This window comes from Neomonachus schauinslandi, chromosome 11 (assembly GCF_002201575.2).
Source record: "Neomonachus schauinslandi chromosome 11, ASM220157v2, whole genome shotgun sequence".
Taxonomy (NCBI): domain Eukaryota; kingdom Metazoa; phylum Chordata; class Mammalia; order Carnivora; family Phocidae; genus Neomonachus; species Neomonachus schauinslandi.
Window position 1 is genome coordinate 9,107,954 of NC_058413.1, and position 131,155 is coordinate 9,239,108.

Here is a 131,155-nt window from a genome sequence, read left to right on the forward strand (position 1 = left end):
TTGCGGGGGACCCTGCTCATTTGAAAATCTGACATCAGCTGGGCAGTCGCCCCCCTCCTCCCTCCTCCCTCCGCTCTGACATAGCATGTAGTGCCTGAATCTTCTTTTCTTTCCCGGGGACTCTCCATTCCCTATATCCAGGAAAATGTGATGAGCTACAGGTATCAGCTTCTAGATCACCAACCACTTCATGTTCTAGCCACAAGTGACTCGAGTGGAAGATCCGGGGGCAACAAGGTACGTCAGGAAGATGCCTACAGAACAAGGAGAAGCTGGGGGAAAAGAGGTGTGCAGATACCAGATCAAAGAATCGGACAAAGAAGAGGTAGGGGGCACTGTGGGGAAAGTCTTTGGATGTTTCTTGAAATAGATGAACTCCCAGGGTGGATTTTGGAGTGTGGGTACTGGTTTAAGAGATTACATCCTAGGCCTGCAGGGTTGTGCTTGGTGCTGTGTGGAATGCGAAGATGTACACAATATTAACCTTACCCTCTGAGAGATCTTATTTGGGGTGAATAGTCATATATAAAATAGAAGGTACCGTCTGCCAAGATCTAGTGTACATAACGCGCTGCGGGGATTCCGAGGGAGAGTCCAGTTAGGGCCAGAGGAGGTCGATCACATTCTAAATGCTGGGGACAAAACAGGGAGCTGAAATGCTATCACTCTTGTGATAGGGGCCAGCCAGCCGGCCAGCGATGCTCTCTGCCTTGGACGCCTACGAGTCCAAGGAGCTGTAGGAGATAGAAATCAACGCCAGCTGGATGCCCGCCCCTCTTCCCCTTTGCGGGGGTTTCAGTGGCCGGTGGTGAAGGTGTGGGTGGAGGGCCCGGATTGTGGCCTCGAGGGGCAGGCTGAGGGGGATGCTGCTGACTCATAGCGTGCCCTGGGGCCTATCTTGAGGCTTGGAGGGAGGCGCCGGTCCTCTTGGGTCTGGGAAGGGGACCGTAGGGAGGGACCGTACGCAGCGCGCGGAGGTGGGAAACCCGCCGCCCGGCAGGCCCCGCCCCTTGCGCCGGACCCCGCCCTGGAGTGAGGTCCCGCCCCCCAAGCCACAGAGGCGGCCGGCGGAAGGGGGCGGGGCTGCCACGGGAGGCGGAAGTCCCTTCTCGCCGTTGCCCCAGCAGCCCGCGAGCTGGTGAGTCTGCAGAACCGCGGTGGCTGGCGAGCAGGGTTCCCTGCTGGCGCGGTTAGGTGGGGGCTCCGGACGCCGCGCCCACCGCCAGCCGGAGCGGGTGCTGGCGGGGGGCGGCCGTTGGCAGCAGGACGCCCTGCCCGGCGTCCGGCGCGGCCCTGTTGTCGGGGAGCGAGCGCAGCTGTGGGAGAAGAGAAACTCGGGAGGCAGTTATGGCCGCGCTTAGGCCGCTGGCTTTGAGTGCGGCTGTACGACCCTAGGCCAGTCGAGCGTTCTCTCGGTGCAGCCACCTGGCGGTGTGGACGCGGTGTCATCATGTGTGTAAAAGCCTTTTAAGGTGCTCATCTTCTGTATTATTATATGTTGTTATGAATGAGTTTCAAGGTGGCCTGTCCCAGAATCAGGTGTCCAAAAGACAAGTTCAGCTGAGTTGTTGGGGCGGTGGGGCCGAAGAAAGCACAGTGAAGGAAAAGGGAACGGGTAACTGGTTGAGAAACGCAATCATCTGGAGAAAAGCCATATGAAACAAAGACTTGGCTGTGTTTGGCTATCTCTGGTTCCTCAAAGCCAGTCCAGTAAGCTTGTCCTTTTTGTCCCCACCTTCCCTGGGAAAAGAGCCATTCTTTCCCCCTCTCTGTCTTTTTCCAGGAACCACCAGCTGCTTCATCCCATGGCCAAGGGTGGCGTCCAGGTGGCAGAGCAGCTAGGAACTCAAGGCCTGAACCTGGGGCCAGACACTCTGTACTCCCTGCCATGGTCAATGACCCACCAGTACCTGCCTTACTGTGGGCCCAGGAGGTGGGCCACATCTTGGCAGGTCGTGCCCGGAAGCTGCTGCTCCAGTTTGGGGTGCTCTTCTGTACCATCCTCCTCCTGCTCTGGGTGTCTGTCTTCCTCTATGGCTCCTTCTACTATTCCTACATGCCCACAGTCAGCCACCTCAGCCCCGTGCATTTCTACTACAGGTGAGAAGGGTCTTCTACCAAAGTAGAGGAATTCTTTGAGAGAATTGCTGTCAGGGCCCTTAGAGCTTATTCAGTTCAACCCCCTCATTTACAGAGGAGAAAATTTGAGCCTTGTGTGTTTATATGACTTCTTACCTTTCACAGCCCAAGGCTGAGGAGGTTCTGGGTTGGTAGGGCTCTAAGGTCCTAGTTCTACCTCTGGTTACTGAAATTTGTTAAAAAGAAGAAGAAAATTCCCCTTTTAGACTGTCACTGTGAGGATCAGTTCTGTTTGGGTTGGGTCAGATCTCGCTCAGGGCCACTGTAGACCTCTTAACCAACCAGATCCCTTGGGTCATCTCAGAACTAACTTGGCCTTCATTAGAGAAGGTATTAGGAAAGCAGCAAGTTACCTTGTACGTGACTTTCTCCCACTCCCGATAAACCCACACAATAGAGATTATGGAAACACAAGGTGACAGGGTACGTAAAGTCCCAGAGTCCTGCTTCTCACCTGAGGCCTCAGTTCCTTCTGATTTTACAGACCTTGCCAGATTCTCTCCCTTTCTCTTAACAGTGGCAGTAGGACCAATCAAGAGATGCTGATAGGGGCATTGTTATCAATGGTCCAGAGTCATTTTTTTTTTTTTTCCTGTCTTCAGTCCCTGACCATGAACTGTACTTTCTTAAGTCATAGCTACTTAAACTTTTAGGAGGCATGATCTCATGAACACTTTGGCCCTTCTGCTGTAAAAACATGTATGCACGGGGGCACCTGTCTGGCTCAGTTGGTAGGGCACATGACTCTGATTCTTGATCTCAGGGTCGTGAATTCAAAACCCATGTTGGACGTAGAGCTTACTAAAAAGTGTGTGTGTGTGTATATGTATATATATATATATATATACGTACACACACATAAATGCACGCCCATGTGTAATCTTGCTTACAAGTTGAGATTTGTGAGCCTCTTAAAGACCATCTGTGGGGTCACCTGGGTGGCTCAGTTAAGTGTCTGCCCTCGGCTCAGGTCATGATCCTGGAGCCTCGGGATTGAGCCCCATGTCAGGCTCTTCGCTCAGCAGGACGCCTGCTTCTCCCTCTCCCTCTCTTGCTCACTCTCACATAAATAAAATATTTAAATTAAAAAAAAAAAAGACCATCTTTGGATTCCTTGGGAGGAATTTTCTCAAACTAGGCCCCAGAATCTGGGGATAGGACCCAGGAATCTGCTTTATTGTTGTTGTTTTTTGTTTGTTTTTGAGAGAGAGCATGCGTGCACGCCCGTAAGTAGGTGGGAGGGCAGAGGGAGAGAGAGAATCCCAAGCAGAGTCCGTGCCCACTGGGGAGCCCAACAAAGGACTTGATCCGAAGACCCTGAGATCATGACCTGAGCCGAAATCAAGAGTTGGAGCTTAACCGACTGAGCCACCCAGGTGCCCCCAGGAATCTGCATTTTTATCAAGCTCCCCGAGTGAGTCTTTAGAAACACTTTAATCTGAAACTATTCAACTAAGTGTTCATTGAATCCCGTGTAAGAATTTCTGCTCTAACGAGAGGAAATAATCTGAAGTAGCAAGAAGAGAATGAAAGAATTGTTCAGGTGTCTTGAATCTCCTGGCTGCATTTCTTTTCCATCTCTCTCTGACAGAGAGAAGGGTACCTGTTCTGGAAGAAGGGATGGGGGACAAGAGGGAGCCCTAGGGGGCCAAGGAGGTGTACGGACAGGTAAGGCAGACTCTATAACTTAGTGGAGTATCATCCCCATTCTCATCTAGGACTGACTGTGATTCCTCCACCTCCTTACTCTGCTCCTTCCCTGTTGCCAATGTTTCGCTGGCTAAGGGTGGACGTGATCGGGTGAGTATGGGAGCTGAAGAGACGTTTCATTAGCGCTTTGAAGACTTGAAATCGGAGGGATTGAAAAGACCTGGCGAGCAGGGATTGAGTAATAGAGACTCAGAGGAAGGCTCTCAAGGAAAGGGAGGTTAAAGAAAAAAGTCTGAACTGTGTCGCAGGCATCTGCCTGTCGCAGATGTTAGCAGTGCCCTTTTCAGATTGTTTCAGGCAGGAGATGTGTTTTAAACCTCAGTGAACCTAAATCTGCTATTTCACTGGACGAGGATGGAATCCACCCAAGAGTTTTGAAAGCCTGTATGTGAAATTATGAAACTCTTGACAAATCTGTGTCATCTGCCACTACAGAGGGTGTATGCCAGGGGAGGGGCCAGATGCCAATAGGACCTCAGCGAACCCGGAAGCCCTGGGAAATGCAGAATGGGAGTGCGTCTGTTTATAACAGGCAAGCTGGTGGAGGCTCTGAGAAGAGAGGAGGATCCCTGCATGCTTCAGAGGATCGTTGGAGCATCCACATCGTTTTTGCTCACCAGAGTTGTTTGAGTTGTTAGTCAGCATCGTAATTCATAGTCATCAGTGGGCACACGTACTAAGAATGTTTAAATCATATGAAAAAAAGAAAATGCTTTTTTAAGTGGTTCATGGGAGGACACTGCCTGACACAGGATAGACCTAAATGGTCACTGAAGGGAGGAGTGTAAGCTGTAGCATCTGGGGGCCTCTGGGATTGGTGTTTAGACTGGCCTTGTTTGGCAGTACGAATAGCCTGCTATGTGTGTCCTGTGACCACTTCCACTTGACCAGGAGGTAGCCATACACCATCAAGAAGACTTACCAGGTCTGAAGAATTGGGTCCCAAATGGATGTAGTGACGTGGAAGGTTGGATATTGTAAGACAGAGATTTATCCTTTTGTTTTATTTTTTTTTATTTGAGGTGTGGGGAGCAGACGAAGAGAGAATCTTAAGCAGGCTCCACGCCCAGCTCGGAGCCCGACAAGGGGCTTCCATCTCCCCACCCTGAGATCATGACCTGAGCCAAAATCAAGAGTCGGACGCTCAACCGACTGAGCCACCCAGGCGCCCCGAGATTTATCATTTTAATCCAGCTACTCAGAAAAGGAGTTTGGAGATTATTACAGAATCTTTTGTGGAGATACTGATTCGATGTGCTTTTGTGGCTAAAAATAGTAATAAATAGACTACGTTGAGAGGGAGCTAGAAACAAAGCTACAGTCCAGCTACATACGACAATATGTCTGCCCCTGAGATGGTGCCTACCCTTGTGTGGCTGCCTGTTGCAGAGATCCTAATGGTGATTCAGGGAGCCTAAAAATTGGGTGTGAAGCTGCTGGATGAGGAAGGAAGGGAAAGATGAAGGGTGAGGGGAGATCCAGTATCAGGGTCTCCGATCAGGGTAGTCCCTGATAATTGAAGCAGGTTGATCATTTTGCCCATTTACAGTGAACGTTTAGGAAGGAAGGAATAGAAGAAATAATATGTGTATTTTATGTGTAACACTGCTAGAAGATGGGATCCTGCTTTCCAGGAGCTCACAGGATTGATAGAGAAATCTATATGCTGCATTAAGTAGCAAAGTGTAAGACGCAGCTTCTGCATTTCAGAAGAATTTGTGAAGAATTTGAGGGATCACTGTGAGACTGTGGAGATGGTGAGGCTCAAAGTGGACTTTGTAAGGAGGGGTGGACATTGTGTGGGTATGGGGGAACAGAAGGAGAATCTGCCCATCAGATGTGAACAAAGGCATGGAGTCATTCACAAGATTCTGGTGGTCGATTCCGTGGATCCCGTTGGAGGAGATGATGTTTAGACAGAATTACTAGTTTAAAAACCCATATAAAACAGCTTTATTTAGAGAAAACTCACATACCATAACAGTTCGCCCACTAAAAATGTGTAGTTCAGTCATTTTTAGTGTATTCACAGAGTTGAGCAGCCAGCACCGCAGTTAATTTTTGAGCATTTTCATCACCCCCAAAAGAAACTCCTACCCGTTAGCTAGCAGTCACTCCACATTTTCCTCCAACCCACTCAGAGAACTACCTATTAAAATGTATCAGGGGCACCTGGGTGACTCAGTCAGTTAAGCATCTGGCTCTTGATTTCAGCCCAGGTCATGATCCTGAGAAGGGCCCTGAGAGATAGAGCCCCACATCAGGCTCCGTGCTGAGCATGGAACCTGCTTAAGATCATCTCTCCCTCTCCCTGTGGCCCTCCCCCGCCCTTAAAAAATGTTTCAACGAATTCAGTGAAGCAGCTGGCGTCATCTGGCCTCTTCCAGGGGCTAGAATCTCATGGAATCCATTTTTTCAACAGATAATTCATTCTGAAAATAAGGATCTGTACAAAAAAGACTTTAATAAGTGATTTTCCACCTTTTACCCTAGTGATAGTGCTCAGAGCACCCTCAGCCATATCTGGATTTGGGGGGTGGTTCACTGTGGGCTTTTTTTTTTTTTTTTAAACCCATTCCCTTTGTTTAAAAACAAAAGCTTTACTCTTGCCCCTGTGATTCTTGTGTATCACCCTGAGGAGGGTTGTGCTCAGATAAGAATAACTGAATAAAGGATTAGAAGAATAAAGGAATGGTCAGGAAAAACCAGGGTATATTTGGTGGCAAATCTTTAACCTTTGGAGGTTAATCCCAGTGAAGAAGCCTTCCCACTAGGAGTCTCAGGGTTCTATCAATAGAAACAAGGTAAGGGACCCAGAGTGACATAAAGCTGATCTGGAGCCACGGTGACCGGGAGGGGTGACTTTGGAGTTGGTGCACACCGCTACAACTTGGTTAATTAATAATGTAAGGGAAGGCAGGCTGGGCCCAGGGGTATGGCCTCATGGGGACAGAGGCCTGAGTCACAGATGGCCCAGTTGGCAACATGACGGTTCACTTTCGGGAAAAAAAAAAAAAAGCGACACAGCCTTCCTCAGAACAGAGCGGACTCTGATTCAGCCAAGTCACAGGATGCTGCTGATCTCAGAAGTGGGAGGGATCTGGCTACCACAAGAGGGCAGCACCTTCCTGGGATGAGAGACTGAGCGGCCTGCTGCGCTAGCCAGGGGATTGGGGGTGGCAGTGTTTGGAGGGATGGGGGGGGAGATCGATCAGAGACAGTACAATTTGAAATATATATATTTTTTGAAAAGAGACGGGGGCTACCTTGGGCAGGTGCTGATGTATGGACAGCCGTACCGTGTCACCTTAGAGCTTGAGCTTCCAGAGTCCCCTGTGAATCAAGATTTGGGCATGTTCTTAGTCACCGTTTCATGCTACACAAGAGGTGGCCGAATCATCTCTACTTCTTCGCGCTCCGTAAGTGTTCCTGGCCTGTCTGGGAGGGTGCCGAGGTGACAGATGTCAGAACGTCTGGGTAGGGCTTCAGGAGAAAACGTCCTAGCTCTGAGGTCACAGACTCATCAGGATAGGGAAGAGGAGTCAGTTTACCAAGCCAGACAGACACCCAATATATCTGATGAGCGTGTCCAGCTTTGGGGGAAAGTCTAAGAGTGGAGCCAAAATGGGGTTCTTTAGGGCCCCAAAGATCTGGAATCCTCAGAAACATACCAACTGGGGGGGAAAAAGAAAAGAAAAATACTAGCTGAGAGACAGCTTCTTTAACCCCTTGGTTACAAAGCATTACCAACGGGGCATGTTAGTAATAGTCCCGTAGCAAGACTAGTTTGGATCAGGTGAAGAAATGTACAGTGCTTATGAGCCCATAGTGGGTCTTCAATAAATACTAAGATTCCATTCTTATATGAATTATCAACAGAGCCACATGATGAAGCAAATCTCTGAATGTCTACATGGAGAAAATTTCAGGTGGTGCACTGAAACTTAGTCTATTCTGGATGGTAGAACTGCTTGGGGGAAAGATCAGAGACCGTGTGGGGCTTAACCTGTGCAGGTTCTTCGAAGAAAGGAATGGAGACATGGTCAGGCAGGACAGGCTTGTTACTCAAGCAGCTGGAATGGTTGGGCCAAGGGTAGGGGGAGCGTGGTAGGAGGTGAAAAGGAGGGAGCGGGGGACCGGAGGAAGAAGCCGGCTTCACAGGCGGCTCAGGAACCTCGGTTGAGGGGTGGGTAGGGCTGTGGAAATCGGAGGGGGGCGGGTACCTGTCCCCAGCCTCTCCCTCCTGGCCCTGGCAGGTGATGTTGCATTACCGCTCAGACCTGCTCCAGATGCTTGACACGCTGGTCTTCTCCAGCCTCCTGCTGTTTGGCTTTGCAGAGCAGAAGCAGCTCCTGGAGGTGGAGCTCTACTCGGAATACAGAGAGAACTCGGTAAGGGGTGAAGGAAGACTAGAGACCGCTCTCCCCATGAGCCCAGGGTTCTGCCTGAGGAGCCTCTGGGCTCGGTCAGCCACGGAGATGCTGGGAGTGGGCTTCACACTGGGCTGGTAAGCATCGATCGCGGCCTGACCTTCCCCTCCCCTCCGCAGTACGTGCCGACCACTGGAGCGGTAATCGAGATCCACAGCAAGCGCATCCAGATGTACGGGGCCTACCTCCGCATCCATGCCCACTTCACCGGCCTCAGGTGAGGCAGCGCCGGGCAACTCCCGCGGGAGCCGTCCTTCAGTGAAACTAGCTTGCGCTTTCCTAGAAATAATCTCTGCGAAGTGAGGAGGCTAGTGCTCCCCGGTAACCGCCACGCTCTTACCTGCCCCAGGTACTTGCTGTACAACTTCCCGATGACCTGTGCTTTCGTCGGCGTCGCCAGCAACTTCACCTTCCTCAGCGTCATCGTGCTCTTCAGCTACATGCAGTGGGTGTGGGGGGGCATCTGGCCCCGACACCGCTTCTCTTTGCAGGTCACAAAGGACCTCCTCCCCCTCCCCTTCGTGATCCTTTGACTGAGGAGCGGGCTGGGGCGTGGCCAGGGCCGGGCCCCAGGGGCCTAGATCACACTCTGGGCTCCCTCTTTCTCCCGCACAGGTCAACATCCGGAAAAGAGACAGTTCCCGGAAGGCAGTGCAGCGAAGGATCTCTGTCTGTCATCCAGGTAGACATGACGGGAAGGGGGGGGGGCGCCTGTGTTACCCAGTATGAAGCTTTAGGCCCTCACGGCGGGGCTGAGGGGCAGAGGGCAGGCTGGAGGAGGTGAGCTTGGCCCCGCTGCCCGGGTGCAGCCGCGGTAGCCCTGCCCCGTCCTCTACCCACTTTGGGGGCATAGGGCCCCAAGGCCAGGAAGAGTCAACCCAGCTGTCAGACATCACAGAGGACTGCGAGAGCCCTGAAGATCCCCCGGGGGCAGGTACGTGCCGCAGCCTGCCCACCCACCCTCCCCAGGAGTCCTCAGTTGTCCCCTTCGGCCTCTTCTCGTCTGACCTCTGCCTTCCCCCTGTGGCTGCAGAGGATCAGCTCCCTGAGGAGGAGAAAGCAGACCAGCGGCCCTTGAATGGAGAGGAGGAGCTGGAGCCAGAGGCCAGTGATGGTGAGGGGCGCTCGGCGTGCGGCTCTGGGTGGGGTGGGGGCGGCGTGTGCATAAGGGAGGCCGTTATATTGGTTGGGGGAGAAGAGACCCTGGTTACTTAATTTCCCATTTGGGATTTTGTTTCTCCCTCCTCTGGCCCAGGTTCGGGCTCCTGGGAAGACGCGGCTTTGCTGACCGAGGCCAACCTGCCTGCCCCTGCCCCTGCCCCTGCCCCGGAGACTCTGGGCAGCTCTGAACCCTCTGTGGGCAATCTCCGACAGCGCCCCACCTGCTCTAGTTCCTGAAGAGAACAGGGCAGAGTCCTGACATTCCAGTCCTTTCTCACCTGACCCCTTCCCCAATAAACTATTTTCATGCCAGTTGCTTGCCTGACTCCTTGAAATGGATTCAGGGCCATTTGAGAACCCTGTGCTCCCCGGGCAGCCTCCCCGCCCCCCTGCATTGGAGGAGGTTGCCTTGTCAGGGGCTGCCTGCCGACAGGGAAGGCCTCCAGACCTGGACTATCCTAGGTACAGCTGTCTCCATTCACAAGCCTAGAAAGTCCAAGGAGAGAAAACCTACCCGGCCTACTCCATCCACGTGACTCTGGGGAGGGGGATCGTGTAGGGCGGGTCTGGAGAGCCAGGCTGCATCATTCTGGCCCCTGCACCCCTCCCTTTCTCTGTCTATTGGGAGGCAGAAGACAGGAAATGACTGCCATGGATGTGGTATGATTTCTACCGAAACAGCATTTTGTAGCCCAGGCCCCATGCGGTCACAGTTGTTTTCTTCTCTGCTACCAGCCAGGTGGCCCTCTCTCCTCACCCCTCCACATAGCCTCAGCCCTCTGATCCTCTGCTCCTGGCTGCCGGCCACATTCCACTCCCGGCTCCCAACCCAGGCATCCTGGCCTCCAGATGAAACAGCTGCTGTGCCTCCTGCCCCCCATCCCTGGCCCCGTGACTCAGGCTCTCTGAAGGGACCAGCCCCGCTTCTTGGCATTCACCGGGAAAGGGGGGGGCAGGGGAGGGGGCCTAGGTGGTGACATCATAGTGGAAGGGTATAAAAGCTTCGAGCCAAAACAGAATTGAAATTGAAGACACTGACTTCGAGCCTGTGCTCCCGGGGTCGCCCCGGCCGCACCCCCACAGACCTCTGGTTGGAGATTTGCACCACTGCGAGACCTCCCCGCTGGTGAGGGGCTGCTGGGGGCCAGGGAAGGGGAGGGGTGGGAAAGGGGGCAGCCAGGGACTGGAGTTCCTTCGACAGGTGGGGAGGATTCCAGGGTCCTTAAGTTTCCCCCTTCTATTCCATCCCTTCTTTCTCTTTTCTGTGCGCTTTGGGGTTTTTGCGTGTGTCGCTGACTGATAATTGTTTTACTGAGATCTTTTCTTTGGGTGGCAGCTGGGAATTATTCCACCTTTCTTCCCCAGGCTGAGTAAATCATTTCCTCTTCTTTTCCCCTCCAGCACTTTGCTTATTCATTAACTGTTTCTGGGATTTCACCATTGTGGTCACACACCCATCTCTCGGGGCAGCCCACATTTGTCCCCCCCACCCCCGGCCCTCCGAAACCAAGTCCATAGGCTGTTCAGAAGTTGGTTGACAAATAAGTGTGTCCACCCCCTTTCCTCCTCTTTCCTCTTCTCTTCTTGGCCCCCAGCTCTGTGTCCCTGTCCCCAGAGGTTTTGTGGAGGGAGGGGGCCTCGAAGGCATGGGGTCTGGACAGCCTTTTCCTCTTCACCTCCTTCCCTTCCAGACCCCATGCTGGGCTCTCCCTGCCTTCTGTGGCTCCTGGCTGTCACCTCCTCCTTAGTGCCCAGAACGTGGCCCTTGGCCCCTCAAGACCTTACGGAAGAGGAGGAAGATGAGACCTCACGGCCGCCTCTGCCGGCTGTCCTCTGCGACTACGACAGTTGCCGCCACCTGCAGGTGCCATGCAAGGAGCTGCAGAGGGCTGGGCCGGGGGCCTGCCTGTGCCCCGGGCTCTCCAGCCCTGCCCAGCCTCCGGCCCCGCCGCGCCTGGGAGAGGTGCACGTGGTGGCCGAGGCCGGCAGCGCGCTGGTGCGCTGGTGTGCGCCCCCCTCCCCGGTCCACCAGTACTGGCTGCTGCTTTGGGAAGGCGGTGGGGCTACCCAGAAGGGCCCCCCGCTCAACGCCACGGTCCGCAGAGCAGAACTGAAGGGACTGAAGCCCGGGGGCACTTACGTCGTTTGCGTGGTGGCTGCCAACGGGGCTGGAGAAAGCAGCGTACCGGGGGCAGGTGGGGAGGGCCTCGAGGGGGTGGGTGGCCCTGCTTTCGGGCCCTGCGGCAGGCTGGCCGTGCCCCCCAGGCCCGTTACCCTGGTCCACACGGCCGTAGGGGTGGGCACGGTGCTGGCCCTGCTGACCTGCTCTGCTCTGGTCTGGCACTTCTGCCTGCGCGAGCGCTGGGGCTGCCCCCACCGGCCGGCCTCCCCACCAAGAGCAGGGCTCTGAAGCAGCCTGGGCGCCTCTCGGGCCCAGCTGAGCCCAGGCTTGCAGAGGAGAGCTCGGCCCGGACTCCCCTGGGCAGCCCGGGCGCCAGAGTAGAAGGCCAGGCGCCTGGGGCCCCAGCTGAGTCTCGGTGCTCAGCCCCTCGGGCTTGTTCGGGTCCCAAACTTTCCGTCCTGCTCCAGGCTGAAAGGAACGGAGAGGGGTTGGCAACCTTGTCCTTAAAGGACCAGAGAGTAAATAATGTAGGCTTTGCAGTTCCAGAGGATAAAATCAAAGATAATATGTAGGTGCTTCTATGGCCATGTAACCATGTAAAAACGCAGAAACCATTCTTAACTCATGGGCCTTTTCTTTTCAAATCAGGCCCCGGCCATACTAGGCCTGTTGGCTGTAGTTAGCTGATCCCAATCCCTGTCATAGACCCTCAAAAGGGCCCTGTCACATTGGTGGCTTCGGTGGGATTTTTGAGAACAAATTGCTTCGGGCTGGGAGCTTGGGGAAAGACCACTCCCTCTTTTACCTTTCATTTCGATATTGAAGATGGGCACACCTGAGTCGGAACCCACCTGTGTCTGACGTGGGTGAAGATAAATGACTGACATGGGGTGGAGAACCAGGGACTGCCTAAACTGCTGTCTGGGGCATTTCCCAAGTCCAAGGATGTCCCCCACTTTCCCTCAGTCTGTGTCTATCGTATATTCACTGTACCAACATTAAAGGAAATATAAAATGAAGCTATTTTCATTTTTTCTGACCCTTTTAATTTCCCTGTCCACACACCTATTTCTCAGAGTACTGTATACTTTTAAATTTATCTTTAACTGGATATGGGGCGCCCGAGTGGCTCAGCTGATTGTGTCAGACTCTTGGTTTTGGCCCAGGTCATGATCTCAGGGTCGTGAAATCGAACCCCGCCTCAGGCTCCGAGCTGGGTGTGGAGCCTTCTTGAGATTCTTTCTCCCTCCTCCCCCCCCCCCCCCCCCCCCGGCCCCGGCCAAGTAAATAAATAAAACCTTTAAAAAATAAAAAATAAATCAACTGGATGTAAAAAAGTCTGAGTTGCTACAGAGTATAATCCTCATTTTTGCTGGTCCTACAATTTTTTTTTTTTTAAGATTTTATTTATTTATTTGACAGACACAGCAAGAGAGGGAACACAAGCAGGGCGAGTGGGAGAGGGAGAAGCAGGCCTCCCGCTGAGCAGGGAGCCCGATGCGGGGCTCGATTCCAGAACCCTGGGATCATGACCTGCACCGAAGGCAGACGCTTAACAACTGAGCCACCCAGGCGCCCCTGGTCCTACAACTTTTAATTATAGAACTAACATTTATACAAATTTCAAATACTGCTGAAGAATACAAAAGAAAGTTCCTCTTTTTCTCAAGAGGTAATTATCCCTAGTAGAGCAGATTTTTATTCAATGTCGATATTTTCTTTGTTCACTCAATAGATGATGGACAACATTCCATGTTGGTAAATCATAGCCTCCTTGGTTATGTTAAAGGCTGCGCAACTTTCCATAGAAGGATGCTCCTTGACTGATAGAAGCCATCGCTCTTTACTGGAACATTTGTCTTCAGTGTTTGCTATGGGCATCTTTATGTATCCTCATATTTGTGTATTTCTGTAGGGTGCTTACCTGAAAGTAGATGAAAGATGCAGTATGGGACACCTGGGTGGTTCAGTCAGTTAAGCGTCCACCTTCGGCTCAGGTCATGATCTCAGGGTCCTGGGCTTGAGCCCCACCTCGGGTTTCCTGCTCAGAGGGAAACCTGCCTCTCCCTCTCCCTCTGCTCTTCTCCCCTGCTGTTTTCTCACTGTCTTTCTCAAAATGAATACATAGAAAGTCTTAAAAAAAAAAGACGTGGTACCATACAATTAATGATTTTTTTTAATCATTGGATCTCAGGATAAATGAGGTGTGTTAAAACTAACACACTAAGAACTAAGTGTGTTAGAACACTTAACCTCTCTAACACACCACACTGTAGTGAATGCTGTGTCCCTGTTTTATTTGCTTCCCGTATTTCCTCAACATTTATTCATTTACAAATGAGGGCCCAATCTCATTATTCAAGACATGCTTTGCATGCATTCTCATTTACTCTTCACAGTCTTTCCAAGAGATAGAATCACTTGGGAGGAAATGAGAAATCTGAAGCTCTAAATGGTTTGAAGCTAGAAGTAAGGAGTTGAGTTAGGATGCCCAACTCCAAAGTAGATGTTCTTCACTCCACTATGGAGAGGCAACATAGCATGGTGGTTTGGTGAATGCATACCGCATGGGTGTGGGTCCTAGCTTGGCTACTTACCAGCTTTGTGACCTTAGGTAGATTATCTCCTTTTTCTGTGTTTCCTATGACTAATAATAGTATAATCGTATAGATTGTTGTGATGATTGAATAGGCATTAATCACACAAGCCTCCAGTGGAGCTGGGAGGTGGAAGGGGGTGGTCAAAGCAGGATTCCCTTAGAAAGGAAACCTGGGGTCCAGTCTCAAAAATGACTGGGAGTTAACCAATCCCACAGAAGAGGCCGGACATCCCAGACAGAGGGACCGGTAGGTGCAAAGGCCTGGAAGAGCAAGAGGGCCTGTTTTGCAATATGCACAAGTTAGCAGCAAGTGGTGGGAGATGACGCTGCGCACCACCAACATTTACAAGGTACAGTCTTGCCAGGCACCGAAGGCAAGTGCTTACTGTTACTCTCACTTTTACAGAGAGGGCTCTAAACAAACAACAACAACAACAACAAATAAAACGGAGGAAGCCAGACTACTAGCACTTAAATTTCATCCTAAGTGACTGGGGCGTTATGGAGAATTTTTAAGCAGGGAGGTGATGACAGGATCAGATAATTGTGTTCTGCAAAAATCCCTTCGGCAGTGGGGCGGAGGATGGCTCAATTCCCCGGAGAGGATGAGCAGGTCAAAGACCACGCACATTTCTATGGCTCCCGATCAACACTGCCAGAGAACATTCCAATTGCTTGCGCTCAGGGACCCCATCGAGAGCTTGCTACATTCCGCCCACGGGCTTCAGGGCCGCACCACCCTTCTTCCCCACCGCCGCCGGGCGGCCCAGCTTGGGGGGCGCCTCCGGGTCCGCGACTCCGACGCGCCACCGCCCACCCCCGCGGGCGCCGGGCCCAGGCGGCGGGCCAGGCCTGTGTTTTCTGGCTCTCGGCGGCACCCGTCCACGCCCGCCTCCACGTGACCCAAACAGATCCGGGCACTTCCGCTTCCCCTGGGCTTTCTTCTCGTCAGTGTCGGCTGCGGGTCGGGCGCCGGGTGAGTGAGAGAGCGCCCAGCTGGGGCGTCGGGGGCGGGACCGCGCGCGGCTCGGGGGCACCCCGCGCTGACCCCCGCCCCTGCGCCCTCCTTCTCGCCCTCCCGCAGGTCCCCGCGGAAGCGGCGGTGGCGGCGCCATGGCGGAGCTGACGGCTCTGGAGAGTCTCATCGAGATGGGCTTCCCCAGGGGACGCGCGTAAGGCAGCCCCCCAAACCCTGGCCCACGGGGATCGCGGGCCTGTCTGGCCTTTCCCCCAGCCTGGCCTCAGGCTCCACGCCCCAGCCTGACCAGCACCATGGCTCGCGGGCGCTATTCACGGTGTTTCTGCCCCCAGGGAGAAGGCTCTGGCCCTCACAGGGAACCAGGGCATCGAGGCTGCAATGGACTGGTGAGCGCTCAGACCGGGTGGCAGGGGCCTGGGGGGCTGCTGGGAGGGGCAGCGTCAGTGTTAAGCTCCCTCCCGACTTTCCCTGCCAGGTTGATGGAGCACGAAGACGACCCTGATGTAGACGAGCCGCTCGCGACCCCCCTCGGACATGTCCTGGGAAGGGAACCCACCTCCTCGGAGCAAGGTGGCCCTGAAGGTCCTGACTGAGGGACAGTCTGATTATTCACGTGCGCTCGAGGAGGATGAACGGGCAATAATACTGATTGCTTGTTTGTAGGACCCGGCTCTGCGGCCGGAGAAGGCAAACCCACTTTGAGTGAAGAGGAGAGACAGGAACAGACTAAGAGGTATAGTAAGGAACAGTGTCACGTTTCTGAGGGTCACCTTCCACCTGTCCACAGTACACAAGTCTGACTAAAGAGCCTGGATCTTAACCCTTTCCCTCTGTCCTGCCTTGGCAGTTTCCTTTCTGTTTCTTTCATCTCTCTTTGGACACGTGTTCCCGCATTTCATTTTGTCTTTCATTTTATTTTATTTTTTTTATTTGACAGAGAGAGACACAGTGAGAGAGGGAACACAAGCAGGGGGAGTGGGAGAGGGAGAAGCAGGCTTCCCGCGGAGCAGGGAGCCCGATGCGGGGCTCGATCCCAGGACCCTGGGACCATGACCTGAGCCGAAGGCAGACGCTTAATGACTGAGCCACCCAGGCGCCCCTCCCGCATTTCATTTTGAATCCTGGTTATAAACTCACCTTCTCGATCTATGTCCATTTTTTTTTGAGCTCCTTCTTTTCTGCAACACAGGATGTTGGAGCTGGTGGCCCAGAAGCAGCGGGAGCGGGAAGAAAGAGAGGAGCGAGAGGCTTTGGAACGGGAACGGCAGCGCAGGAAACAAGGGCAGGAGTTGTCAGCTGCTAGACAGCGGCTTCAGGAAGATGAGATGCGCCGGGCTGCTGAGGAGCGGAGGAGGGAAAAGGCTGAAGAGTTAGCAGCCAGGTCTGGGTGATGGGGATGTTGGATAATCGAGGAGGCGGGAAGCTAGGTTTGCTTTGTCAACGTCTGACCTACTTTCTTCCTGTCTGCATTCCAGACAGAGAGTCCGAGAAAAGATTGAAAGAGACAAAGCAGAGAGAGCCAAGAAGGTAGGTGATTGGGAAGACACTGGAGTAAGGAAGTAGGTGGGCTAGTAAAAAAAAAAAAAAAAAAAATCCCTTTTCTAGCTTCAGGGGGAAAGGATTGGCATACGATGCTCCTCTCAAGAGTGGGTGAGGGCCTGATCAGTGTTTTCCTTTATCTTCCAGTATGGTGGGAGTGTGGGTTCTCGGCCTTCACCAACAGAGCCAGGTCCTGTTCCCTCCTCTCCCAGCCAGGAGCCTCCCACCAAGCGGGAGTATGACCAGTGTCGCATACAGGTACTGATTCTAATTCCTGTCTTGCTTCTGGGACCCCTTCGTTGGCCTGTAAGACACCTGGCTCAGAGCTTTATTCAGTTGGGTTCTCTTTGCGAAACCTCTTCCTTCTTTTGAAGGAAACTTTTTGAAACTTTTGAAACCCTATCTCCTCTACTCTTGGAAAGATATCAAATTTCTCTTGCCCTGGTCTTAATTTAAATCCATACCTCCCTTTTACCTCAGCAGTTACCTTTTTAGTTGTTCATGTTTTCATTTAGTTTATTACACAGCTATTTGCATGATGGGGTATTTAGGTATTTTTGTTACGATCTTATCCTTGTGTTTGTTAAAATGTGAGGAAGCTGGAGCCTCTCTTCACTGCTTAGTAAAGCAGAGAAGAAGTGGTTGTTCATCAGGGTGCTTCAGATAGTAATTACGCTGGTTCAGTCTCTCGAACAGGAAACAGAAGCCAACTTTGCAGCTCTTGTTTTCCTTACTTGGGCACCTCCTCAGGTTTGATGCTCCCAACACTGTATTTCTCGCTCGCCCTCCAGGTCAGGCTGCCAGATGGGACCTCACTGACGCAGACGTTCCGGGCTCGGGAACAGTTGGCAGCTGTGAGGCTGTATGTGGAGCTCCACCGTGGGGAAGAGCCTGGGGGAGACCAGGACCCTGTGCAGTTGCTCAGTGGCTTCCCCCGACGGGCCTTCTCAGAGGCTGACATGGAACGGCCTCTGCAGGAGCTGGGTATGACACCTGGGACCAGAAACAGGGCTTGCGGGGGTGAGGGGGATGCCTGAGAAAGGAAGGAATGCCAGGAGAAGAGACTTTGTGGAGATGGAATGAGGCCAGAAATTTGGGGGGGCAAAAGGCAAGGATCTTTGTGGTCAAAGCTGTTTTCTTCCATCTTAGGACTTGTGCCTTCTGCTGTCCTCATTGTGGCCAAGAAATGTCCCAGCTGAGAGGCCTTTATCCCACCATCCCTCTCTGACCTCTTCATCTTTGATAAAGCACTGACATCTCCTTCCTAATAAATAGACCCTCTGAGTTCTGTATGTGCCTGACTCCTTCCTGAATGGCTGGGAGGGACAAAACTGAGGCAGGGGAAGAAGCCAAAGGGAAGGCATTTAGGATAGGCCCTATTTTTCATTTTAAGTTTCTTTTTTTTTTTTTTAAGATTTTTTTTTCAGATGTTTTTCTCTTTTTTTAAAAGATTTTATTTTTGCGAGAGAGAGAGAGAGAATGAGCCTGGGGGAGCGGGGGGTGGGAGGCGGAGAGAGAAGTGGGCAGTCCGATGCGGGACTCGATCCTAGGACCCTGGATCACGACTTGAGCCGAAGGCAGACGCTTAACCGACTAAGCCACCCAGGCAGCCCTAAAAGGGTAATTTTTTTAATGTAGCCATTCACAAATGGCCAGGGGAGCATTGCAGTGACCTTTACAACTGCATTTCCTCTTCACTAAAAAGTATTGAGTACTTAATATGCACCACACAGTTTTAACTGCTGTATATGTATTAACTGAGGTAAGAAGGCAATTATCTGGGAATAAGTACAAGTATCCCATTTTAGAGATTGGGACACCAAAGCACATGGCTTGTTGAAACCAACACAGGTAACCAACAGTAGAACCTGGACACACCTGGGGAAGTCCCGACTCTAGGGCTCAGGCTCTCAACCTCCAAGCTCCTGCATCATAGCCCCTCACCGTTGCTGATCACCTCACCCTAATGTTCCCTCAAAGAGCTGCTAACCTTTTCCCTGTCATTCCCAGGCTAGGAAAAAGGCCACAAACCAAAGATCACACATAACAAATGTGTTTGGCTTAGGGCTTCACCATCCAGCAGCTGAAAACAGCACCAATGCTCCCATCTGGGTTTACACCTCAGTGTTCCCAAGCTGTATTTACTGTTCTGGCTTTATTTAATTAAATAAATATTTATTAAATAAGCAGGCTTTTTTTTTTCCCTTCAATTGAAATCTGGCTTGGAACCACAGGATGTAAAATAGACAACAGGGGGCACCTGGGTGGCTCAGTTGGTTAAGGGTCCCACTCTTGGTTTCTGCTCAGGTAATGATATCGGCCTTGTGAGACTGAGCCCCCCTCCTCCCACCATCTGCACTGAGCAGAGAGTCCGCTTATGACTCCCTCTCTTCCTCCCCACCAGGGTTTCTCAAAATTTTTTTTTTCTTAATTAAAGAGTTTATTTATTTATCAGAGAGAGACCACAAGCAGGGGGAGCAGCAAGCAGAGGGAGAAGCCGGCTCCTTGCCAAGCAAGGAGCCCAATGCGGAGCTCCATCCCAGGACCCCGGGATCATGACCTGAGCTGAAGGCAGGCACTTAACCCAGCCACCCAGGCGTCCCTCAAATAAATTAAAAAAAAAAAAAAGACAACAGGGAGTGAATTGGTTGACTCGGATGTGGGGTGTGACCCAAATGCCAGCTTTATTTCATTACTTCAGTGGCATCTACAAGAGATCCCATGACTGGATTCGGAGATTGTGAACTACTACCTTGAAATCCCTTGGAAGGGGAAACCATCCCCTACATTTATTGAAGGGCTGTTCTGTGCCAAGCAATACACTTTACATTTCCAAGTTAGTCTTTTTACAACAACCTTCAAGATAATTACACATTTTATGGAACAGGACTGAGGCTCAGAGAGGTTTTGTAATATGCAGGACTTTAATCAAGATCTGTCTGACTCAAAGCACGCTCCTTTCACTCCTAGCAAATTGGCCTCCAACGGTCCAGTATCCCCAGAAAGCATCATGGCACATGCTAAATGCTAGCAGCCCCTCTCCAACCTCACTCAAAGAACAGGAAACCCAAAGCGTCCTCCATGGGCATCTATTGCTACAAGATTTTCCAAGATAGTTTTGATTTCGAGAATGTCGCCTGGTTATCACCAAAAGTACACTCAAAACAGACCACATGCCCTGACTTGTGTTTTGAAAATGTGGTCGCTGCTGGGCAGTGCAGTGGGAGCCACAGTCTTCCACGTTCCCTGCACGGATCCCGAGAACACTCTAGACATAGGCGTCAGACCGCAGGGCTCACTGGCCGGAGGAACATGATTTATTGGCTCCTTCAGTTCTCACATCCGACGCCCCGGCCCGCGACGTAGAACGTGAAAGCGCAGTCAGTGCAGCGTCTGCGGGTGGAGGGGGGACGTGCTCACCCCGCAGCGGCTCCCAGGGCCGGACTCCCTACCCGGCCTACGACGGAGAAGCCGCGTCGGACTCCTGCGCGGGAGCAAGGTCCCAGCGCCCACGAGGGAGGTCCGGGCTCACGCTGACCTCCCGCCGCCGCCGACCTTCCAGTTCTTCCTCCAGGCCACGTTCTCCTGCGTGGCCGCTGCCTCCTGCAGAGTGGCCAGCACTAACTCTTTGGTCCTCGCCGCCTCGTCCCTGCGCCGCGGGTCCTGCTCGGGCATCTCCTGCGAGCAGGAAGGGAGGTTCGTAGCCCTGACCGCCGCCCCCCCCCCCAAGCCAGGGGCTCTCCGTCCGCCCACCCCACCTCGCACCCCCAGTTACTCCCACCTTCAGCATCGCCTGCTTCTGCTGCTCTCCCGGGGTCACGAGGACAAAGAGCGCGGAGCCCACGCCAGCCCCCGCGCCCAGGAGGGCACCCACGATCAGCGCTTTGCGCAAGGTCTCCATGGCCGACCGCGCGCCCAGTGGGGCGCCCTCCGGAGCCTCCCGCAGCTTGGGAAGCCGGCCACGACGTCTCGCTGCCCCCCGCGCAGGCTAGAGCGGCGCGTAGAGGAAACCATAGAGAAGGGGCCCGGCTAGAGAGGGCCTGATCGGCCAAGACCTCCGAATCTGGAGCGCCTGCGTCTTAAACGACCGGGTTTGGCTGGGAAGGTTGAGCGCGTCCCGAAGTGGCCGCGAGGGCCGAGCCCCGGCCCCACTGTCAGGAAATTCCAAGTGGGATTGCTAAGGGGAGCGTGCGTGTCAGCCTGGTTGCTGTGGGTTTTGCAGTTGCCCAGTTCCGAAATCTGCTAGGAGTGTGCTCTGTAGTTTCCTACAATGATTTGTGCTTTTTCAGTACAGCACATACTGCACATCCAGATGCTTACACACATCAATCTACTGACCCCCTCCAAATTCCCTCAATTTATGAACAAAAACTCAAAGCCAAGTGTACTGGGTGAGGAAAAAGGTATATATATATTTATATATATATATTTTTTTTTTTTTTACTTTTTAAAAGATTTTAAGTAACCGCCACACCCAATGTGGGGCTCGAACTGAGGACCCCGAGATCATGAGTCGCAGGCTCCACCGACGGAGCCAGCCAGGCACCCTATTTTACTTGTTAAATAAACGTGTTGAAAGTAAATTTGTTGGGGACGCCTGGGTGGTTCAGTCGGTTAAGCGTCTGCCTTTGGCTCAAGTCATGATCTCAGGCTTCTGGGTTGGAGCCCCACTTGGGTCTCCCTGCTCAACTGGGGTCGGCTTCTCCCTCTCCCTCTGCCCCTCCCCACTGCGCGTGCTCTCTCAAGTAAATAAAAAACCATTTTTTTCTAAAGATTTTATTTATTTATTTGACAGAGAGAGACACAGCGAGAGAGGGAACACAAGCAGGGGGAGTGGGAGAGGGAGAAGCAGGCTTCTCGCCGAGCAGGGAGCCCGACGCGGGACCCAATCCCAGGACCCTGGGATCATGTCCTGAGCTGAAGGCAGACGCCCAACAACTGAGCCACCCAGGTGCCAATAAATAAAATCTTTTTTTAAAAGGGCGCCTGGGTGGCTCAGTTGGTTAAGCGACTGCCTTCGGCTCAGGTCATGGTCCTGGAGTCCCAGGATCGAGTCCCAGGATCGAGTCCCAGGATCGAGTCCCGCATCGGGCTCCCTGCTGGGCAGGGAGTCTGCTTCTCCCTCTGGCCCTCCCCCCTCTCATGTGCTCTCTCTCATTCTCTCTCTCTCTCAAATAAATAAATAAAATCTTTAAAATAAAAATAAAAAAGATTAAAAAAAAATCTTTTAAAAAAAGAAAGTAGGGGCGCCTGGGTGGCTCAGTCGTTAAGCATCTGCCTTCGGCTCAGGTCATGATCACGGGGTCCTGGGATCGAGCCCCACATCGGGCTCCCTGCTCGGCGGGGAAGCCTGCTTCTCCCTCTCCCACTCGCCCTGCTTGTGTTCCCTCTCTCGCTGTGTCTCTGTCAAATAAATAAATAAAATCTTTAAAAAAAAAATTAAAAATTAAAAAAGAAAGTAAATTTGTTGTTTTTCTCATCATGGTATACCCTTGCACCCCCCACCCCCTGCCAATGAAAACTCTGAATTTGGAGTAACATACTGAATTCTAGTTTGAAGAAGAAAGCACCTTTTAGTTGGGTATCTCTGGGCAAGTCATTTAAGTTCTTTGTGCCCACCCAGGGAGATCTGGATCAGGAAATAGGGCTAATGACAGTATCTATCTCATAATTATAGAATAATTAAATGAGTTTATATATAAAGCATTTAAAACAGTTCCTGGCAAATAGTTAACACCATATGAATATTCGTTAAATAAGACACAAAGAAACATGTCAAATTAGGAGACCCAGTAAGCAAAGGAATCAGGAAATTTTAAGTTTGTTAGCAAAGCTCTTCACTCACAAGACTTTCATCCAGATGCCCTTGTTCAATCTTATCCCTCCTGCCTTTCCCAGTGTCACCCAGGGAGTGAGGAGACATAAAGCTCCTATTCCACCTCTTGGGATTTTCCCCTCCCCTGGAAGGCCCATAATCTCCTAGCTTGTCATTCTCTTCTCAGAAGTGATTAAGGGGCCAGGCTCCAAAGATTAAAGGAGCAGTCTGTGGAGGGTACTGAGCAGGGGTACTCCACTTTGAGTTCAACCACTCTGTAGTCTAAGAATTAGCACCCATGGCCCTTGTGCCAGGGAGCAGTGAGGATGGCCCTTGGCCTAGAGATAGCCCAGGCTCCTCCCAGCACCCGGAAAGTCCTCAGCTGACCAACCCTCTGTGGATGGACGGAGGAGAAATTGTCAGGGTTGAAGGCCACCAGGATGTTCAGGTTAGTACTTCTCCACCCTGTGTCCGGCTGCTGGCTCATCCTCCAACTTGGTCCAAGCACCCTGCTATCCCGATTCAGGTTGTCTCTCAAAAGACCCACCTGCCCTCCATTGTGGTGGAAGCCTCTGAGGTGAGTGAAGACAGCGGGGAGCTTGGTTGGCCGCATGAGGAACTGCTGCTGCTCACCGATGAGGAAGAGGAGGCCGAGGTGTTCTTCCAGGACCAAAGTGAAGAGCCAGGTGAGGGAGGCAGCTGCTTCAGCGGGGCTGTTGTGACCTGGGTGTTCTGGGCAGGACTGAGATAGGAACCTCAGCTGTGTCCCCCGTGCCAAGCAATACAAGCATACAGTAGGTGCTTAGTAAATGTAGTGGGGAAAAAAGTAGAGGTGGAGAGAAAAGTCAAGGTGTCTGGCAAAGTTGAACTTCAGAGGGAAGTTCAGAGGTCAGATGGGTCTGAGGGTGATGCCTTTTAATTATTCTTAATGTTTTAAAATATTCACATTGTTTGGGGAGCCTGGGTGGCTCAGTTGGTTAAGCGTCTGCCTTCAGCTCATGATCCCAGGATCCTGGGATCGAGTTCTGCATCGGGCTCCTTACTCAGTGGGGAGCCTGCTTCTCCCCTGCCTGCCGCTCCCCCTGCTTGTGCTTGCTCTCTCCCTCTGTGTGTGTGTGTGTGTGTGTGTGTGTCAAATAAATAAATAAATAAAATCTTTAAAAAAAAAATTCACATTGTTGTGGGGGAAAAAAGGTAATAAAATCATCCCAAATCAACTACCCAGAGATAAGTTACATTTTGGATGCCTTTTCTTCCAGACTTTTCCCCATGTCTGATACTGTTCTAGAAGCTTATTTATTAGCATTTACAGTGTGCTAAATGCTTTTATCTCATGATTTTCAGAACCCAGTGAGGGAGATCCTTTCATCCTCATGAGGAAACAGGCTGTGAAATTAGCCTTTTTTTTTTTTTTAAGATTTTATTTATTTGTCAGAGAGTGAGAGAAAGAGCACAAGCAGGGGGAGCGGAAGGCAGAGGGAAAAGCAAGCTCTTTGCTGAGCAAGGAGTCCGATGTGCGGCTTGATCCCAGGACCCTGGGATCATGACCTGAGCCCAAGGCCGACACTTATCGGACTGAGCCACCCAGGCGTCTCAAAGTAGCCTTTTTTTAAAAAAAGATTTTTTATTTTATTTAGTTGACAGAGAGAGAGCACAAGCAGGGGGGATGGCAGAGGGAGAGGGAGAAGCAGACTCCCAGAAGCATCAGGGAGCCCGATGTGGGGCTCAATCCCAGGATCCTGGGATCATGACCTGAGCCAGATGCTTAAGGGACTGAGCCACCCCGGCACCCCTGAAATTAGCCTCTTAATTATAATTGCTGTATTACTTTTTTCAATAAGAAAAAAATACACAAATTTGTTTCATCTTTTAAAAAGTCAGTAATAGATCAGGAATACTTTTCATTCTTAATGGGCTCTTCAACTCCTCTCTCCCCCAGGCTGGACTTGGAGCCCACTGGACCCCAGATCTCCCTTAAGATCCTTTAACCCAGAACTCAGCTGGGGGCAGGAACAGGGAGAACAAGAGGTCTCCTGGATTCCTGAGGATACAGAGTATCAGGAAGCCTCCAACCCCTGTCCTCTCTGGAACCCAGCAGCCAGCTCCCGTGTTTGTAGAAGCTGCTTTGTGGAATATTCACATCTCCTGCCTCCCAGGAGCTTTGAGGGTAAGTATTGTTCTGTCTCCCTTCACATTTCAGTGGTTTGTTATGAGGCCCTTCTATCGGTTCTTTCAGTCTTCTCCTTTTACAGGTGAGGACAAGAGGTGTAGGGGTGAGGCCACTGGCTCACACAAGTCAGTCAGTACTGGAATTTGGATTAAGAACCCCTCTATTAAAAAACTCCTCCAACAGGGGCACCTGGGTGGCTCAGTCGGTTAAGCACCCAACTCTTGGTTTTGGCTCAGGCCATGATCTCAGGGAGGAGCCCTGATTTGGGCTCCGCACTGGGCATGGAGATTGCTTGGATTCTCCCTCTGCCTCTGCCCCTCCCCCTGCTCGCTCACTCTAGAATAAATAAATCTAAGAACAAACAGACAAATCCCTAAACTCCTCAAACAAACAAACAAAAAACCCCACAGAACTCCTGTGTTTTTAGGAGTTCCAGTTCGTTGGGGCTGGGGAATGAGCCCCTGCACCTTCTCTACTCAGCACTCCGTCTTGTGCCTGGCATTGCTAAATGCTCCACGTTTCACCTATCATCATATGTAATCCCCTAACTCCGGGTATTATTCCTCCTTGCTGCCAGAGCATGAACTGGGGCACAGAAACATTCAATACTCTGTGCTCCCAGCTAATAAATGTGGAGGCCAGGCCTCAAATCCTTGCTTCCCAGTCATCTTACAAAGTTGAAAAGCTACCCAACAGGAAAATTCGGGTCAGGACTGAAGTCTTTAATGAGAGCCTTGAACCAAGTAAGCAAAGTAGGTGATGCCCCCGAAAGGGCCTAACTCCTGCACAGTCACAGTCCAGCCTGGGGACCCTTGCTCCAGGCAGGGCAGCCGCACATCAGGGTCCTCATCTGAGAACTGAATCAGGGTCCCCTGGGGGCTTAGGACCCTGAGGCACTCTGACAGAAGCTGGTAAGCCCTGGGCAGACCACCTCGGGAAATAGCATCCCAGGTACCCTTATCCAGCACTAGCTGGAAGGAGCCTGAGGAAGCCACTGGCTCCAGGTTCTGGGCATCAGCCTTTATGAAGTGGAGTCGGGAAGCAGGATGCCCAGGACAGAGGGGTGTTTGGCCTTGACCACCTTCCAGGAGACTCTTCATGTGGGCAACAGCCACAGGAGAGAAGTCCACCCCCAGCACATCCACGGGATGTGGGCACTTGGTGTAGAGGCCTGTACACAGGCTGGAGGTCCCACAGCCCACGTCCAACACCCTCGGTGGGCAGGCAGCCCGTGCCTCCTGCAGCAGCGGAAGTAGCAACCCCTGGGCTTCCTCATACCCAAAGAACCAGTCGAACGTGGGGACGCTGCCCCTACGGGCATCGGCATGGAGCTTATCCCAGAGGCGACGGTCGGCCAGGCAGCTACCAGCCAGGGAGCCTGTGGACACGAGTGGAGTACGTGTGTCACCCAGCGCCCAAGTTCCATCAAAATGCTGCAGAAACGGTGCTATGTACCCTGGGGTTTGAAGAATCACAATTTCAGGGACTAGATTCCCAGGTCACTAAGAACCCTCCCTCCCACTCTGTCCACCTTCCCTACCCGCCAAAGCGCGGCGCGCCCCAGCCGCCAGGGTCGCCACGTGGAGGGTTCGGCGCAGCGCGGCCATCTGGAAATCCCGGCAAGGTCGGCCAGAGAACCTTCTGCGAAATGTCGCCCGCACTCCCGCAGGAGCCTGAGGTCCAAGAGAAAAGCTGCAAATTCCGCTCTGTGGAATAATGCTTACAGCCTCCCTAACAACAACCTCGGAAAAAAGAACGCGGACACACACCTACTAGGGTAGGAACTGCCTTTATTGTTTGCAACGGGCAGTGAAAGAGGAGGGGACACGACAGCTCCGGCTCCAGGGACGGTTCCAAGGACCTGAAATCAAAGGAGAAGGCTAAATTAGCACACCAGAGAGGAGCCCGCAGAACCTTGGTTCCATCACGCTTCTCGGAGCCCGTGTCCCGGCGTTTGAGGATAGAACTGGCGGACTAGAAGCCGCGGGCACCGAAGACATGACGCCGAGGGGGCCGGAGCCCTTTCCCTCTGCCTCCGTACATTACGGGGACCGGGACCGCACACCCGACCGCCGCCAAGAAAAGGAGGGTGCGCAGGCCTCGCCCAGAACCCCCACCCTCGCACCCAGCTCCACAACCGAACCACGTACCTCCCCGAACGCCGTCCCGCGAAAGACACGTAACGTCGCCGAGCGCTTTTATATAGCCCTCAGGACCCGTCCCCGAGCTGCGATTGGCTCGCGAAGGCTGAGGGGCGGGGCCGGCACTGACGCTGCGCAGAGCCAAGACGCGGTGGTGGAGCCAACATGGGCGCTCCCGGCGGAAAGATCAACCGGCCGCGAACGGTGACTGTGTGGGCGCCCCGACTTTGTTTCCCCATGCGTCCTGGAGCCCTCTAATCTCGCCAGAGATGGGAATCTATGGGCTGGAGTCGCCGGGTGCGGGGTCCCGGGTCGCGGCTTCCGTCTGATTAGCATCTTCCTCCCCCTTAGGAGCTGAAGAAGAAGCTGTTCAAGCGACGGCGGGTGTTGAGCCGGGAGAGGCGACTGAAGCGCCGGGTGATCGGGGCTGTGATAGACGAAGGGCTGATCACGCGGCACCACCTGAAGAAGCGGGCGTGAGTGCCAGACCCTCTTCGCTTTGCTCCTCCCCACCGAGTCCCCTTTCTCCTTCCTGCCGAGCTCCACCGCAAGTATCCCCTCTGCTTTCCGTGCGCAATGACTTTTATATAAGCAGCGTTTGTGTCTACACTTCGCTATCCTGTCACAGGACCGGTAGCTCACAACCTCTCTGGGTCTTGGACCCCACTGAGAATGTAAGAACTCTCGACTCACCCACCTCCCCAAGTACCATTGTACGTCCACACAGATTTTTTTTTTTTTAAAGATTTTATTTATTTGACAGAGAGAGACACAGCGAGAGAGGGAACACAAGCAGGGGGAGTGGGAGAGGGAGAAGCAGGCTCCACGCAGAGCAGGGAGCCCGATGGGGGACTCGATCCCAGGACCCTGGGATCACGACCTGAGCCGAAGGCAGTCGCTTAACCAACTGAGCCACCCAGGCGCCCTGTCCACACAGATTTTTATAAATAAATTTAAAGCACACACAGGACGCCTGGGTGGCTCAGTTGGTTAAGCGACTGCCTTCGGCTCAGGTCATGATCCCAGGGTCCTGGAATCGAGTCCTGTATCCGGCTCCTGGGATCAAGTCCTGCTCCATGCGAGAGAGCATGGGGGGGGGGAGAGTCAGAGGGACTCCCCCAGAGACCTTTTCAATAGCCAGAATCAACCTACCTTGGTTCAGGTTAAACTGGATATCTTTGCTCCTACCGACCCTTCAGGTCCAGTGCACGTGCCAACATTACTCTCTCTGGGAAGAAGCGCAGAAAGCTCCTCCAGCAGATCCGGCTGGCCCAGAAAGAGAAAGCAGCCATGGAAGGTGAGGCCGGGGCGCAGAGGTGGGGTAAGGGGGCAGCCTGGATTCGTTGGGGTTCTTTAATGCTTCCTCTTTCTTTTTGGTCAGTGGAAGCCCCCACAAGGCCAGTCAGGACTAGTGAACCACGGCCCAAGCGGCAAAAGAAGACAAAAGCCTCCCAGGATGTAGACATGGAGGACCTTGAAGATGATAACTGAATCTCTCACCCCTTCCACCAGAAGATTCTCAGCTGGAGCCAGAAGGACTCTGGTTGTTTCAGAGGACTTTGGAGAAAGCATTGCCCCTTTTCATTCTCCTCAGACTCCTCTTTCTTGACGGCCTAGTGACCTGCCCCAGAGGGATGTGTTGAGAGGAAGAGGTGGAGAAAAAAGACTGGAGAATGGGGCTCCCTCGCAGTCAGCTCCACTTTTAATAAAGCCCTAGAGTTCTCACAGAGAGGCGTGTGATTTAATGTGGGACCGGGAATGGGCCACGGGAATTGGGCTATGGGTGTGGAAACAATTAAGATCCGGGAGCTCACTTGAGCTAAGGCAATGAGAAGCCAGGCTCTGTGATGATCCTATCTCCCTAGTGGGTGACACTCCCAACTCTCCATTTCTGACAAAAATTCAGCTTATTGCAGAGATGGTAGAGGAGATAAGGGTCCTGATATCAGCCCTGCCACTGCCTCTGTGTGACCAGAGGGGGCAAGGCACTTTATGTTATGTTTGTCTCCACTTCCTTTGCTGGATTTTATAAATATATAATTTATTTTTAAAGATTTATTTATTTTAGAGAGAGGTTTGCAGGGTGGGGGGGCAGAGGGAGAGGGGAAGCCAACTCCCTGCTGAGTTCAGAGCCCTACAGGAGCTCCATCTCACGACCCTGAGATCAACTCTAAGATCATGACCTGAGTGGAAACCAAGAGTTGGGTGCTTAACTGACTGAGCCACCCAGGCACCCCTACTGGATTATATTTTTAATTTTTTTTTTAAAGATTTTATTTATTTATTTGACAGAGAGAGACACAGTGAGCAGGAACACAAGCAGGGGGAGCGGGAGAGGGAGAAGCAGGCTTCCCACAGAGCAGGGAGCCCGATGCGGGGCTCGATCCCAGGACCCCGGGATCATGACCTGAGCCTAAGGCAGACGCTCAACGACTGAGCCACCCAGGTGCCCCTTTAATTTTATTTTAAGTAAGCTCTACGCAGGACTGGAACTCATGACCCTGAGATCAAGAGGTGCATGCTCTACAAACCGAGCCAGCCAGGCATCCCAGGATTATACTTTTAATAAACTGAAAACCAAGCATTATTTTTCCCATTTAACATTCAGAACTTCTGTTGGATGCGAGGGCTGGGATGTTTAAAGTTAAAAGCTGCCTGTGTGGAGGTGTGTTCAACAGAGGAAAAGCATATTCTGTCTGTCTTGTTTAATCAGTGCAGGCTTCCTGGAAGAGGGAGGGTTTGGGCCCGTGTTGCACCTCCCAGCCCAGCTTCATATTTTGAATTTCAAACCTTCAGTAAAGTTAAGAAATTAGTACAATGAACCTTTACATATGCACTGAAATGCACCAGTTTTTATCATTTTCCTACACTTGTTCTATCTCTATGCACTTGCAAATATGTATGTGTCTGTATTTTTGTCTTTGCTGACTCATCCGAAAGTCAATTGCAGATGAGATTTTACCCCTGAGAACATTCTTCTATATAGCCAAAATACTATTGTCACACCTAACACATTCAACATTGGCTAATACTGAGTTTTTCATATTCTAATTTCCTTAGTTCCAATAATATTCTTTTTTTTTTTAAAGACTTTATTTTTAAGTAATCTCAACACCCAACATGGGACTCAAATTCATAACCCCAACATCAAGAGTCAGACATTCCACCGACTTAGCCAGCCAGGTGCCCCAGAAAAGACATTTTTAATATTTTGGTATACCCATTCATAATTTTGTTCTACCCCTGTATCTAAGGCAGAAGGAACTGGCTGTGTTCAAAGAAGTTTCTGTATCCGGCATTACGCTGAGTCTTTTAAAGTGATCTTTGTAAAACATGTGTGAGATAGGAGACATCATACCCATTTTACAGATGAGGAAATGGGCTTCAAACAGTTGGGTCACTGTCTCGGGATTACATTGCTGATAAATAGCAGATATGAATCTAGATCTGTCCAACACCAAAACAAGGCACTTTTAGATTATGAAATCCTTAAGAGCAAAGACCACATAACAGTCTCATTGCTAGAGAACTTACCTGGTTCAAAAGTCCTTTTACAGATCAAAAGTTGAGGCTCTGAGATGGGAAGTGTTGGGTCCAAGTTTGAGGCAGTGTTAGGAGCAGAAAATGTCTCATATTACTGTTCTAGAACAGATTTTGCTAGTAAGTAGTATATACACTTTGTAAGTGATTGAACTTCTAAAATGTAAGAACAAAAAAAGAGCCATAATTAGTCATTTAGCTTTAAAATTTTTTTTTTTTAAAGATTTTATTTATTTATTTATTTGACAGAGAGAGACACAGCAAGAGAGGGAACACAAGCAGGAGGAGTGGGAGAGGGAGAAGCAGGCTTCCCGCGGAGCAGGGAGCCTGATGTGGGGCTCGATCCCAGGACCCCGGGATCATGACCTGAGCCGAAGGCAGACGCTTAACGACTGAGCCACCCAGGTGCCCCTTAGTCATTTAGCTTTTAAAACACAATCACTTCAAAAGTGTTATTGGAAAATCGACCTCCGTGCTTCAGAGCCAAAATATAGCAGGAAGACAAGAGTTGGGGATAAAGAGGAACAATAGCTTTATTTTTATTTATTTATTTATTTATTTATTTTAAAGATTTTATTCATTTATTTGACAGAGAGAGACACAGTGAGAGAGGGCACACAAGGGGGGAGTGGGAGAGGGAGAAGCAGGCTCTCCCCTGAGCGGGGAGCCCAACGTGGGGTTGGATCCCAGGACCCTGGGACCATGACCCGAGCAGAAGGCAGACGCTCAACCATCTGAGCCACCCAGGCGCCCCAAACAATAGCTTTATTGCTTTGCTGGGCAAAGGAGCCTGCAGCAAGCTATGGCCCTCAAAAACTGTAAGCCTACCGGGAGGAAGGGGCTCAGAGGAAGGTGCTGGGGGGTTTTATAGGTAAATACAGGATCTAGCTGGTTTCTACAGGAATTGTGTAGTGCTGCCAGCCTCCTTAGTCCTTTTCAGGGTGGTACCAGGTTCCTGAAACAAAAGGCTAAAAAAGGAGGTGAGGAGGTTTGCGGGAGAGGGAAAAGTTTACTTTAAAATCAAGCTTCGCGGAAGCATTAGTGCAGTCATTTTGACTTTTGTTCAATTCTATGTTTTTAAGTGGTTTCAAAAGTATCTTCAGGAACTGCCATCTGGTATTATTCTAACTCACACTTCCACTGAGAGCAGTAAGCCTTCTGGCCTCAGAACCAATTTTCCTTTTCATTCATTCAACCAACTACTAAGAACCTACTACAACGTGCTAGGCAAACACTGTTGTAGGGGATGAGGATATAGTCTTCAAGAAAATAGGGAAAGTTCCTGTTGTCAAAGAGCTTCTTTTCTGGAGTTTATTCAACAAATAAGGAGCGCCTGGGAGACTCAGATGGTCAAGCGTCTGCCTTCGGCTCAGGTCATGATCCCAGGGGCCTGGGATTGAGCCCCGCATCGGGCTCCCTGCTCGGTGCAGAGCCTGCTTCTCCCTCTCCCTCTGCCATTCCCTCCGCTTGTGCTCTCTGGCTCTATCCCTCTCTGTCAAATAAATAAATAAAATCTTTAAAATACCATCAACTTGGGGCGCCTGGGTGGCTCAGTCGTTAAGCGTCTGCCTTCGGCTCAGGTCATGATCCCAGGGTCCTGGGATCGAGCCCTGCATCGGGCTCCCTGCTCAGCGGGAAGCCTGCTTCTCCCTCTCCCACTCCCCCTGCTTGTGTTCCCTCTCTTGCTGTGTCTCTCTCTGTCAAATAAATAAATAAAAGATCTTAAAAAAAAAAAAAAGAAAAAGTGAGAGATTATATATTTAAAAAAAATAAAATACCATCAACTTAAAAAAACCCCACAAATATAATAAAAGTAGTGAATGCTTATATAGTGCTTACTTAACCATTGCAGGTTAATAATTACAGTGAATAATGTGGGGAACAAAGGCTAAAGAAATATAGAAAAAAATTAAACCTCCTTACAACTTATAGCCCATTGACAAGTACTTGAGACAGGCAGAGTGACCTTCCTCCAAGAACTCAACTGCTTCAATGTTAATACTTTGCTAGAAGCAAAAGGCAACCTTTGTTTGACATTAGCAACCTTTGTTTGACCGTAGCAGTCCTGGATCCTCTAAGTCTCCTTTAACATATGAAACTCCGTTTGGAAACGTCCTTCATCTCTTACCCTCCCCCCCCAAGATACATGTTAACAATCATCCTCCAAGCATATGAGACACTAATCTACATCTGAAGGGTCTCATGACTAAAGTTTACTAGACAGTAGTAAATGACCCCTCAAGGTCCTGGAAGCCTTAGAGACTTACGCTCTCTCCCTATCCCCCTCCCAACTTAAAAGTATATAATCAGTCACTCCTCCCAACCCCAGTGCAGCTCTTTCTGCCCACGGGTCCTGTCCCTGTGCTTTAATAAAACCTTTTTTTTTTTGCACAGTAGACGTCTCAAGAATTCTTTCTTGACCGTTCACTCCGGGACCCCAACATTTCACATCAGTGAACATATTCCCTGGTTTCAATTTTCACAACAAACCCTATGAGGGAGTTGTACTATTATCATCCTCATTGGGGAAGAGGAAATAGGCATAGAGAGGGTGTTGAGCAGAGTATACAGCCAGTAAGTGAGATAGCTGGAACTTGATCTAGACAGACTGGCTGTTGTGGGGGCTCTTCAAGAGGTGCATGTGAGCTCCTCATATAGTTAACCACACTCCCTCTCTGCAAGGGAGAGGAGAGGTCCTGAGTTGGCAGGCTGGGGAGAGAGCAAAGCCTAAACAATGAAGACTAACAGAAGGACCGAAGTGCCAGCTTATGACTGGGAGAACACCTACAGCCCAGCCAGCCCAATTTATTTTGGGCTTTTTCTCCTTCCCTTTATTTCCTTTTCCTCTCTTAGGAGTTTTCCCTCCCTCCCTCCTCATTCTCTCTCTCAGGCTCCCACCCACTGTGGAGCCCACGAGGGGCTTGAACTCACGCCCCTGAGATTGAAACCTGAACTGAGATCAGACTCCCAGCCTTAACCGACTGAGCCACCCAGGTGCCCCTGCCTCCTTTCTTTCCGTCTTCTTACCGCTTTATCCTTCCCTTCTCTCCTTTAACTGCTTTTTCCATTGTCACTGTTTGCTTACTTGTTTATTTATTTAATATCGTCACTATTTATTGATGAAAATGTCTCCTAGTGCTTCATTTTTTAAAACCTCCTGAGTTGAACACTGAATTTTTGGCTTTCGGAAAAATAATTAAATCCAACTGTGAATAGCCGCAGCTAGCTTTAGTTTGTGTCTTAAAAGCCTTTTGAGGGAAAACAAGGTTTTGTTGAGGCCGGTCGGATTCTCGTTGTCACCGTCGCAGTCCTGCTCTGGGATCCCGACGCGGTCCGGAACTAATGTATGAGGGTCGCGGACGTCGCCGGACGGGTTTTCCTGAGAAGCCTAGGCGCTGGTTCCTTTTGGGTTTCCCGTCAGCGCGCATGCGCTGCCTGCCCTTCGCCGCTCCCGCCTCGGGCTCCGGCTAGGGCTCCGGGATGTCCGCGTTGTGCGACCCTCCCGGGGCCCCGGGGCCTCCCGGTCCTGCCCCGGCCACCCACGGTCCCGCGCCGCTCAGGTAGTCAGAGCCCCTGGCATCTTCCCCCATCGCGCGGCCCTGCGCCGATCCCCAGCCTTCTCGGCAGAAACCCGGATCCTACCTCGAGAACTCGCGTCAGGGTTCTCAGAGATTCCTGCTCGGGTCTTCCCAGAACTCAGGGACTGCTTCACCAAAACTCTGGGCTCCAGTGCCCGCACTCCTAAGATCTCGGTCCTGCCTCCTCCTAACCGAAACGCCTAGTTACCCCAGATCCCGGCCTTGTTTTCCCAAGAGTTGGGGGTATCAGAACTCTTGGGAACCCAGCCGTCCTGCCCCTTTTAGACCCGAGAGAACCCAGGGTCCCCTGACTTTATGGAGACTCCCTGGGAACCCAGTCCCGAAAACCCATAAAATGCTTCCCTCTAGCCTTTGCCTTGCCCTCCAACTAGGCTACTCTCTCTCACCTTAGGGTGGTTTATTTGTTTATTTATTTATTTAAGGAATCAGAGAGGGCACAGCCGGAGCCCTATCAGCCCCTAGAGGATGCAGTCTTCTTTGGCAGAAAAGGCAGTAAGAGGAAGGGGACTTTGCCTCTTCCCCTGACACCGGCTTCTGAACGCCTAAGACTGAAGCAATCTGTTTTGGGAGGGGAAGGGTTGAAAGGCAGACATTACCTTGTCTGTATCCTAGGACACTGTGATTCCTAGGTACCAGGAGGATGCCCGGAGTTGGTTGTTGATGTGTTCAAGTGGTGGGTGGTTAGGATGCTTGCAGAATATGGGGAAGAAACAGGTACTAGGAGGCCTTAATGAAGGACAAGTTGAGTTTAGGATTTTCTTTAAGAGCATAATCCCCGGTGCTTGTGTTTTGGGGGGAGGGTAGTCAAGCTGGAAAGGTGTTTTTAAAAGCAGATGTTGTAGCCACACAAGATATATTTACTCAATTCAAAAAATACTCATGGAGTACCTCCTGTATGCCTGGCACTTCAATAGAAAGGGATTCAGTGTTGAAGAGAATAGAAATGTTTACTACCCTTTTGGAGCTTATAGTCTGATTACTTAACCTTGGTTTTCTTATCTGTAAAGTGGGATCATACCTTATTGGGCTGTTGTCTGGATTGAAATAATATACATAAAGTACTTAAAGAGTACCTGACATGAGTTACCTAACATTGATATTATTGTTATTATTGAAAGAAAAAATATTTATTGGTGATTAGTGTGAACTTGATATGGTGCTTAAGTGTTTCATGTGCATTATCTTATGAGGGAGGTACAGTTACCCCTGTTTTACATGGAAAGAAACCAAAGCTCACAAGGGGAATGTAATGTGCCTAACATCTCCCAACGCTCTAAGTCTGCTTCTCTTGCTTCCTTTTAGCGCTCAAGAGCTGTCCCAGGAAATCAAGGCTTTTCTGACTGGCGTGGACCCTATTCTGGGCCACCAACTCTCGGCCCGGGAACATGCTCGCTGTGGTCTTCTCCTGCTCCGCTCTTTGCCACCTGCTCGGGCTGCCGTGCTTGACCACTTGCGAGGTGTCTTTGATGAGAGTGTCCGGGCCCACCTGGCTGCCCTGGATGAAAGCCCTGTGGCTGGCCCCCCTCACCTCCGTCCACCCCCACCCTCCCATGTCCCCGCTGGGGGACCTGGTCTAGAAGATGTGGTGCAGGAAGTACAGCAGGTGCTGTCTGAGTTTATCCGGGCCAACCCGAAGGCCTGGGCACCTGTGATTAGCGCATGGTCCATTGACCTCATGGGGCAGCTGAGCAGCACATACTCAGGCCAGCACCAGCGTGTGCCCCATGCCACTGGCTCTCTCAACGAATTGCTGCAGCTGTGGATGGGCTGTCGGGCCACCCGCACATTAATGGACATCTATGTTCAGTGTCTCTCAGCTCTCATTGGTAGTTGCCCAGATGCCTGCGTGGACGCCTTGCTGGATACCTCTGTCCAGCATTCCCCACACTTCGACTGGGTTGTGGCCCACATTGGCTCCTCTTTTCCTGGCACTATCATCTCCCGAGTTCTCTCCTGTGGCCTTAAGGATTTCTGTGTTCACGGTGGGGCTGGAGGCGGAGCTGGTGGCAGTGGGGCAAGCTCTTCTCAAACCCCCTCTATAGACCCCTTCCCTGGATCTCCTGCTATCCCTGGGGAGAAACGGGTGCCCAAGATTGCCTCAGTTGTAGGCATCCTAGGGCACCTGGCCTCCCGCCACGGAGACAGCATCCGCCGGGAGCTTCTGCGAATGTTCCATGATAGCCTGGCAGGGGGTTCTGGGGGCCGGAGTGGGGACCCGTCCCTTCAGGCCACAGTCCCCTTCCTGCTGCAGCTGGCGGTCATGTCACCAGCTTTGCTGGGCACAGTCTCTGGAGAGTTGGTGGACTGCCTTAAGCCCCCAGCTGTGCTGAGTCAGCTGCAGCAACACCTGCAGGGATTCCCCCGAGAGGAGCTGGACAACATGCTGAATCTGGCTGTGCACCTGGTGAGCCAGGCCTCGGGGGCAGGTGCCTACCGCCTGTTGCAGTTCCTGGTGGACACAGCTATGCCTGCCTCAGTCATTACCACCCAAGGCCTGGCTGTGCCGGACACGGTGCGTGAGGCCTGTGACCGGCTGATCCAGCTGCTGCTGCTGCATCTGCAAAAACTGGTTCATCACCGGGGAGGGTCTCCCGGGGAAGGGGTGCTGGGCCCGCCCCCACCCCCCCGCCCTGTGCCCTTCCTAGATGCGCTAAGAAACCATGTTGGAGAGCTGTGTGGAGAGACCTTACGATTGGAACGGAAGCGCTTCCTTTGGCAACACCAGCTCCTGGGGCTGCTTTCTGTCTATACTCGGCCTAGCTGTGGACCTGAGGCCTTGGGCCATCTCCTGAGCCGGGCCCGAAGCCCTGAAGAGTTGAGTCTGGCCACCCAATTATATGCAGGGCTGGTGGTTAGCCTCTCTGGCCTCCTGCCTCTGGCTTTCCGAAGCTGCCTGGCTCGGGTGCATGCAGGGACTCTGCAGCCTCCCTTCACTGCCCGGTTCCTGCGCAACTTGGCACTGCTCGTGGGGTGGGAACAGCAGGGTGGTGAGGGCCCTGCAGCCCTAGGGGCCCAGTTTGGGGAGTCTGCATCAGCCCATTTGTCTGACCTGGCTCCTCTCCTGCTACATCCTGAGGAGGAAGTAGCTGAAGCTGCTGCCTCCCTCCTGGCCATTTGTCCCTTTCCTCAAGAAGCCCTGTCCCCCTCCCAACTCCTGGGACTGGTGAGAGCTGGAGTACATCGCTTCTTTGCGTCTCTGAGGCTGCATGGTCCCCCAGGGGTGGCTTCAGCCTCTCAGCTTCTTACCCGCCTCTCTCAGACCTCTCCAGCTGGCCTCAAGGCTGTCTTGCAGCTGCTAGTTGAGGGAGCCTTACATCGGGGCAACGCAGAACTGTTTGGAGGGGAAGTGGATAGGGACAATGAGACTCTTTCAGTTGTCTCAGCTCCTTTGGCTTCTGCCTCCCTGTTGGACACAAACAGGCGGCACACTGCAGCTGTGCCAGGGCCTGGAGGGATTTGGTCAGTTTTCCACGCTGGAGTCATCGGTCGTGGCCTCAAGCCACCCAAGTTTGTCCGGTCACGCAATCAGCAGGAAGTGGTCTATAACACCCAGAGCCTCCTCAGCCTCCTGGTGCACTGCTGCAGTGCCCCTGGGGGTCTGGAATGTGGGGGCTGCTGGGGGGCTCCCACCCTGAGCCCTGAGGCAGCCAAAGCGGTGGCAGTGACCTTGGTGGAGAGTGTGTGTCCTGATGCAGCTGGTGCTGAGCTAGCCTGGCCCCCTGAGGAGCACGCCCGGGCCACCGTGGAGCGGGATCTCCGCATTGGCCGGCGCTTCCGGGAACAGCCCTTGCTCTTTGAGCTGTTAAAGCTGGTGGCGGCTGCTCCCCCAGCCCTGTGCTACTGTTCCGTGCTCCTGCGGGGGCTACTAGCCGCCCTTCTGGGTCATTGGGAAGCCTCTCGCCACCCTGATACAGCTCACTCCCCCTGGCATCTGGAGGCATCCTGCACGCTGGTAGCTGTCATGGCAGAGGGAAGCCTCCTGCCACCAGCCCTGGGTAATATGCACGAGGTATTTAGCCAACTGGCACCTTTTGAAGTGCGTCTGCTGCTGCTCAGTGTCTGGGGCTTTCTCCGGGAGCATGGGCCATTGCCCCAGAAGTTCATCTTCCAGTCAGAGCGTGGCCGCTTCATCCGGGACTTCTCCAGGGAGGGCGGGGGTGAGGGTGGACCCCATCTCGCTGTGCTGCACAGCGTCCTCCACCGCAACATTGACCGCCTGGGCCTTTTCTCTGGCCGTTTCCAGGCACCTTCACCGTCCACTCTCCTTCGGCAGGGCACATAACCTTTTCCAAGCTTCGGAAGCCAAGGGAGGTTGAGCGGTGAGAGAGCTAGGGGGCTAAGGTGCTGCAGAAAGGTGGAGGATTCTCTTCTAAAACCTTGGCCTAAAGAGCGCTGTCACTTTTTTCCTCCCCCATCTTTTTTTTCTAAATAAAATTTGCCGAGTTGAGAAAAGCAGAGTCCAGTGCCTCTGTCTGACGCTGAGAGCTGGCAAAGTCGGACAGCACCTGGCTCTGGACAATCCCGCCCCCGCCCTCAGGCCACGCCCCTAGACCCGCCTGCCGCGGGCATTTATTGTGCGCGCTCTGCCAATGGGACAACCGCCCGGCGCCCTCCGGTCGAGCCAATCAGAAGGCCGGAAGGGGCGGGCGCTAAGATACGTGGCTCAACGCGCGCTGGGGGAGGAGAGCCTCGGGGTCAAGGAGCAAACCCGGCACAAGATGGCGGCGGTAGCGGCAGTGGCGGCGCGTAGGAGGCGGTGAGGAGCCCGGAACCCGGGGGCACGGCCGGGACGCCCCCAGGCCCCCCAAGCCCCGTATCTCTCCTTCTGTGTGTCCTCCTGAGACTCTGTTATCCCCCGGCCTCGTGAGCAGCCTTTGTCCCTCTGGAGGCGGCCTCAGGCTTTCCCGGTTTCCTCGCGGTACATCCGCGCGGCGTTGGGGGCCCTTGCTTCTGGGGCTCCCAGCTCCAGCCCGGCGGCTCAAGAGGGCCGCAACCGTTCGTTCTTATTGGCCTTGGCGGCTCGCGGCGGTTAACGCTGCCCCCTCCTTCCTGCAGTGTGCGGGCCATCCGGGCGGGGGACTAGACGCGGCCGGGCCTCCGGGAACGCAGTCCACTGTCCTGCGGGCCCTTCAGCCGGGAAGCCCCGCGGCCTGCTATCCCGCCTGCACTACCCTTCTTGCCCTACCCCCCGCCTCTCCCCAAGAGTCCCGGACCCTGCCCTGCCCTTGTCTTCACGTGGACACCAACCATGGCTTGTTCGGTGTTCACGGTCGCTGGGCACGGCTGGGGCAGGATCCCCTAAGTTCACGGTCTGCCTGGATGATGGTGCTCAAACACAACATGTAGTCGAATATTTTGGTCTGCGCTCTCGAGGTTCTGTTACCGAAAAGCAAAAAACAAAAAACGGCTCGAAACAATCACCAGTGCCACAAAACGTTTACCTGGACATAACGGATGTACTGGGGTGGGAGAGGCAGGTACTGTCACCAGCAGTGAAAAAAATATTGGACTGTAAACTCAACTCTCTGGAAGCCTGTGACCTGAAACAATAAACGGGTGCACCTTACCCTGTGGCTCATTCCTGACGTTGGCTTGTGACCACCTCTTGCTCTCGGGCGTTCAAGGCATCCCTGAGTTCCTAGGGCCTTCCAACAGGTCACATCTGAAAGATCTTTTAGAAATTCTATCCTCATTGGCATTTCTCCCAAGCCCATTGCATAGATTGTGCAAATACGACTCCAGAGGGTATTTAACTCACTGTACTTCTGATTACTGCTGCTTTGGGCAGGTGGACATGGAGTCAGTGGTGCAGGGTGCCTGTTGCAGTCACTCCTCAGGATCTGGGCCACAAGTCTTGCTGTTGAGTTTTCTGGTAGCATTTCTTGTGCTTGTTTTGCTACCAATTATTCCTGCTTGGCCTATCAAAAGACAGTGCCTGGTGTTTTCATCACTTTTCTGTGTGCCCTGGCTTGCTTTGCACATTCTTCTGGAACTGGAGGGCTTACTGTGTTCTGCCATCTCCCTTCTGGTGAATTTTCCTTACGTTTAGCTTTCAGGCAGATGCTGAGGCTAACGCTGGGTACAATGTATATAGTCTCTAGTTAGCAGTTTGCAAAGTTTTAAGACTTAGAAGAAGAGAAGCCTGTGTTTGTTTTCTCTCCTATTTGGGACACTTTAAGAGTGTGCTCCTGGACAACCCACATCAGTCGCTGGGAAAGCGTGTTTAAAATGCAGATTCTCCCAGGGTTCGGGAATCTACATTTACTAAACACTGCAGGTAATTCTTAACAGACAATGAAGTTTGAGAACCTCTGTTTAGGATTTACTGAGAATGGATGAATGTATCTTTCAAACTAACTTGTTTAGCCAATTAGTCCCTTGTCTGTCATTTGATAGCACTTTGGGGAAGTAACAGTTTGTGGTAACCTTGGGGTAATGGTCCTCAGTGAGGCAGGCCCTGCTGGTAGGTAGCGTGCTGTATTGTGTATCATGAAGTACGTGGGCCCCGGAGTCAGGCAGAGCTGAGTTCAATCCCAGTTTCACCCCTTATTAGCAGTTCAGTTTTGGATGGATTATTGAACCTTTTATGCTTCGATTTTCCCATCTGGGAAAAACCCCAACCCTACATTCACCAAGAAAACAACGAAAGAAATGAAAAAGAGGTAGTATGTATCAAGAAGTGGTTTTGAGTGATGGTTGCCCATTAGAGTTGTTTTGAGGAGATTTTAAAAACTCTGATGCCCAGGCCCCGCTTCGTGCCAGTTCGATCAGAATCTCTGGGGGTGAGATTGGCACTTTTAAAAACTTCAGGCTGAGTTGAAAACTAGGGATATAGGCAGTTAGCCTGGACCCTGGGGGTATGTTAGGATTCAGTACATGTGGCTGTTGTTACTCTTTTCAGGCTTAGGTCATGGTAGTGCCGACTTATTTTGAAGATCTAGGAGTGGAGGTCAGAGGAGTAGGATGCCTAGGGTGCTAGGGATGTTGGGAATCTGGGTATTGTGACAACAGGCTAGCTGAGGGTACATCTTTAACTTTTCCACCGTAGCTCTACCTAAAGCCTTCCCCGTGGAAAGGCATGGCTCACTTTGTTTCTCTGTTCCTCACATGGTGCCACCACTTCCCCTGGGACTGGCTGTTACTGCTCCTTTCCTCTGAGAAGCTGATGTAACCAGAGTCAATACCAGGGCCTCTGAAGGCCAAAGATCCTTTGTCCACTTCCCCTGCCTTTTGAAGGGAAGGTGTGAGTGAGCCAACTCCTCAGGCCTGACATTTCATCCCATGTCCACTGTGCCTTCTCTTCTATTTGACCAGACTCTATTTTTCTCCCCTTTTAGGGTTGTGGTGGGAAGGGGCCTTTCCCTGTGAAGGTGGGGCCTTTTCTGATCTCTGTGCTGATTGTTCCCTCTTTGTCTTTTTTTCCTCCTTAGGTCTGGGACAGGTTTGGTACTCGCTTGTTTAGGGGTCTGCCTGGGAGTTACCCTTGCTGTGGATAGAAGCAACTTTAAGACCTGTGAAGGGAGTTCCTTCTGCAAGTATGATATTTCTTGGAGAGTGGGATGGAAAATAGGGTACTGTGGGAGGTGCTGTGGCAGATGGGGGGTAGCCTGGGGACATTGCAGGTGGTAGAGGGACCTAGGAACATCGGGGAACCTTCCCTCCTTCCCATTTCACTTGGCAGGAGGCAACGAAGCATGCGGCCAGGCCTCTCTCCGTACCGAGCCTTGCTGGACTCTCTACATCTTGGTCCTGATGCCCTCACAGTTCATCTGATCAACGAGGTCACGAAGGTCAGGGGAGAAAAGGAGGAGTCTGGTGGGGGTGGCGAAATGGCTAAGGGGTAATTCGGCAAAGGTGAACCTGTAGCCAACATTCTATCCCAGCCATCTTGGGATTTTGTGAGGAATTCGGATCTCAGATCCCTTAGGTAAGGGGCTAGAAGGAGGAGACCCCTCAGGAGGGAGTGGGTTCAGAGGGCATTCCATGGTGTAGCCCTCTCCCTTCTCCAGATCCAAACCTCTGCCCCCACAGGTAGTGCTGCTGCTGGAGCTCCAGGGGCTTCAAAAGAATATGACCCGGATCAGGATTGATGAACTGGAGCCCCGGCGGCCCCGATATCGGGTGTCAGATGTATTGGTGGCCGATCCCCCCACATCTCGGTAAATTTTTCCTGAGAAACCTATCCATTTCCCTGCTCCTTTTGTCCTTCCCGATTAACCTTTATTTGGCTGATTTTTTTTCCCACTTTGGGGTAACAGCTGACTCTATCTCGTCACTCTGCTAACCTTGCTCCATTTCTCCCTCTGTTTCACGCATTTTCTCTTCTGCCCTTTTTCTTCTTTCATTCTGCAGATACTGCTTCCAGTTCTGTGCCAGGCCTGGGCTAGGGGCTGGCAATGCAAGAGTAGATAAACAAGGCCCCAGGTCTTGCCCTCCAGTGTTAGTGTCTCTGTGGTTGATTCCTCCCGTCCTTTCCCTTCCCCTTACTTTTCTCTTTTTCTTTGTTTTTCTTCAGATACTCATGATATGATTACTCAAATTCTTGAATCATGACACAGTGTCATTATGAGTATTCCATGCATGGCTCGCTCGCTCTCTCTCTTTAAGTTTGTTTATTTATTTATTTTTTTTAGTAATCTCTGCACCCGACGGGCTCAAACCCACAACCCCGAGGTCAAGAGTCACATGCTCTGCTGACTGAGCCAGCCCAGCACCCCATGCATGGCTCTCTATTAAGTACCTAATTAATTAATTTATTTTTTAAAAAAGATTTTATTTATTTATTTGACAGAGAGAGAGAATGAGCACAAGCAGGCAGAGTGGCAGGCAGATGGAGAGGGAGAAACAGGCTCCGCTGAGCAGGGAGCCGGATGTGGGGCTCGATCCCAAGACCCCGGGATCATGACCTGAGCCGAAGGCAGCCGCTTAACAGACTGAGCCACCCAGGTGCCCCTATTAAGTACTTAATTTAAAAAATGATATAATAAGGGGTGCCTGGGTGGCTCAGTCGTTAAGCGTCTGCCTTCGGCTCAGGTCATGATCCCAGGGTCCTGGGATCGAGCCCCGCATCGGGCTCCCTGCTCAGCGGGAAGCCTGCTTCTCCCTCTCCCACTCCCCCTGCTTGTGTTCCCTCTCTCGCTGTCTCTCTCTCTCTGTCAAATAAATAAATAAAAATCTTAAAGAAAATCTATAGAAAACGATAAGATAAACTCTCTTCCCTGTATATCCTTTACCCAGCCCAACCATTACTTCTCACTCTCTGTGGTCCTGACTGCCCCCAGAGGTGAGTGTTACTCTAAAGTTCATCATTCCCTTGTCTTGTTCTTACAGTTGTATCACGTGTGTGCACATAAGAACAGATATACACAAACGTATTCGTGTTTGTGTGCCTAAGCCATAAACTACGTAGGTGTGTTTGGTTTTGAGTGTTATAGGGTAAGTATCCTAGTGAATGTGGGCTTCTGGAACTTCCGTTTTTGACATAACTTTATATAACTCTGTTGCATGTAGCTTTAGAAATTCATTTTTACTGCCATATATATTCATACGGTGCCCCATGGTGTTAGCATTTTCTAAGTTGTGTTTATTATTAATTTTTTAATATAATTTTTAACTTTTATATTTCTTATATTTTATATAATCTTATATTTTTAATTTAACTTTAATTTTTTATATACTTTTTACAAAATATTTGTTTATTTGACAGAGAACAAGCAGGGGGAGTTGCAGGCAGAGGGAGAGGGAGAGGCAGGCTCCCCACTGAGCAGGGAGCCTGATGTGGGGCTTGATTGCAGGAACTTGGGATCATGACCCGAGCCAAAGGAGACGCTTAACCAACTGAGCCACCCAGGCGCCCCTCTAAGTTGTGTTGAAATAATTCTTCTCTATCTCAAGGTCAGAAAAATATTTTTTTTTCTAAAAATCTTACTTTAGGGACGCCTGGCTGGCTCAGTCAACAGAATATACAATTTTTTTTTTTTTTTAAGATTTTATTTATTCATTCGAGACACAGATAGAGCAGGAGCAGGGCGAGAGGCAGAGGGAGAGGGAGAAGCAGGCTCCCTGCTGAGCCAGGAGCCAGACGTGGGGCTCGATCCCAGGACCCTGGGATCATGATTTGAGCCAAAGGCAGACGCTTAACCATCTAAGCCACCCAGGCGCCCCAGAACATACGACTCTTGATCTTGGGTTTGTGGGTTTGAGCCCCATGTTGGGTGTAGAGATTACTTAAAAAAAAAAAAAAAAGAATTAAAAAATCTTATTTTAAAATGTTAAGTAATAACCTGTCTGGAGTTGATACTAGTATCTGGTATGAGGTAGGTATTTGGTACCATTTTTTTCCTGTTCAGGAAATCTGTTTTTCCGACTTCACTATTGAATAGTCCTCTTTTCCTCACCAACCGCCATGCTACCTCTGTTACATTTCTAAGTTCTAAGTATGCTTGGGTCCATTGCCAAGCTCTTCTTTGGTTCCTTTGGTGAATCTGTCCGCCCTGGCACTCCCCACACCACCTGTAGCTCTTAGCAGTCTCCCTCCACCCCCCCCAAAAGTGTCATCACTACTCTTCACCCTTTGTGCTTCTTTGTGTCCCTTTCGATCTCTTTCCCAGGCTTTCTGTCTCTGCCCGTGATGATAACAGCGTGGAGCTCACTGTGGCTGAGGGACCCTATAAAATCATCTTGACGGCGCGGCCATTTCGCCTGGACCTGCTAGAGGACCGCAGTCTTCTGCTCAGTGTCAATGCCCGAGGACTCTTGGATTTTGAGCACCAGAGGGCCCCCAGGGTCCCGTGAGTACAGGGGTTGGGACCGGAGAGAACCTAATGTGCCAGAGCCCAGGGATGTGGTGGATTTGGCCCCGGGTCCCTGGGAGGAGACAGGGTGGCAGGACCACCGTAGGGGCTGGGGCTGGGAAAAGCTGCTCTCGGGGAGAGTAGGAAGCAGACCCGGGTCGCGGTTTTCTCCGTTTCCTGTACAGATCAGGAGGCAAGTCACTTTTGTCTCTGAGCTGTACCCTGGGCACCTCCTCTGGAAGGCCTGCCTGGGTCTGCCTTTCCCTCTTCCCCTTCTCACACCATCACATTTCCCAGGTTTATTTTCTTCTTTTTTTTTTTTGGTTTCTTTTCCGCCCCACCCCCCATCTCTGGAAGTTTGTCGACTGAAACTCACTTTTATGTTTCTGTTTTTGTGTTGGTTTTGTGCCTCCTTTTCCCCTTCCCTACCCATCTCCTCCTGCCCCAGTTTCTCGGATAAAGTTAGTCTCACGCTCGGTAGCATTTGGGATAAGATCAAGAACCTTTTCTCTAGGTAAATCCATGGCCACTGGTACTGTATCTGTTCCTCTGCCCTTACCTGCCCTTCACTCTGGCCCCCAGGGGAAGGTGCCCCAGACCTTCCTATGCCCTGCCCTTCACTCACCCTTCTTTCCCCAGATACGTGGTATCTGGTCCCTGTTCCCCTGTGGGAGCTCCCTAGGAGAAGGAAGATGAAATGCTGGGAGTCCTTAAGGAATGTAGGGTGCTTCTTGCTTTGCCAAGGGGTGGAGAGATGCCGCCCGATGCTGGGGTTTCTGGCTCTTAGCGGGAGTGCACAGAGGCTCTAGGTGGAACTGCTTGCCAGCTGCCCTTGAAAGCTTTCTTTGGCAGAACCTCTTGTTTGAGTCCCTGCATATATCTCTAGAGGCTTGACCATGGTATGACCCACTTGCCTTTGTAAAACCCTGGTGTCAGGCCAAGAGGCTGAGGCCCAGTGAGAGTAGCTGGGGCCACATTCTCTCGGAGGCTGCAGAGCCAGCACTGACATTGCCAGTCCAGGCACTTGAACCATCCCGCCTGTCTCTTCTGGAATGCAGGCAGAGGCTAGTGATTTAGTCCTGTGTGTGGAAGGCACCTCCTGGTGGCATTTAATCATTTCCCTTTCTCATTTCTCTCCCCGTCCTTTGCATATTGATCTGCTCACTGGGGTCCCTCGCCAAGCTTTAACATTCAGTCCCTTCCTCCAATGCCTTCGTTCCTTTGGACCCTTGGCTCTCTATTCCCTTACCCCTCCTTCCACTAGCCCCTCGTCCCTGCCCCCTCTGGATTGGAGCAGACAGCTCTCCTACCTTCCAGGCAAGGATCAAAAGACCCAGCTGAGGGCGGTGGGGCCCAGCCCGAGGAAGCAACTGGGGATGGTGACAAGGCAAGTCGGTGGGCTGGGTGGTTGGGCACAGGGCTGGCTGGGAGGTTGGAGGGGAAAGGCCCACAGGAAACTTGAGCTCAGTCTCCCCACTGGGGACGGGATTTAGAAGAGGGTGGGGGAAGAGAGAGCTAGTGTGTGATTGGAGGTGGTCTGCTTTCCTCCTCACAGCCAGAGGAGACCCAGGGGAAAGCAGAGAAAGATGAGCCAGGAGCCTGGGAGGAGACGTTCAAAACTCACTCTGACAGCAAGCCATATGGTGAGGGACTGGGAGAGCCTTGGGCAGGGACGCAGGGACTCCTTGTCAAACAGAAGCTTTGAAGCCCATCTTTTGCTTTCCTTCCAGGCCCCACGTCTGTGGGTTTGGACTTCTCCCTGCCAGGCATGGAGCATGTGTATGGGATCCCTGAGCATGCAGACAACCTGAGGCTAAAGGTCACTGAGTGAGTCCCATGGTGACATCAAGAAATGGGGAAAGAGGGGTCGGACATTAGGGCTGTGGGGCGGTGTCCATGCAGTTTGGATACTCTGGACAAGCATGGATCACTTCCTGTGGCCAGATCACCTTTGGTGATCAGAAAATTCTCCTTTGAGGGGCGCCTGGGTAGCTCAGTCAGTTAAGCATCTGCCTTCAGGGGCACCTGGGTGGCTCAGTCGTTAAGCGTCTCCCTTCGGCTCAGGTCATGATCCCAGGGTCCTGGGCTCAAGCCTTGCATCAGGCTCCCTGCTCAGCGGGGAGTCTGCTTCTCCCTCTTCCTTTGCCCCTCCCCCCTGCTTGTGCACTCTCTGTCTCTCTCATAAATAAATAAAATTTAAAAAAAAAAATTCTCCTTTGAGAAGGAGCAGGGGGGCCAGTTTTTATCACTCACCTGTATCTGTGGGATGGAGGTTGTGGGTGCCACAGCCTAGGGCCAGTCTGTCTGTCTGCCTGCAGGGGTGGGGAGCCGTACCGCCTCTACAATTTGGATGTATTCCAGTACGAGCTGTACAACCCCATGGCCCTGTATGGGTCTGTGCCTGTGCTTCTGGCACACAGCCCTCATCGGGACCTGGGCATCTTCTGGCTCAATGCCGCAGAGACCTGGGTTGACATATCTTCCAACACTGCAGGGAAGGTGAGCACGCATGCGGAGAGGAGTAAGAGAGTGAGTCTTCAGGCCTGAGGCAAATGCGTGTGCTAGGGGCGTTTACTTTGAAGTGGCTGGCTGGAGGCTCTCGGGGATAACTGTTTGGGGACTGGGTGGGAGAAGGGGCCCTTAGCCTTGGGAGCAGCATTTGAGTTCCCTGGTCATTCCCAGAAAACACACACTCATGGAGAAAATATTGCTTCTTCTGCATCTGTTGTCAGTACATTTGTTAGTGATCATTTGTCATGTACTAGACACTCTTGGAGGTGCTGGGGATATATTGCTCATTGAGGTAGGAAAGGTTCTTATTCTCAGGGTGGAAGACAGATGTTAAACAGGTAAGAAGGCGGGGTGAGTTCCGCAGCGGTAAGTGTTGAGAAGGAAATGCAGTGATCACGTGGTGGGGACGGAGGCAGTGCTGTTTGAGATGGCGTGGTCCAGAAAAGCCTCACTGAGGAGGTGATACCTGATCTCAGCCCTGACTGACTCCTTAGGACCCAGCTGTGTGAGGACTCTGAAGAAAACATTGCTGCTTTGTCTCTAGGTCAGGGAAGAAGAGGGTGGGTGTCGGACCTGTGTCTCTGGTCCCCTCTGTAGACCCTGTTTGGGAAGATGCTAGACTACCTTCAAGGCTCTGGGGAGACCCCGCAGACAGATGTCCGCTGGATGTCGGAGAGTGGCATCATTGATGTCTTCCTGCTGCTTGGGCCCTCTGTCTCTGATGTATTCCGGCAGTATGCCAGTCTCACAGGTACGTGTGTCCCCTCTCTGCCAGCCAGCAGCCTCCTCCGCTGGCCCTGTCTTCCTGAGATGGGTGACTCCGTTTTCAAAAATTCTGTGCCTCAGCCTGCTTACTAGCCTAGTACCCTTCTCTCTCTGTCTCTCTGTCTCTGTCTCTCTCTCTCTCTCCCCCTCTCTCCAACAAGCCTCCCTCAATTTCTGGGTGTTCCCGATGGCCCCAGGTTGGGCCTGACCCCATTGTGACCCCCGTGCCTGCAGGGACCCAGGCATTGCCCCCGCTCTTCTCCCTCGGCTACCACCAGAGCCGCTGGAACTACCGGGATGAGGCTGATGTGCTGGAAGTCGATCAGGGCTTCGATGATCACAACCTGCCCTGCGATGTCATTTGGCTGGACATCGAGCATGCCGATGGCAAGCGGTACTTCACCTGGGACCCCAGCCGTTTCCCCCAACCCCTTACCATGCTGGAACACTTGGCCTCCAAGAGGCGGAAGGTAAGAGGGCTGTGGTCATGCTCAGTCTTCTCAGGCACAACAGCCCTGGAGAGCTCTGAGCACCCCTGTTCCTTGCCTGCAGCTGGTGACCATTGTGGACCCCCACATCAAGGTGGATTCCGGCTACCGTGTACACGAAGAGTTGCAGAGCCGGGGTCTGTATGTGAAAACCCGGGATGGCTCTGACTACGAGGGCTGGTGCTGGCCAGGTAGGTGGGCCCAGAATTGAGGGAGAGGCTATTGTGAGACCAGGGAGGTAGGATGGGAGCCATTTTGCCCCTTGGAGGTTGATAGCCAGCCTTAACTTGTCCTAGGCGCTGCTGGTTACCCTGACTTTACCAATCCCACAATGAGGGCCTGGTGGGCTAACATGTTCAGCTTTGACAACTATGAGGTACGGCAGCCCCTCCCCTGCCTGCATCTGTCTCTCCCACCCTGCCTCCCTAAGTCTGTCATTCTCTGCCAGCCAGCCCTGCTGTGGTTGGTTGCCTGTATTTTTTTTTTTTAAGATTTATTTATTTGAGAGAGAGTGTGTGCGGGGAGGGGGGTGCAGAGAGAGCAGGAGAGAAGCAGACTCCCCCCTGAGGGCAGAGCCTGACAATGGGCTTGATCCCACCACCCTGAGATCATGACTTGAGCCGGTAGTCTCGGTGCTTAACTGACTGAGCCCCGCAGGCGCCCCTGGCTGCCTGTATTTATTAGGAGCATTTATCATGCTCCTCAGAGGACCCTGAGAAATGCTTTTTGGATTCTTAGGAGTTCTCTGCTCTCACAGTTTGTCTTTTTCCTCCCCTCTGTCCCATTTTCTGCCTCGTGTGCCTAGGGCTCAGCTCCCAACCTCTATGTCTGGAATGACATGAACGAACCGTCTGTGTTCAATGGTCCAGAGGTTACCATGCTCAAGGATGCCCAACATTATGGGGGCTGGGAGCACCGAGACGTGCATAACATCTATGGCTTCTACGTGGTAAGAGGCTGAGTGAGGAGAGCCTGCGGGCTGGGTAACTTATACAGGACAGCAGGCTTTTGTTCCTCACTACCGCTTCTCTCCTGTGTCCACCCAGCACATGGCAACGGCAGACGGGTTGGTGCTGCGCTCTGGGGGCCTAGAGCGCCCTTTTGTCCTGAGCAGGGCTTTCTTTGCTGGCTCCCAGCGCTTTGGTAAGATTTGGAGAATAGAGCTGTGACAGAGGGTGTGAAGGCCAGATGGGAAGAGTGGTGCACCAGGGCCTGCTTCTCGGAGAAATGTGTCCACGCGGCTGTCCTCCGGGAGCAGCAGGCTGCATCTCCGTCCCTCCCCCCCGAACCTGCGCACTTTAAGGGGATCCAGGGATGGGGGAGGACCAGTCCCCTTTCAAGTGCTGTTGTGAATTCTGCCACCTTGGACAGGACCCCGGGGGCCCTAGAAAGATGTGGCAGGTCATAGGAGTTGGCTGTATGAAAAGCAGAGCCCCTCCACTGTTGGCAAGCTCCATCTCCCTCATCTTCCCTTAGGAGCTGTGTGGACAGGGGACAACACTGCTGAGTGGGACCATTTGAAGATCTCTATTCCTATGTGTCTCAGCTTGGGGCTGGTGGGACTTTCCTTCTGTGGAGGTGAGAGGGGGAGGAATTGAGGGTCTTGGTTTGGTGGGAGAGGAGCCGGGTAGAGGGCACAGGACCCAGGCACAAACAGAGAGCTGAGAGTCTAGGGTGGGACCTGGGGGGGCTCCTTAGGATTGAGCCCTCTTTTCACCCTCTTTTCCAACCTCTTTCCTCCCTCCCCTCTCCCAGCGGATGTGGGCGGCTTCTTCAAAAATCCAGAGCCAGAGCTGCTTGTGCGCTGGTACCAGATGGGAGCCTACCAGCCATTCTTCCGGGCACATGCACACTTGGACACTGGGCGGCGAGAGCCCTGGCTCTTACCAGCTCAGTACCATGACATCATCCGAGATGCCTTGGGCCAGCGATACTCCTTGCTGCCCTTCTGGTACACTCTCTTCTATCAGGCCCACCGTGAAGGCATTCCTGTCATGAGGTGAGGCATTCAGCTGGGTCTGCGTAGAGTGGGCTGAGGTGGCTGAGGGACAGTGGGGAACTGGGCTCCATCTCTGGGCCTCTTTTACCACTCACCAGGGCCTTAGAAAGGAGGGAAATGCTGGCTGCAAGGTCAAGAGTAAGAAGAGACTAAGTAGCAGTAGCAGTAAACATTGCTGCCAGGCATTGTTCATCACTGTCCCTAGAGCCTGAAACAAGGCAGACAAGTATCCTTCCATCCTTGGGAGTAAGACACACAGACATGTACACAAATATGCAAATAAGAAAATTGCCGGGGCGCGTGGGTGGCTCAGTCGTTAAGCGTCTGCCTTCGGCTCAGGTCATGATCCCAGGGTCCTGGGATCGAGCCCCACATCGGGCTCCCTGCTCAGCGGGAAGCCTGCTTCTCCCTCTCTCACTCCCCCTGCTTGTGTTCCCTCTCTCGCTGTCTCTCTCTGTGTCAAATAAATAAATAAAAGTCTTTAAAAAAAAATTAAAAAAAAGAAAATTGCCAACAGTGATAAGCTCTTTGAATAGGGTAATGTAATTTAGTTCTACAAATGGCCTTTTTAAGAAGAAGGACATGTGAGCGGCACCTGGGTGGCTCATTCGGTTAAGCGTCCGACTTTTGATCTCAGCTCAGGTCTTGATCTCAGGATCATGAGTTCAAGCCCCATATTGGGCTCCATGCTGGGTGTAGGGCCTACTTAAACAAAAAAAAGGGCATGTGAGATGAGGCCTGACTAAGGAGGAAGATGGACTTTTGTGATCCAGAGGAAGAAAGTTCCCAGCACAGGAGATTGCAAGTGCAGACATCCTAAAGTGGAAATGAGTTTGTTGTGTTCCAGGGATAGAAAGACCAGTGTGTCTCAGGGTAAGGACCCAGGGGAAGAGGTAGGAGATGCTGTAGGAGAGGAAAATTCGACCTGATGCAGGATAATGAAATGGCCACTGGAATGTTGCCGTGTGGAATAGTTTCAGGAGGAGGTTGGGGAGGAGGAGGCAAGGAGATGGATTAGAAAGTTCAGTGACTAGACCAAGGGTAGGTTGTGTAGCTGAGGCCTACCGTGCAGTTGGGCTGTCTCGCGCAAGCTCCTGGCTTGTACCATGTGCTGTTCTTATTTCCGGTTCCTGGGCTAGCATCTTTGATCTCTGCCAAGACAGCAGGTGTCTTCCCTTGTTTTCTTGCTTCCTTCCTAGGCCCCTGTGGGTACATTATCCTCAGGATGTGACTACCTTCAGTATAGACGATCAGTTCCTGCTCGGTGAGAAATGGAGGGGACAGTTGCTGGTGGTTTGGGATAGGGCTGAGAAGAAGTAAGCACCTGTGGGAGAGATGTCTGTGAATGCCCAGGGAGGGAGGAGTGAGTGAGGCCAGTGGCACAAGGCGGCAGGCGTTTTGGTGCTTCCTGCCTGGGAACTGGTCCCCTCAGTTCACAGCTGATTCTGGTGTGTTTTAGGGGATGCATTATTGGTTCACCCTGTATCAGACTCCGGGGCTCATGGTGTGCAGGTCTATCTGCCGGGCCAAGGGGAGGTGAGTTAAGGAAGGAAGGGTGTGGTGGGGAAAGGTGGTGAAGGCCAACGAGGGTAAATAGGATGGGGGCCATGTGCAGTGACCTACTGTGTGTTCTGCCACCCACAGGTGTGGTATGACATTCAGAGCTACCAGAAGCATTATGGTCCCCAGACCCTGTACCTGCCTGTAACCCTGAGCAGTGTGAGTATGCCTGGCCCAGCTGCCAGCTCCATCTGCCTGTCAGTTTCCAGAAGGGGAGAGTGTGTGCTTTGGGGTCCAGTACGTAAGTGGGCACAGAGGGGCAAGAGCAAAAGACACTGCCGGGCCCAAGATTGGACAGTGGGGCAACTTCATCCCCTGCTCTTGCCCTAGATCCCTGTGTTTCAGCGTGGAGGGACAATTATCCCTCGGTGGATGCGAGTGCGGCGCTCTTCTGACTGTATGAAGGATGACCCCATCACTCTTTTTGTTGCTCTCAGTCCCCAGGTGAGCGTGTGGGCAGGGAGCCCCCTCAGCCCTCTGCCTGCCTTCCTGGGATTCAGTCCCTGGGGGGAGTGCCCCCCACTCTCTCTTGGGCTCAGGCTCTCCCCTATCCCACTTCCCGCTTAGGGTACGGCCCAAGGAGAGCTCTTTCTAGATGATGGGCACACATTCAACTATCAGACTCGCCATGAGTTCCTGTTGCGTCGGTTCTCGTTCTCTGGCAACAGCCTTGTCTCCAGGTAAGGAAGTGCTCATTCGTCCTTGGTAGCCTCAGGGATGTTCACAGTGCACTGTGCTCTTTTCTTGCATATGACCTTGCTCTGGGTCTCCTCCTTCCTTCTACTCTGACATCTTTCTCCCTGACAGGCGTCTGTTTTTGTTCCCTCTAGCTCAGCAGACCCCAAAGGCCACTTTGAGACACCAATCTGGATTGAGCGGGTGGTGATAATAGGGGCCGGAAAGCCAGCAGCTGTGGTCCTCCAGACAAAAGGTGAGGGGTGAGACTGGCCCCCAGGCGGGGGAAAGAGGGGAAGTAGGGGCAGGGCTGGGACACCTTGCCTGTAGGAAAGCAGTTGCTATGCCGTAGCCTGTTGCTGTGACCATGGAACGCTTTCTTTTTCTCCACCAGGATCTCCTGAAAGCCGCCTGTCCTTCCAACATGACCCTGAGACCTCTGTGTTGATCCTGCGCAAGCCTGGCGTCAACGTGGCATCCGACTGGAGCATTCACCTGCGATAACACAAGGGATGTTGGGGGGTGGGAGGGGGTGCAGTGGTGACGAGAGTTCCTCTTCCTTCTGCCTTGGGGTTTGACCCTCCCCAGACTTCACCTTTCTTATCTGAAGACTCAAATTCTGCCAACATCTGGGCAGGATGAGAAGCTGTCCCTGCACTCTGAATTCCTCCTGTGACCTCCTGACCTCTGCCACCCGCTGACACCAAGTCTCCCATCGTCCCTCAACACTCTGTTGCTCTAACTGGAGCACATTCACCTGTGAAGACCTGGGGACCATGAGGCCCTTGCTTTCCCTTCTTTTTCCTTTCTTTTGGGGGCCCCGAATCTCCTCTAGACCTTCTTCATTCATACCTCTCGTGTGTTGATGCCATGTCTTGGAAGAAGAAGAGGGCAGTGAGCTTTAGGGCTCCTTTTCTCCTTCCCCTTCCCTCCCCACCAAACTGCTCTCCCTCCTTTTATTTCTTTCTCCCGATTCTTCTCTGTCAGCCCTCCCCTTTTTATGCCCCACTGATACACTGGGACCACCCCTTACCTGATAAGGGATGAATGGATCAAAGGAGTGAGGTTGCTGGAGAACATCCTCTTCCCTGTTGCCCCAACCTTTCCTCTCCCCGATTGCTTCTAGAGCTGCTGCAGTTCTGACAGGGGCAGTTCTATCTTCCCTGTCCTTTGGGGGAAAGAAGTTTCCACTCTTCCTTAAGAGGGGATGGGCATTAAACTTCTTTTGCCCCCTTTTTGTCCCCTCAGGGGGCATTCAAGTTGGAGAAATCAGTTGTGGTTTCATCAAATCATGGTCACCTGTATTTATTGCTGGGAGAAGGCTGAGGGTGGGGGGAGATGATCATGTGTGCCCAGGGTTAGCTTGAAGCCCTGGGTGGGGGGGGGGGGGAGGACTAACTGGGGACAAGGGGGAATATTTGTGGCCATTTTTTTTACTTCCTCTTGGCCCCCGGCTGCGACAGGTTTTGATAAAAGGAGAAACAATAAAGAGAGAAACCAATAAATAACTGTTGGTGTCCGGATTCTGATTCTGGCCTGAACCACAGACCCTTAGAAGCCTAAGGGCCTGACATTTTCATCTAACTTCAGCATGAGCCTCATCAGTTCAGCAAAATGAATGAGTGCAAGTCTTCCTCAACTTGCTAGATGCCAATATTTTCATCGAGGAGTCCAGCAAGGTCATCAGATTTTAGCAGGCCTAGTTAATAGTGGTGACCAGAGCTGATGGGGTCTCTCTTGAATAGAAACAGCTTTATAGTCATGTTCACATGCACAAGGCTGCTTCTCCTTAGCATCACTTTTTAAAACTCCCCATTGTTTTGGTGACAGGAAATAGATTTCTCCATTTTGGAGACTACCAGTTTTAGAGATGATTTTACCAGAAACAAGAGGGTTGTGTTTTTTTTAGGGAAAATGCTCAGGAAGGCTTGTGCCTGTGAGTAGTAAGGGGATGTCTTCGTGCAATTTTCAGCTCAAATATTGGCGATTTCCTGGGAGGTAGCTCACTGCCTTGGCCCCCCACTCCCCACCCTCCCCCCATACACCGCGACCCTTGTTCTCATCCGTTTGAGAAACGTGGGTCAGAGGAAAGGGTACAGATTTTGGAGACAGGTATCTAGAAGGGACATAGAAAACTACATAGTGGCAATTTCATAGTTTTTGTCAACCTTGGCTACTTGTCCGTGAAATGGGGACAATACCACCTGTCTCAGGATTAGAGTGAGAAATGCAATGCGTGAGAGCACAGGCCTGGCACGGGAGAAGTCCAAGATTTCATTCATTCGTGTAACAAGCGTTTGTAGAACTGTTACTGGGTGCTGTGGTTGAAAAATGAATGAATGAAAATGAGGAAATCTGCGCACAGGGACTGGAGTTCAAGGGGAAGTTCTCAAAGTCGCTCCCACCAGGCTTCTCACTGCCCGCCACGCGAGCTCGCCACGCCGGATGTGACGCCACCCGCTCCCGTGGTTCCCAGAACTGGGTGGAGGGACCGGAAATTAACCCGAGGGGCGGGGTGCAGACTGACCGGAAGTGGGGCCTGGCGGGCGCCGCGGTTCCCACCTCGCGCGAGCCGGTGGAGCGGAGCGTGAGGAAGGCGGGACACGGGGCGGGGCCGCTGCAGGGGCGGGGTCTGCAGGCGGGCGGGTGGGGGGCGGGGACCCCCTAGTCCCCCCCGGACCCCGCCTGCCCGGGCGGCGGCACGGCCATGAAGCTGAAGCTGAAGAACGTGTTTCTCGCCTACTTCCTGGTGTCGATCGCCGGCCTCCTCTACGCGCTGGTGCAGCTCGGTGAGCGGGGCGGGGCGGGGGTGCGGCGGGCCCGCCCGAGGGCGCCCGCCGCCGTGCATCCCGCCCTGGGGATGAACCCCCGCGCAGACACCATTCAGCCGGCTCGGCCCTCCCACAGCCCTCTGCGGGCGCCGGCGCTCTCCCCTCTCTAGGCTGCACCGCCGCTTCCCGCTGCACCTCGGACGAAATGCAGACTCTTTCCCAGAGTCCGCAAGGCCCCGCATGATCCTGTGGCCGTCAGCCTTTCCAACCCCATTCCCTTTCCCACTCGCTCGCTCTGCTCCGGCCGCACTGGCTGCATGACAGGTTCTCGAAAGCCCACGTTCATTGCTCTCTCAAGCTCTTAACCTGTTCCTTCTGGCTGCGGTGTTTTTCTCCCTGCTCTTCCTGGCCGCCGCTTTCTCATGCTTCAGGTCTCAGCTCAAATGTCACCGCCTCAGAGAGGCCTTCCCCGACCACCTTAGCTAGCGTTAACTCCTCTTTTTCTGGATTCTCTTTTATTCTCTTACGTGTTTCCTTCGTGGCCCTTATCACAATTCGTAATGATTTTACTAATTTGTTTCTTTGCTCAGTGTCTGCCTCTGCCACTAAACTGAAAGCTCCATGAAGGCAGGGACCGTATCTGCTTTGCTCCCTGCCGCATCCCCAGCACCTAAGGCTGTGCCTCCCACGAGGAGCATTCAATAAATATTTATCCAATAACGGAATCATTGAATTTTATGAGTCTTTGGTCACACAGCCAAGGGAACAGATGGAACGTTGCCTCTTACACAGAGAGACAGGGCTTAGGGCTTGATCCTCAGGTATTTAAAAGACAGCCCTGTTTCAGGAGATCTAGTTGTTCTTTATGGCTCCAGAAGGCAACATTAGGATCAGCAGGTAGAAGGGATGGAGGCAGATGATTAGCTCAATATCCGAGTGAAAGCTGTAACAGATGGAATTGATTGCAGTTGGAGGGGGCTGCTGATTGAGGCCATGAGCTCCCCCCCACGCCCAGTCAGGGGTGTGGAAGAGGCTGCCGGGGAAGTTGTCAGGAGATTCCTGCACTGGCTAGGAGTTGAACAAGAAGGTTATGCCCCTTTGGGATGCTCAACATGCTGTGGTTCTCTGCCCCCATCCCTGCTTCCTGGGACCAGGTCAGCCATGTGACTGCCTCCCTCCCCTGCGCGCAGCCGCAGAGCAGCTTCGGCAGAAGGATCTGAGGATTTCCCAGCTGCAAGCCGATCTCCGCCGTCCACCCCCTGCCCCTGCCCAGCCCCCTGAACCTGAGGCCCTGCCTACTATCTATGTTGTTACCCCCACCTACGCCAGGTATGGGCTCTGGTGTACCCCAGAGGCCTGCATGGGCCAGGAGGTTGGGGTTGATGATGAGTTTGGGGAGGCACTGGGCCAGGTGATGTGCCTCAAACTAGGGCACGCCAAATGACGAGATAAATGAACCACACCTCTCTCTCAAAGATTTGTGGGAAAAGGGTTTTTTTTTCCTAGTAAAATAGACGGGTATACTCTGAAATAGAATACACAGTTCCTAACACATTTTAAGATAGAACAATAAAGTTTCAAGGAAATGTTGAGCTTGCCCATGAGTTCACTCTCTCTCTCAGGGATCCTTTGGTGAGAAAGTTTGAGGATCCCTGACTAAATTGAAATAGGAAAGGGCTTGGCCTTACAGTCATACTAGGGTCTAGAAATAGTTACACCAGCTATGATTTACAGTGTATTTACTCTACCAGGCACTGTACTAAGTAAGGGCTTTCCTTTTTTTTTTTTTTTTTGTAGTTTTTTTTGGGTACAAACCAACTGGGGAACATGGTTTTGGATCTATAGCTAAAGAGCCTTCCAACACCTCCCTGGAATCAGGTGGCTGACCCATGTAGGCACAGGCAGCTCTAGACCCTGTCCCCTTCCACACACAGCACTACCCCTGGGGCAGACAGACCAAACTGCAGGAGAAAGAAGCCTAGAAGAGACTGGGCCACACCTTCCCAGTTTCTTGTCTAAACTCAGGCAAATCCTCCCCGGGAGAGGAATGAGGCAAAGGGCTCCTCTAAATCTCTCTACCTGGAAACCCAGGAAGAGGACCTGGCCCTCCTGGTATTTTAGAAAGTCATTATAATTTAATCTTTAAGACAACATTGTTGTAAAACACCGTTATTCTCATTTTCATAGCCAAGGAAACTGAGGTGTGGGGAGATCTGATCCATTTCCCCCAGTGTCTCACCTATTAAGTTACCAAGCTGGCATTCAAACCCAGATCTGTCTGATTCCAAAGCCCTTAACTTGTAGTCTCCCACAGCCAGAGCCCTGAGGTTGAGGGGGCTGCAGGAACAGGGCAGGTGAGCACAGTGTGAAGTTGACAGGCAAGAAGGGGAGTTTGGGTGTTGGTTGGGAAAGACCATGGGGGTTACTGGAAGGGACCCAGGAGAAGCTACGTGTAGGGGCGGGAGTGAGCAGATGGTGCCGACCCCTCGCCCTCCCGTGCATCTTTCCCCCTGCAGGCTGGTGCAGAAAGCGGAGCTGGTGCGGCTGTCCCAGACACTGAGCCTGGTGCCCCGGCTGCATTGGCTGCTGGTGGAGGATGCCGAGGGCCCCACCCCACTGGTCTCCCGGCTGCTGGCTGCCTCGGGCCTCCTCTTCACACACCTGGCCGTCCTCACCCCCAAGGCCCAGCGGCTCAGGGAGGGTGAGCCCGGCTGGGTTCGGCCCCGCGGTGTAGAGCAACGGAACAGGGCCCTGGACTGGCTGCGGAGCGGAGGGGGCGCTGTGGGGGGAGAGAAGGACCCCCCTCCAGCCGGCACGCGGGGAGTCGTGTACTTTGCAGATGATGACAACACCTACAGCCGGGAACTCTTTGAGGAGGTGAGCGGTGGGGGGGCGGGGGCATGGGGAAAGAGGCGGGTGGGGCCAGCCTCGCCGGTTGCCTTGGTTACGGGTGGGAGGAGGGGGAGCAGTGGGGCAGAGTGGCCGCAGCGGCCCTTCCTGCTGCTCCCTTGCCCCTGGGCCACACTCTGTTTCTTCTCTCCTGACCTCTCTTAGATGCGCTGGACCCGTGGTGTCTCAGTGTGGCCCGTGGGGCTGGTGGGCGGCCTGCGATTTGAGGGCCCTCGGGTACAGGATGGCCGGGTTGTGGGCTTCCACACAGCATGGGAGCCCAACAGGCCCTTCCCAGTGGATATGGCAGGATTTGCTGTTGCCCTGCCCTTGCTGTTGGCTAAGCCCAGTGCCCAGTTCGACGCCACTGCTCCCCGGGGCCACCTGGAGAGCAGTCTCCTGAGCCACCTCGTGGATCCCAAGGACCTGGAGCCACGGGCAGCTAACTGCACTCGGGTAAGGAGCTGGAGGTGGGCAGAAACCTGGCTCTGGGATATGGAATGGTGATGGGGGAAGCGGAGTAAGGCTTTGGGGAGAAGGATCAAAGGATGGGTGTTTGAACCAGGAGGGACCCTCCAGAGCTTGGACTCAACCTTGCTTACTCTCCTGTAGGGGAAGCTGGGAGCCAGGGAAGGAGAGAGGTCTCCTGGGCACCCACGTAGCACAGAGGGGGTAAGGGGTAAGGCCCCATTTTAGAGGCACTAAAGGCCCCTGCCTTTCACACTTTGCAGCCAACGCTGCGTGTGTAGAGGGGGTGAGAGAATCCGTTCCACACTGAGGGCCCCAGAGGCCTCATTACAGCTGGGTCCAGCTCTAACTGAAACGCTCCCGGGACAGGTTCTGGTGTGGCACACACGGACAGAGAAGCCCAAGATGAAGCAGGAAGAGCAGCTACAGCGGCAGGGCCGAGGCTCAGACCCAGCTGTTGAGGTGTGATGGCAGCCCCACCCTGACTACCACCGCGTCAGGCACAAACCTGGGGGCCTGGGCCCCTGGCCTGCCCAGGATGGAGTTTTCCAAATCCTGACCCCTCAGAGCCAAGGGTGGCCCTTCTGCCCCCTCAGCCCCAGGGTGTGGCCCAGCTGCTTCTCCCCTCCCCCAGCCTGCCATGTGGCACTGCCCACAGGCTGGGGACAAGCGGCCCTTGTGTTGAGCCAGGTCAGCCCCGTCTGGGGCAGAGCAGAAGGACAGACACTCAGGAGGGAGGGCTGCTGAGCAACTGGGTAACTTATTGGGGCTGGGCATGCACTGGGGGGCTGGAGGAGCTGGGCTGGACCCTCCCCACCTGAGCATGCTGACCCCCCTCCTACCTCCAGAATAAAAGATCTCAAGCTGGAGGGGCCTCTGGTTTCCTTCTTTGCGCATGTCTGGTTCTTGCATTTGATCCTTACCAGAGTCAACACCTAGGCGTCCTGGCTTCTCTATCAGACAGAAATCAGTTCTCCCAGGGCCCCCCACCCCCTGGAAGAGGAAGATCAGTGGCTTCAGTCCAAAAGCTTTATTGAGTCTGTGTGCCAGGACCAGTCTCCAGTCCTTCCCATGTCACCTTCCCATCACCCTGGGTGCTTTCTGTTCCCCGGTGGCTCTTGGCCACAGGGCTAGGCCCTGGACACCTAGTTTTCTCGCCGCCCCCATTCCAGCTCCGTGACTATCCTTAACCCCTCCTCTAATCCCAGGGATCCCCCCTCCCCGACCTGGAGCCTTGGTAAGGAGTTGTGAGGTTTTCAGTCTCGTCCATCTCTCCCCCCTCTCCCCCCCATTCCCCACCCGAACGTTCAGGCCACTAGGCCTCAGGTAGACCCTCCTTAGGAGGTGCCTCTTCTGGTGGGGCCTCCTCAGGTGCCGGCGTGTCAGCCACCCCTCCCTGTCGCCACGCTGTTTTCAGCATGTCCTTCAGCCCATTGGGAAACAGATAGCCCTGGGTCTCTCCCTCCCCGTCGATGACTCCTCCAAGCCCCTCCAGTGCCGTCTGCAGGTACCGCAGGCCCAGGAGCACCAGAATCTGTGGGGAAGGCAGGGAGAAAGAGGTCAGGGAGGGTCAACTGCTCCTGGGGCCAGGGCTGGAGGCAGTGAGGGGGGCCAGATGGAGGGAGCCCTCAGACACTTTGCTAACTCACCTGCAGCAGGAAGGTGACAGCCAGCATGCTGCCCAGCATGCTCGCCAAGTCCTGCAGTTGCCTCAGCAGCACCCCGTGGCATCCTTGGGCCCAGAGGTTTAGGTTGGGCTGACGGGGATCAAAGAGAGGGTGGACGTGGGGCTCCGAGAGCCGGCTCTGCAGGCAAGGTCTGGGCGAGTGGGGGTTGCAGCAGGAGAAAGGGACACCATCGATCAGATATAGGCCTTCCACGTTGCTCTGGATCCGGCTGCAAAGGGAGGGGCAGGGATGTTAGGATGTCTGGAAATAGAGGCCTCGGGAGAAGCTACGGGGCTCAGGAGTTGAGAAGGGAAAATCGAAAGACCTTTGCTGACTGGTTTACTGTGTGCGAGGCATGCGTAATTCATTTACCTTCAAAATAAGTCTGTAAGATAGGTCCTATTATATCCATTCTTCAGAGGAGGAAACGGGCCCAGAGCAGTTGGGTAACATGCCCTGGGTCACACACCTAATAAACGGCAGATCTGTAACCCGAGGCTCTCAATCACTACGCTCTATTTATTGCCTGTGGGGTGAGGTGGGTTTCAAGGGAGGAGGAGGCGAAGGAGGGGAAGGAGGCCAGGAGGAGTGGGGGGAGGGGAGAAACAAAACACTCACTCAACCACGTCCTGATCATTGGGATCCAAGTAACGGCTGCTGACCCACTGGATCCCAAACCAGTCCTTGTACCCGTGGCGCCCGCAGCAGTGGTGCCTCAGCTGGAGCTCATCCAACAGCCGTTTGGCATGACAGTGTCCGGGCACCTCTGTGTCTTTGTAGTGAGCCAAGGCAGTCCCCAGGCCCTCCTCCAGCCCGGTGTCCAGACTCCCAGGTAAAGCCAGGGCTAGCCCCAGGGCGAGGACCAGAAGACCCCCGCCCCCAGCAGTGCCAACCACCAGCAGTGGGCCCAGGACCTTTCGCCAGGGAGGGTAGTGGGCCGCATCCAGGCTGGCCCTGCTGGCTCCCGCACCCACCAGCCCTGTCCCCAGAGCCACCGCACCGGCTGCCAGGGCAACGTGGGGCAGGGCAGCAAATGGGCAGGAGGGAGCCAAGAAGGTGTGGAGGTGCCACAGCTGGGCCAGGAGGTGCCCGCTACAGAGGAGGGCGAGGGCACCGGCCAGCGCCAGCAGCCAGGAGAGGAGCCAGAGCCCCTGTGCCAGACGGATGCGGGGCTGGAGGGGCAGCACCAGGGGCAACACCGGGGCCATCTCCCATCTCCGCCCAAGGGAAAGCAGAGCTGTCAGGGACGAGGGCTGGCCGCGGCACGATGCTGAGTCAGCCCAGCCCGGCTTGAGCTGGGCTAATGCCACCCTGACCCCAATACCCTGAGAATCCGCGCCCCCCCGCAGCCTTAATAACCCGCTGCCCTGGCCCCTGCCAGCCCCAATTCGAGATGCCTTGGCCTTGCCCCTTAGGAAAAGCCCCGCCCCCGGGCAAGGGGCCCAGTTCGTGACCCCGCCCCTGCCCCCTCGCGGAAGTGGGGAGGGGCCGGTCGGCTCTGGCCCTAGGGGCTAGGGGCTGGGGGCTCGGAGACCAGAGAGGACCCCAGGGAGTCAGGGGGCGGGGATTCCGGCAGGGCCTGGAGGGCGGAGGCCCGGAGGGGGCCCGGGGGTCAGCGGGTTGGCCCTGCCCGTGTCCTGGGCGGCGAGGCCCGGACAGGGAGGGGTTACCAGGCGGCCCGGCCCCCCCCCTCGTCCCGCCCCCCCTCCCGCGCTTCCTGGCGGCTCCGCGTCCGGCGCCTGTTTGTGCCGCGGCGCTGGGGCCCGGGACGGCCCCGCCACCCCACCCCCGGGAGCCGAGAGCGGCCCCGGGAGAGTCCGAGGCCCCCGCGGGCCCCGGAGCCGGCCGCCCCCGCCCCACAGCGCCCCCTCCAGGCCCTTTCCCCGCGCCCGACAGCGCCCCCGGGGGGTGGCACGGCACCCGTGTGCGCGCGCCCCGGGGTGCTTCCCCTTCCCCTCTCCCTGGCCATGGCCCCGGCGGCTTAGAAGCCTCCTCCGCCGCCGCCGCTCGGAGCAAGCCGGGGGCCGGATGGACGGGGCCGGGGGGCCCGGTGAGTACGGGGCGGGGCGGGCGGCGTGCCCCTTCCCGGAGCGCCGGCCGGTCGGCCGCTGCCAGTGCCCGACGGCTATCTGGTGGCGACCCGCGTGCTCCTCGGCCTCAGGGGCTCTGAGCATCCTCCACTGTTCCTCAGGTCGCTCTCCCCAGTTATTTGGATCTCCTACTGTCATTTCGGACTTTCTCAACGTCATCCACTCCCCATGTTACTCTGGGCCCCTCGATGTTTCTCTGTCTCCTGTGTTATTCTGGGCCTCTTCCCCTGGTTTTTCGGGTCGTTTTACTTCTGACCCGTTACCCTGCGACCTTCACTATGACTCCGTCTCCACTGATACCCTCTCCGGTCATTCTCTATCTCTTCTCCCGGTCCTCTGAGCCCTCAGATGACTGTAGTCTCTTGTCCCCCTCTTCTTTTGCGCCCCCTCCTCAGTTTCTCTGCCTTCCCGGGAGACCTGAGCCTGCTCTGCGGTGGGCTGTCATCCTTCACCCGCACTGCGCCTCCCTCTGTGGTTCCCACGTTCCTGGGCGGTACTCCATATTTCCCCCCTGGTACTCCATGGTGCTCCCTGCCTTTGCGGAGGCTGAGACAGCAGCAGGAAGGGAGCTCTGCCAGGCTCCTCGCCTGCCCTGCCAGAAGGAGGCCCTTGATCCTCTACCACCCGTCTCCTCCCCTCTGGGCCAGCCTCCAAGACTGGGGCTGCTTGAAGGGGGTAGTCCTATTGGACAAATGCAAACTTGGGGGAAGACAGAATCCCCTCAACCCCTCTCTTCGGGGTTGGGCACGTTCTGAGTGCTTCTCGCCCCTTTCCCAGGTGAGGGCCCTGCTCCGGAGGCCCTGCAGTCCTTGAGCCGGCGGCTTCAGGTGCAGGAGAAGGAGATGGAGCTGGTAAAGGCAGCCCTGGCAGAGGCCCTCCGCCTGCTGCGGCTGCACGTGCCCCCCACCCCCCTGCAGGACCCTGGCACGCCTGCTCCGCCACGGGACAGGTATGCCTGTTGTCACACACCCTCTTCCTCTTCCTTCCAGGGACCTCTTAGGGGCATCAGGTTGATTCACTGTCTCCCCAGCAGCCCTGCAGTACCCCCAGGACTGCCACCCACATGCGGCCCCTCCTTGGTGAGCCGGGGCACCCAGACCGAGACAGAGGCAGAGACGGAGCCATCCCCTGGACCCCCTGGCCTGAGCAATGGGCCTCCAGCCCCCCAGGGGGGCAGCGAAGAGCCTGGTGGGACCCAGTCTGAAGGAGGGGGCAGCAGCAGCAGTGGTACTGGTTCCCCCGGCCCCCCGGGGGTCCTCAGGCTTGTGCAGCCCCCACAGCGTGCTGACACGTAAGTGTCCCGCGGCAGAGCCTGGCCGGGGCGGGGGTGGGGGGGGAGGACTGGGGAGCACGAGCAGAGGGAATGATCTTTACCTGCTCACTATGCTCCTACCAGGCCACGGAGAAATTCTTCCTCCTCCTCATCCCCTTCAGAGCGGCCTCGGCAGAAACTCTCCCGGAAGGCAGCTTCCTCGGCCAACCTGCTGTTGCGGTCAGGGAGCACAGAGAGGTGGGCGAGGCTCCCCCCGCGCCCCGCCCCCCGCCCCACCCCAGGCTCAGGCTCTTGACTTTCCACATCCCTCACCTCACTTCCCTGGGTGGGGTGGGGGGACCTCATTGCCCAACAGGAAGAAAGGAACAAGCACTCCTGGGGCGCCTGCTGTGTTCCCGGCTCTGTGCTAAACCCTCGACCTCCTCCACCTCATTCAGTTCCCACGACATCCTTGGGGGGTAGGTGGTCTCATGCGGTTCATTGTCCAGGTGAGGAAGCAGGCTCAGAGAGGGTAAGTCATTTGCCTGGGGTCACACAGCTAGAGCTAGGATTTGAACCCTACTCCTCCTGACTCCGGTTCTACCATATCACCACATTCCTTCCAAGATTCTAAGAGGTACCAAAAGGCCTCATGATTTTCATTTTCATGGATGACTGTTTTCAGAGTTTCAGCTCTACTCCTCAGCTCCCTGCTCCAGTCTACCAGGCTTTATTTCTAGAGAGCAAGGGGAGATTCTAGTGGCTGAGTATAGTTGTCTCAGAGTGCCTACAGGCCCCAGGACACCTGAGTGTTTATTCGAGTCCTGTCCTTGGTCTCCTTTATTTTCTGAAGAGATATTACTACCTTATAATCTAGGGACAGCTGTTTGTGGAATTCACCTGTTACTTTCCTCTGGCGAGATAAGGACTTTCTTGCTTACCTCCCAGATCCCTGAAAGGCAGGCCTGCTGTGCATTCTGGATTCACTTTGGTCCCATTTTACAGATGGAGAAATGAAAAGGCCAGCCAGAAGCCTGGTGGTCTAGAGGAAAGGACCCCTCCTTGCCATGCCGCCCTGCCTCTCACCAGGCTTTAGGGCTTTGTGCCGTGTGCTCTGCCCCTTTAGCCTAAACCTTCTCATCTCTGACATGGGGCTGAAAGTGCCCATCTACTTGGGGCCCTGAATGCTCTGAATGCAGACTAAAAGCCTGCAGAGGTGACTGGGGCTCTAGAGGAGCCTCCTTTCTTGTGTCCTGCCCTTTCCCACTTAGGTCTTGGGACCTGACCCCATCCCTCTGCTTTTCTCTCTTCCCAACAGCCGTGGGGGGAAAGACCCCCTTTCCAGCCCCGGGGGTCCTGGGTCTCGGAGGAGCAACTATAATTTGGGTATGTACAGAGGAGTCTGGAAGAACTGGGATGACGGACTTGGGGTTTGGGCTACAGCCCCAGGAGCTATTGTGGGGGACCTGTGAGGTGTGGTGGGTAGAGTTCTGCTCTGGCTTTCCTGAAAGGGAGGCTGCAGGGTGGTGGTTGACACCCCCCTTTTCTCTGTAGAAGGCATCTCAGTGAAGATGTTCCTTCGCGGCCGCCCCATTACCATGTACATCCCGTCTGGCATCCGCAGCCTTGAGGAGCTGCCCAGCGGCCCACCCCCGGAGACCCTCAGCCTTGACTGGGTGTATCCTGCCCCCTCCAGTCCCATGGGAGCCACGTTTCCCATCTTGGGAACCCCCCCCTTCTTTATGGTTTCCCCCTGGGTCTGCGGTATCAGGAAGCCCTCTGACCCCTCCCTCACCATCCTCTGCCGACGGTGCTGCCAGCCAGAAGCTCTTTCGTTGCCCCCTCTCTTCCTCATTCTGCCCTTGGTCTGACCCTTTCCTTGACCGTGATCCCCACTCCAGTTATGGGTACAGGGGTCGTGACTCCCGCTCTAATCTGTTTGTGCTGCGCTCTGGGGAGGTGGTCTACTTTATCGCCTGCGTGGTGGTGCTGTATCGGCCTGAGGGAGGCCCAGGGGGTCCTGGAGGTGGTGGCCAGAGACATTACCGGGGCCACACGGACTGCGTTCGATGGTGAGGGGCCTGGGGCCTGGGAGTGGGCAGCGCCTAGGCGTGGGGATGGTGGGCTTGGCAGGAACAGGGTCGGGGCGGGTGTGGAGGAGCAGGAGGGAAGCTGCTACTTGGCTGCTCTCCAAGCATGGAGAAAGTGTCCTGGGGGGTCATGAGAGACCGACCCCCTTCCCTAGAGCGTCTCCTCCCCCACTTAGCCTGGCCGTCCACCCCGATGGTGTTCGTGTAGCCTCAGGACAGACAGCGGGAGTGGATAAAGATGGAAAGGTAAGGCCAAAGTCAAACACCAGGCAGACAGGATGAAATTCCAGCCTGGCTTTCCTTCACGTCCCTGACCCCTTCTCTGACTCCACCAGCCCCTGCAGCCGGTGGTTCACGTCTGGGACTCAGAGACCCTGCTGAAGCTGCAGGAGATTGGACTGGGGGCCTTCGAGCGGGGTGTGGGAGCCCTGGCCTTTTCAGTGGCGGTGAGCTGGCCCTAAAGCCTCTAGAGCCCCCATCTTCCTTGCCCAGGAACCTCCTTCTTGCACCTCACCAGGACGCCTCCGAAGTTCTGGCCTTCCTGAACCCCACCCAGCCGGTTTTCCTGAGAAAGGGACAGGTGTCCACTTCTGCCCGCTCCACCCGTGATGGCAGCCCGTGCCTAATGACTGTGAGCCCACAGACCTCTAGGCCTCACTCAGCCCCTCCGATGTGTCCCCCGTTCTCAGGATCAGGGTGCTTTTCTTTGTGTGGTGGATGATTCCAATGAGCACATGCTGTCAGTGTGGGACTGCAGCCGAGGCACAAAGCTGGCTGAGATCAAGGTGAGGAGCGAGTCCGGGTGGCCTGGTGGGGCACTGAGCTTAGGGAGCTAAGAGCAGTGGAGTGCACGGCGAACTCCAGACTTTCCCGTACCTTGACTTCATTTCTGGCTGGGTCACGGGGAGCGAGCCTCTTAGCCTCCCTGAGGCTGTGAAAGGGAACTCTGGAAGTTCTGGCCTCCCGAGGGACCCATAGCGTGCTAGGCATTAGGGTGGGCCTGGCATCATGAGTAACTGGGAGGGGTGCTCTTAGGGGACCAGGGTCTGGGTCCGGAAGGAAGGCTTGTTCTGGGGTTTCGGGCCTTCAGCAGACCAGCTGTCAGGAGGCACACTGAAGAGTCACGTAAAGTGAGGGTGCTCAGGGCTTGGGGTGGCTGAATCTGGTTATCTTCCCTTCAGAGTACAAATGACTCAGTCTTGGCCATTGGCTTCAGCCCTCGTGACAGCAGTTGCATTGTCACCAGCGGGAAATCCCACGTTCACTTCTGGAACTGGAGCGGAGGAGCAGGGCTTCCTGGGAACGGGACCCTCACCCGGAAACAGGGTGTCTTTGGGGTGAGGCGTGGATGGGTGCGGGGTGGCGTGGGAGGACAGGACAGAGGTGGGAGGATTGGTCTGAGTACTGTAGATCCTACGACTCCCCACCCAGCGACGGTCCATGACTTTCAGTCTTTGCCCTTCCCTCTGACCCCTGCTCTCTGCTTGCCTCTCCCCCAGAAATACAAGAAACCCAAGTTTATCCCATGCTTTGTGTTCCTCCCGGATGGAGACATTCTCACTGGGGATTCAGAGGGGAACATTCTCACCTGGGGGCGGAGCCTCTCAGATTCCAGGACCCCAGGCAGGGGTGGGGCCAAAGGTACGTGGTTGGGGGTGGTGGCTCCTGGGAAGTCCAGTACCCCAGAGGGTCTGTGGGAACAAAGAAAAAGATTTTCCTTTTTTTTTTTTTTTTTTTTTTTTTTTACCATTAGAGTTGATAGTTGTCTGTGGGCCCCAAGGAAGCCCTCTTAGAGGAGGGCCGTCTAGAAGGGTAGGGACACCATGGCAAAGGGGCAGGGCTGGGGCTTTGGAGTCTGCCAGATCCTGGGGTCACATTCCAGTTTTGCCGCTGCTCGTTTGGCCTTTAGGAAGTTACCTCACGTCTTTGGGCCTCGGTTGTCCAGTCTGTAAACTGGGTAAAATGATAGCCGAGGATCAGAGACCGTATTCAGTAGGTACTCAATAGCTGGGAATTATTACTCTGTTGCGACGGTCAGGGCTGCTCGAGTTCCCCACTTCCCGGCACCCCTACGGCATGACCCACTCATGTCTTCCAACAGAGACCTACGGGATTGTAGCCCAGGCCCACGCTCATGAAGGTTCCATCTTTGCCCTCTGTCTCCGGCGGGATGGGACTGTGCTGAGTGGTGGTGGACGGGACCGCCGGCTGGTCCAGTGGGGGCCGGGATTGGTGGCCCTCCGGGAGGCTGAGGTGAGGGCTAGGCTGGGGTCGGGGGGGAGGGAGGAGGAAGAGGAATGGCCAGGGGGCCCCTGACTTCCCGCCACCATCCCGCAGATTCCTGAACACTTCGGGGCTGTGCGGGCCATTGCGGAGGGGCTGGGCTCCGAGCTGCTGGTGGGAACCACGAAGAATGCATTGCTGAGGGGAGATCTGGCTCAGGGCTTCTCCCCTGTAATCCAGGTTGGGGGGCCGAGGGCTCCTGGGGTGGGGGAGGAGGGCAGGAAGAGCTACTGAGGCGGGGCAAAGGTGACAGCCCACGCTCCGCTGCAGGGCCACACGGATGAGCTCTGGGGGCTCTGCACGCATCCCTTCCAGAACCGCTTCCTGACCTGTGGCCACGACCGGCAGCTCTGCCTGTGGGATGGGGAGGGCCATGCGCTGGCCTGGAGCATTGACCTCAAGGTAGAGCCCCGCATCCCTGGCTCCCCAATGCCACGCCCACCATGGCTTCTGTGGCCGCCACTCCTTCCCCAACATCCTTTTCCCTTCTCCCCAGAGGCCACCAGTTTGTACTGGTATGGCTATAAGGGCTACTAAAATCTCCATCCTTCTATGCAGATGCCTCCAGTGCCCCCTGAGCACTGCCCCCTTGCCCCCGAAGCCCCAGACCTCCCCTCGATCCAGCAACAAATGGTTACTCTCCAGCACAGCTTCCCAGCTCAGTTCTGGTTGTTAAATATTTTGAGTATCGCCTCATTTAGGCTCCAGTGACACCCTGCCTCCACCTCAGGTCTACTGTCCCTCTCCTCCCCGTCTCATCCTTGGGAGGAGAAGGCTTTGGTGTTACCAACATGACGAGGTGTCCATCCGGGAACCTTCACTAGAAAGGCATCTTCTTGAATTCACCTTCTCCCCCCTCCCAGGAGACTGGTCTCTGTGCTGACTTCCACCCCAGTGGGGCAGTCGTGGCCGTAGGACTGAACACAGGGAGGTGAGAGGAGCCAGGATTCCTGGGAGGGGAAAGCAGGAGGTATGGGAGGGGTTCCCCGGTTATGGGGTGTGCGTGTGGGGGCGGGGAGGAGTGTGGCTGCTGCCTGCTCAGAAGCCCCAACTGCACCTTCCCAGTGCTTTTCTCTGCAGCCCGGGCCTCCCCTGCTCTCCTGTGGCAACCGTCATCACTCAACCACTCTCCCCTCCGGGCCTGGAGTGGAGGACGTGGCAGCTTAGGATAGAGGAGCAGTGTGGATAGGAGGGGTTTGGGAGAGACTAACAAAGGGAAGTGACAGGCTTACGACTCCATAAGGTCCTCCTACTCGGCCCTTGTACTCCTTTCTTAGAGGCATCTCAGCCCCTCAGCCTTTATTTCTCCTTAGCCCCTTCCGGTTTCCTAGCATAAGAATGCAGTGTTGGGGGCACCTGGGCAGCTCAGTTGGTTAAGCGTCCAACTCTTGATTTCGGCTCAGGTCATGATCTCAGGGTAGTGAGATGGAGCCCTGCGTGTGCTCTGTGCTAGGCATGGAGCCTACTTAAGATTCTCCCTCTGCCTCTCCCCACTCTCCCTTTCTGTTTATTTATTTTTTTAATATTTTATTTATTTATTTCAGAGAGAGAGAGAGGGAGAGTGAAAGCATGAGGAGGGGGAGGGGCAGAGGGAGAAGCAGGCCTCCCGCTGAGCAGGGAGCCCGATGCCGGGCTTGATCCCAGGACTCTGGGATCAGGACCTGAGCCGAAGGCAGGGGCTCAACTGACTGAGCCACCCAGTTACCCCAACCCTCTCTTTTTTTAAAAAAAGATATGGGGCGCCTGGGTGGCTCAGTTGCTTCTCTCCCTCTGCCTGCCTCTTTGACTGCTTGTGCTCTCTATCTCTCTGTCAAATGAATAAATAAAATCTTAAAAAAAAAAAAAAAGATGCAGTGGCAACTTGTCTTCATCACAGCTGTTCTGTTGGTGTCTCTGAGAGTCCAACTTGCCAACCTCCACCTTGCCCAGGACAGGTAACCTCTCACCTGCTTTCCACCCCCTCCCTTCCAGGTGGCTGGTTTTGGACACAGAGACCCAGGAGATCGTGTCGGACATCACTGACGGCAATGAGCAGCTCTCAGTGGTCCGGTACAGTCCAGGTGGGAGTCACCCCCACCCCGGACCCAGACCTGTCCCTGGCCCTTCCTTCTCTGAGTGACTGTCTTTGTAGATGGGTTGTACCTGGCCATTGGTTCCCATGACAACATGATCTACATCTATAGCGTTTCCAGTGATGGTGCCAAGTCCAGCCGCTTTGGCCGCTGTGTGGTGAGGAAGCTGGGGTGGAGGGTGGGGCATTGCCATAGCAGGTAAACTCCTTGAAGGGGTCTAATGCACTAGGGGGATCTGGGGAGGGGAAATGGTAGCTACATTTTTAGTCTCTTGACCCTTGCTCCTAGGGTCACTCCAGCTTCATCACTCATCTTGACTGGTCCAAGGATGGGAGTTTCATCATGTCCAATTCTGGGGACTATGAGATTCTTTACTGTGAGTGAAAGTAGGGGAGAGCATGGGGAACGGGTAACCGGGTGGGTTTTATTTGGTTGAGGGGGGCTGCTGGTTGGGAGCGGTTGAAGGAGAGTATGTAGGGAACTCCAGGTGGAGGGGCTGTTACATAGGGAGGGGGAGATGGGGTTGGAATTGTACACATAGGAGAAATACTGTGATTTGGACACCCCCCCACACACACAGTTTTACACCGTGTCTTTCCGCATGAGGACTTGAGGGAGTTGAAAAATGTACTAGGAAGAGGTTGTTCTGGACAAGTGTCTCAGGGCAGGTGTGGAGGGATTGACTTATCTAGGGAGGAGGAACTGATGAGAAGCTGTTCGGAGAACTTCAGCAAGAATTCAGGAAGCACATGGGGCTGGGTTTTGTCCTGGGCTGAGGGCTGCCACGGTGACCAGATCACATGTCACTACCTCAAGCCTGTCTTTCCAGCCTGCCCTTCCCGGTGTCTTCCCGACTGAGGGCAGGGTTAGAGCTGAGCTGGGTGGGCTCTCTCTCCCCAGGGGACGTGGTTGGAGGCTGCAAGCTGCTGAGGAATCGCTATGACAGCCGCGACCGGGAGTGGGCCACCTATACCTGCGTGCTGGGCTTCCACGTCTATGGTGAGCAGGGCCTTGGAACCTTGCGGGAGGGGTGGGGTGGGGGGCAAGGTGGAGCCCGCCCTGGGCTCGGAATGCAGGGCATGTGTCGAGGGGTGGGCGTCAAGAAACCGGCAGATCCAGCCCGGGAGGCCCCTCAGGCCCTGGGCTGTCGGGACTGGGAAGGATTGCCTGGAACGCGGCCGGTGGGTGGCCGCGGCTGCCTGGGCGTCGGAAACGGTGCGGCCCTGGGCCGTGGGTGGCCACGGGGAGGAGGCCGCACTGAGGCCGGCCGCCATGCTAGGCGTGTGGCCAGACGGCTCGGATGGCACCGACATCAACTCCCTGTGCCGCTCCCACAACGAACGCGTGGTGGCCGTGGCCGACGACTTCTGCAAAGTGCACCTGTTCCAGTACCCGTGCGCGCGTGCCAAGGTGAGGCCTCCCGGGGCCTCTGGGGCCGGGCGGGCCCGGGGCTCCGCGGCCGCCGCAACTCGGTCTCCTTCCCGCCCAGGCGCCGAGCCTCGTGTACGGCGGCCACGGCAGCCACGTGACCAGCGTCCGGTTCACGCACGACGACTCGCACCTCATCTCGCTGGGCGGCAAGGACGCCAGCATCTTCCAGTGGCGAGTGCTGGGCGCTGGGAGCGCGGGGCCGGCGCCCGCCACGCCCTCTCGAACCCCCTCCCTGTCCCCCGCCTCCTCTCTCGACGTCTGACAGCTGCGGGAGGGGACCCACCGGCCCTGCGGCGCGGCTCCGCCCCACCCGAAGCCCCCAGGACCAGGGGCCGACCTTTCCTGGACTTCGAGACATTCCCGATCGCGCGTTTCCCTGGAGGGGGCGAATGGCACCCCCGCACACACTGTAGAGACCCGCTGGCTGAGCCGGGCAGCCCCAGCCTGGGCCCTGACTCCCGCCGCCTGCTGAGGGGCAATAAACCAAAAGCAAAGTCGCCTCCCAGTCCTTTTGTGGGGCGCGGCTGGGCGCCTCCGGGGCCCTGTGGGGGTGGCGATGAAGAAAAAGAGGAGTTTGGAAAGGGTAGGGGAGCGTAGGCCGCTCATGCAAATAACAGGCAAAGCCGCTCGCAAATAACCGGGCCGAGCGCAAAGGCGCGCGAGTCTTTCGGGGCCGCAGGAGGAGCTGCAGGGCTCCGGAGAGGAGAGGGTTAAGCCCAACTCTTCTCCCGCCCTCGGAGGAGGGGCCGAGCTGCAACGGAAATAACCGAGCGCCGGGCCGCGGTTGGCCGGAGGGAGCCGAATCTCTTCCGGAAGTAGCCGATCTCTGGGGTCTCGCTCTCCGACCTGAGTCGAGGGCCGGGCCTTGTTCTCCGGATCGGCCGAAGGTGTTCCGGAAGGAGGCGAACCCCGAGGCGGGCAGGGCAAGCCTTCCCGGCGGCCGGCAGAGCCCAACATCTGGTGGGGCTCGGCGAGCGGGGAGGGGGGAGCCGGAGCCTGGCTCCGGTCCGGCGGGAGCCGAGCTCGTTCCGGAAGAGGCCGAGCCGACCGGCGCTGGCCTCGGCGTCCCGGGCTTGAGGTGGTAGCGGCGGCGGCGACAGCGCGGGCCGGGATGAACCGCGACGGCTGAGGCGGCGGGGGTGCCGGCTGCGCGGCCCCGACCGAGACTTCCGCCAAGCGCCAGCCCCGCGCTTGGGGCTTCGCTTCGAGCCGAGCCCTGCCCCCGCGAGCCTCCCGGACCCCTTTGTGCGTCCAGAGGCGGCGGCGGGAACGGCCATGGCGGCCAACATGTACCGGGTGGGGGGTGAGTACCGGGCGCAGGGGCTGCGGGGTCTGGGGCGGGAGAGGTCGGGGTCCGGGGCCGGAGAGGCTCGGCACCGGGCAGTGCGGGGAGCCGCGCCTGGGGCGGCGTGGTCCCGAGCGCGGACCGGAACCGGAACCGGGAACATGGGGAGCGAGGGCGCGGGGAAGGCGCCGCGGCCCCGGGCGAGGCTGCGGGCAGCCCCGACGGCACTCTCAGGGTTGCCTCGGGGGCCCCTGGGTCGGGGAGCGGGGCCTGGGAAAGTGGTTCGGAGGGAACTGACAGGGCAGGCAGGGGGCGCGGGGGGCCGGGGCGACCGCTCTGCCACCTGAGCGGGAGCCGACGGGAGGTTTCCTCCCCCCGGGCGTTATTGTGCGCCTGGGTTCTACAAGGTGAGGGCCCTGCGCTGGAGTCAACAATTGCTCGCTCGGCCGAGACTGGGGTGCACCTCCACTGCTGAGTTGTGGGGACTGCAGGGGGACCCCCTGCTTCTCGTCTCTTCCTTAAGGCTCACTTTTGAGTGAAGGATTTGATAAAAGAACTAGGTGGTCAGGGGTGGTGGTGGGGGAAACCCCTTGTTTTCTCGTAGTCTCTCCACTTCCACATTTCAGCGTCTCTCTACCTGGACCCTTATCCTTTCGGTCCTTTCGGGCCTACTTTTCTCTCCTACCCTGGTGCTCAGTTTTTTCCATCTCCTCCTCTGATCTTACCGATGCCTCCCCACCCCCTCCTACAGATTATGTCTATTTTGAAAATTCTTCTAGCAATCCTTACCTGGTTAGACGGATTGAGGAGCTCAACAAGGTGAGTGGAGCAGAGTCCCACCCCTGTCCTGTCCTGCCTCCCCTCTCCCCCTCCTGGGGGGTCTTTTTTCTTCTGAGGTCACTAACTTCAGGTGGAAGCCAGAGGGGTGGGGGTGGGGAACCAACCCTATCCTAAGTGCCCATTCATATTCATTCATTCATTCACTGGATGTATTCAGGAAAGGCTTTTGAGAGTTGGGTGGGAACTTTCCTGGTCTATCTCTTGGGGGCTAAGGAAAGGGACAGTCTGGGGAAAAAAAAGTTTGGAAGTCTGTCCTTGAGTGTAAGTCTCTTTATCCATAATTTCTTGGGTTTTTCTACGTACACCCCTTAGAACCTTATTCACTGTTGTTAGTTTCTTCTTTATATGTTTCCACCTTTAAATGACCAATTTTTACTGCCATTTTTTATCCCCTTAGACTGCAAATGGAAACGTGGAGGCAAAGGTTGTGTGCCTTTTCCGGCGAAGGGACATTTCTAGTAGCCTCAACAGCCTGGCTGATAGCAATGCCAGTGAGTGTCTTCGCACCCCCACCTCACCCTCACCCCCCCCCCCGACTTCCCCTCCCCATGATCTGAGGCCAGGGCATGTCCCTGCACGTGTTTCCCCTGGTAGCATGCCCAAAGCAGGGGTGTGAGTTTGGGGGTGGGAAATGCCTGGTCTGCGGAGGGAGGCCTGTTTTTACATGTTGGGGTTGGAAGCAGGGTGGAGAGACCAAGATAAGGAAAGCCAGAAAATGGCCTGTGTGTGACTGTGTGTATCTGAATGATGGGTGTAAAAGACATGATAGTATTTAAATAGGGGATGAGGAAGGCGTTTAGAGAAGCAAGACCCTTGGGGGACAGTTTTGGGTACACTGAGACGATGGGTGGTGACTGTAAAGGTCAAGGTTGAAGAGGAAGAGCTTGTATTTAGAAGCCTGCGTAACAGGGAAGCGGCCTAATTTTGTGATCACAAGGTAGTGAGAATACATTGAAGGGAGAGAACAGGAAGTTAGAAAAGTTTTCTTGCCCTTTTTCCTCTTTCTCACCCATTCTGTCTTCTCACCACTCCATTTTACATCTTTCCCTTTTGCCTTATCTTTTCTTTTTATGCCTTCATCTTCCTTTAAAAAACATATTTCCTTCAGTTTTCCTTTGTTTCTTTTTCCTTTCCTGCTTTGGCTTTCTTTCCTCTTCCTCTTGTTTCTCCTTCTGAAATTATTTTCCTTCTTTCAGGCGGCTTTGGGCATGAAGGGGTTAAGGAGGAGCTAGGCCTACCAAGTTCTCTGGCCCTCTGGGGTTTCCAGCCCCATCTGGCAGGGGCTGACCTTGGCCTTGTCCAATCAGAAGGGGTGGGGGGGTGTGGTTCGCCCCCCCCCTTGCCTTAGCACAGGGTTTCCGGAGCACACAGGCGAGGGGTGGAGCCTGCTGCACCCCCACCTCCCCCCCCTTCTCCCTGAGGTTGGGAACAATGCACCAATGAGCCTGGGCCTGTGGCTGTCCTGCCCCCTCCCGCTTTGGCCCCCAGCCAAGTTAACCCTTTCCACCAAGGTTTCAGGGCAAAGTTGCAGTGCTTGGGGAAGAAGGTGTTGGCACTGGCTTGAGAGGTACTGTCCTTGGAAGCCCCATAAACAAACTATCATTAGCCAAGTGGACAGTGAAGGGTAGTTAGGGTTGCATTTTGTTTAAGAGCAAAGACACTCCTGAAATCTGAAAAGAAGAACGGTAAACACAACCTTGTGTGATGATTTTTCACCTTATTGGGTTTCTGGACCTCAGGCTGGTTTAGCAAGAGAGACGAGTGTAATATTCTTGCTGGGCCTAATGTGGGCAGATTTGTGCTTTGTGAGTGGCGTCTGAGCATTGGCACCTGGGTTTGGGATGTGTCTCTGTGGCATTCTTTGCACTCTCAGCAGCTATTCGCAAGGCATTAGCGATGGGGAGTTGGGAGCACTATAACGGGGAAGAGGGCTAAGCGGGAAAGCTGGTGGGCCAAGGGTATGAGAGGCAGATGCCCGGGGAACGTGAAAAAGCCAGCTGGAATAGGAAGTGTTTTCCCTGGGTTAGAGTTTCCAAGGTGGCTTCTTTCTGAATTAGTTTCTGACTTGGCTTCTTCCTCCTTCATCTCCCAGGGGAGTTTGAGGAGGAATCAAAGCAGCCAGGGGTGTCGGAGCAGCAGCGACATCAGCTGAAGCACCGGGAGCTTTTTCTTTCTCGGCAGTTTGAATCGTTACCAGCCACGCACATACGGTATAGGACAGTCCAGGCCACTGTGGCCTGCATGCACTTCTTTAGAAGCTGGAGAGGAGGGGGTGGTGTATTGGAGATACTGTGGCGAGGGAATGAGGAGCTCACCCAGGGTTTTCGGACCTCTCTTCTGTAGGGGGAAATGCAGTGTGACCCTCTTGAATGAGACTGACATCTTGAGCCAGTACTTGGAAAAGGAGGTGAGAAAGAGGTGCTGGGAGAAGGAGCAGGGTGGGTATGCCCCAAGAGGAGGCCAGAGGAAAGTAGAACTGTGATGAAGTATAGGTTGACAGACTGCCTGTCTTGGGAACTCTGGATCCTCCCCACTGCCCCCTGCCTCTGAGGACTGCTGCCTGCTTACTTTCTCTTCCCATCTCCAGGACTGCTTTTTTTACTCACTGGTGTTTGACCCTGTGCAGAAGACACTTCTGGCTGATCAGGGGGAGATCAGAGTTGGTTGCAAATACCAAGCTGAGATCCCAGATCGCCTGGCAGAGGGTAAGCAGCAGGATGGACTGTATGGCTACTGGGTCATTGAACATGGTAGGGTCTGTGAATGGTGTGCCGTGGAGTTGCATGCTGCATAGTCTTCATGGCTCTATGCTGCCACCCTGACGGTATGGGACCCTGGGAGCCTGAGAGGGGCAAATGAGCACAGTTGGGAAGAGAAGTCTGAGAGTTGAGATGGCTGATAGAATCCTGGCAGGAGACAAGGAGGAACGAGGTGCTGTTGTGTCAAGACACTTATCCTCCTTTCCCTGACCCTGATGTTGCCATCGTCCTGTTCCCCAGGAGAATCTGATAATCGGAACCAACAGAAGATGGAGATGAAGGTCTGGGACCCAGACAACCCTCTCACAGACCGGCAGATTGATCAGTTTCTCGTGGTGGCCCGGTGAGGGGTGGGTGGATGGGGAAGGTGGGCTGGGGGCGGTGTGGACATCTTGCATTGCATTCTCAGAGGTGGACTTGATTTTTTTTTTTGGCATGGGTGTTTTCCTTATTTGGCTTAGTTCCTCAGCCCACTCATGCCTTCTTCTTTCCCTGTTGACTTCCCAATCTCTCCCTCAGAGCTGTGGGCACCTTTGCAAGAGCCCTAGATTGCAGCAGCTCCATTCGGCAGCCAAGCCTGCACATGAGCGCAGCCGCCGCCTCCCGAGATATCACCCTGGTAAGCAGAGGCGGCTGGGCAGTCGGACAGGCTGGGCTCTGTGGGGACCTGCAGAGCCTGGAGACAGGAGAGGAGAAGGGTCTCTGAGAGTGTGGTGCGGAGGGGCTCGGGCCATCAGCGTTGTTTCCTTTTTTCTGTAGTTCCATGCAATGGATACGCTGCAGAGGAACGGCTATGACTTGGCTAAAGCCATGTCGACCCTGGTGCCCCAGGGGGGCCCGGTGCTATGTCGGGATGAGATGGAGGAGTGGTCTGCCTCAGAGGCCATGCTGTTTGAGGAGGCCCTGGAGAAGTATGGGAAGGATTTCAATGATATTCGCCAGGACTTTGTAAGTGGATGGGGCTGGGAGGAGAGGTGGAAGAGTTGACAGGTGAGGGAACCAGGACCTGGGGTCAGATGCCAGTTCTGCTTTCTTTCCTCTGCCTCCTTAGCTGCCTTGGAAGTCACTCGCCAGCATAGTCCAGTTTTATTACATGTGGAAAACCACAGACCGCTATATTCAGCAGGTACGGGCTGGGCTGGGAAGGCTGGACCAGGGGCCTCCTGCTCACCTCTGCCTTTGGGAGTTGATGACATCCTCCTGCAGAGATGCTCTGATCCTTCTCTTTCTTTCTTTTTTCCTCTCCTGCAGAAAAGATTGAAAGCTGCTGAAGCAGACAGCAAACTAAAACAAGTCTATATCCCTACCTAGTAAGTGCGGTAGGTGGGGGAGGCTGGCGCGTTTTCTTTTTCTTCCCCTCTCCCCCAACTCATGCTTTTCTCAGTGATTGGCAGTGGGCAGGAGTCAGGGTCAGAGAGTCAAATGATGATAGAGACGAGGTGGAAATGGGATTCTCTTCCTTGACCAGTTCCTGGTTTCTCCCCACACTGTTCCCATTAGTACTAAGCCAAATCCTAACCAGATCATCTCTGTGGGCTCGAAACCTGGCATGAATGGCGCTGGATTCCAGAAGGGCCTGACTTGTGAGAGCTGCCACAGTGAGTTCCAGGGAAGGATAGGGATGTTGGGGGTGGGTGAGGTCTTCTCTGGCCCAAGGACCTGAGGGGCTCAGGTGGCGTATTTTTCCCAAGCCTCCCCCCTTCTCTCCACGCTCCTACAGCCACACAGTCTGCTCAGTGGTATGCCTGGGGCCCACCCAACATGCAGTGCCGCCTCTGTGCTTCCTGTTGGATCTACTGGAAGAAGTATGGGGGACTGAAGACCCCGACCCAGCTTGAGGGGGCCGCTCGGGGCACAACAGTAAGGACTGATGGGGAATAGGCAGGGGAGAGCAGTAGGCATATTGATGTGAGCTTTAGATGAAGGCAAGAATACCCAACCCCTTAAATGGTGGTTTGGTGATGGTGTGATGTATATGTGGGTGGGGAGGGGGTGCTCGTTGATGGTTGGAGAGACAGGTAGGTTGGGATGGCAGTAAAGAGATCAGGCAGGAATAAATGGCTTTTTGCAGAGAATGGAAGAAAGGAGAGCCTCAGTGCCCATCTGGGTTCTCCCTTTTTCCCATGTCTTTCTTGCAGGAGCCACACTCAAGGGGTCATTTGTCTAGACCTGAAGCCCAAAGTCTCTCCCCCTATACGACCAGCGCCAACCGGGCCAAGCTGCTGGCTAAGAACAGGCAAACATTCCTGCTCCAGACCACAAAGCTGACCCGTCTGGCCAGACGCATGTGCAGGGACCTGTTACAGCCGAGGAGGGCTGCCCGACGACCCTATGCCCCTATCAATGCCAATGCCATCAAGGCGGAGTGTAAGGGCAGGAGTGGTGGGGCTAGTGGCAGGTCGGGATGCTCTGGCCAGAAAGCAGAGCAGAGACCAGTGTTGCTCAGGATGTTTAATGACAGCAGGGATAGCAGGCCACAGCGCTTGGGTAGGAGAGTAGATGTGTCTCCTGGCCGTAGGAGAGGCCTGAATAGCGAAGCCCCTTCAAGAACCTCCTCCTTTGTCCTCTAGGCTCCATTCGACTTCCTAAGGCTGCGAAGACTCCATTGAAGATTCACCCGCTGGTGCGGCTGCCGCTGGCAACCATCGTCAAAGATCTGGGTAGGGGATGGAACCGGTTAGGTGGTGTCAGGTTCTCTGTCATCCTTTCACTGTCAAAGTCCAAAGAGATTTAGTCTAATAGCCTGTACTTTTGTACGTTAATAACAGTTCTCATAAGCTATCCATAGTGAATGCTAAGGTCACACCCATGTGCTAATTGCTTGCCAGACCCCTCCCCCATCACTGCTTTTGGGGATGCCCAGGGAAACTACATAGAGAAGAAAAAGCATGAAAGTTCTCTTAAGTTTTCTCTTACATTTTTCATGGCAGTGGCCCAGGCGCCTCTGAAACCAAAAACACCTCGGGGTACCAAGACACCGATCAACAGAAACCAGCTGACCCAGAACCGGGGTCTGGGGGGCATTATGGTGAAACGGGCCTATGAAACTGTGAGTTGACAGCTGGAGTGGGCCAGGCTGATTGGGTGGGCTTTTATTTCTGATTGGAATCTGTGAGTCCTTTCTCATTGTGCTGCCCGCCCCCCCCCCCATCCCCCAGATGGCAGGAGCAGGGGTTCCCTTCTCTGCCAATGGAAGGCCTCTGGCCTCAGGGATTCGTTCAAGCTCACAGCCAGCAGCCAAGCGTCAGAAACTAAACCCAGCTGATGCCCCCAATCCTGTGGTGTTTGTGGCCACAAAGGATACCAGGTAGGCAGGCCACCATGGGAGGGGCTGAGAGGTTGACAACCCAGATTGGTGGGTAAGGATAATAGTTCTGAGCAAGACCGCTTCCAGCAAGACTGGGTGCAGAATGGGGATGTCAGGAAAGAATGGGCCGGAAGGCAGAACTGGAGTGTGGAATGTGGGGTTTCACCTCGAGAGTCTTCGTTTTTTTATTCCATTCTTCTTTTCCTGGCCAGGGCCCTGCGGAAGGCTCTGACCCATCTGGAGATGCGGCGAGCTGCCCGCCGGCCCAACTTGCCCCTGAAGGTGAAGCCACCACTGATTGCAGTGCGGCCCCCAGTCCCACTGTCTGCACCCGCACATCCTGCCAGCACCAATGAGCCCATTGTCCTCGAGGATTGAGCATCTGTGGGGGAAGGGAGGTGGGCTGAAAGCTAGAGGGTGGGTGCCCAGGGCATCCAACCTCCCTTCCTACTCTAGTATCAAAGGGAATGAGGAGTGAGGGAGGGAGGGAGCAAGTGAGTGTGTCTTTGGAGGGGTTGGGCGCCCTCTGGTGTTACCACTTGGAGGCTTGTCCCCTTCGCATGCTTCTCCATACCTGGTGGTGGAGGGCACACTGCAGGAACTTGACCCATTGTGGGAACCTAGCCTGTTTTGGGGGGTAGGACCCACAGTTGTCTTGGACAGTCTTGTGGGGAGGGTTTTTTAATTTTTTAAAAATTTTGCCTCCCTTTGTGAAGGGATGGGGGAGGGGAAGAGTAAATCCATAGGAGGTGGTGGTTGGGGGAGGGGGGCGTGCACTGCCATGACTGCCATGTCTTTTTTTTTTCTAATGGGGGTTTCTCTTCCTGTCCGGTGTCCGGACTTTCCTAATTGGAGTATGAAGCCCCTAAGCTGGCATCAGCCCCAGCCCATGCTCTCTCTTTTCCTTCCCTCCCTGTGCCCCCTCTGCCTTTTGTACGCCAATTCTCAGAAATAAAGATCTTTTGTCCATTTTTTTAACCTCGGATTCTGTAATTGGTTCTTACAGTAACAAATAAAAAGCTGTTTTCTTCAGCTTCTCCTGGCTCAGCTGTTCTCTGCCCATGGGTATGTGTGTGTGGGGGGGTGGTGGTGGTAGTGGGGAGAGTGGTGTCTTAATTGGGAAAATAAAGGACAAAGGATAATAAAGGAGATACAGATGGGACTTGCCCTGAGAACAGCTTTAGGAGATAGGCAGCATGGACAGGCAGCCTGTTCAGCTAGCTTTCTCCGGGGGCCCAAACTGCTCCCCAGATCCCTGTGGTGCTGGAACCCAAGCTCCTCTAGATACATACAGATTCATTCAGAACAGTTGGAATGAGAGGACTCTGGGTGGTTGGTGGCTTCCACAGGAAGGGAGGTGTGAAGGTGCTTTTCCTTTTATTTCCCAACCCTTACTCACCTCTCAGGAAATTCTGGGAGTTGCTAGAGGCCAGGGCAAGATGTAGCCTACCTTGGGGATACTGCAGTCTCTTACCACCCAGCTTTGTGGTATATTTGCACAGATTGCTGCTCAAGGATTCCGAAGACTAGCCTCAGCACCTGCCTTGATATCCAGGCCCATTCTAGAACCGTCTCCTGCTTTCTTGGGTTTGGGAAACGGAAGCCTGAGCAGGGCCCAACAGCAGGAGCACCCTTGAATGTACAGGAAGTTAGGCCTACTATGTGTTCCTTCTGCACTTCCTTACAGATAGGGGAACAGCCTCAGCAGTTGGGACTTGCTTAAGGTTACAGACCTTCAGATGTCTGCCTCAGGTCCAGTGTGCTTTTCACAGTCCAAAGCTGTGGGCCAATAACTACCGCAGGAGCTGCTTAGCCCGACCGAGAGTTCTCTCCATTTCCTGTTCTCTGCCCCTGGGGCCTCCCAGCTCCTTCACTCTCCCCATTCCGAGCTTACACCTGGGCAGTATCGGGAGGAGTTGACCACTATACCAGTCTGGGGAAAGCAGCATTTTCTTCCAACAGTCTTCACTCTGCTGCCACCAAAGTAGGTCCCACCGCATGCCTGGAGTGGGCTAGTGGCTCTAGCGCCTCGTGGCTACACTCCACGCAGCCCACTCTTGCGGAAGGAAAGCCTGACTCACGGGGCCGCAGCGATCTGGTTGTGGCTGAGTGGAGTCTGGGAGGTGCCCAGTGGGGCAGAGCTCCCCAACCAGGGCTGGGAAGTGGTCGCAGAATGGGGGGAGGACCGAGGGCAGAGGAGAGAGTAGCAGCCCTAAGGAACTCGGGAATCCAGGGACAGCCTTGAGCTTCGTGAAGTCGGCTCATCCTCCGCCTTTATTCGCCGGGTAAATACGGGTTTGAGGATGGAGCGCCGCGGGTCCCTATCGCCCCAGAGGGAAGGTACCTACAGCGTCCCTCAACCAAGCAGCAGGAGGGAAACAGCCGGTTGACTTCAAAGGGCCCCGGCGCCGGCGTTTGTGGCCGCCTCATGAATACTCATGATCTTTGGGCCAATTAATGCCTGAATGGCTCAGAGCACACCAATCGGCTTACAGCATGCAGATAAGTATCAAAGATGAGCGGCTTCTCCTGAAACTGGTGGAAGAGACTTTAACGCGGGGGTGGAAACGGAACCCTGAGTCCAAGGAGCTCAGTTTCCCGAGGAGTGTGCTTGAGCGATTGGTCGACGTACGTCACTTCCTATCGGGCTGGCGGAAGTTGCTTCCAAGCGCGTTGCGATTTGTAGGCGTGAGTTCCGGTGGTGGCAGAAGTGGTTGTGTGTTGCCGGTACTGGAGAGTCGCGATGGCGGCAGTGGATTCGGATGTCCAGTCGCTGCCCCGTGGGGGTTTCCGCTGCTGCCTCTGCCACGTTACTACAGCCAACCGTAAGCGGTGGCTTGTGAGGGGGTGGTTGTGAGTTCTCGTCTTTGGGTCCTAGCGAAAGTTAGGGTTATAGGTCATAGTTCTTGTCAAGTCGGTTGGTAGGGTCACTCACCTCCGTTTTCACGCCGTCTGTACGAAGGGATTGGAGAGTGGCGAAAGTCCCACCACCTTACCCCCTCCTTTCTGGTATCCGAAATCTCCATAGCTAAAGTTTCTTCCCTCTTTAACGGTCATCTGTTGGACACCACCTTTGTGTCTGGTACTCTGCTGGGCTCTCGGGTGGGGTGAGGGGATTCAGAGATGAAGGAACTCACCATCGAGAGGTGGAGACAATTCCAATGCTCAGTAGACATGTTTGGAGAGCTGTAGGATCACAGAGAAAGTAGTAATTAACTCAGGGAAGCCCTACGGAGGAGCTACCCAAAGGCAGAGGTGTAGGAAGGAGCATGGCATGCGTGACAAGGAGGTGGGTTTGGCAAAGTAGACAGGGTTCTTGTATGACAGCGCAGCGGACATGAAACCTCGAATTCAAGGTTTTTTTTTTAAAGGTTTTATTTATTTTTGAGAGAGAGAGCGAGAGAGTGCCCGAGGCGGGGCGGGGCGCAGAGGGAGAAGCAGGCTCTGACCCTGATGCGGGACTTGATCCCAGGACCTCAGGATCATGACCTGAGCGGAAGGCAGGCGCTTAACCGACTCAGCCACTCAGGTGAACTCAAATTCCACTTCTGAAGTCTGGAATCATGATCTTCCCTAAACTGGAATCACTAACTTCGCTAAACAGAATCTTCTGTTCTTTTTCTTTGTGAATGGCACTATCACTATTTGTCCTGTAGGGCAAGCCAAAAATCCAGCATAGTCTCCCCTGGCCCATCATATACATTGGCGACAACAAACAGCTGACCCAGAATTTAATAAAAATAATAATTGTTAACTTTTCCCATGCTCAACATGTACCAGACTGCCAGGTACTCTATATTGCATAATAACCATGTGGTAAGTACTATTAATATCTTAATTTTGTGTTCTACGAAACATGCACAGAGAGGTTAAGTAACTTGCCCAAGATCTCGCACAGTTTGCCAGACCCGGGATTTAAACTTGGGCAGTGTGACCTCAAATCTTGCACTTGCAATCTCTGTACCATACCTAGAGACCATCCTTGAGGGAATAGTCTAGGGTCCTGCTTTATTTAGTTCTTCTGTATATGACCTGGGTAAGTTTCCTGTTAATTTGTTTTATAATTTGCAGGTGTTGCTCTACCTAGCCCTTAGAGATGGTTTAAGAAAAACTTGTAGCTAGTTCTCCTGGGAACCACTTAGAATACTTTATATAGACACATGGACAAGAGAGGAGGGTGAAAAGAGCCAGGACTTTGTATATTCAAAGGTCACACTTTCTGTGGCTTGGGAGGATTAGTAGGACTTAGGAGTGCATTTAGGTAAAGTCAGGGGGTAAGTACACTGAAGAGTGATTTGGATGTTTCTTGTCTTACGTTTGTCTTTGCAGGACCCAGCCTAGATGCCCACTTGGGGGGCCGGAAGCACCGGCACCTGGTAGAACTACGAGCTGCCCGAAAGGCCCAGGGACTTCGAAGTGTGTTTGTCAGTGGCTTTCCCCGGGATGCGGATTCTGCTCAGCTCACTCAGTACTTCCAGGCATTTGGACCCGTGGCCAGTGTCGTCATGGACAAGGACAAGGTAGAGTGAATGGCTCTTGGGGTAAAGGATGAGTCAGGTGTGCCACATACAAAACGAAATGAGAGAGAAACCAGCAGCCCTGTTTCCGCTAGTGCCTTCTGTGGCTTGTTCCTTGATGGACACCACAATACTTGGGCCAGTCCACCTTTGTGAGCCTTCCCGAACCGCAACTCCCCCCCCCCCCCAACTCTCCCACCTCCCCGGCCCCTGCTTGGATTTTATCAGTTCACTAGAGTTAGTCATTGGGGGACTTGTTGGTCATTAATTTAGTCAGTCAGTCTTCATTTTAGTTGCCAAATATTAGCTGTTGACTTTGTACTAGGCAGTGTGTGTAGAGCTGCATTTTTTTAAAAAAGATTTATTTATTTGAGAGGGAGAGAGAATCTCAAGCAGACTCCACGCTGAGCGTGGAGCCTGACATGGAGCTCGATCTCACGACCCTGAGATCACGACTTGAGCTGAAACCAAGAGTCTGATGCTTAACTGACTGCGCCACCCAGGTGCGTCAGAGCTGCATTTTCTTTCTTTTTTTTTTTTTTAAAGATTTTATTTATTTATTTGACAGAGAGGGAGTTAGCGAGAGCAGGAACAGAAGCAGGGGGAGTGGGAGAGGGAGAAGCAGGCTTCCCGCCGAGGAGGGAGCCCGATGTGGGGCTCGATCCCAGGACCCTGGGATCATGACCTGAGCCGAAGGCAGACTCTTAACGGCTGAGCCACCCAGGCGCCCCCAGAGCTGCATTTTCAGTAGTGAATAGGATAGATGTGGCCCGTGCAGGCACAGAGCTTATAGTCTAGTGAATAAAGTAGACAATTAAATGAGTAATTACAATGAAGTAGGTGCTTTAAGACCACACCATCGGCAGATGTATCCTAACCCCACAAGAGACTGGTTGATAAACCAGCTAGCAGTTTATTAACTTACAGTGAGAGGTACTGAAATTAACTGGTCAAAATACCCTGTCTTCTGGGTGGTACTAGACAAATAAGCTTGGGTTTGTTTTTTTTTTTTTTAAGACTTTATTTATTTACTTGACAGAGAGAGACACAGCGAGAGAGGGAACACAAGCAGGGGGAGTGGGAGAGGGAGAAGCAGGCCTCCCGCGGAGCAGGGAGCCCGATGCGGGGCTCGATCCCAGGACCCTGGGATTATGACCTGAGCCGAAGGCAGCTGCTTAACCAACTGAGCCACCCAGGCGCCCCCAATATTATTCTTTTATATGTGGCTATCCAGTTGTCCCAGTACCATGTGTTGGGAAGGCTATTCTTTCCTCATTGAGTGGTCTTGACAACTTTATTGAAAATCAGTTGACTATAGAGGTATGGGTTTAATTTCTGGAGTCTTTGTTTCATTTCCTTCATCTGAATAACTGTCTTTGTGCCAGTGCCACCCTTTTTTCTTTTCCTTTTTTTTTAAGTAACCTGTACCTCCGACGTGGGGCTCGAACTCAAGACCCCGAGATCAAGAGACGCAGGCTCCAGGGACTGAGCCAGCTAGGTGCCCCAGTATCGCACTGTCTTGGTTATTGTCGCATACTTTGTTATAAGCAGGATGAGGCTCTATCTTTACTACTGAAGAGAACGTAAAAGAATATGGACTTTTGCCCCGAGGCAGTCATATTTTTCCCGCTTCTGCTAACATTTTGCCTTAAATATATATATATGTATATATATCTCCTAGTGAATATTGTGGAACTCAACCAGATCATAGCATCACGCTGTCATGTTGTTGTTATTTCTAGATAGGAAGTCTGTTCAAGGTAGGGTATGTTTATATTTCCACCTAGCACAGTTACGTGGATTCTAAATCAATGCTAAAAGTCTAATTAAGTTAGAAGGAAAAGTTAGGTGATGCATCAGAGTATAAGTGGTGAAATCATGTCATTGGCAAGAGTAGGGGAGAATGGAATAAATAAAATGGGATTTTCAGAGGCAGAATGGGATGAGAGTAAATGTGTGGGATGGGAGTGAGGGAGAGAATTGTTTTTCTAAATATGTTCCCTGTTCCAGAAACACTAGCAGATATTCCCAATTTATAGGGTGGTCCCCATTTCAAAGAATCTCACCCACTGTCAAACCATGTGTTCGGATTTTTTATTCCAAAACCATGATCCCTGCCCCTGTTGTGTTTTGCCAGGGAGTGTTTGCTATCGTGGAGATGGGGGACATCGGGACCCGGGAAGCTGTCTTGTCACAGCCCCAGCACAGCCTGGGAGGACATCGCCTGCGGGTCCGGCCACGGGAGCAGAAAGAGTTCCAGAGCCCAGCCTCCAAATCCCCCAAAGGAGTGGCCCCTGACAGTCACCAGCTGGCCAAAGCACTAGCTGACGCCCCAGATGTGGGGGCACAAATGGTGAAACTCGTGGGGCTGAGGGAGTTGTCTGAGGCTGAGCGCCAGCTACGGAGCCTCGTGGTGGCCCTGATGCAGGAGGTCTTCACAGAGTTCTTCCCCGGTGAGTCACTTCCCTTACCATGTTGGAGCCCCCGTCCTCCCTCCCTCCCCTGCCCCCAGTCTGCATTCCCCAGGTCTCCAGCAGCTAGAGGCATTTATTTGGCTATTCTTCCTTCTTCGTGCTCCACCGTGTTTTTCCACCCCATACTCCTCTGTAATGGCACTCGACCTTTATTTTCTGCTTGACATCCAGGCTGTGTGGTCCATCCTTTTGGCTCTTCCATAAACAGTTTTGATGTCCATGGCTGTGATCTTGACCTCTTCCTGGATCTGGGTGACTTGGAAGAGTCCCAGGTGAGTGACCGGGGAGGCATCTGGGAAGAGTCAGTGGGGATGGTCATGGGACTCTGGGCAAGCACAGTCTCTCTCATGCCTTAGTTCCTCATTTGTAAAATGTGGATAATGGAACCCGGAAGGGTTATTATAATTGGAGAAATGTGAATGTATTAGATGGGTATTAGATAGGATGAATACGAATTCACACAGGATACATGGCATTAGTAACAGAAAAAAACCAGATTTCAAAATGGTATATATAATACTGTATTTTGGAGAAAAAAATATATGAAAGGACATACAATAAAGTAATTTTGGGGTTATGTGTTTACTTATCTGTATTTTCTAACATCTGATGTACAGATTCTGCTTTTGGAATAGGAAAGGGTTGTATTTTTTAATAGGCTTTGTTTCTTAGAGCAGTTTTAGGTTCACAGCAAAATTGAGCCAAAAGTACAGCTTTCATATGCTCCCTACTTTACAAAAAGGGTTATTTTTTTTATTATTTATTTATTTTTAAAAAGATTATATTTATTTATTTGACAGAGAGATACATAGCGAGAGAGGGAACACAAGCAGGGGGAGTGGGAGAGGGAGAAGCAGGCTTCCCGCTGAGCAGGAAGCCCGATGCGGGGCTCGATCCCAGGACCCTGGGATCATGACCTGAGCCGAAGGCAGACGCTTAACGACTGAGCCACCCAGGCGCCCCTACAAAAAGGGTTATTTTAAAGATTTTATTTATTTATTTATTTGAGAGAGAGAGATTGAGCGCGAGTGGAAGGAGTGACAGAGGGAGAGAGAGAGAATCTCAAGACTCCATGCTGACTGCAGAGCCCAATGTGGGGCTTGATCTCACAACCCTGAGATCATGACCTGAGCAGAAACCAAGAGTCAGACGCTTAACCGACTGAGCCACCCAGGTGCCCCACAAAAAGGGTTATTTAAAAAATAAGTTTGTTTTATCAGTCTTTTTTTTCTTTATCCCTACATATAGACATACATGCGCACACACACTTCACATTTTCAGAATCATTTGAGAGCAGGGTGCATACATGATGCCCATAATAGTCCAGTGTCTATTAGGGAAACACAAAGGCATCCTTGGGTACAGCCACAGTACCGTTAGCAAGGACAGACGTGTTACCTGGTGCAGGAGTAAAATGCTACGAGATTTTAGGGGCGCCTGGGTGGCTCAGTTGGTTAGGCGACTACCTTCAGCTCAGGTCGTGATCCTGGAGTCCTGGGATCAAGTCCCGCATCGGGCTCCCTGCTCAGCAGGGAGTCTGCTTCTCCCTCTGACCCTCCCCCCTCTAATTCTCTCTCTCAAATAAATAAATAAAAATCTTAAAAAAAAAACGTTACGAGATTTTAGTCCGCAGCTCATCCCCTGCATTCATCAGTTGCCCACCGGCAGGCTAGTGTTGGCCCCTCTGTCTCTTTTACAGTTCCTCTGCCTTTTTTTGCCTTTCATGACAGTGACAAAGTTATTTTTAATTTTAAAGAGGGGGTGTGAGGATTAACTGAGTTAATATATATAAAAGCCTTGGAAATGGGACCTGGCATATAAGCAGTAATAGATATATCCTGGGGAATGTTGCCCAGATGGGGGACAGCAGGAGAGGTGAATATTCACTGAGCCCATTTCTATCCACAGCCAGCCCCAAAGGCCCCAGAGTCTCCATCTTTGGACTCGGCCCTTGCATCACCACTGGATCCTCAAGCCCTGGCCTGTACCCCGGCTTCCCCCCCAGACTCACAGCCTCCTTCTCCCCAAGAGTCAGAAGCCCTGGATTTTGAAACTCCTTCCTCTTCCCTGGCACCCCAGACTCCGGACTCTGCTTTGGCCTCTGAGACCCTTGCCTCTCCCCAGTCCCTGCCTCCAGCCTCACCACTGCAGGAGGACCGAGGAGAGGGGGACCTGGGGAAGGCCCTGGAACTAGGAGAGGCCCTGAGCGGGGAGAAAACAGAGGGGGTAGCCATGCTGGAGTTAGTGGGATCCATTCTTCGGGGCTGTGTCCCTGGAGTGTATCGAGTCCAAACTGTGCCCTCTGCCCGACGCCCTGTGGTCAAGTTTTGCCATCGGCCTTCAGGTCTTCACGGTGACGTCTCCCTCAGTAACCGGTACCTTTGTTTAGGGGGGTGGTTGGGGAAGGCCAGCTGAGCATTCTGGGGTGGGTGAGGAGGGAGCCCTGGTGTAGGAAGCTCCTGTACTTGCTGAACCTCAAGCTTATCCTTGTTGGGTCCCGTCCCTCCTTCTGCCATTTGTCTCCTGTCTGGCATCCATTTTCATGAATGTAAAGTGTGTTGTTCCTTGGGACACTGTCTTTAGGGGATTTAGAAAACAGTTCCAGGGTTGAATAAGTTTGGGAAATGCTAAGTTAGATGCAAATCAGTTTCTCTCTTCCCACCCTCTCCCCGACTTCCTCTTTCTGTCTCTTTCTCCCTCCCTCTTTTTTTTTTTTTAAGATTTTATTTATTTATTTGAGAGAGAGAGAATGAGAGACAGCACGAGAGGGAAGAGGGTCAGAGGGAGAAGCAGACCCCCTGCTGAGCAGGGAGCCCGATGCGGGACTCGATCCCAGGACTCCAGGATCATGACCCGAGCCGAAGGCAGTTGCTTAACCAACTGAGCCACCCAGGCTCCCTCTCCCTCCCTTCTGGTCTTTGTTTCTTTGCATATGAAAGGCTTTGAGCAGTCTTGTAACAAAACCCTTCTTGAATATCCTATCCAGGATGGGCATATAGGATGTAGTGTGTGTCTACCCCACCCCCTGCCCCCACATGTGACATCCTTTTGCATACCCTTTCTTTGCATGCCTCTTGACATGACTGTGTCAGCAAACACTTGGGAAGCCCTCTTTTGGCCTCATTCCAGCTGGCCCCCCGTTCTGCAAGCCTGGAACAAGGGCTGGGGTGATAGTTCAGAGGGTTTCCCCAGCACTGACATCCTTGTCTTGGTTCCAGGCTGGCCCTACATAACTCTCGCTTCCTGAGTCTCTGCTCTGAGCTGGATGGGCGAGTTCGGCCCCTCGTGTACACCCTCCGCTGCTGGGCTCAAGGTCGAGGGCTGTCAGGTGAGAGTGAATCAGGATAGACTTGGGGTTGAGCTGGTGTTGGGGCAAAGGTGGGGGTTCAGGGAGGGGAGGGGAGGCAGGTACAGGAACCAGGGTTGGGAGATCCAACCAGGGTGTTAGATGCACCTCCAATCTAATTGGAATAATTGTTTACCCAGGAAGTGGTCCCCTCCTCAGTAACTACGCCCTGACCTTGCTCGTGGTCTATTTCCTTCAGACCAGGGACCCTCCTGTGTTGCCCACTGTGTCCCAGCTCACCCAGAAAGCAGGTACAGCGGCCTGGCCTCCACCCTCTTTTATCTTGTTAGCTTCCGCTTTCCTCCTTTCTCATTTAGACGCACTGAGCTACCCCAGGAATGAGATCTCTGCTGTCACCCCCAAATCTTCCTGCTTCCGGTCTGACCCTCACCTTTTTTTCTTTCACAGGTGAGGGTGAGCAGGTGGAGGTTGATGGCTGGGACTGTAGTTTCCCCAGGGATGCCTCAAGACTGGAGACCAGCACCAATAAGGAGCCCCTCAGTGAGTTTGGGGAGCCCGGGAGAGGATTAATAAATGATGTTAATCACAACTGTAGGTTATATCCATCAGTTACCGTTTGCCAGGCATGGTTCTCATAGCAACCTCGTGGGAGAGCTAGTATGGTTAATACCATTTCACAGATGAAGAAACCATGCCTTGGAGCAATTAAGTGGCTTGCTCAAGGTTATACTGCTAGCGAGGGGAAGGAGCAGCATCTGGGGGGGAAGCCGGGGTACAGGCAAGGGCTTGAGGATCCTGTGGTGATGCAAGGGCCGAGTCCAAAGATGGAGACTCTGGGGCCTTTGGGGCTGGCTGTGGATAGAAATGGGGGCATGGGGAGAGAGGCTGGGCCTCTTGTTTATATAGAGATCAGAGGAGTCTGGCTTTTGACACTCTTCTGAGCTACTTGGAAGGGAAAAGAAAGTCCTTCTAAGAGAATGCCTCTAGTGCAGGCCTGTCTCGGTCCCGGCCTCTAAGTAACCCCTTCTGCCTGGTCTTCCTCCTCCTCCAGGTTCTCTGCTAGCCCAGTTCTTCTCCTGCGTCTCTTGTTGGGATCTTCGTGGCTCACTGCTGTCCCTGCGGGAGGGTCAGGCACTGCCTGTGGCAGGGGGCCTGCTCTCTAATCGCTGGGAGGGTCTGCGCCTTGGCCCCATGAATCTCCAGGACCCCTTTGACCTGAGTCACAATGTGGCAGCCAACGTGACCAGCCGGGTAGCTGGGCGGCTACAGAACTGCTGCCGAGCGGCAGCCAGTTACTGCCGGAGCCTCCAGTACCAGCGGCGTTCCTGCCGGGGTCGGGACTGGGGGCTGCTCCCCCTTCTGCAGCCCAGCTCCCCTAGTTCCTTGCTGTCTGCAACACCCATCCCCTTACCCCCTGCTCCCTTCACCCAGCTCACCGCTGCCCTGGCCCAGGTGTTAAGGGAAGCACTGGGGTGCCATATAGAACAGGGAACCAAGAGACTGCGGTCAGACAGAGGGGGACCTGAGGAGTCTCCTCAGGGAGGGACAAGCAAAAGGTTGAAACTAGATGGACAGGAAAAAAGCTGTGAGGAAGGGCAGGAGGAGCAGCAGGGGTGTATCGGGGACCACAGTGAAGACGGGGTGGAGGAAATGGTTGTAGAGGTTGGAGAGACGGTGCAGGACTGGGTGCAGAGCCCTGGGCGGCCAGGGGAGCCACCCCAGACGCCCGGAAAGCAGCTAGCCCCTGGTGAAGAGGTGCAGCCGGGCCCTGCAGCACTGGCAGAGCAGGGGCCCAAAGGACCCGAGGCAGCCCGAGAAGGGTCCCGAGGTGAGACAGGGAAGGGCGTGGGGCTCCCCTCAGTGAGCTGGCGCTGTGCCCTGTGGCACCGAGTGTGGCAGGGGCGCCGGCGGGCCCGGCGACGCTTGCAGCAGCAGACCAAGGGGAGACGTGCAGGCGGCGCTGGCACCGCGGAGTGGCTGGCAGTTGAGGCTCAGGTCACCCAGGAGCTGAGAGCACTGAGCAGTGCTGCACAGCGGCCCGAGGCTGAGCCGCTCCTCACCTTTGTGGCATCTGCCTCCCAGGCTGACCAGACTCTCACCGTGACTCCAATCCAGGATTCTCAAGGCCTCTTCCCTGACCTCCATCATTTCTTACAGGTTTTCCTCCCTCAAGCACTTCGGAACCTCCTCGAGTGAAGACAGGGACCCTAAGGGGCAATAAAGCTGCTAGTTTAATGAACACTACAGTTTCCTCTGATTTCCACCTGGTAGTAATTCTTCCACCCAGTACTTGTCCTCCCCAGACCTTACCGCCTCTTCTCAGCCATGCCGTCCTTGGCTACCCTAAAATAGGTCTCAGCCCGTTTCCTTCCTACCGTTTATCACAGCCTGCAGCGAGCGCCTGCAATGGTGTGTGTGTGTCCTTGCACCCCGAGCCCGCTCGGTAGGGTTCCCGAAGGATGGAGGGCCGGCTGGGCGGCTTGGGCAGTACCTGGCAGAAGAACCAAGTTTGCCTCCACATTTACCTTGCCACCGGGATTTATATGGTGATGGCCTGAAATTGGGGTTCAGGCTTCTTCGTCCACTCTCTCACTTAACCGAGTTCTGGTTAAAATGGGGGAAACATTTTCCGACCTAAGCGTGGGTAAAGGGCAGCCCATCATGGGTAAACTGGAAGCCCCTCCAGGGTGACAGGTGGAAGGGATCCGCCATGTGTTCTCCCTCGGCTCTCCCCGGCTGCAGGCCCGGTACCAGGGCCCTTCTTGCAGCGAATGCATCGCGGAGCCGTAGGGTGGTTTAATGGGAGGAAACCTCACTCTGGGAGGGTTTCTGACTTGGGCTCTGGTTAGATATTCACTCTCTCCTCTCAAAAAACAGAGCGGGAACAAATGGACAAATGGACTTATCCACGCCGGACTTGTTTCCGCTCCTGTGAGTGTCCCACAATCCTGATGTTAGGGGCCTGGCAGGATCTCCGTCAAGTCACCGCGGGTTCCCGAGCTAGAGGGGAACGCCTCTGGGAGCCGGCGCGGCGCGGAGTTGGCAGCTGTGCCACGTCGCAGACAAGGGGAGGTTTTCCAGCTCGTTCTCACAGTTTACCCTCCGCGCCTTCAACCTCCACGTCAGGACTCGGATTGGCCATGCCTGCGCTGGAGGCGGGGGGGTGGGCGGGGTGCGGGCCAGCCAAGAGCCCCACTGCGCAGGCGCGAGCTTTCCGCCTCGCAGACCAGCAGGCCCCACCCCCTTCTTTTTCCAATTCAGCCGCCGCGGGAGACCGAACTGTCGTGCGTATGCCGTCTGTGCCGTCCTCGCTTTGCGGCTGCTGTTTCTCCACGGCTCTCCCCTTCCCCCCCTTCTCTCCCTGACGGCTTACTTTGCGGCAGCGCCGAGAGCCCCACCCCCTTTCTCTGCGGAATCACCATGGCGGCTGGGGTAAGTTTGCCGGCTCCAGCGATCCAGGTCACCGTATCCGACGCCATCCTCTGCCCGAGTAGGGCCCTCCGGCGTCAGAGGAGTTCTGGAGCCGAGTGGGGAACTGATCCGGGGTGTAGAGACCGTACTGTTGAAGAGTAAGGCTTCCAGGCCCCTGAGGGGAACTGAGGCTGGGACTCTTGGAGGCCAAAGAGGTGGAAGGGTCTGGGGTAGAGGAGAAAAGAGATGTCGGATCCTGGCCGTCTGGGGCCTGAGAAGGGGGTTCGGGTTCATTGCCGCCTCGAGACGTGGGATCCGGGCAGGTTGACAGAACTTTTGCGACCGTTTTGTGGGGCAACAGCAGGGTTGGGGTGAAGAGGAGGGTCTTTGTGGGCAGGTACAGCTGCCTGCGGTTAAGGGTCGTCTGGCGGGGAGGTTTGGGAGTGGGAGGACTCTCCGGAAGGTGGAGTCACACCGTGCTGGCCAGGTTAATAGAAGGAGAAGCCAACGCCAGGGAACTCACTGCGGGACAGAACCGGAGGGACGGTACGCGTGACAAGAAGGAGGGGTTCTTTGGGGAGAACGAGTTGATTTAGGAAGAGAAGATGCCATTCGGTTTCTCCGTGGCTCTTCTGAGGGGAACTTGGAAATGGTGTGAGAGACAAGGGTGATGCTTTGGAAGGGGTGAGCGGCTCCGCAGTGGAGTAGGCAGGTACTCACTCGCTCACCGTCAATGAATGAAACCAGGGCTCCGGGAAGGGAGGAGTGTGTGTTTGTCGGCAGGTGGAGTCTGAGGGAACTACCGGTTCTGGGTTTCTCGAGGATGTATTTGAGATGAGAATGCTTCTAGAGCTGTCCTCAGGGAAGGTCAAGCCTGTCAACAAGCTTTATTTAGCAGTTGGTGTGTAGTTCTGTCTTCGGTATTTCAGAGGACTCTGATTACACATGACCACAATACTAGAGAGCTTGGTTCACCAGGGGGAGTAAAAGTGAGTTGAACAGTTTGGGAGTAACTCAGGGAATTTATCCTGGGAGGTGACATTTAGGACTGGGATCTTTTTACTCATTAATATTCCCTCCCCCCTTTCTCCCATAGACCCTGTACACATATCCTGAAAACTGGAGGGCCTTCAAGGCTCTCATTGCTGCTCAGTACAGCGGGGCTCAGGTCCGCGTGCTCTCCGCACCACCCCACTTCCACTTTGGCCAAACCAACCGCACCCCTGAATTTCTCCGTAAATTTCCTGCCGGCAAGGTAAGTAGGAAAGTGAAGAGGGGTCTTAGGTCCTGAGAACTCAAGGAGCCCTGAGATTGTCTCACTCTGAAGATGGTCTCCATCTTTGAAAGGGAGCTTTCCGTATGACCTTTTTTTTCTTTGCATTTCAGTGATTTAAAATTCTTTTGAGATGAACGTAGATTTACATGTAGTTAGAAATAATGCAGAGCTGTCCAGTGAGTTGTTACAAAATTCACAGGTTTCTTTGTATTTGTGGGAGAGAGTGAGTTTTGATGGTTTTCAGTGCAAATGTATCAAGTATCTGCCATGAGCCAGCCCAGGGGCTTATAGAGATCGATAAATAACCAAGTTAAACAGAGAAGAGAGAAATGCAGTGTGGGGAGCCATACTTTAAAGAATATGGACAGAGATATGACACTTGGTTTTTGATCTTTTGCCTATTTGATTGAGGGATTTTATATGAACATTTAAAAATATGTTAATCTTTGGGGTTTCTTACGTGAGTTTAGATTGTAAGGGAAAACAAATATTTCTCATTCCTGGGTTACGGGTAGTACCAGTAGTTTGTATCAATAGTTTGCTGAGTAAGGGTTGTCAGCCTTATGTAAGAATTTTTATCCAAAATGATTTCACTTCCTGGGATTGGCTAGTGAGAACTTGCTGTGTATTTCACATATTTTTCTGAATTTTACTTATCTTTTGACTGTTTTGTCCCAGGTTCCAGCATTTGAGGGTGACGATGGATTCTGTGTGTTCGAGAGCAATGCCATTGCGTACTATGGTAATTTGCAGTGGGTGTGGGAATGGGAAGATCTGGAATGAAGGAGGTAGGAGAGGATGAGGGTGAGCTGGAGTGGACAGGAGAGGAATTTGCATGGACTTGGATTGATGTTGGCATGACCCCAAAGTTCTGACCTTTGTGTTCTGCCTCTGCAGTGAGCAATGAGGAGCTGCGGGGAAGCACTCCAGAGGCAGCAGCCCAGGTGGTGCAGTGGGTGAGCTTCGCTGATAGCGACATAGTGCCCCCAGCCAGTACCTGGGTGTTCCCCACTTTGGGCATCATGCACCACAATAAGCAGGTAAGCCTTGGAACTGGGGGCGAAGCCAAGGGCAGGGATGGCATCAGCTCCTGAGCGTCAGGAAGTGAGATAAATAAATAAAATAGATTGAGAGAAGGGGATGCTAAGAATATGTGGATAATAAAAGACCTCATCACTGGGGTGTGAATTTGGGTTGCAGTTGATGATATCTGGGTTCTTTGTCACACAGACCCAATGGAAGTGGTGCCTTTTGTGAGTGGTCAGAGGAGAGATTTCTGCTGTAGAAAAGCTATACCAAATGGTAGGGGGGTGGTTAAACGACTTCTAAGGTTCCTTCTAAAATCCAAAGGTAAGGGAGTAGGTCAGTATAGTGGGAAATTTTTTTTTTTTTTTAAGATTTTTTTTTTTTAATTTTTTTTTTTTATTTGAGACAGAGAGAATGAGAGACAGAGAGCATGAGAGGGAGGAGGGTCAGAGGGAGAAACAGACTCCCCGCCGAGCAGGGAGCCCGATGCGGGACTCGATCCCGGGACTCCAGTATCATGACCTGAGCCGAAGGCAGTCGCTTAACCAACTGAGCCACCCAGGCGCCCCAGTATAGTGGGAAATTAATCCAGACTGCACCACGAAGAAATTTGACATGGAGAGCTTAATTTGTGATACATTTGGAGTGATCCTAGGATCTGACTCCATTGAAAGAGGATGGGGATGAGCCAGGATTTAGTAAATGAAATAGCTACCTTTGTCCTGTCATTGGGGGAGGGGAGCAGGGAAAGGGATGGGTACCCACTATTAAGTTTTTGATCATTTTAAATCAATAGGCCACAGAGAATGCAAAGGAGGAAGTGAGGCGAATTTTGGGGCTACTGGATGCTCACTTGAAGACGAGGACTTTCCTGGTGGGCGAACGTGTGACACTGGCTGACATCACAGTTGTCTGCACCCTGTTGTGGCTCTATAAACAGGTGACGTTTATAAAGAATCAGGTTCGCAGAGGGTGGGGGCGGTTAGAAACGACGTGATGAGTCTTCCAGGTTACCCTGTATTCTGCCGAGGACTTGGATATGAGAGAGTGTCCGGTAACAGCTGGTCTCTAGGGATCCCAAGTGTGAGTGACTGCTTTCTCTCCTCTGAGAAGTTTGGTAACATTCTGTTTCCTAAGTTTCTGTTTGGCAGCGAAGATGTTTAGTTTGTTTCTGTATTTTTTGGGAAGTCCAGCTATGCTTGTGGTTAGTTGTAAAGACGGAGGTAGGGCTGGTAGCTTCAGTATCAAGATGTTCCGGAGGCAGGCTAGGTTCAGTTCTCGGCTTCATTACTTACGAGTTGTAGGTAGAGGGGGGTGTGTGTGTTTGAGAGAGGGAGAAGGAATTCCTTTAGTTCTTTTTCTCCTCTGTAAGCTGTAAAACCGGCGAGGTAATAATTAGTCTTGAGCTTACTATGTCAAAGAAGATGACATGTTGCAGAGCAGCAGCTCTTTTTTAAAGTTTTTTTTTTAAGATTTATTTATTTGAGAGAGCGAGAATGAGAGAGAGAGAGAGTACATGAGGGGGGGAGGGTCAGAGGGAGAAGCAGGCTCCTCGCTGAGCAGGGAGCCCGATGCGGGACTTGATCCCGGAACTCCGGGATCATGACCTGAGCCAAAGGCAGTCGCTTAACCAACTGAGCCACCCAGGCGCCCTAAAGGTTTTTTTTTTTTTTTAAAGATTATTTATTTATTAGAGAGAGAGAGAGAGCACAAGCAGGGGAGAGGGAGAAGCTGACTCTCCACTGAGCAGGAAGCCTGATGCGGGGCTCGATCCCAGGACCCTGAGATCATGACCTGAGCCGAAGGCAGATGCTCAACCGACCACCCAGGCGCCCCTGTGTTTGTTTGTTTTTAATTTAAAGATTATTTATTTATTTATTTGAGAGAGAGAGAGAGCATAAGCAGGGAGAATGGCAGAGGGAGAAGCAGGCTCCCCGCTGAGCAGGGAGCCCAGTGTGGGGCTCCATCCCTGGACCCTGGGATCATGACCTGAGCCGAAGGCAGAGGCCCAAGTGACTGAGCCACCCAGGCATCGCAGCAGCTCTTGGACTGGTACTAGTCCAGAATAGTAGTGTAATAATTGGGGGGGTGGAAAGCACCTACTTTGTGTCAGATCCTGTGCCAGAGGCCTTGCGGGGATCCTCTTCCTGCTATGTGGGTGAGGAGAAATGGAACCTGGCCCAACGGCACATAGCTAGTAAGTGGTGGCATCGGATTTGAAGCCAAGTACTACAGAACTGACTGCTCTGGTCTGTCTCTGTGACAGAATTAGTTTCCCTCTGATCTTAGCAAACTAAAAGATGGTAAATAAGTTTGTCACGAAGCTAAGTTTACTTTAAAGGACTGTGTGTTACTCTGAAATACTTATTTTTTTGTTTTTAGCTTTTTTGGGTTATTGAATATTTAGTTTCTGAAGTTTGGTGAAAGAAAAATATATATCCTGGGGTGCCTGGGTGGCTCAGTCGTTAAGCGTCTGCCTTCGGCTCAGGTCATGATCCCCGGGTCCTGGGATCGAGCCCCGCATCGGGCTCCCTGCTCGGCCAGGAGCCTGCTTCTCCCTCTCCCACTCCCCCAGCTTGTGTTCCCTCTGTAGCTGTCTCTCTCTCTCTCTGTGTCAAATAAATAAATAAAATCTTTAAAAAAAAGAAAAATACATATCCTGTAGTTAATGTAGTTAATGTTTTTGTTATCTTGTTTGTTTGGCAAAATGAGTATTGAGTATTGGTAGCTGTGTTGCCCCACCTTTGTTTGCTTTTAGTTTTATTGACATGTGACTTTTTTTTTTTTTTTTAAAGACCTTATGTATGTGAGAGAGGAAGAGATAGAACATGGGGGGGAGGGCAAAGGGAGAGGAAGAAGCAGGCTCCCTGCTGAGCAGGGGGGCTCATTTCAGGGGGCTCGATCCCAGGACCCTGGGACCATGACCTGAGCCGAAGGCAGACGCTTCACCGACTGAGCCACCCAGGCGCCCTGACACGTGACATTTATTTTTGTCTTTATTTTTTTAAGATTTTTATTTATTTATTTGAGAGAGAGAACGAGAGAGAGATAGCATGAGAGGGGGGGAGGGTCAGAGGGAGAAGCAGACTTCCTGCCCATCAGGGAGCCCGATGCAGGACTCGATCCCGGGACTCCAGGATCATGACCTAAGCTGAAGGCAGTCGCTTAACCAACTGAGCCACCCAGGCGCCCTGACACATGACATTTAAAAGATTAGAATGTGTGGGTGTGAAATGGTTTTGTAAAAGGAGTAAGGCTCCATATGAACATATCTATCAAGTAGATTTGTTGTAAACGAAAGACGGGATCAAGTGTGCATTAAGTCAGACTATCCTGTAAAGGAGGAAGGTCAATGGGAAGCAGCCCTCCAGGGTTGGATGGTATCTAGGGAGCTGCCCTCTCGGGGTTGAGAGGGAGGTGGAGCCTTGGTGTAGAAAGAGACAAAGGTCTCTGGCTTGAAACCCCTCAAGACCTTTGCTTCTGCCCTTGTGTTCTGACAGGTCCTGGAGCCTTCTTTCCGCCAGGCTTTCCCCAATACCACCCGCTGGTTCGTCACCTGCATCAACCAGCCGCAGTTCCGGGCCGTCCTGGGGGAGGTGAAGCTCTGCGAGAAGATGGCCCAGTTTGACGGTGAGTCTGCTGGGGGAGGAGCGCGTGGCCTGGCTCGGTCTCCGCCCCTCGATTGCCCATCATCAAGCTTGTGGGTTACGTGGACCCACAGAATGTAGGGTATCCCACGTAGTGACCAGTACTTGATACACATACAGACTTTCCTTCATTGGCGTTAACATACAGAAACCGTGGTGTCCGTGTGTGTGTTGCCGAGTGTTGTGTTCTTGCTCCAGGACGTACCGGGAGCTGGCGGCTGAGCAGTGCAGGGCCTAGATCCCGTAGTCGTCCCACCCAGCGGTTTTCCTCCATCACCTTGCTCGCTGCCTGCCTTTAGGGGCATATGGAAAGAGGCAGGACACTGACTTCTCTCCCTTTCTCTGCACCAGCTAAAAAGTTTGCAGAGAGCCAGCCTAAAAAGGACACCCCACGGAAAGAGAAGGGTTCTCGGGAAGAGAAGCAGAAGCCCCAGGCTGAGAGGAAAGAGGAGAAAAAGGCTGCTGCCCCTGCTCCTGAGGAGGAGATGGATGAATGTGAGCAGGCATTGGCTGCTGAGCCGAAGGCCAAGGACCCCTTTGCTCACCTGCCCAAGAGGTAAGGGTACTGGAGGGTAGGGGGGGTGGGACTCAAGAAGGCCAGTTTTCGCCTAGTGTGTTCCCCTCTCACAGCCAGGGCCGTTTTAGGTTGTCTGTATAAAATTGGAAGATGTTTTATTTGCAAGGAAAACAATTTCTTGAGTTTATACTCAAAAATTGGGTGAATTTTTTTTAAGATTTTATTTGAGAGAGAGAGAGGGTGCGTGCATGTGCACAAGCAGGGGGAGTGGGAGAGGGAGAAGCAGGCTCCCCACTGAGCAAGGAGCCCGACGTGGGGCTCCATCCCTGGACCCTGGGATCATGACCTGAGCCGAAGGCAGACACTTCACCGACTGAGCTACCCAGGCACTCTTTATTTTTACTCTTCTGATGAACAGACAGTATAAACATTCTCACTGAGAAGGGAGGGTGACCATAACTCCACAGTGCCTGTCTGCTTCATTGTTTCCCAGATTGGGGGAATTAAACTCCTCAAGGAGGAAGTAGATGGGATGGTCATCACCCCATCCACTGCCAACCTTTTCAGTAAAGGTTGAGGTTCTTGGAAGAACAGGAAACTTTCTGGTGTGAAAAAAAGCGGGACATCTAGTATTTGCCTGCTATTCTATACTCAAGTCATCAGTTACTGCCCTAGGTCGTTTCATTAGAATTGCAAGCATTATGAGACCTGTCTTGTCTGGAGCTACTTCACATGGTTCTCTTTGCTCCCTGCTTTTTTCATCCACTCACTTTGCCTTTCCCAAAGCCATCCAGCCTTTCACTAGTTGGTCTATGGGAGTTCAACAGGGTTCACCCTCCCCCATTTTGTAATGGTGGTAGTTTTTTTTTTTTTTAAGATTTTATTTATTTGTTGGGGGGGCACATGCATGAGCAGGGGGAGGGGCAGAGGGGGAGAGAGAGAGAAGCAGACTCCCCATTGAGTGCGGAGCTCAAATGAGGCCCGATCTCACAACCCTGAGATTGTGACTGAGCCGAAATCAAGAGTCTGGTGCTTACCTGACTGTGCCACCCAGGCGCCCCATTTGGGGGGCAAGTAGTGTAGCTCTTAGGCCCAGGCACTTCATACAAGACCAAGGAAGTCTCCAGATGCAGCTGCTCTTTACAGATGTATTTCTTTTTGAACTGAAGTGATTGATCTTGAACCTAACACAGGGGCAGGTCAGGGGTGAGCAGGATTTTTGGTGTGTGTACATAAGCTGTGATAACTAACCCCGGTTACATATGCTGCGGTAACACAGACCCATTTAATTGATAGGTAGAGATTTTCACGTATATTAGGTCTGTGTATTGTGGGCAGAAAATAAATCACCAGTAGACTGAAAATCATTAATAAACTTAAATCCTTTTGGGAATATTGGTTAATACCAATTTGCTGTATTACCATGGTGCTCTGTTGGGCTGCCAAGATGATTTTCCCCAGGATTTTTAACGCCACAGAGGTAATGTCTTCGAAGATGAAGACTGCTGTTTGTCAAGAGTTAATTCTAGTTATTCGTTTATTTATTTTAAAGATTAATTTATTTGCGAGAGAGCATGAGCAGGGGGAGAGGCAGAGGGAGAGGGAGAAGCAGGTGCTCCGCTGAGCAGGCGCTTGATCCAGGACCCTGGGATTGGGACCTGAGCTGAAGGCAGCTACTTAACCGACTGAGCCACCCAGGCGCCCCGGTTCTAGTTCTTTTAATGCCTTCCAGCTACACTTGTTTCAGGAGCCATTCAGAGCCTGTCCTCATCTGGGGAGAAACGGATACAATCATGGTCATAAATTATAAAGTTCGAATGGTTCAGGAGGGTGTTGAAGAAAAAATCCCCAGTCCCTTTTTTGGGTGGTTGAGGTGGAAACTCCTCAGAGGAGGTCTCCGTTACGGATTTGGGAAGGAACGAAGGACCCATGGTTCAAGGGCAGCCTCTGCTTTGCTACATTGTAACAGTGGGCAGGTCACACCACTTAACCTTATCTGGAAAGAGGGAAAGGAATGGTTTTAACTCTAGGGTTTGTTGGCATTATTTATACTAATGAATGATTCAGCCAATTAAACATTTAGCAAGGGTTTTTTAAAATAGGTTTATGGCACAGTCATACAGTAGAGGATTATTTAGCCATTAAAACATTTGTAAGGGACGCCTGGGTGACTCAGTTAAGCATCTGCCTTCGGCTGAGGTCGTGATCCCGGGGTTCTGGGATCGAGTCCCGTGTCTGGGTCCTTGCTCAGCGGGGAGTCTGCTTCTCCTTCTGCCTCTGACCTTCCCCCCGCTTGTGCTCTCGCTTTCTTTTTTTTTTAAGATTTTTATTTATTTATTTAACAGAGAGAGCACAAGTAGGCAGAGCGGCAGACAGAGGGAGAGGGAGAAGTAGGCTCTCCGCCGAGCAGGGCGCCTGATGCGGGGCTCGATCCCAGGACCCTGGGTCATGACCTGAGCCGAAGGCAGCCGCTTAACCGACTGAGCCACTCAGGCGCCCCTGTGCTCTCGCTTTCTCTCTTTCTCTCTCAAATATATAAATAAAAAATCTTAAAACACTTGTAAAGAATCCCTGATGGGGTGACAGTATTAAATGAACAAATCATGGAAGGCACAGAACTACACACATCGTCTCTGGAAGGCCACAAGCTCTGGAAAGCCACCAGCGGGAAGGACATAAACATATTAATACGTTCTATTGTTTGCTGGCATTGCGGGTGATTTTGTTCAGTCAGCATGTGGTTTTTTATAACTGGAAAGAAAGAAAGCGCACCCTACCACGAGGGGAGGGACTCTTTACAGGACAGAGCCTTCTCAGCTCAGTGTGCCAGGTTGCTTCAAGTATCTGAACTAAGGGCTTTGCAGCATCCGCGCTTGTTCCCGGGCAGAGTGACTCAAGGCCACGGGTATAAGGTCTGGGGCCTGGGGCAGAGGCCCTTTGATAACATTTGCTGCTTACATTACTGTCCCACTGTAGTGTGTGTAACCTGAAGAGGCCTGTGGTGGGGGAAGAGACTTGGGTGAGTCAGGGACTGAGTGTGACTCAGTGGGAAAGGGCCCTGCAGAGGGGGTGGGCCCTTGAAGGAGCAGTGTTCATTCTGGGTCTCCACCAGGGGGCAGCAGTTGGCCGTGCTTTTCTTGGGGCAGGGCTCCCTCAGGCCCCCCCCCCCCCACCCAGTGGGTCCCACCCTCCTCAAGCTTAGCTGATTTAGGCTGCAAATAGGGAGCAGAGGAGTGCCCCTTTATATGCCCCTTTATATGCCCTTAGCTCTCTTCCCTTACAAGGTTATACCCATCTGCCAATCCAGTGACCTCTTCCTTTAAACCAGTATATTTTAAGTGAAATTTGCCCTTAGTTGCTCTTAGCCTGACGCTTTGTTGCTTCAGTAGGGCCTTCTGCCCATTGACCTTGCTTGTTTCCTCCATTCAGTACCTTTGTGTTGGACGAATTTAAGCGCAAGTACTCCAATGAGGACACAGTTTCTGTGGCGCTGCCGTATTTTTGGGAGCACTTTGATAAGGATGGCTGGTCTCTGTGGTACGCTGAGTACCGCTTCCCTGAAGAGCTCACCCAGACCTTCATGAGTTGCAACCTCATCACTGGTGAGAAGAGGGTGGGTCTAGGAAGAGGAAGGGGGAGGACAAGGCAGTGGGGGATGTGATTCTAAAGGCTGCGTGTTCTCCCTCGCCCCTTCAGGAATGTTCCAGCGGTTGGACAAGCTGAGGAAGAATGCCTTTGCCAGCGTCATCCTTTTTGGAACCAACAATAGCAGCTCCATTTCTGGAGTTTGGGTCTTCCGAGGCCAGGAGCTTGCCTTTCCGGTGAGGAAAGGTGGAGGGGAGGAGTCTTTCTCTTCAGGGTGGGGCAAGGGGATGGGAAGGCCACCTTCATCCCTGTGCTTGTAGGCATTCAGGAGAGTTCAGGGAATGTACACAGGAAGGACTGCCATGGTCACTGCATTTCAGGATCCGATGACGTGGGTCTGAGCTGGAAGTAACAGGTGTGGGACAGTGTCTGATAACTGACCACATGCTGCTTAACCTGGCTTTCTCTCCCCAGCTGAGTCCAGATTGGCAGGTGGACTACGAGTCCTATACATGGCGGAAACTGGATCCTGGCAGCGAGGAGACCCAGACGCTTGTTCGAGAGTACTTTTCTTGGGAGGGGGCCTTCCAGCATGTGGGCAAAACCTTCAATCAGGGCAAGATCTTCAAGTGAACATCTCTTGCCATCGCCTAGCTGCCTGTACCTGCCCTTCAGGGAGATGGGGGTCATTAAAGGAAACTGAACATTGTCCTGCCTCTTTTATGAGTGATGGCTTCTTCAAAGGGGAGTATAGATACGTTGAAGCAGGGTATTTTCTGGGCCTGCAGTACTTCCCTTTGCAGGAGAGGAGTCTTCAGAAGGGCAGAAGAGGGGCCTCTCTCAGTTTTGACTGTATTCACTCTGCCTCTACTGTGATGACTGACTTCTAGCCTAGCTGGGAAAGACTGGATGCAGTTAGGGTGGGTGGTGACATGGAGCTTTGTAACTACCCAGTTCTTCAGGTCCGGATTGCTGAGGTACGGTAGCGCACAGTGTGTGGAGGGACTTCACATTATTTCTCACAGATGCCCTGGGAGGGAGGGAGGTGGTGGCATCGAGGGTCTTGCTTGAAATATTTCAAACAGGCAGGAATATCAGGCACAGACTACTCAGAACAGGGCTGGCCTGTTGGCCCTAACCTGGCTGCGGATCATCTCTGGGGTATTCCTACTTTCTCACAAGGAAGTGGGGTTCAGAGATGTAAGTGACTTGCCTCTGGAGACGGGATTTGGACCCCAGTGGGTGTCACTGGAGCCTGTACTGGAAATGTGCCCTGCTGCTTCCTGGAACGTGGAGCAGTCTGACTTGCCACCTAAGAACCCACTCAGACCTGGGGGTACTAGTTTTTCTCTCTTGAGCTTAGTTTTTTATCATGCTCTTTTCACAGGGTCTTGTTTCTATTTTGTCTTTTTTTCTGTCGTCTTTTCTGAAAAGCATTGAAGGTCCCCCTGTGTATTACCAGTTTAGGTGAAGTTGGAAAGCTCTAGTTCGATTCACATTTTGAGGCAGATGCAGAAACAGTCACGATTCAACCTTTGGTCTCTAGTTTATGGTTTTATATGTGTTATTTTTCTCCCACCCTTAGTCTGAGCACAGAGAAGGGCTTAGCTTGGGAGGGGAAGAAGGTGATCTTTCCAGGTACACATGGTCTGGTAGCTTGGGAGAGTGTAGGGCAGTCATCTAGCTGCGTACTTGGACTACAGTTGGGGTTCTGGGAAGAATGGGCGCAGGAGAGTCCCAGTGTGGAATCCAGCTGGGTGAGGATGGGCTGGTTCTTGCTCAGGGTTTGCTCCCTGGCAGGTCATCTTGAGTTGGATCCAAACTTGCCAGCTGTCTTGCTTCCGAGCATTCCGGGCTGCTCTTGGTTAGAATCTAAAAGTGCTAGTTGCTGGCTGGGCTGGGCCCTGCGCTGGGTGCTGGGCCTCACCTAACCTGTCAGACTCCCTTCACAAATCGTTTCCCACCACACCTCCCTGCTCCTTCGCTTGTGTAATCTTCACCCCCTTCCCAGTATCCTTGACCTTACCAGTAGCTGAGGACTTGGGAGAGACCCCATTTCTACAAGGTTTGAAGGGGCAGGCCAGAGACCAGGAGTGGGGCCCAGCTGCGGAAAATGGGGTTTCTGCGGCGGGGGTAGAACTTGGGCGGCAGCAGGCCTGCCACCCCAACGTGGACTGGGCGGGTCTGGGGGATGCCGCCTCTCAGCCTCCCTCGGACTGCAGGAAGGGTGACTCATCTGCACGTCCTGCCTCTGGTGCCTCAAGCTTTGGCGGTTTGGTGCAGAGGAGAGTGGCCAGGTTGTTGGATGAAGCCAGGCCTGTGCTTGGGGGAGTGCCAGGACCCTCAAACAGAGGTGGGGTGGGCAACCCAGGGGCAGGGTAGCTGCTGGCCTGCAAAGCGGGATGGAACTAGAGGGTCTTTGCCCTGCCCTGGTGGGCAAGAAAGAGGTTAACAGCAGGAGTTTCTAGCGGCAGATGTGGGGCGGGGAAAGAGGGGAGGTCCAGCTGGAGTTGGTTCGGTCCCGCCCTGCGCCGGGGAGGCCTGAGTCACCGCACAGCCGCGGGCTTGGGTCTGTGTTTGGGACTCGCGCCCTCCCGATCCCGGCTGGGCCCCCGCGCTTGCTGGAGCTCGGCCTGGCTCCCCTGCTCCTCCCGGCCCCGCCCGGCTCGCCTCGGCGGCCAGTGAGCGCCTGCGCCAGGGGGCCGTCTCTGGTTGTTGGGCCCATTTCCTGACATGCCGGGGAGGCTCGTGCCACCCACGCACCACCTAGAGCTGGCATCCCGGGGCCCACGCTGCAGCGCGTGCCCGCTGGGGCCCCGGCCGGAGTCGCGAGGAGGAAAGGGGAAGGGGGCCTTGTGAGTGGGTCGGGGCTGAGAACAGGGCGTGATCTTGGCGAGCTGGAGTAAGATGGAAGGAGGAAGCCGTTTTATCCACTTACTGGGCAAACTCTTAGAGCGTCCAGAAGAGGAGGTGGAGAAGGGAGAGGGGTCTGGGCTCAGGTGCTTTTGACTGCAGATGAAATCTTTATTTTAATTCAGTGTAGTTAACACAGTGTTATATTCGTTTCAGCTGTACCATAGAGTGACTGAACACTTCCACATATCCGCAGTGCTCATCAGACAAGGGCACTCCTTGATCCCCATCCCCTGTTTCGCCCATCTCCTCACCCCCTCTGCTCTGGGAACCACCAGTTTGTTCTCTATAGTTAGGGGTCTGTTTCTTGCTTTGTCTCTTTTTTTCCTTTGCTCATTTGTTTTGTTTTTTAAATTCCACATACGAGTGAAAGCATACGGTATTTGTCTTTCTCTGATGTACCTATTTCGCTCAGCATAACACTCTGTAGCTCCATCCATTGTCCCCGCTGCAGATGAAATCTTTACTGAGCCCAGCGCGTGAATGGGAATGCCTGAGACTTGGTTCGGCCTGTATACAAACCGGTAGATACTGGTTATGAGCAGCTATTTATTTTAGCTTTGTTGGCCCTTCTGCTTAAGTCACTTATTAAGACGCCAAAAGCCTTTAAAGTTCTTCCAAGAAAGACCTCGATTGTCTCCTTTTTTTCCTTTCCTGTTTGAGCTGGAGCTGGACAGCTGCTCTGCACCCTGAGGTCAGACCCATCCCACCAGCTGCCCACATGCCCCAGAAGTGCCACTTCCCCTTTTGAGACGTGGGGGAAGGCTCTAGAATGTTGAAGGGAGAGGAATGAAGTGTTTTGGAGGATCCACCCAGTCATTTCTGAAATCAATACTGTGGTTTTCATGGCAACCAGCACTCTTTGTCCTCGGAACCCAGAACTTTCCCTCCACACGTCAAGTGGGTTTTCCTGGGTGACTGTGGCTTCCCTGGCGCACCCCACCAGCTGTACCTACACTGCAGGGTAACTTCCCCAGCGGCTCTGGTCGTCTGTGGGAGTGCCGTTCTGGGGTCCTCACCCTCTTCTCCATGCCCCCGCCCCCCATGCTGTGGAGCTAAAATGCCAGTGCTCCTGAAAGCTTAGGGAGACAGTCACCTGCTCCTGTCTGTTTGCTCTAATGAGGCTGGCATGGCTCCCCGGAGAGGCTGTCGTTTTACTCCAGTGGAATTAATGGGGTGTCCCAGTGCTTCAGCACCCAAGCGATGGGCGGAATGGTGGTCAAGGTGGCTGCTGAGCTCTGTGCTGTAGTCACCTGTGTCTCAGAAGAGGCAGAATGCCATGGGCACGTGGGACTGCTTAGGTGGCAAAGGTGTCCTTGGTGACCCCGGGTCTCTAGATGTTCCCGGGGCTCTTTTCATTCTTGTGGCCCCCTCCCTTTCGGGAACCTCCCCCTGCCCCCTGCTTTCCTCATTTCCTCAGGATTCCAAAGGGGAATCCTGACCGGAGCTTGTTTACACGATGGGCTGGCCATGGGCAGAGCAGGGGCCGGACCGTCAGGGTTTGGGGCTATTTCTGATCGGATCTCCCATGGAATGTGCTTCCCTCTACTTCCAGCTGCCCCCTCCCCTCCGAAGCAGGAACAGGTGTCATGTGAGGGCCTCTCCCGCTGGCTCAGCCCTTTTGCAATCATCTGGCTGGCTCTGCCAGGATGGGGGTGGATAGTGAGGATGGGCAGAGCCAAAGGGTGACTGAGGGGACATGGCAGGGCAGGGAGGGCTATGGAGTTGAAGGCCGAGGGTAGAGGGCTTGCCAGGGCCAGGTAGGAGGGCTGGAAGCAGTTGAGTAGGCCAGGGAGGCGGTCCCATGAGCTTAGGGCGCCCATCAGGGGCAGTGGGGGCTACACGGGGACCAGAAACTTTCTAGGTGCAAGGGAGATGAGTTGGTTATAGTGGGACCCTGGCCAGTCATTCTTCAGGGAGATCTGCATTTCCCCTGAGTCACAGGGAAGCCACGGGGTGTTTTCCTGCCAGGCCGACTCTCTGTGGGGCCTGAATCACAGAGTTGCCAAGGGTGTTGGCTGCCCTATTGTGGCGGTGCCTGGGCCCTACCCCACCCACTCCTGTTAGGACAGGGGTGAGCAAACACACTCCTTTATCCCACCCTCCTCGGTGGGAACACTCCATCTCTTGGACTCAGACTTACAGAATGTACCTTATGCAGGATTGCCTGAGAGACCCCATTAGGTAGTCCCTTTATTGTAGCCAGGAGGAAACGAGCAGAGAGGGGAAGTGACTTATCAAGGGTGCATGCAAGTCTTTCCACAGTTCTCGAAGCCACTCACTGAGTCATTTTGCTTCCTAAGAGCAGGAGGGCGGCGCTTCTCCCAAAGTTGCGGGGCCACTATGATGGACCAAGCACACTTAGTTTTGGGGGCAGACAGAGGGTGGTATCCAAGGCTGCCAGCAGCCCTGGCTGGGTATTGAACACAGAAGTAGAGCAGGTCCCACGGCAGGTCAACCCCCAGCGCTCCAAGTCCTCCAAGTCCCGGGGCGGGCAGAGGGCACAGGGTGTAGCAGAGGCGGGACTTCGAGTGACAGGAACCTCAACTATGTGGTGACTCAGACTCTGGGCAGCTGAGGCCCTGCCTTCACTGCTCAGCCTAATCTCCTTAGACTGGACTTGGGAAGTGCAAGCAGCAGAGGGAGGGAAACCCGGGCTGGTCCCCCTTACCCCCCCCCCCCCCCCCCCGGAACTGGAGGAAAGGCAGAGGAAGTTGGAAAGGGTGGCGGAAAGGCAGATTCCAAAAAAGGGGAGAGGAGGCTGGTGCTCCCCTCCCTCTCCGCTCCCTGCTCCCTGCTGGGGAGGGGAGCAGGCTGGGGCGTCTGCTGGCTGCTCCCTCTGCTCATTCTGGCTCCCTCCCTCCCTCGGCTCCTGTTTACAGCTGGCCTGCCCTGTCCCCAGCTCAGTTCTGAGCTCTGCTTTTCTGCCCCCCTCCCTCCCCTTCACAGCCCTATTCATTCGTGTTTTGCCCCCTTGTGTTCCTTAACTTTGGCTCCACATCTCCCCTCTCTTCTTGCTCTCCCCGCATCTGCACACCCACACCTCCCCAGCCTCCAGGCCATCTCTCACCGTGTCCACCTGTCCTGCGCTCCCTGCCCACTTTGTCCCCTTTCTCTTGCCTGGACACTCATTCTGTGCCTTCTTTCCTCCCAGAGTCTGTACTCAGAGCCCTGTGTGCCGTCTCTTGTTCTCTAATCAGCTTTAACTTGGGTTCTGCTTTGGCCTGAAGATTTCAATTAGGACCGAGTGTAATGGGAGGGTTTCCGGTATCCCGGCTGTCTGATCTGAGTGATTCAGGAACTCCTTATTTGAAGTCCAAGGTTTAAGTACAGGTTGGGGTTTGAACTGAGCTGGAATACTTGGCTTCATATTTTGAGTTTGGGTTAGGAGTTTGGGGTTTCAGAATTGCTTAGGCAATAATGTCTGGATCCCAGATCACTGGGGAAGACAGATTAGGAAGCAATGAAAGGGAACATCGAAGGGCCTGATGTTTGGCGGAGATGGTCCTCTCTGGGTGTGTGTGTATGGGGTGGAGGTGGGGTTGGGGAGATCCCAGATGGCTCACAGAAGGGGTAATAGTCATTTCTCTGCTTCTAAGGCTGACACGCCAAAGGGCCCTCGTGGGAAGGGCGGGGAGTCTGTTTTCAAAGAGACTGCAAAAGATTGCACACTTCACTTCCTTGCTGGGATCACAGTTTAAAAGCCATGATTACTCTCTGAGCAGCCGGCGTCTTGTCTTCCCTGTAATACACTGATTTTAGAGAAGGGGACTGTGGCGAGGAGGGAGGGGAAGGGGAATCCCCTGGCAGGGGGCCTGCCCACAGAGCTCCCTTTGTAGTTGCCATGGAAACAGGCATAATAGGAACAAAACAGAGGCACGTTGCCTGGCAACAAAGAAGCCCAAGGTTCATCACACACACTATGCGTATGAATATCAGGGAACCCCCGGGGGGGGGGGGGGGGCGGAGGGCGGGGAGAGGGAGCAAAACTTCTGGGGAAACTGGGGTATCCCAGTGATGACGAGTCCTAGGACTCACGTAGCTTTGCCAATGAATCCGCAGGCCCGTGAGGTCGGATACCTTGGAAAGGTGAGGGCGTGCGTGCCAGCAGGAGGCCTGAAGTCTTCCTGGAAGCCCCCCCAACCCGCCCCAGCCCTTATTTTGACAGAGGCATCTGAAACCTTCAAAAAGAGAGAGGTTTTCTTTGCACAGTTGAGACGGTGGACGGGGGGGAGATCCTTATAATTAAAAAAACAGTGTGTGTATCCGTGAGTGTATGTTGGGGGAGTGAGGTATCAGTGTAAAGGACCTGGCAGAAAAGATAATGTCCCATTTTCAACGCATAGGACCTGCAAGGAGCTCAGAATACGTTTCCTTCAGGACGGAGCACTGTGAGGGCAGGGGTTCCATCCTGTCAGGTTCTTTTTTTCTTTCTTTCCTTTTTCTTTTTTTAAAGATTTATTTATTTGACAGAGAGAGAGAGGGAACACAAGCAGGGGGAGAAGTAGGCTCCCCGCTGAGCAGGGAGCCCGATGTGGGACTTGACGCGGGACTCAATCCCAGGACCCTGGGATCAGGATCTGAGCCGAAGGCAGCCGCTTACTTGACTGAGCCACCCAGGCGCCCCATCCTGTCGGGTTCTTTATCCCCTGCACCACCAGCACCAGCAGCAGAGGCCCCCGGCCTAGTGTTGCACACACAATAAATGTTTGTGCGGCAGCATGAGAGGCCGATAAGTGGGGGAATTGCTCCCTGGAGGCTGAGAGTAAAAGGAAGTGTGGGGTTCAGGATGCTGTTGTGAAAAAGACACGGGCTTTGGGGCCAGTTATGCCTGTAGTTCATTCATTCACTCATTCATTCATTCCACAAACTTCTTCAGCGATTGCTATATGCCAGCCACTACTCTAGGCACAGGGCAGACAACAAAGAACAAGAAAATCCCCACTCTCATGGAGCCTAGATGCCAGGGGGAGTTTTGACTCCTGCTTCTGAGGGCTGTGTGCCTTTAGGTGAATCACTAACCCTTTCTGAGACCATTTCCTCCCAGAGCATGTGAGGATTAAATGATCTAACACATGATAGTACCTGCTGTGGCCTGAGACACAATCACCATTCCGGTAGTAGCTTTGGGGGGTGAGGGGTGGGGGCGCTACAGCAGTGGGCAGGAGAAGGGTTGGCAGACATTTCCAAAAGAGTGTGTGTCTCCACTTACACCATTGAAAATTGTTGAATCAGGGCGCCTGGGTGGCTCAGTTGTTAAGCATCTGCCTTCAGCTCAGGTCATGATCCCCGGGTCCTGGGATCGAGCCCTGCATTGGGCTCCCTGCTCAGCGGGGAGCCTGCTTCTCCCTCTCCCTCCACCTGCTTGTGTTCCCTCTCTCGCTGTGTCTCTGTCAAATAAATAAATAAAATCTTAAAAAAAAAAAAAAAAGAAAATTGCTGAATATATTCCGTTCCCCTGGGCCGAGGAGGCTGACCTAGGAAAGCCCAGCTCCCCATTCCAGTGGGTATCCGTATTGCGGGTTGTGTGCGTGTGTGTGTGTGTGTGTTTTCGGGCAAGGGTCTAGGTTACTCCTCCTCTCCTCTCCTAGCTCGCAATGGGGCAGGAGCCAGTCTCCAGGACCACCCGCCACCAGGTATGACACTCCTACCTCTGAATGAAGGACCTGGACAGTAATCCCTACCCCATAGCTGCTCCCCAAACCAGCCTCTCCTGCCTTTTCTTCTGTTGACCAAGAGGGTGGCCAGAACAAACAGTGGAGCAGATAAGTTGGCCTTGAGCCCAGGACACTAGCCTCTGCTCTTACACTCGCGGGGGGCTGACAGAGCCCATGCAGCGGGGAGGGTACAACATCCATACCCTCCCCCACTGGTCCTTTCCCGCTGCTCCAGCCCCTCCCTCCAAACTCCCATCGACTTTCTGCAGCTCCCCTAGGTCTCTGTGGCGCATCATCAATGTTTCCAAAAACCTAGGTGTAAATCCACTCCCCTTTTAAATATGTCCCGGGAAAACGTGCACTTTCAAGGAACCAGGTGATTCATAAAGTTAAAAATCCTTCGGTCAACTGTTAACAGTGGTTATTTTTGGGGAGAGGGATTGGGTAGGGGAGGAGGGAGACATTTACTTTTTATTGTTCTACCTTTCTGTATTGTTTACATTCTTCAGCAGGTGGAGGCATTGATTTATTTAAAAAATGTCAACAGGGATTATCTGACTCGCACCTTTAGTTTCTCTGTATTCTTGCTGCATTTGTTAAAAGCTGAATAAATGTCATTGAAAATGAAATTAAGAATTAAAAAGCCAGGGACGCCTGGGTGCTCAGTCGTTAAGCGTCTGCCTTCGGCTCAGGTCATGATCCCGGGGTCCTGGGATCGAGTCCCACATCGGGCTCCTTGCTCAGTGAGGAGCCTGCTTCTCCCTCTCCCTCTGCTGCTCCCCCTGCTTGTGCTCTCTCTCTCTCTCTGACAAATAAATAAAAATCTTAAAAAAAAAAAAATTAAAAAGCCATTAGTAAAGGGAGAAATGAGCTCTCGGTATTTTTTTTTTTTTAAGATTTTATTTATTTATTTGACAGAGAGAGACACAGTGAGAGAGGGAACACAAGCAGGGGGAGTGGGAGAGGGAGAAGCAGGCTTCCCACTGAGCAGGGAGCCCGACATGGGGCTCGATCCCAGGACCCTGGGATCATGACCTGAGCTGAAGGCAGATGCTTAACGCCTGAGCCACCCAGGCGCCCCTCAGTATTTGTTTTTAAAAAGCATCCCAAAGTTGAAAAGTTTAGATGTTTTCTTTTTAAACACTTTATTTATTTATTTGAGGGAGAGAGAGCATGAGCAGGGGGGAGGGGCAGAGGGAGAAGCCGACTCCCCGCTGAGCAGGGAGCCCAGTGCGGGACTCGATCCCAGGACCCTGGGATCATGACCTGAGCTGAAGGCAGACGCTTAACTCACTGAGCCACCCAGGCGCCCTAGATGTTTTCTTTAATAAGGTTCTAGAAAAGGGGTACAGAACACAATGGAGGAGGTGCTTCTTTTGAAAGCCTGGGTTTGTGATGTGTGTGCCTGCCATTGCCTCTGCCGTGGGTTTGAGTCCCTATCTGGGTGCCTGTGTGTGTGTGTGTGAGAGACAGAGTGAGAGAGAGAGACAGAGAGAGAATGCTGGTGCCCAAGTCTCTGCTTTGTCTGTCTTTGCATGTCTATGCCTGTCTGAATGTCTACACATGCGTCTCCACCTCTCCGCGTCCATTGTGTGAGTCTCTGCACAGCAATGGCTCCTTGGCGGTGTCTTCCCTCCCCCATGGCCTGTGCTGGTAACTGGACCTGGGACACAGCCCCCAGGGCTGGCAGCAGAGTTGACTGCTGGGTATTTTTAGCTTGTAAACATGTTTGCCATTTCAGAGGACAGGGCCGCAGGTCTCAGCCCCAGCCCACTCATGATCTTGCCATGAGGAGGGTGCTCCTGCCTGGAGCCAGGTCTTCTCTGGGCCCCAGCCTGGGGTCTTCCTTCCTCAGCATTTGGGAAGGAAGGAAAACTGCCTTGATGTGGGTAGTGGGTGGCCACCTAGGAGGGAGGATAAGAAGATTCGTGGGGGAGAAGAGAATGGGAGTGTGGAAGGGGGGGCTGGGTAGTCAGAAGGCCCCCCCCCCCCGCACCCCATCATTAAACGGTTAATAAAATCTCATGGAGTTAGAAGTAGCTGTGGGAAATGGCAGTAAATTTGGAAATAGCGTCCTTGCAAGTGGGGATGTGGGGGAGGCGCTCGGATAAGAAGTGGGTAGGTGGAGGCAAGGCTGGAGCTCCCGCTTCCCTCCGGAGTCCTCAGAGGAAGGTGGGCCTCCGGCTCTGCTCCGCCAAGGGCTGCCAGCCTGACTCCCGTGTCGCTGCAGCGGCGGGAGCTGCACCGTGGTGCGTGGGGCACTGGTGACTCCACGTGGGCACCCTAACTCCAGGGGTGGGGCCAGCGTCTACAGACCGGTTTTGTGGGGGGAGGGATTGGGGGGCCCTCCGAAAGGGGGGAGGCGAGAAATGGGCGCGGCTGCAGGAAGCTTGGGAACCAAGTGAGGAGCCTGGGGCCTGGGATTTGAAGTGTAGATGCCTGGGTTGAGAGAAAACTTAAAGGTCCGCGATAGGCGGGAGGTCGCGGCCCCAGCACCCAAGCCCCCCAGCGGCTTTCTGAACTTCTTGGTCCTTCTTGCAAAATGAGCTGATTCGCAGTTCCAGCTGGGAGGATGAGCCTCAGGGAGCTTCGGGGAGTTTCTTGTCGGGGAGACCACACACTGAAAACGTTGGGGGGTAGATCCAGGCGCGGGCCAGGGCAGGGGGCACTGGAGGGGGGCGGGGGAAGGCAGCCCCTCGGACGTGCGGCGCCCCCTCGTCCCCGCGACCCCCAGTGCCCAACCCCCCCAGCAGCCCGCTCCCGGGTCCGTGTCGGGTCGGCCCGCTCGCCAGTCCCAGCCCCGCTCCGGCCCCGCCCGGCCCCGCCCTCTCCCCACTGCTCGGGGCAGACCCGCCCGCCCGAGCCGGAGTTACAAGAGCCGCCTCCGCGCGCGGGGGCCCGGCCACTCGGAGCAGCTCCGCCGCGGGGACTGCACCGCCGCCCTGCCGGACCCGCCCCGACCGGGGCTCGCCGCCTGCAGCAGCCGCAGCACCGCGACCTGGGGCCCCGCGCGGGCTATGGCTGTGCCCGGGGGCTGAGCGCGCAGGTAGGGGCACCGGGCGCACCGGGGCGCCGCGGGAGCAGGACTCCGAGAACCGGTGAGGGGAGGGGGTGCTGCAGGGCTTGGGCGAGGCGCTTGGGCCGGGCGCACTGCGAGGATTCAAACAGCGTGGAGCAAGCTGGGCAGCCCGGGGCCGCGCGGGGAGGCGACGCGTCGCGCCCTGGGAGCCAAACTGTGCCTCCGGAGTTGGGGCGCAAGTTGGGCAAAGTTGGAAAATCGTTCCGAAGCGTGTTTTGCTCCAGTCCTTATTTCTCTCGAGGGCTGACTGTTGGTTCTGTTGCGCGGCAGGGCGCCCCGTTCCTGGCCTGGGGGCCCCTGTGGGTCCCTGTCCCATCCCCTCCTTCTCCTTGGGGCGGTGGCTCAAGCGCTCTGCTCCCGCTCCTATTCCGTGTTTACTGGAGAAGTTTCCGAGGTCGCCGCCGCTGCCCCTCGGCCCCTCCCGGAGCCCCCCCCCACCCCCGCGCCCCCTCCGCTGTCCCTCCCCGCTCCCCACACCTCCGCCTCTAACTGTGCGTCCGGAGTCCTCCCGGCCCCACCCAGTTCAGTACCACCAGCCTCTCCCTTTCTCAGCCCCCCTCCTGCTGCCCCGCCCTAGTCTGGCCCCTCCGCGTTCCCCGCTTCAGAAGTCTCCCTTCTTCCTCCAAGGCCGCGCTGCCTGAAGTTTGCAGCGCGCCTCGGGGCGGGACGGGTGGGAGTGGGGGTGGGGGGCGTAATTAGGGAGATTCCAGCGCGGGGGGTGGGCGGGGAGGGGGGGTACTGTGCGGCGGCCCGGCCCTCGGCACCGCCCCTTCCCTTTCGGGGGCGGTGCGCTCTCCCCCACCCCACTCCCAAACCCGTCCGGGCGGGATGGCCCCCGCCCCAGCGCCTGGCACGGCGCCAGCAGCCTGAGGAATGTGGTGGTTGGAGCCGCTGACTAATTCAAACCAGAACTCCGGGAGGAGTGGTGAGGGGCAAAGGGGAGGGGGAGGAAGGGGCTGTGTGTGGGACGTGGGGGCAGGAGGCGGCTCCGCTGTAGGAGGAGGGCTTAGCTGCCGTCTCGGGAACCCTCCGCTCCAGCCGCGCGCTCCAGGAGACAGGGTTGGGGGAACGAGGTCCTGCCCTGGAGTTGGAAAGGCAGAGTGCTTAGGGTGTGTTCGGAGCGCAGTGTTATGTAAGGCTTTCCCATGCGGGGAGCGGGAGTGCAGCGTGGGAGGGCCTGGCCCTCCCCTGGCTGGCCTGGGCGCCCCCTGCAGTGCCCGGGCCCGGGATGTGGGGGGCGCAGCCCCGGGCGGTGCTGGCCGCGAGGGACACGTGGGGTCTGAGCAGGCCTGGCTGTGCCCCCTTGCGTGGGAGGGGAGCCGAGCGGGCAGACGGGGCAACTCACAGCTCTAGCTGCCCACCACTCCCACCAGGTGGGGGACGGCCCTGGCGCCTTTGCACAATGTGGCCACAGAGAATTGTGTGCGTGGTGTGTGCTCTCGCCTTTCACTGGGTGTGGCTGCAGAGAGGTGGTGGCCCCAGGGAGCCCGCGGTGTGCTGCTGACAGCCCTGCTCTGTGCAGTGGGTTTATGGAAAGGCAGAGTGGAACCATCCCCTGTAGTGGGGTCCTTAGAGAATGACCTGGAGTTTGGGAGAAAAAAGGTCTCGGATATTTACCTCTGTGTCCCCAGCACGGCGCTGGGCTCCCAATAATTGCTTTTGAAATAGTTTCCTCAGTTAGAATCCAGCCTCCGAAGGCAGGGATCCCCTGCCTTTCCTTGCACAGTCCAGCATTGGTGGGGACTGGATTGGTGTTAGGGGACCTAGTGATAGGTGGAGGCTGGGGGGGGGGGGGGGGAAGGGGGGGGAGAGGAAGGGATTGAAGGTGCTTTGGAAGGCATTTCCAGGCCTCTGTACCTATGCTGCGTCTAAAGTAGGGGGCAGGGCAGATTCTGCTTTCTTTTCCCTCTCTTCCTCTGCCCTGCCAGGAGGGAAATCCCTGGGGCAGGGTGTGGCACTCACTTCCTTTCCCAAGCGGAATGGGGAGGTTTCCTTCTCCTTGACCCAAAGGGATGATGGGTTGGGCCAGCACATGGTAGGTAGAGTGTGCAGAATGGGGAGTAAAAGGGCGCCCCAGGCTTGGGGGTACCTCCTTGCTCCGAGCTGTGAGCTGCCGTATGAAGGAGGTGGGGTGGGGCAGGGAGGGAGAAGACCTGGGACCATGAGAGCTGGGCTAGCATAGGACACAGGGTCTGCAAGCTTCAAAATGGGGCTTGGAGGGTGTCTAAGCCCCTCTCTAAAGCCTTTTCCTGAAGAGACTATAGGCAGGAACATTGGTCATCGAGCAAGGACACATAGGGCGCCACATAAGTCAGGCGGGGCTTCGTGCTGGTGACAGGGAGGCCCTTAGCAGTGATTCAGGGGTCCTGGTTTGGGCAGCCCCTTGAAGAGCTAACCCCACAGAGCTGGGGACTTGTACCAGCCAGACTTGGTTCAGGGTGGTGAGGCTACAGTCCAGGGCCCAGGGTGCACCTGAGAGAGGAAACCACGGAAGACTGGTGGAGGGAGAAGGCTAGCAGCGGACAAGGGCAGGGAATGGGCTGGGGGTCTCCGGGGTCACCTGAGTCCCAGGGAGTCCCTGGGTGGAGCTGCCCCAGGCATTGCCAGACTAGATTCTTTGGCTTAACTTGGAATTAGCTGGCTGGCGCTGGTGGAGCACACTGCCCAGAGCCTGAGGAGCTGGTTTGAGAGGTTGGGGCAAAGCTGTGGGGGTGGAGGGGTGTGTGGGGCTCTGGGGTGTGGCCACCACCTTCCTCAGAACTTGGGAACCGCCTGGGGACAGACAGAGGCATACCAGGAGAGCTAGTCCTGCTCTTTTTTTTTTTTTTTTTAAAGATTTTATTTATTTATTTGAGAGAGAGAGAACGAGAGACAGAGAGCAGGAGAGGGAGGAAGGTCAGAGGGAGGAGAAGCAGACTCCCCGCCAAGCAGGGAGCCCGATGCGGGACTCGATCCCGGGACTCCAGGATCATGACCTGAGCCGAAGGCAGACGCTTAACCATCTGAGCCACCCAGGCGCCCCTAGTCCTGCTCTTGATGGGAACTCTCCCACTGCTGGCGCTTCCCCCCCCCCCCCCCCCCACCACTCCCCAACGCCCCCAAGTTTCTCTCCCTGGAGCTGGGCTGACCCTCTGCCTGTGCCTGAGGACAGGAAGGGAGGTGGCTGCTGGAGAAGGTCTAGAATGTGCTGGTTTCAATCAGGTGGTGGCGGCGGCCGATGTCTAGGGCCTTCTGCTTTCTCTTCGGCCCCCACGGGCTTCATCCAGGCTCGCCGGGAGCTGGCATAGCCCTGGTCCCTGACCATCCCGCTGGGCTCCCGGGCCTTCCTGGGCAAGCTCAGTATCTTCCGTGCGTGGTGGCCGGGGCTGGGGGGTGGGGGCCTGCGTGGGTGGGCCACAGTGGGGCTCAGCAGGAATGTGTGTGTGTGCAGGAGTTCTGACAGAGCCCCTCAGGTCCCCCCAGGAGGAGGCCTGGGCTGTTGTAGCTGCGGGTCTTGCTTGTGTCCAGGCGGCGCCGTTTCACGGTGGCCTTGCGTCCCTGTGACCACTGGTGTCATAGCGGTGAGGTGTGTGTTATTCCCTGTGGGAGGATGTTCTTCTGGCTGAGCATGGTGGTCCTGGATGTGACACTCTGCTTGCATCTGGGGCTTACAGGGCAGGAGACAGAAGTGGGACTCTGCCCTGGCAGTGGAGGTTTCACAGGGGCTGCAGGTAAGAACTAGAGTCAGTTTCTGCATCCTGGACGGCTTCCGGGCCCACAGGCCCTCGGGAGGGTGAGAATGGCTCTGGAAATGAAGTCCCGGCTGAGTGAGGCGCTGCATACGGCTGGTCAGGGAGGGGCATCCTGCCCTGTCCCTGGGGGCCAGAGCGGAGGTTCTAGGGGAAGGGGAAGTGCCTGGAGCTGATCCCGGCTTCGAGTCCCAGCTGGGCTGGGGGGCGGCTCTTTGGCGGCTGAGCCTCGGGGCCTGGCCCTGCGCCCCTGCACTAGCGGGGCCTGACCGCTGGGCGGGGAGCTTGCCTGTTGCTTGGGGAGATTCTGCACCCCCTGGCAGCTCCCGGGCTGTCACCTTACCCCCCGGGGTGAGACGGAGCATTCCTCTTCACTGCCCCTGCCCCGTGGAGGGTGCCACCCTCAGAGCTGGTGTCTTAGTCCCCGTGGTCCTGGGTAAAGGCTCTCTCTTCCCGGGCTATGCGGCCAGAGGCAGGGACTTGGGGCTGGATAACGGGCTGCTGCCCCCATCCCCTGTGGCAGGGAGGAGGCGAGTCCCTCTCGGTCATGGGAGGAAGAGGGAATCTCCCTCCCTGCTGGAAGTGAGGACTTGGAGCTCGCTGGGGGGTAGGAGGAAGCTGTGCGCAGAGGGCCAGGGGAGAGAGGTGGAGAAAGGTCTAAGGGAGGGACCCAGCAGGCCCGTGGGGTAGGAGCGAGTGGGGCTCCCCTGGACGTTGAGGTGGGGGGGCCCTGCTGGGGCTGACCAGGAGGAGAGGGCTGGAGTGACCCAGCTGGAGGAACTTCCTGCTGGTGGGAGCTGTGGGCTGGGCCAGTGGCCCAGGTAGCCAGGGAACAAGGAGATAGGGGCACACAGGTAGAGGGAGACACAGACTCCGGGCACCGGGTTGGCAGGTAGAGGTGCCTTCCATAATGGGCAGGGCCTGGGGCTGCCTGGACAGGTGTCTGTTGGGAGCTGGGGAAGGCGGGGCTGTGGGCCTGCTCAGGGCTGGGAAGAGTGGGGAACGGGGCTGATGAGCATGTCTGTGTGCACGCGGAGTGTGCGCGTCCTTGTGTGTCTTTCTGGGAATGTCTCTCCAGTGCCCAGATCGCCTGTGTCTTGCAGCATGTTAGTCGTATTCTCCCTGATAATCCCACCCTCCCCCCAACACACAACAGGCCCCCTTGGGCTGCACCCCCCAGGATGAACGGAGTGTAAACGTTCTCGATGCCGGCTTAGACTCTTGAGATTATCGTGCTCTTCTCCCCCAGTTAGAATAGGGCATGCTGTTTTCCAGACAGAGCTCTGGCAGCCGCCTCTATGGAGGTCCGTTTGGAGGCCTGGGCCCCGGAAGCCATGCCTGCCCCGTGTGGGATGAGCGTCAACCCTGTTGTGGTTGTTCCCGTTTCCCAGTGAGCAGAAGTAGCTGCCTTGCCCTCCTGGTGCTTTTCTCTGGAGTGGGTCTCGTGTCCCCCAAGCCCCAGAGGGGACGACTCTCTTGGCCTTCACCTGCTGGGGCCCCAGAGAGTGTACAGGTGAGCTGGGGGTCTGTGTGGCTCAGGATTTCTGACTCCTGGGGACATGGCCTCAACGAGCCCCTCAGATCCTGGCTCCCGGGATGCCTGGGACTCTGCCCGTCCGGGTCTGCTGTCCCCAAGCTGTTGGCCAGGAAGTGGCTGGTGTGTGGGCACAGGACGCTGTGGGCCCTGGCCCTCCATCCTGCGGCTTGTGGCGCTTGAAAGGCGTCAGGCTCTCTGGGCGAGTCTCCTGCGCTCCCTGGGTCTCTGGGTCCCCTAGGGGAATCTCAGCCCCTCTCGCTGAGGCCTCCCCCCGCACCACGTCTCCCTCTAGGTGAGCATGGAGGCCCCTTCATCTTCCCATGGGTGTCTCTCTGGCCCTCCTCCAGTGCAGGTCTCTCTTCTGTGTATCTCCCTTGTGCATCTTTCTCTGTGGTTTCTCATCCTGTGTGTATTTATTTGCGCCTTCATTCCTCCACCGAGGTAAAAGCTGTTTGCTTTGGAGCCACAGAGTCCTGGAAGCCCGGGCTTACATCTCAAACCCTCGCTCATACTTGGGCAAGTCATCTTACCTCTGGAGGCCTGCTGCTGCATCTCTAAAATAAGGACATTAATTATTAATCACGGAGGGTTGTCTGGGATCGAATGAGCCCCCAGGCCTGGAAGTACAGCACACCACAGGAGCTCGGCAAAATTCTCTTTTTCTCAATCTGTTGGGGGTTTTCTCTCAACGTAGAGCTTTCTCTTCCTCTTTGCTATCTGGTGTTTATGAGAGTGGATTGCTCCTCTGGGTGTGTCTCCCTTTTCTTTGAATATCCTAGCTGCTCATCCTGTTTTAAGTGTTCGGGACTTCCCCTCTGGTGGAGGTCTCTACCTGGTGTGAGTCATTTCATTCTTCCTGGGCTTGGGAGGTGCTTCTCCCTGGCTTGTGTGTATGGTGGGTCTGATCCCTCCCGTACCTGCCATTGCGCTGGGTCCAAGTCCCACTGCTGTTGGTGCCGTCTCCGCAGTGGGTGGGAGCGCTTCTCTCTCCCTTGGAGCCTCACCTCCCGTGTCCGTCCCGTGCTGGGCATGTGATCACACTTGTGTCCCTCTGGTATGTAGCTTCAGGTTTGGCGCACGGAGGCATGGGGGCCCACGGGCATGTCTCTCGGGCACTGGGCCTCTATCAGTTCCTGTCATCTTGACCCTGACGCTGGCTGCGAGGCTGTTTTTGGCTGCAGCAGTGGTTAGGCTGGGCCCCCTCCCTGGCTGACTTCATACTTGCTCTTGGGGGACGAAGGGGCTCTGTTCCCTAAGGGCAGGGTGGGAAAGATGCTCCTCTGGACGCCACCCCTGGCGGAGACCCTCTGCCCTGGGCAAGGAGTCTGCTTCCCGGATCTGCCCGCATGTCAAACCCCTCCCCCCGCCCCCGCCCCCTGGTCTGCACATTCCTCTTTGAAGGCTTTTAAAAAATTTTTATTTATTTATTTGAGAGAGAGAGTGTTCGGGAGCAGGGGGCGGGGCAGAGGGAGAGGGAGAAGCAGACTTCCCGCTGAGCAAGGAGCCCAACGGGGGGCTCGATCCCAGGACTCTGGAATCATGACCTGAGCCGAAGGCAGATGCTTAACCGACTGAACCACCCAGGCGCCCCCTCTTTGCAGTTTTGAATTGTTGGCACAGCTTTGTTCTTCTCTCGCTGCTTCTGGCCTGAGTTATGGTGTCCCCACAGTCTCAGCCTCACAGGTGGAGTGGACATACCATCTCGCTCTTTCTCGGCCCTCTAAGCAGCCCTCTGCCTAGAGGGTCCCCACTCCAGCCCCTCCCATCATAAAGGACACTGTGAGCCAGGGTCAGGTGGACCTCGGGGTGGGGAGGCGGCAGACCAGGGTTCTGGGACCCCGACACTCTCCTGTCCTCACCTCTCTGGGCCTTGCCTTCCCCATCTGTAAATACCGCACAGTGCAGTCCCGCAGGGCTTTCTGCAGTGGTGGAAATGTTCTGCATCTGCCCTGTCTAATATGGTAGCCCTTATGTGATTGTTGAGCTCTTGAAATGTGGCTATTGCAAGCAATAAACTAACAATTCAATTTAACTTAATTTAAATTAGTATACATTTAAATAGCCACATATAGCTACCATGTTGACAGCATGGCTATAAGGTGTCCTCTAGCTCCAAAGACTTATGACACTTGGACCGAATGTGCAGAATTCCCCGGAGTTCCAAAGACCCTCCTTTGGGTCGCCACAGGGCAGGACCCTCAGGCCCCGGGGAAGTCTGGCGTCACCTGACTTACGTAGGAGAAGAAGGGCCCATCTGGCCTTGGTACAGGCTCCAAAGATGTAGGAGAGACTGAGCGCCGGGACTCAGATGCAGTAAACAGACCCTTCCCACCGTGGTCTCGAATCCCCCAGTAGCACCCCCATGTGCTGCCACCTCAGTGGCCCAGAGCAGAGGAGACGGGAGGGGAGTTGCTCCTGGCTGCGCTAGAAGGAGAGCCCTGGGCTGGGGCAGGAGGGTGGTTGGCAGCCCCTCCCGTCCAGGAATCCAGGGGGGTGCCCTGCCGGGCCAACCTGCAGCCCCCGGTCCCACGGCTCCTGTTCTCACGGGCTGTGGACCCTTCACCGCTCACGATGGCTCTCTCCCCTCCTTCTGAGCTGCTTGGCTTGAGGCACGTAGCAAGTCCCTCCTGAGCCTCCGAGCTGTGCTTTTGGGGACTCCTGGCCTGGGGCTCCATCCTGAGGGAAGGTGATTGCCCCTCTGGCCCCGGGGCTCTGGCCAACGAAGCACTTTGTCGATGGGTTTTTAGGCGTGACCCTTTGCATGTCTGGAGCTGTTGCAGCCTCAGTGACTCATTGGGGAAGGAGGGAGGGTGGGGCCGAGCTGTGGGCGAGGGTGAGCTGGCTCGCCGTCTCCGCCCCTCGCTAGTTGCTGGCTCTGCTGGGCAGAGAAAAGGGGGGCCTGCTCAAGGAGGAAGAGTGGGGTGCCAGGCTGGTTGGTGGCTTCAGAGAGCTGAGAAGCCCTCAGGCTGGAAGCCTTTTCCTTCCCTGCCCTGCCTGGCTCCCCGTCCGCAGGGCTGGACGCTGGGGAAAGGCGCCTTAAAGTCGCAGCTGTGCTGTTCGTGGGGGTCAGCGTGACTTCCCGTAGGGGCTGCTTGTCAGGAGGGGAGGAGGTGATTCCTTAGCTCACAGCTGTGCCGATGGGCCGCTCACCGTCAGTGGCTCTGCCCGCCTCCTAGGCAGCACCCGTGTCCTAAATACTGCATGCATGAGTTCAGCGCGTGGAGGACTGGGGACCTAGGTGCTGTCTTTCGCCAGAGCTGCTAAGCACCCGTGAATTTCCGAGGGACACAATCCTGTCCCCAGAGGCAAACTCTAACGCCTTCAAGAGAACTGGCAAATAATAGGTTCTCTTTGCCCCGTTCTCTCCTTCTACATTTCATTCCCCCCCAGGAGGCTCCCCAACCTTCTAGAACATTCTGAGGCTAAATGAGTCACGCCCAGAGCACCTTGCTCATAATTTATATCCGGGACAGGAACTTCAGTCTTTAAAATCTCCCCATCTGGCGCATGGAGCGCATTTAGTAAATGCTGGGAGGACACGCAAGTGAAGTTCGGTGACAATCTGAAGCTGCGAGCGGGCGCAGGGCTGGGCTGGGCTGTGTCTGTCCCTTGCTGGTTTTCTTTGCTGTGTCTGCAACGGTGTTGGACATGCAGGAGGCCATCAGTATGCAGTATTTATTGATCAGTTTACTAATTTCTGAATGTAAACAGCTTCAGGGTGGGGCTTTGGGTGAGGCTCTGCCTGATTTTTAGCATCCCCCACACGGTTTCACAGACCTGCTTCTGGATGACTCGGCCCCTGCCATTCTGCGTGGGTGGCTGTAGGCCAGGGCTGTGTTCAGAGTCCTGCCTCGTGTCTTCCCAGGGCACCTCTGCAGCTGACAGCTCATCCTGTGGCCAGAGGGCATCTTTGCTCCCGAGTGCCGGCACCTATGGGGGCCTGGCCCAGCGCCCTGCGTGGGCAGCCAGATGGGCCCTGACTCCCCGTGTCCCGGAGGCAGCTCAGCTGCATTCAAGCATCTGGGGCGTGGGCTGGCCCCCGGAGGGGGGGGAGCTTGGGGCTTCTTTGGTTCAGCCCGCTGCACCTGGAGCTCCCAGCTGGTGAGAGTCCCCCTGGTCCTAAGGACCGGGTTGGATCAGGTGACTCAGAGTCACGGTTTCTCAGCAGGGGAGGGAGGGCACCACCATTCTTGCTTTCAGGTCTGCCAGGCAGTCGCCTTCAGTGCTGGAGACACAGAGAAGTGGAGTCTCACGCCGGTTAAAGCTGCAGACCTGATGTGCTGTAGGGGAGAGAGTTGCAGACTCAGAGCCCAAGGGTAGTGGCACGCTCACGGTGGACCTCAGCTCTCAGTCTCCATCTGTAAAATGGGGACAGCAACGTCTCCTTCCTGGAGCTGTTATAAAGAGCCTAAAGAGAATGGGTGTTTTGTGAGGCTCGTGTGCGCCTGAGCTTTTCCACACACGCTCATGCGCTCTCTCCTTCCGTCCTCAGGGAGATCCTGTGTCAGCTCCGTTTTCACAGAGGAGGAGATGGATGTTCAGAGAAGTTGAGTGACTTGGCCAGGGACATGCACACAGATGGGAGGATGCAGAGCTAGGGTTTATTTATTTATTTATTTATTTAAAGATTTTATTTATTTGACAGAGAGACACAGCAAGAGAGGGAACACAAGCAGGGGGAGTGGGAGAGGGAGAAGCAGGCTTCCTGCCGAGCAGAGAGCCCGATGTGGGGCTCTATCCCAGAACCTTGGGATCATGACCTGAGCCGAAGGCAGACGCTTAACGACTGAGCCACCCAGGTGTGCCCCAGGGTTTATTTATTTTTATTTTTTAAAGATTTTATTTATTTATTTGAGAGAGAGAGTGAGAGAGAGAGCTCGTGAGCAGAGGCAGAGGGAGAAGCAGGCTCCCCGCTGAGCTGGGAGCCCGATGCAGGACTCTATCCCAGGACCCCGGGATCATGACCCGAGCTGAAGGCAGCCGCTTAACTGACTGAGCCACCCAGGGGCCCCAGAGCCAGGGTTGATGCCAGGGTTTATATCTGGGTCTGGCTCCCCTAAGCCCCCTTTCCGCGATCCCAGGTTGGACAGTCATGTATGAATGGAACTGAAGTAGGGGAGGGTTGGGGTTTCGGTGTGGCCCCGAGAACGGAACAGGAACAAGCCAGCCGTCTTTTGCGGTCGGGGTTTTGAGCAAGCCGCCTGTTGAGCGTGAGCATCTTTGTCCACTTTTCCCCAGGCTGTGTGACCGAGATTCCCGACGAGAGAGACTGAGAAGAGAGGAAGGAGGGGCGGGCTCCTGGCAAGGCATCCGCTCCTGAACTGAGTCCTGCAAAAGGTCCGTGGGAGAGAGGGTGTGACGGAGGTGAGGGGCGGCCGGGGGGGGGGGCCCAGGGTGGGTGGCATCGGGAGGCAGGGTCCTGGGTGGAAGGGATGAGCCAGTGTCCACTTTCCATGGGGACCATTTCCACAGCAGAAGCAGGCATCTGAGACACGCTGCACTCCCTGCGAGTTCACAGCACCAGAGATCCTTGGCTTTCTCGTCTCCTCATGCCCTCGAGCCCCCACTGTCCTGAGCCCCCGTTTCCTTACCTCACCCCAGATGGAGAAGGAAGAGGACACGACCCGGGAGCTGCTGCTGCCCAACTGGCAGGGCAGCGGCTCCCACGGGCTGACCATCGCCCAGAGGGACGACGGCGTCTTTGTGCAGGAGGTGATGCAGAACTCCCCTGCGGCCCGCACTGGGGTGGTCAGAGAGGGTGAGTCACCTCAGAGTGCGGGCTGGGTGCCGGGCTGGGCTGGCTGAGGGCGGCGGAGGGAAGGCCACAGGGGCCGTGGAGGGGCCAGTCCTGGTGACATCAGGATGGTCGGTACCCAAGTCCTGCCCTCCCCTCCCCTGCCCACTCTGTGTCCCTCGATCCACACAGTCCTCGGGGAAAGCGGTTATATAGGGGGGTGGAGACATCGTCCTTAGTGCCCACTTCACTACCCACAAGCTCTGCCGCTTCGGGCGCATCGGTGGGCCTCCCTAAGCCTTACTTTCCTCATCTGTGCAACGGGTATTACCGCACCTGCCCTGTAGGGTGGTCATGACACGCATTGAATGCAAGTCAGTTCGAGGGTCCAGCATGTGGTGGTTGTGTGCTGTTTTCCCAAGACCCCGTGGGTCTCACCTGCTTCTTGCTCCGCCCTGCTCAGGGGACCAGATTGTGGGTGCCACCATCTACTTTGACAACCTGCAGTCAGGCGAGGTGACCCAGCTGCTGAACACCATGGGGCACCACACCGTGGGCCTGAAGCTGCATCGCAAGGGGGACCGCTCCCCTGAGCCTGGCCAGACGTGGGCCCACGAAGTCTTCAGCTCCCGAAGCTCCGAGGTGGTTCTGGTGAGTGCCTGACTGGCCTGTCTGTGCCCTGAGCTCCCCGTAGCCACACTGACCTGCTGGCCACTTCCTGAGCCTTGTGTCTGCCTCCTGGGCCTCTCTGTAGCTCCTTCTCCTGCTTTCTCCCCTGTGCACTCTGTTAAGTCAGACCGTGTGTTCCTGTTTGTGTGTGGCGTGTGGCTGATGTTGCCCCTGAAAGTCTTCCATCAGTCTCTCCAGAGTGCCGCAGCGTAGGGACCCACTCACGCTGTCTGGCCCTAGATGCCAGGAGGAAGCTCAGCTGCTTGGCAAGGAATCTTCAGACTAGTCTCACAGGTGCCCTGCTCTGCCTCCCAGACACCGTTTTTATCCTTCCAGAGGCCTGGACTCATCTGTGAGTCAGAGGCTGGGCAGCAAATTGCCTGGGGGACGTTTCTTTGCTCCTTCTGATGGCTTGTTTATTTAACAAATAATGGGTCCTCAAAGTGAAAGTGTTAACCCAAGCACGGCAGAGTCTCAACAAATGCTTTCCGAGGGCTCCCCATTAAACAAGCCAGTGAGTTGAGAATTGAGAGCCCAAGGGTCAAATCCACGCAGAGCTGGGAGGCATCCCTGGGACTTGACAGGACGAGTGGAATCTAGAATTGATTGTAAATCCTTCTTCCAGACCACGCAAGGCAGGAGTCAACCCCACATCTCTCCCCCATGGCTTTTGCTTCCCAGAGTTTCCCCAAATAATTTGTTTTCCTCCTGTGATGTGGCTGTCAGCCCCTTTCTTCCCCGCTCCGTGGTCCGCCCCAGGAGGCTCCGTGGGCCTCCGTTCTGGTCCCAGCTGCTTTGGGAAACAGGCAACCATGCTGGCAGCTGGGCTGTGGCCGGGCGTCTGTGGCTCAGGCAGACCCTGCTACAGCCTCGGCCGGCCGTGTCTTTCTGCAGAGCGGGGATGATGAAGACTACCAGCGCATCTACACCACGAAGATCAAGCCTCGGCTGAGGTCAGAGGATGGACTAGAAGGGGATCCTGGGGAGACCCAGAGCCGCACCATCACGGTGACTAGAAGGGTCACGGCCTACACTGTCGATGTGACAGGCCGCGAAGGAGCCAGGGAGATCGATATCAGCAGCCCAGAGTTCAAGATCAAGATTCCACGGCACGAACTGACGGAAATCTCCACTGTGGATGTGGACACCCACTCTGGCCAGACAGTGATCAGACTGCCCTCGGGCCCGGGGGCAGTGTCTCCTACCACAGGCTCAGTTGCGGACATCCGAGCGGGGTCCGTTTCCGCTTCAGGACCAGAGCTCCAAGGTGCTGGCCACTCGAAGCTCCAGGTCACCGTGCCTGGGATAAAGGTGGGGAGCCCAGGTGTCAATGTCAGTGCAAAAGGCTTGAACTTGGGTGGCAAAAGAGGGGTCCAAGTTCCAGGAGTGGACATTTCGTCTTCTCTTGGGGGTGGGGCAGTGGAGGTGCAGGACCCGTCTCTGGAGAGTGGCAATAATGGGAAAATTAAAATTCCCACTATGAAGGTGCCAAAATTCAGTGTCTCAACAGCACCTGAGGGCCAGGCACCAGTGGCAGGGTTGAGCATTTCTGTACCTGAATTCTCTGTGGAGCACAAGGGTGGCAAGCCAGGCCTGACCATTGGCGGGAACATCCAGACCCCTCAGCTAGAAGTCAGTGCTCCTTCTGCCAATATTGAGGGGTACCAGGGGAAGCTGAAGGGCCCCCAGATCACTGGGCCATCCCTTGAGAGTAACCTAGGCCTGAAAGGTGCCAAGCCACAGGGGAGCATAGGGGTGGACATCTCAGGGCCCCAAATCGAGGGCACTCTCAGCGGCTCCAATGTGGAAGTTCAAGCCCCTGACATTGATATTCATGGTCCTGGGGGCAAACTGAATATGCCCAAGGTGAAAGTTCCCAAATTCTCTGCATCAGGTTCTAAGGGAGGGGGAGCTGCCATTGATGTGGCACTGCCCACAGGTGAAGTGACTCTTCCTGGGATGTCTGGGGACGTCAGCCTGCCTGAAGTTGCTGCTGGGGGGCTGGAAGGGCAGGTGAAGGGTACGAAAGTCAAGACTCCTGAAACGAGCATACAGAAACCTAAAATCTCCATGCAGGATGTGGATCTGAGCCTTGGATCCCCTAAACTGAAGGGAGATATTAAGGTTTCAGTGCCTGGGGTGCAAGGTGATGTTAAAGGCCCTCAAGTGGCAGTTAAGGGCTCCAAAGTGGACATAGAGACACCTAGCCTTGAGGGGACCCTGACGGGACCCACGCTTAGTAGTCCTTCTGGGAAAACAGGAACGTGCAGGATCTCTATGACAGATGTAGATCTCAATGTGGCTGCACCTAAAGTGAAAGGGGGTGTAGATGTCACACTCCCCAAAGTAGAAGGGAAAGCCAAAGTCCCTGAAGTGGATGTCAAAGACCCCAAAGTGGATGTCAGTGCCCCAGGTGTGGAAGTTCATGGCCCAGAATGGAACCTGAAAATGCCCAAGTTTAGCCCTCCAGGAGTTGAAGGGGAAGGCCCAGATGTAGATGTGAAACTACCCAAAGATGTCAGTATTTTGGGGCCCAAGGTCAATGTGGAGGCCCCAAATGTCAACATAGGGGGTCTGGGAGGCAAACTTAAAGGCCCTGATATTAAGCTGCCTGAAGTGAGTGTCAAGACACCAAAGATCTCCATACCTGATGTCGATTTGCATGTTAAAGGCACAAAGGTAAAAGGAGAATATGATGTAACAGCCCCAAAACTTGAAGGGGAACTGAAAGGCCCCAAAGTGGACCTTGATGCCCCAGATGTGGATGTTCAGGGCCCAGACTGGCATCTGAAGATGCCCAAGATGAAAATGCCCAAAATCAGTGTGCCAGGGCTCAAAGCAGAGGGCCCAGAAGTGGATGTGAACCTGCCCAAGGCTGATGTGGACATTTCTGGGCACAAGGTAGATGTTAGTGCTCCAGATGTGAGTATTGAGGGACCAGAAGGGAAATTGAAAGGACCTAAGTTTAAGATACCTGAGATGAATATCAAAGCCCCAAAGATCTCCATGCCAGATGTGGACTTACATTTGAAAGGCCCTAAAGTAAAAGGAGAATACGATGTCACAGTGCCAAAAGTGGAAGGTGATATTAAAGTTCCTGATGTTGAACTTAAAAGTGCCAAAGTGGATATCGATGTTCCAGATGTTGATGTTCACGGCCCAGACTGGCACCTGAAGATGCCCAAAATGAAAATGCCCAAGTTCAGCATGCCAGGCTTCAAAGCAGAGGGCCCAGAAGTGGATGTGAACCTGCCCAAGACTGACGTTGACATCTCGGGACCCACGGTGGACGTTGAAGTTCCAGATGTGAACATCGAAGGACCTGAAGGAAAGCTGAAGGGTCCCAAGTTTAAGATGCCTGAGATGAATATCAAGGCCCCTAAGATCTCTATGCCTGATGTGGATTTGCATATGAAAGGTCCCAAGGTAAAGGGAGAATATGATGTTACAGTGCCAAAGATGGAAGGGGAACTCAAAGGGCCAAAAGTAGATGTCAGTGCCCCAGATGTTGAAGTTCATGGTCCTGAATGGAACCTAAAGATGCCCAAGATGAAAATGCCCAAATTTACCATGCCCAGCCTCAAAGGGGAGGGCCCAGAAGTGGATGTGAGCCTGCCCAAGGCTGATGTGGACATTTCTGCACCCAAGGTAGATATTAGTGCTCCAGATTTGAGCCTTGAAGGACCAGAAGGAAAGTTGAAAGGCCCCAAGTTTAAGATGCCTGAGATGCACTTCAAGGCTCCTAAGATGACTCTGCCAGATGTTGACTTGGATCTTAAAGGACCCAAAATGAAAGGCAATCTAGATATGTCAGTACCAAAAATAGAAGGTGAGATGAAAGTTCCAGATGTGGACATCAAAGGACCCAAGGTAGACATTAAAGCACCAGATGTGGAAGTCCAAGGTGCAGACTGGAGCCTAAAAATGCCCAAGATGAAAATGCCTAAGTTCAGCATGCCCGGCTTGAAAGGTGAGGGCCCAGATGTGGATGTGAACCTGCCCAAGGCTGACGTTGACATCTCTGGACCCAAAGTTGACATTGAAGCCCCAGATGTGAGCCTTGAAGGTCCAGAAGGGAAGCTGAAGGGCCCCAAGTTTAAGATGCCTGAGATGCACTTCAAGACCCCCAAGATCTCCAT

The 131,155-nt window shown here is 54.1% G+C and overlaps 14 protein-coding genes and 2 non-coding genes across 36 annotated transcripts in view; 11 read left to right on the forward strand and 5 right to left on the reverse strand.

Moving 5' to 3' along the window:
• Positions 1-229: 229 nt before the first annotated feature.
• On the forward strand, positions 230-9,752 carry BSCL2 (BSCL2 lipid droplet biogenesis associated, seipin). Of its 4 annotated transcripts, none has more exons than XM_044919375.1 (11): positions 230-325; positions 1,784-2,100; positions 3,858-3,939; positions 7,125-7,268; positions 8,106-8,240; positions 8,399-8,496; positions 8,629-8,770; positions 8,895-8,961; positions 9,133-9,213; positions 9,313-9,393; positions 9,535-9,752. In XM_044919375.1, exons 1-11 carry the CDS (start codon positions 251-253, stop codon positions 9,675-9,677), a joined length of 1,365 nt encoding a protein of 454 aa, XP_044775310.1. In that variant the 5' UTR covers positions 230-250; the 3' UTR covers positions 9,678-9,752. The 4 variants fall into 4 exon arrangements, with proteins under 4 accessions (XP_044775310.1, XP_044775311.1, XP_021541165.1 ...); XM_044919376.1 differs by having other exon boundaries at positions 8,895-8,949; positions 9,115-9,213; XM_021685490.1 differs by lacking the exon at positions 230-325 and adding an exon at positions 1,097-1,138.
• A 695-nt stretch (positions 9,753-10,447) lies between these two features.
• On the forward strand, positions 10,448-12,379 carry LRRN4CL (LRRN4 C-terminal like). Its single transcript, XM_021684933.1, has 2 exons — positions 10,448-10,566; positions 11,132-12,379. The coding sequence occupies exon 2, from the start codon at positions 11,137-11,139 to the stop codon at positions 11,848-11,850; it is 714 nt and encodes a 237-aa protein (XP_021540608.1). The 5' UTR covers positions 10,448-10,566; positions 11,132-11,136; the 3' UTR covers positions 11,851-12,379.
• A 2,657-nt stretch (positions 12,380-15,036) lies between these two features.
• On the forward strand, positions 15,037-17,971 carry UBXN1 (UBX domain protein 1). Of its 2 annotated transcripts, none has more exons than XM_021684931.1 (10): positions 15,037-15,137; positions 15,246-15,333; positions 15,473-15,526; positions 15,616-15,722; positions 15,804-15,873; positions 16,330-16,521; positions 16,616-16,667; positions 16,827-16,937; positions 17,471-17,663; positions 17,829-17,971. In XM_021684931.1, exons 2-10 carry the CDS (start codon positions 15,275-15,277, stop codon positions 17,876-17,878), a joined length of 888 nt encoding a protein of 295 aa, XP_021540606.1. In that variant the 5' UTR covers positions 15,037-15,137; positions 15,246-15,274; the 3' UTR covers positions 17,879-17,971. The 2 variants fall into 2 exon arrangements, with proteins under 2 accessions (XP_021540606.1, XP_021540607.1); XM_021684932.2 differs by having other exon boundaries at positions 15,083-15,137; positions 15,616-15,710.
• A 1,360-nt stretch (positions 17,972-19,331) lies between these two features.
• Positions 19,332-20,655, reverse strand: LOC110575902 (ubiquinol-cytochrome-c reductase complex assembly factor 3). The gene is made up of 2 exons (XM_021684930.1): positions 20,461-20,655; positions 19,332-20,357 (listed from the first exon to the last, which is right to left on the reverse strand). The coding sequence occupies exons 1-2, from the start codon at positions 20,578-20,580 to the stop codon at positions 20,208-20,210; spliced, it is 270 nt and encodes an 89-aa protein (XP_021540605.1). The 5' UTR covers positions 20,581-20,655; the 3' UTR covers positions 19,332-20,207.
• A 4,718-nt stretch (positions 20,656-25,373) lies between these two features.
• CSKMT (citrate synthase lysine methyltransferase) lies at positions 25,374-26,271 on the reverse strand. Its single transcript, XM_044919300.1, has 2 exons — positions 26,205-26,271; positions 25,374-26,042 (listed from the first exon to the last, which is right to left on the reverse strand). The coding sequence occupies exons 1-2, from the start codon at positions 26,269-26,271 to the stop codon at positions 25,387-25,389; spliced, it is 723 nt and encodes a 240-aa protein (XP_044775235.1). The 3' UTR covers positions 25,374-25,386.
• A 43-nt stretch (positions 26,272-26,314) lies between these two features.
• LOC110575900 lies at positions 26,315-26,834 on the reverse strand. Its single transcript, XR_006540931.1, has 3 exons — positions 26,815-26,834; positions 26,434-26,525; positions 26,315-26,337 (listed from the first exon to the last, which is right to left on the reverse strand). It is a non-coding gene; the product is annotated as a citrate synthase lysine methyltransferase (transcript).
• Positions 26,605-26,753, reverse strand: LOC123326308. Its single transcript, XR_006541012.1, has one exon. It is a non-coding gene; the product is annotated as a small nucleolar RNA SNORA57 (small nucleolar RNA).
• Positions 26,835-26,923: 89 nt separating the features above from the next.
• Positions 26,924-28,527, forward strand: C11H11orf98 (chromosome 11 C11orf98 homolog). Its single transcript, XM_021684929.1, has 4 exons — positions 26,924-27,009; positions 27,157-27,281; positions 28,005-28,102; positions 28,187-28,527. The coding sequence occupies exons 1-4, from the start codon at positions 26,971-26,973 to the stop codon at positions 28,294-28,296; spliced, it is 372 nt and encodes a 123-aa protein (XP_021540604.1). The 5' UTR covers positions 26,924-26,970; the 3' UTR covers positions 28,297-28,527.
• A 5,259-nt stretch (positions 28,528-33,786) lies between these two features.
• On the forward strand, positions 33,787-54,276 carry LOC110576330 (neutral alpha-glucosidase AB). 6 transcript variants are annotated; one of them, XM_044919837.1, is made up of 25 exons: positions 33,787-33,905; positions 35,247-36,758; positions 41,375-41,479; positions 41,626-41,734; positions 41,976-42,103; positions 44,555-44,734; positions 46,055-46,124; positions 46,293-46,380; positions 46,468-46,564; positions 47,056-47,236; positions 47,846-47,999; positions 48,248-48,483; positions 48,566-48,692; positions 48,798-48,877; positions 49,307-49,450; positions 49,548-49,644; positions 49,978-50,079; positions 50,257-50,500; positions 51,700-51,764; positions 51,960-52,036; positions 52,145-52,219; positions 52,391-52,504; positions 52,628-52,740; positions 52,891-52,991; positions 53,130-54,276. In XM_044919837.1, the coding sequence occupies exons 1-25, from the start codon at positions 33,826-33,828 to the stop codon at positions 53,237-53,239; spliced, it is 4,389 nt and encodes a 1,462-aa protein (XP_044775772.1). In that variant the 5' UTR covers positions 33,787-33,825; the 3' UTR covers positions 53,240-54,276. The 6 variants fall into 6 exon arrangements, with proteins under 6 accessions (XP_044775772.1, XP_044775773.1, XP_021541160.1 ...); XM_044919838.1 differs by lacking the exons at positions 33,787-33,905; positions 35,247-36,758 and adding exons at positions 38,622-38,700; positions 45,186-45,251; XM_021685485.2 differs by lacking the exons at positions 33,787-33,905; positions 35,247-36,758 and adding an exon at positions 38,622-38,700.
• A 997-nt stretch (positions 54,277-55,273) lies between these two features.
• On the forward strand, positions 55,274-59,730 carry B3GAT3 (beta-1,3-glucuronyltransferase 3). The gene is made up of 5 exons (XM_021684925.1): positions 55,274-55,524; positions 56,661-56,835; positions 58,023-58,383; positions 58,561-58,851; positions 59,233-59,730. The coding sequence occupies exons 1-5, from the start codon at positions 55,443-55,445 to the stop codon at positions 59,329-59,331; spliced, it is 1,008 nt and encodes a 335-aa protein (XP_021540600.1). The 5' UTR covers positions 55,274-55,442; the 3' UTR covers positions 59,332-59,730.
• Positions 59,731-59,891: 161 nt separating this feature from the next.
• On the reverse strand, positions 59,892-64,089 carry ROM1 (retinal outer segment membrane protein 1). 2 transcript variants are annotated; one of them, XM_021685482.2, is made up of 3 exons: positions 61,149-62,082; positions 60,513-60,759; positions 59,892-60,397 (listed from the first exon to the last, which is right to left on the reverse strand). In XM_021685482.2, the coding sequence occupies exons 1-3, from the start codon at positions 61,736-61,738 to the stop codon at positions 60,179-60,181; spliced, it is 1,056 nt and encodes a 351-aa protein (XP_021541157.1). In that variant the 5' UTR covers positions 61,739-62,082; the 3' UTR covers positions 59,892-60,178. The 2 variants fall into 2 exon arrangements, 1 of the variants encoding a protein (XP_021541157.1); XR_002480059.2 differs by lacking the exons at positions 59,892-60,397; positions 61,149-62,082 and adding an exon at positions 63,995-64,089 and having other exon boundaries at positions 60,676-60,759.
• On the forward strand, positions 62,471-72,245 carry EML3 (EMAP like 3). Of its 4 annotated transcripts, none has more exons than XM_021685479.2 (22): positions 62,471-62,580; positions 63,398-63,569; positions 63,651-63,911; positions 64,017-64,130; positions 65,191-65,258; positions 65,427-65,550; positions 65,774-65,944; positions 66,139-66,208; positions 66,298-66,408; positions 66,652-66,747; positions 67,144-67,299; positions 67,462-67,603; positions 68,064-68,215; positions 68,300-68,425; positions 68,516-68,647; positions 69,109-69,176; positions 70,217-70,305; positions 70,377-70,474; positions 70,606-70,693; positions 71,218-71,316; positions 71,597-71,727; positions 71,807-72,245. In XM_021685479.2, exons 1-22 carry the CDS (start codon positions 62,559-62,561, stop codon positions 72,008-72,010), a joined length of 2,694 nt encoding a protein of 897 aa, XP_021541154.1. In that variant the 5' UTR covers positions 62,471-62,558; the 3' UTR covers positions 72,011-72,245. The 4 variants fall into 4 exon arrangements, 3 of the variants coding, with proteins under 3 accessions (XP_021541154.1, XP_021541156.1, XP_021541155.1); XM_021685481.2 differs by having other exon boundaries at positions 65,430-65,550; XM_021685480.2 differs by having other exon boundaries at positions 63,654-63,911.
• Positions 72,246-72,531: 286 nt separating this feature from the next.
• On the forward strand, positions 72,532-80,977 carry MTA2 (metastasis associated 1 family member 2). Of its 3 annotated transcripts, none has more exons than XM_021684923.1 (18): positions 72,532-73,051; positions 73,785-73,852; positions 74,271-74,364; positions 75,966-76,083; positions 76,217-76,280; positions 76,461-76,578; positions 76,873-76,975; positions 77,152-77,251; positions 77,392-77,580; positions 77,684-77,758; positions 77,884-77,942; positions 78,133-78,230; positions 78,353-78,492; positions 78,771-78,999; positions 79,203-79,292; positions 79,563-79,681; positions 79,791-79,939; positions 80,152-80,977. In XM_021684923.1, exons 1-18 carry the CDS (start codon positions 73,024-73,026, stop codon positions 80,315-80,317), a joined length of 2,007 nt encoding a protein of 668 aa, XP_021540598.1. In that variant the 5' UTR covers positions 72,532-73,023; the 3' UTR covers positions 80,318-80,977. The 3 variants fall into 3 exon arrangements, with proteins under 3 accessions (XP_021540598.1, XP_021540599.1, XP_044775799.1); XM_044919864.1 differs by lacking the exon at positions 72,532-73,051 and adding an exon at positions 73,417-73,440; XM_021684924.1 differs by lacking the exons at positions 75,966-76,083; positions 76,217-76,280; positions 76,461-76,578.
• A 1,629-nt stretch (positions 80,978-82,606) lies between these two features.
• Positions 82,607-92,473, forward strand: TUT1 (terminal uridylyl transferase 1, U6 snRNA-specific). 2 transcript variants are annotated; one of them, XM_021685477.1, is made up of 9 exons: positions 82,607-82,764; positions 84,269-84,459; positions 86,594-86,909; positions 87,102-87,202; positions 88,839-89,305; positions 90,149-90,258; positions 90,417-90,527; positions 90,685-90,777; positions 91,289-92,473. In XM_021685477.1, the coding sequence occupies exons 1-9, from the start codon at positions 82,683-82,685 to the stop codon at positions 92,431-92,433; spliced, it is 2,616 nt and encodes an 871-aa protein (XP_021541152.1). In that variant the 5' UTR covers positions 82,607-82,682; the 3' UTR covers positions 92,434-92,473. The 2 variants fall into 2 exon arrangements, with proteins under 2 accessions (XP_021541152.1, XP_021541153.1); XM_021685478.2 differs by lacking the exon at positions 90,417-90,527 and having other exon boundaries at positions 82,664-82,764.
• Positions 92,474-93,417: 944 nt separating this feature from the next.
• Positions 93,418-104,408, forward strand: EEF1G (eukaryotic translation elongation factor 1 gamma). Its single transcript, XM_021685476.1, has 10 exons — positions 93,418-93,669; positions 94,745-94,903; positions 95,603-95,666; positions 95,822-95,964; positions 96,747-96,890; positions 99,451-99,580; positions 99,949-100,153; positions 103,544-103,716; positions 103,811-103,935; positions 104,174-104,408. The coding sequence occupies exons 1-10, from the start codon at positions 93,658-93,660 to the stop codon at positions 104,330-104,332; spliced, it is 1,314 nt and encodes a 437-aa protein (XP_021541151.1). The 5' UTR covers positions 93,418-93,657; the 3' UTR covers positions 104,333-104,408.
• Positions 104,409-115,155: 10,747 nt separating this feature from the next.
• Positions 115,156-131,155, forward strand: part of AHNAK (AHNAK nucleoprotein) — a 78,870-nt gene continuing 62,870 nt past the window's right edge. For 2 of the 5 annotated variants that reach the window (XM_021685473.1, XM_021685474.1), the window contains exons 1-4: positions 115,156-115,315; positions 125,852-125,950; positions 126,215-126,371; positions 126,811-126,998. In XM_021685473.1, the coding sequence (XP_021541148.1) occupies positions 126,215-126,371; positions 126,811-126,998 (345 nt within the window). In that variant the 5' untranslated portion in view covers positions 115,156-115,315; positions 125,852-125,950. Of the gene's footprint in view, positions 115,316-124,907; positions 124,930-125,144; positions 125,160-125,851; positions 125,951-126,214; positions 126,372-126,810; positions 126,999-127,910; positions 129,876-131,155 lie in introns of those variants that run through there. The other 3 variants (XM_044919723.1, XM_044919724.1, XM_044919725.1) reach the window with 3 other exon arrangements.

Bases quoted from the DNA above. Each gene is read 5' to 3' on its own strand.
- TUT1 (XM_021685477.1), top strand. From the start codon at position 82,683: ATGGCGGCAGTGGATTCGGATGTCCAGTCGCTGCCCCGTGGGGGTTTC. The intron at 82,765-84,268 runs GTAAGCGGTGGC...TTGTCTTTGCAG, and splicing joins CCACGTTACTACAGCCAACC to GACCCAGCCTAGATGCCCAC. The intron at 87,203-88,838 runs GTGAGTGACCGG...TTCTATCCACAG, and splicing joins GTGACTTGGAAGAGTCCCAG to CCAGCCCCAAAGGCCCCAGA.
- LRRN4CL (XM_021684933.1), top strand. From the start codon at position 11,137: ATGCTGGGCTCTCCCTGCCTTCTGTGGCTCCTGGCTGTCACCTCCTCC.
- CSKMT (XM_044919300.1), bottom strand. From the start codon at position 26,271: ATGGCCGCGCTGCGCCGAACCCTCCACGTGGCGACCCTGGCGGCTGGG. The intron at 26,043-26,204 runs GTAGGGAAGGTG...TCGTGTCCACAG, and splicing joins GGCGCGCCGCGCTTTGGCGG to GCTCCCTGGCTGGTAGCTGC.
- MTA2 (XM_021684923.1), top strand. From the start codon at position 73,024: ATGGCGGCCAACATGTACCGGGTGGGGG. The intron at 76,579-76,872 runs GTAAGCAGCAGG...CCTGTTCCCCAG, and splicing joins CCCAGATCGCCTGGCAGAGG to GAGAATCTGATAATCGGAAC. The intron at 79,682-79,790 runs GTGAGTTGACAG...CCCATCCCCCAG, and splicing joins TGAAACGGGCCTATGAAACT to ATGGCAGGAGCAGGGGTTCC.
- LOC110575902 (XM_021684930.1), bottom strand. From the start codon at position 20,580: ATGGAGACCTTGCGCAAAGCGCTGATCGTGGGTGCCCTCCTGGGCGCG. The intron at 20,358-20,460 runs GTGGGAGTAACT...TCCTGCTCGCAG, and splicing joins AGAAGCAGGCGATGCTGAAG to GAGATGCCCGAGCAGGACCC.
- ROM1 (XM_021685482.2), bottom strand. From the start codon at position 61,738: ATGGCCCCGGTGTTGCCCCTGGTGCTGCCCCTCCAGCCCCGCATCCGT. The intron at 60,760-61,148 runs GTGAGTGTTTTG...CTCCCTTTGCAG, and splicing joins AATGATCAGGACGTGGTTGA to CCGGATCCAGAGCAACGTGG. The intron at 60,398-60,512 runs GTGAGTTAGCAA...CCTTCCCCACAG, and splicing joins CTGTCACCTTCCTGCTGCAG to ATTCTGGTGCTCCTGGGCCT.
- LOC110576330 (XM_044919837.1), top strand. From the start codon at position 33,826: ATGTCCGCGTTGTGCGACCCTCCCGGGGCCCCGGGGCCTCCCGGTCCT. The intron at 47,237-47,845 runs GTGAGCACGCAT...TCCCCTCTGTAG, and splicing joins CTTCCAACACTGCAGGGAAG to ACCCTGTTTGGGAAGATGCT. The intron at 49,451-49,547 runs GTAAGAGGCTGA...GTGTCCACCCAG, and splicing joins ACATCTATGGCTTCTACGTG to CACATGGCAACGGCAGACGG.
- UBXN1 (XM_021684931.1), top strand. From the start codon at position 15,275: ATGGCGGAGCTGACGGCTCTGGAGAGTCTCATCGAGATGGGCTTCCCC. The intron at 15,527-15,615 runs GTGAGCGCTCAG...TTTCCCTGCCAG, and splicing joins ATCGAGGCTGCAATGGACTG to GTTGATGGAGCACGAAGACG. The intron at 15,874-16,329 runs GTATAGTAAGGA...TCTGCAACACAG, and splicing joins AGACAGGAACAGACTAAGAG to GATGTTGGAGCTGGTGGCCC.
- B3GAT3 (XM_021684925.1), top strand. From the start codon at position 55,443: ATGAAGCTGAAGCTGAAGAACGTGTTTCTCGCCTACTTCCTGGTGTCG. The intron at 55,525-56,660 runs GTGAGCGGGGCG...TCCTGGGACCAG, and splicing joins CTACGCGCTGGTGCAGCTCG to GTCAGCCATGTGACTGCCTC. The intron at 56,836-58,022 runs GTATGGGCTCTG...TTCCCCCTGCAG, and splicing joins GTTACCCCCACCTACGCCAG to GCTGGTGCAGAAAGCGGAGC.
- C11H11orf98 (XM_021684929.1), top strand. From the start codon at position 26,971: ATGGGCGCTCCCGGCGGAAAGATCAACCGGCCGCGAACG. The intron at 27,010-27,156 runs GTGACTGTGTGG...CCTCCCCCTTAG, and splicing joins AGATCAACCGGCCGCGAACG to GAGCTGAAGAAGAAGCTGTT. The intron at 28,103-28,186 runs GTGAGGCCGGGG...CTTTTTGGTCAG, and splicing joins AGAGAAAGCAGCCATGGAAG to TGGAAGCCCCCACAAGGCCA.
- EML3 (XM_021685479.2), top strand. From the start codon at position 62,559: ATGGACGGGGCCGGGGGGCCCG. The intron at 64,131-65,190 runs GTGGGCGAGGCT...TCTTCCCAACAG, and splicing joins CGGTCAGGGAGCACAGAGAG to CCGTGGGGGGAAAGACCCCC. The intron at 69,177-70,216 runs GTGAGAGGAGCC...CCTCCCTTCCAG, and splicing joins GTAGGACTGAACACAGGGAG to GTGGCTGGTTTTGGACACAG.
- BSCL2 (XM_044919376.1), top strand. From the start codon at position 251: ATGCCTACAGAACAAGGAGAAGCTGGGGGAAAAGAGGTGTGCAGATAC. The intron at 8,497-8,628 runs GTGAGGCAGCGC...TACCTGCCCCAG, and splicing joins GCCCACTTCACCGGCCTCAG to GTACTTGCTGTACAACTTCC. The intron at 8,950-9,114 runs TCTGTCATCCAG...CCCCGTCCTCTA, and splicing joins AGTGCAGCGAAGGATCTCTG to CCCACTTTGGGGGCATAGGG.
- EEF1G (XM_021685476.1), top strand. The intron at 103,717-103,810 runs GTGAGAAGAGGG...TCGCCCCTTCAG, and splicing joins GAGTTGCAACCTCATCACTG to GAATGTTCCAGCGGTTGGAC. The intron at 103,936-104,173 runs GTGAGGAAAGGT...TTCTCTCCCCAG, and splicing joins GCCAGGAGCTTGCCTTTCCG to CTGAGTCCAGATTGGCAGGT.